The 121,896-nt window shown below is 44.9% G+C and overlaps 1 protein-coding gene across 2 annotated transcripts; it reads left to right on the top strand.

Annotated features, from left to right (window-relative positions):
- The first annotated feature begins 52,641 nt into the window (after window positions 1–52,641).
- On the top strand, window positions 52,642–121,464 carry DDHD1 (DDHD domain containing 1). 2 transcript variants are annotated; one of them, XM_050897418.1, is made up of 13 exons: window positions 52,642–53,371; window positions 68,264–68,437; window positions 78,463–78,483; window positions 83,604–83,732; window positions 85,556–85,703; window positions 95,945–96,051; window positions 96,203–96,309; window positions 106,897–107,159; window positions 109,968–110,043; window positions 115,106–115,255; window positions 116,621–116,873; window positions 118,166–118,348; window positions 120,481–121,464. In XM_050897418.1, the coding sequence occupies exons 1-13, from the start codon at window positions 52,642–52,644 to the stop codon at window positions 120,660–120,662; spliced, it is 2,523 nt and encodes an 840-aa protein (XP_050753375.1). In that variant the 3' UTR covers window positions 120,663–121,464. The 2 variants fall into 2 exon arrangements, with proteins under 2 accessions (XP_050753375.1, XP_050753374.1); XM_050897417.1 differs by lacking the exon at window positions 78,463–78,483.
- The last annotated feature ends 432 nt before the right edge of the window (window positions 121,465–121,896 follow it).

Raw genomic sequence — 121,896 nt, forward strand, 5'->3', positions numbered from 1 at the left:
ACTAGAAGGTATTTTTTTCAGGAACACTTAGATCAGTTACATGTATTCTCTAGTCGTTACCATTTATAATTTTGTGTATAAGGAATTTCAACTTTGAGTTGTGTTGCCCTGTGCAGAGAGGAACACTTGGCTGAATAAATCTGAGAAACTGTTACATCAGACTCGCAGCAGGCAATTACTAAATATTGAGGGAAATTGCTTCATACATCAGTTGATACATCATGTTATAATTATTTTAACATTAAAGGGAGAAAAATCAATTTGGATAGGTGTGCAGCCATATTAATAAATTATTTTGGGGTGCTTCCTACTCCATTTGCATTAGCTTTTTCTCAGGGGTTAAGATTTCTCTTTGAACTTTGCTGAAATATTGGCCAACAGACCTATGCTTGCAAAATATTTGACTGGTGAAAGAGAAGATAAAAGTCAAGTGATGGTTATGCTCTTTAGCTTGCATTTTTAAAAATGCACGAAGTTACTTACAGAATTTGAAGAAATAAAGAGTTTGCTAATGTCTCCATAAAATCGTGGTTTTCTTTGTATGGCTAATTTTGGTCACTGGAAGCTATGTTTTCTGTAATATATAATTTTTTCTGTAAACAAAATATTCCAATCTAATCTTGACAGTGTTGGGGAAAAAACAAAAAAGATAAAACAGCGTAATGTAGGTCTCTTTTAAGCCACAAAAAATGTTTTCTAACCCTTTTTTAAAATACATTTTCCTTTTTTAGGGCAACTCTACAACCCGCTTTTTCTTTTCTTTTTTGTTAGAAAGAGAGATCAGTCAGGAAAGCTCACATCGTGTTTTTGAGAAATTGGCTCAGCTTACTGGATAGGCACTCCTCAGAAAACAGTACTGACAAGAAAGTACGTCGATCACCTTTACATATCAATAACATTAATTAAATGCATTTATCCTTTCTTCTGTATGTAAGATGTTGTGACTTCGGGTCTCACACTTGGGTACAGTGTAACTACACCAAGACGAATATACCTGTTAATGAGGAAGACCTAATATTTCCACAACAGGCAAAGGAGATGCCTTGCCAGAGAGGTTCTTGCTTTCTAGTGTCCTGGTGCAGCACAGCTGGGGTCGAGCTGTGATAAGGGACCTCAGAATTTCCTCTGTTGGTGGCTTGGGGTGGGAGATATGTGCACGGCTCCTGAGCACTGGTTTCCATGTCTGCCCAAAGCCATGCGTGTAATTTTCCATCTCTTTCACCCTTGGGAATGGAGCCATTTATCCTTTTGCTGCAGAAGGCTCCACAGCCGTTCCCTCCTGATGAAGGAGCCCTACGCACACCCCCTGCCCGGACCTTGCAAACTTCCCCTGGCCCCTTAACCCAGACCACAATTTCCCCCATCATCTTTCTCGCCAATCCAGCACCCTCCCCACAGCTCCATTCCCTTTCATCTCCCGTTTCTCCTCCCTAACTCATGGGCTACCTTTGATTTTCAGATGCTCATATTCCAGTCCCTCCTTCTCTGGTGGAAACTTTAACAAATGCACCAACATCTGCTATAGTTAGTCATCACACTTAATGTACAGGATATTCCAGCTGGCTTCACTCTCCTTTTATTATGTATTGGAAAGAGGTTTCATCTGCGCTCCTCTGGCTTGGCCAGACATACGCCCAAACTCACCTCCACGTGGTGTGGACGCAGCTGGGGTACCATGGGGTACCCCTTGGCCACCTGCCCTTGGCATCCCCCAGTCCAGCACCCCGCTGCACCTCAGCTGCTCTCGTATTTGCCCATACAGTCAAGGTGGGACACGCTTGGGCTGTAGGGTCCTTCTTTGAGGAGATGCGATGTCCCATGAAGGCAGCCTGAGTTTGAACAGCTGATAGATAGAGAGATACCCACTGCTCAAGCATTTTCAGACGGCTGGAGAGATGATCCCTTGCCCTTGCTACCTACAGTGTAGCTGCAAATCACCAGCCTGCATGGCAAGACCTCCTAGCGTGTGGTTGGTTATGCAAGTATGTGATGCCTGCAGGGTTTCCGGACAAATCATTAAAAGCTTATGTTTGCAGGAAATCAGCCCTTTTCCAAATCTGAGGGCAGAGCAACCACCCTCCATCCTTGACCCTAGAGAAGGTGCTCAGCTCCTTGGCAGAAGAAGGGAGCTGAAACGATAGAAACCCCAACCCAAAGCCCTCATCTCATGGAAAGCATGAACCAGAATGACCTCAGACACCATCACATGGGCTTCCTCCACAGCAGATTGAAAATGCAAAGGCTGCACAACCGCATCGTTTGGAGCTGGGGTTGTCTGGAGCATCAGGCAGCTGGGAGGAGAGGACAAAGCACTGGGCACGGTCCTGGGGGGAAGGAGAGCCAGCCCTCGAAGAATAAATAAATACCTTTAATTTAAAAAAAGAGAAAAAGGAAAAGAATTTATGAAAAACCTGGTGTTTGGGTGCAAAAATATATGCTACCCTTTTTCTTCCAGCAAGCGTTCATCAGTTTTCTTACAGCACCATGGTCTTCAGCTGATGGGGTGCATGTTAAGCATTGGCAGTCACTGAATGACACCGGAGAGCATGAATTTTGTTCAGAAAGATAGACTACAAAATGAAGTTGTCACAAGATTATTGCACAAAGCAAAAGTTAAAACGTGAAAAGGGGCTGAGGGTTTAAAGACTTCAAGGTGCACATATTGACGTGGTGGCCTGGCTGGAGAGCAAGCAACTGCAGAGCATTTGAAGCACGTTAGTCACATCAGGTGTGCGGCGAAGAAAAACACAACAGAAACACACTGAGGCCATGAATATCCCAAAACAGGTCTTGCGGCTGACTTCACACATGATCTGTGTTCTCGGGAGTTTCCATTTAATTCCCTTTGCAAGACAAGTGGTTTATTTGCTTTCCTAGATAAATATGGACCCACGTCATGCACTTGTTCCCCCGACAACACTTTACAAAGGAGCATTTTTCTCAAGTGTTTGATCGTCTTAAGAAAAGAAATAGCAGATGGTTAACACAGTTGTCGGTTTTCTCTAATTGTAGGTGAAACTCCCGGGTCAGGAGGATTTCCAGCTGCTAATGTATTTTCCTCATTTTGGTGTGAAATCAGTAAACGTAGAAACTGTGCTTCTAAACTCTGAGACCTTCATATGCCTCAGTTTGGGGTCTTTTGGTAAATGTTATTCTGGGTAAATAAAAGCTGCCCTAGGACAGCTGTGTGTTTTTCAGTAGATTTGATGGCAAATATGTAAATCCCTGCTAAAAATCTTTTTCAGTTATATTCCCTTTCATTGCCCAAGAATTTCCCATCTCCTTCAGAGACCAGCAGGTTTCATATTAAAAACCAAAGACGAGGGTGATCTAAAAACAGGGTGTTTAGTTACCAGATGCCATGAAACCTGTTGCAAAACGAGCAGACAAGAGGTGTGTTGTGGGGTCCGTGTGAGGACTGGGCTCACGTTCTGGATCCGTGCTGGGCTTCGGGGTGCAATGGAGGGGTTTCTTGGCTGAGCTCAGGGTGAGCTGTGCAAAACGGACCTGGAGGAAAGCCGATTTCATTATTTCAGAAGACTGAGACTGTGGGATAACAAAATGATGGAGCTTATCTATGTGATCGATGAGAAAGAAATCCAAGTGGAATCCATTTAAGGTTAAGTTTGGTACTTTCAATTTGAAATATTGACAATAAGTGGAGGAGTCATTCCCTTTAAAGAGAGTGACATCATCACAAATGGAGCTATCGATGCGCTTCATAAATTTCCCTGAAGTTACTGCAGGTGACAGACAATGTCTTCTAGGAAATGGAGGATGTTCAAGGAAGCCATAAATAACTCCTGCACCGCTATAACCACAAAGTTTGACATGACAAAATATAAAAGAATCCAGAGAAATTTGTTGGGAAACGGCTGATTTACCCGTGAAGAACGCTAGATACTCTTTCAAAAGAGTAGATCTTGAAAGTATTTGAAACACATAGTGTCAGAGCAGATCTTCCAATATATTGCTGGAAATTCAAAAAGTGAGATTAATTTCCACGTGGCTAAAAAGATATGGGAAAATAAAGAGAAATCCACCAGAGAAAAGATTCATCCTTTCCTGCACTCGTCTGCTATTGTGAGCTTTATCTGACACTTTAAATTCGGTAAACGTTCCACAATCATCCAATCTATTTTGGAAAATTCAGGAAATCATTAATTCAGGTGCGCTAATAGTAGTGCCTCAGATGTCTGGACGTGCTTCACTTCAGACAGCTACTGCTTTATTTTAATGCTGGTATATGCAAGCAAATGCAAGGAGAGTTTTATTTTTACTTAATTGCATGCTGGAAAATAGGTTGCTGACTAAATGCCGTGTAGCCAAAGTGGATGTATTTTTAAAAAATAATCTCAATATGCTTAGTCTGAGTACAGTATCACTGCCTAAACTTCGGTATAAGGTAGAGCAAATCCCAAATATATGAAGATTTTCAATGGAGACTTCCTCAAAAAAATATGAAATTGATAAAATTCTTGGTAAGTGTTGATGTGAATCTGCCAAAACATACGTTGATTTTAGCCTTGCTCCTCTCTAAAAAGAAACATTAAATCTTATATACAAGGAAGCCATGCTTATTTAAAAATAAAAAAGGCTGCAATACTTAGCACTATATCATAAATTTCTTCTTTTAGTAAAAACAACTCAGCGAGGCCTGGAATAGTGACAAACCCACGCAAGTTCAGAGGGGCAGCAACTGAAACGGGCTCAGTCTTTTGCTGGTGTAAATCAGCGTAGCACTGCTGATCTGCACCAGCTTCTGCCTCCTTCCTGCACTGCCATTGTTCGAATGGACAGGCTGTAATTTAAGCCGGCATGTTACTGTAATTAAAAAAATACACAAATGACAGAATTTGACTCAAAACCCACCATCCTTCATGGTTTACATTTCCTACAGAGGGAGTTAACTGGTAAGATGTACATGTTTATTGGTTTCCTTCTTTGTGCTTTTACAAGTATTTTTCTCTTTGATGATCTAAACCATATGTTGAGGTACTTTGGAGGATTATTTTATCAGTTCCTCTGCAGTACGAGAGAAATACCAGGGCAGAGCCCGTAGGTTTGCACACATACACGCCACTAAATCATCCCTTGTTCCTGAGAAGCCAAACTGCCATATTGATAAATAGTCCGTGTCACATTAATTTAATTCTGAATCACTCTGAGACATCGTTTTGTTACAAATATAAATTTTGTGGTGTAATGGAATGTGTTAAGCCTTTAACAAATGAACATTTAATGGCCGCTCATGAAAAAACATAAATAATCAGAAATAAAATTAGCAGGATTGGTAATAAGCATATGAAGCAGCGTGGCGTGGCCCCACTTCCCCAGGGCAGGGGACAGGTGGGAGCAGCGTCCGCGTTTTCTCCTTCTCTTTGGTAGCTTCAACTGGAATATAAAAGCCTGAACTTGACATACAAAGTGTAAGGCCTTTTTTTAATAAACTAAAATTTAAAAAATAGTCTGTTAGACCGTTTTTGGTAATAACATTGAAAAGCACCTGTCCTTCCTCAATTCCTCTCCACCTTTTCTTTATTATTATTATTTCCATGTTGCCTTTCATTTATTCCCTTCCACTACTAGCTGAACCCCACTGATGTCCCACGCTCAGAAAAAAACCTCATTTCCTCATCACCGGCTCTTCACTAGGTCGTGCCTCTGCTGTGTGTCAACATTTGCACAGTGCCAGGAACAGCCAGCATATATATATATATAATTTTTCTCTTTTTTTCACTGAACCACCTATATCTATAGATTTTTTTTTTTTTTTTTCCCCTTATTGAACTTCTGCAGCCAGTACCTGTCAGAGGCAGCAGCTTTCCAGGCTGCTCCAGCCTCGCTGGACTTATCCACACACGGTTTTTTGGGGAAGCCGCAACCTCAGCACGCAGGAATGGGGATCTGTTAGTCCCTGGGTCAACTCAAGGGCAAGATGTTAAGCACAAAAGTGTTGCATGATTAGTGGCAGTCACTGGAAAGAAGTTTTAGTATCTGTGACTATAGGCAGTTTGTGGACTTCAGCCAAAATGCTCTCTTTAAATATCAGAAAGTATCCCTAAAATTGCAAGCCTTTGGAGACCATGGCACTCAGCAAACTGCCAAGAAAAACAACACGTAGCGCATAAATCTGAAACAATCACTTATTCCAGCTATGAAGGGACCAAACGACAAAACACTTACCTAAATATTTTTTATTTGCATTGACATTCATTCAGAAATTATCTGAAAGCCGCAGTCGCTTTGCCTTTACGCATATGTATGCTAAGGGTTCATGCACGGCTCCCGCGTGGGAATTCCCGTCTCTGGGGTGGTGGGGTTAATCAGACTCATGGCTTATGGGGACATGAAAAAGGGGGCATAAAAGGGGGCATAAAAAGGGACATAAAACCACCTTGTGTGCCCCTCAGTTTCTCTCTGCTACTTCTCTTTCCTTTGCACCGGGGCTGGCAATTTGCATGTGGCTAAAGCGTTTCCCCGGCCTTAGCCTGAACATCTGAATGCAGAGGGGACCCCTCCTGGTTTTTAATTTATAATGGTTAAAATTCACGTCTGTGTTTCAGCTGGAAATCACCTGGGTTCTGCTTCCAGCCTCCATGCGTATGATACCATCCTCCTCTGCATCGACCTGGCCAGAAAGGTGGTCCTGGTCCTGGTCAACACCCCCAGCTCCCGCTCTGTGTTTTCCTTACCTGAGGCATGGGATGGTGATATGTTCTCAAGACCCACTGTAAATCAGCAAATCTCTCTCCCTAGGATTTGCTCACGATTTGAAAATCTGACTTGAAACAATCGCCTTTCCCCTAGGGCACCATATGCAACTTCAATATATTAGTGGCGAAGGAAAATATGCTGTGCTTGGCGTTTACAATTCCCACTCTAATTTACCAGACAGGTGTTTTTGAGGAACAGCTCATCTGGCAAGAAGGAGGAGGGTCACTGGGTTGGGACTTTTTTTTCTCCCTCTTATTTTCATTAAGGGGGCAGACTTGCAAACAGCTGGTAGAAGGAATTGCTCGGGGGAACGTTGTCCCCCCATGTTAACGGCTGCAGGGGAGAGGGTCAGGAGAAGATAGCCATGCTTGCTCAGAAAGGGTCCAGCCAAAATTCCTGATTTTGTATGAAACAGCTCCCTGATTATCAAAGGTGTCTGGTGAGCCGGACTGCCAGGACCCTGGCTCCAGAGGGCACCAGGATCTTTGCCCTTCCCCTGAAAAATAGCCTTTTTCTGTGACTTTCTCCAGGAGGAGTACCAACTTTACTGGTCCTGAAACTTGTGACTTGTATTCCTGCCAGCCAGCCAGCCAGCAATTTCTTCCTTAGAGAGAGAAAAAAAAAAAAGAAGAAGAAAAATAATTAAGCTAAACTAAATTAATCCTGTTCTGAGAGCTAAATATGGTCAGGACATCTGTGACCTCCCCCGACTTCACCCTGGCTGAGCGGGGACAATAGCTGCCATGTGCCACCCTTTGTTGTTGAGCCTGGAAAAGATTTCTAATCCCAGAATAACACACGCGTGCACCCATGCACGTAGGCACGCACACACACACACGAGTGCTGCTAAACTTGCATTTCACGTCCAAAAGGGAAGAGCTGGCAGCAGGGCTGCCCTCACAGCGTTGGAGGGATGAAAGAGGCCCCCCCCTTGCTTCATAAAATCCGTGTGTACACAAGGGTTTTTCTTTCGTCTACAGATGTCCATTTCTAGTGTTACAAGGTGCAAATTCCGAGGTTCGGCAGACGCTGGAAGCTGTGTTCTCGTGTTGAAATGCCGGTATGTGGTCCGTGTGTCTCTGATCTCCAGAGTTTCCTAGCATGACATCTTTCATCATCATCATCAAGTCAGAGGACGTAGATACATGTGGCCACCAGATTCCCTTCCAGCGTGAAGACGGGCCACATCCTTTAACTCCCCTTTTTCCCCTGTTATGGGTGATGCTTTAAAGTTGCTTTTGCCTGGCTTCGCGGGATACCTGGCCTCGCAGTGCCGAGCCAAAAAAGTCCTGTAAATAGGGGCACACACCAAAAGGAGACGGTTGGGGCCCTCGCTCCAGCCAGCAATGCTCTAACCTCTCCCTGCCCCTCTTTGAAGGGGACGGGCGAGGGTCACCCTGCGAGACCCTGCGGCTCAGCTCATCTTGCCCAATGTCAGGCAACGGTGGCCTTTTTCTTTATTTTTTTGGGAGGAAGTGGTTAACTCTTCCTTCACCGCCCCACGATGGGATTCATTTGCAAACGCACTCTTCAATCAAGAGCAAGTGAGACCACAGAGATGGCTTGCGTGGGAGGGAAACGGGGCTCGGTGGGAAGCCTGTGGAGAACGGCCACGACCGCCCACAGCAGAGGAACCCCTACCCTGGGTACTCCCTGTTAAAGCCATCTCGGCCACCCCACCGCTCCTGGTCCCACAGGTGCAGGGTTCCCCGTGCAGGAGATGTCCCACAAGGGCTCTCTCTTGCGTTCAGTGGATGCTTCTGATTCGCAGCAAAGTGGAAGCTGCAGCAAGCGTGCGTCAAGTCAGCTTTGGCAAGTCTCGTGGCCCTCCCTTTTTTTTTTTTTTTTTAATTTTTTTCCCTTCCTTTTTCTTGTTGCTGCTCAGCCCTGCAGAATGTAATTAGAAAATGAGCCATTTATAAAACAAATGTTTCCGGGAGAAACTCCCCTGAACACCCGTGTCATAAAATTATTGAACGCAGCGTCTGAGAGCGTTCAGGATCCAAAATTTCCTCAGGGCTCACCCCTATCCATTATTCTGTCGCTGCTTCAACTGGGCGGTGACATTTTACTGGCGGCACCCTGTTCCTCTCCGAAAGAAGTTGGTCTTCTGGCTCTTCTGCTAACAAACCAACGCACCGCTCCCTTGGTGTCCTCCTCTGTCTGCTAAAACCATGGTGGGGCTGTAGTGATCCTGGGGCTGCCTGGCTTATCTCTCACTCTCCTTCCCAGCACATCTGAGGGGACAGAGGGGGATGACGGCCCCCCACCCCACGTACTGGTGGCATTTTCAGGGCTGAGCAAAGCAGCGTGGTTTCCAGAGCTGGGATGCCCCCTCCTTCTAGAAATGCTCATAGTTTTTGCTCAAGGTAAACACTTTGGGCTGGAACGTCCCGTATTTCACCCTCCACTGGGATCGGTTTTGCCCAACGACTCAGTTCCCACCGGAGCGCCATATAACTCGCCAGACTTTCCAACACACTCTACAAAGTGCTTTGAGATCCCTGCCAGCTCTCCCTCTGGTCTTCTGGCGCAGTTCAAGAAGCAGATATTAATCTTAACAGCTATATGCTGGCCGGGCCCTGGTTGCCTAAGAGATTCTCCCTGAATTTATTTATTTGGATTTATACAAAAGAGCATAAAAAGGAACACTCCTCCCAGACTCCAGGCTCACCAGCCATAAATTACAAAAACAACTACAATGAAACCACCCACAGTACCTCCCGCCCCTGACACGACTGTTTTCCTCCAACACCCGGCTCTGCAGCAGCAACGTCCAGCTTCTCTGCATGCCTCAGTGTTCCTGTGTGGAGACGTCGACTATAGGCAGCCCAAGGATCAGTGCTTTGGGAAGCCCTGTCCGTGCTCCTTCTTCGGAGCTGCTGGGGTAGCACTTACGTGAGAAGTGGAAGAAGCAGTGGATGTGATTTCCAGCAGATAGGATGATCCCCTAGTACTTTTAAAAGTCCACGTGAACAAAGCTAGAGCAGCTAAGCTTGTGAATTCACAAAGTGGCCGGAGAGACCTCAAGAGGTCTTCTAATCGCTGCAGGTCTTCTCATCCACCTAGTCTGTCCTGACACATAGCTAAGTAACTTGTTCTTGAAAGCCTCCAGTGATGGAGTTTCCACCACCTCCCACACAAGGAATCCCAGTTCTCGCCCTTGGAAAATGTTTCCTAAAGTGTGACCTCAGTCACCCTTGCCCTTAGCCTAATCACTTTATATGCTAGCCCCAGCAGACACAGAGGACTGCTTCCTATATCCTATCCAGTGGGGAAATTCAAAATACTTGAAGGCTGTTATCATGTTTTCCCTCAGTTTTCTCCTCTCTAGACTAAACAACCCCGATTTTTTCAGTGTCTCCTTGCAGGTCATGTTTTCTAGAGCTCTGTTCCTCTTTGTTCTTCTCCTCTGGACCCTCTCCAAGGAGTCCGCATCTTTTCTCAAGTGTAGTGCCAAAAGCTGGATTCAATATCCAGCCGAGGTCTTCCTGGGGCTGTGCAGAGCAGATGGATAACTTCGCATGTCTTCCGCGTAGCGCTGCAAGTCTGATGCCTGTTTTGCTCGCAAAAGGCAGAGCACTGCTGACTCCTCTTCAGCCTGTGATACACTATGCCCTCCTCAAATGCACCAGAGCCCCAGACAGGGTCTCTTCTTATCAGCAGGGTCCTCTCTGATTGGAGGTTATTTGGCTTTGCGTTACAGCTCTTTTTGCTGCTCATGCTGAGTTTTGGCAATTTTAGCAATGTAGAAGCAATCCCTTGAGGTTTGAGCGTCCCAGGGCCGTGTTCCTGCTGAGGGAACAGCCTATAGCTCTTTAAACATATTGTCATGAATTCACACTCACGCCCTCACTTTGCTTCGGAACCCAAAAGGTTTTGTCCCAAGAAGGTAGGATGTCTCCCAGGGCTTGTTTCCTTCCCTGGTGTAACTGTACCCTAATCCCGGAGAGATGCTACGGATGCTATGCTGACTTGATTTTTGAGGGCGTGCTCGTCCAGCCCAAGTTTTCCATACCACGCCAACACATCTTAAGAGCTACCTTCCGCCCTGGGATGTGAAGACCCCTTGGATCCTGCCTTGTTCTTCCTTGCAGGCCTGTCCTTGCCTTAGATGGCAGTGAACGGTAGAAGAACAGAGAAAGAGGAAGCAACGGGATGGCCACCGGCGGGTGGGCACCCTGATCTCCAGGCCCCAATGCCCAGGCAGGTTCCCAGCACATGGCTGAGCTGGGACCAGGAGACAAGATGAGGTTCACGTACTCGCTGTGCCAGACTGCACTACACCTAGGGACCGAGCTGAAGGTGTGACAGGGCACATTAGCTGTAGATGACCACGTGGTCTAGAAAATGATCCAATAAAAACAAGTGTTATGGGATCACAGGGAAACTCAGGCTGGAAGGAGCATCAGGAGGTCCCTAATCCAACCGCTGAGCTCAGCCCAGATTGCTCAGAGCTTTATCCAGTCAGCCTCGAAAAATTCCAAGGATGGAGACTGCACAGCCTCTTTGGGTCACCTGCTCCGATGGTTGACTGTCCTCATCACGAAAAAGGTTTTTCTATATATCCAGAAATTATACTCATGGATCACACTCGGTATCTTCTCTGTGTGCATTTGTCCCAATCCTAAAACCTAGACACAGACCTAAACCAACCTTCTGCTGCCCCTTTTATCCAGAGCATAGTCACGAAGTGGGATTTAGTGACAGATGGGGATGCACATGGTGCGGTAGGATCCAAGTCACCATGTTAGCAGGAGGACGAAGAAAAGAGAGCACGCTGAAGGCAGGAGGTGAATCCCAGCTAATGCATGGGGCTGCCCCTTCAAATGCAGCCGCATGCCTTTTGAGCTGAAGGCACCTCGGTGGTAGGTGTTGGTGCACGTCCTTGCGCAATGGGGTCTGGTCCTGGAGGGGGTCTTCAGATATTGCTGAAGTTTCAAAAAATATGCAGTCTCAAACAGACATCCAGGCTGAAGTGGAGGCTGCAGGTGGAGTAACACCATTACAGAGATGTTGGACTCATCCCAAGCCCCAGGAGCTAGGGTCAGAAAAATCAGAATTAAATTGAAACGGGAAAGAAATCCAAACCAGTCCAGGGTGTGTTCATTCAGGATATTCTTTCTTTAACTCTGCCCTACAGTCAAGAAATAATGACGCAGTTATAATTCAAGCACAGTTATGTTTGTAGCCCTTGATTAGATTCAACTAATTAGATTCAGCAAAGATTTTTCTTTCTCTCTTCTGTTTTCCTTTATGCTCTTTAAAGTTACTGTGTCATTTTGGGTGGGTGAAGGCTGCCAAACAGTTAACAAACTAGCCAGGAAATTCTCAGAAAGATCATCTTATTCTGCCTTGTGTTGTTCCCAGTGCACCGGGGAGGTGTAGCAGGGGCAGAAGCAGCCTTCAGCTTGCTGTCAGCATTGTCCAGTCCCCCAGGACTGTATCTGGGCTTAATGATGGACCTAGGAAAACCACGGCTATGACAGTGCAGGAGAGCTGGTGAATCACTTGAGGGTTTTTTTTCAGTAACACACTGCTGTGTGATGTTATGATCCATTTTTTGTACCAGAGTCCAAGGAATATAGGGCTGGAAATCCCAGTCCCACTGGATCCAAATGCAGAAATCACCTGACTCTGCCAGACCAAGGTTTCTACCCTGGTGGAAATTAACAGACAAAATGTCCATAAGATAGGAAGGAAAGTGGTACTGTCACAAGAAAGACTCAAGAGAAAAGCAAAGTTCAGAAGAAAATAAAGACACCTAAGTGTTTTGCCTTGGCTGATGAAAGACATCTGGGAGCGCAATGCACAGCTTTAGAAGAAAACCCAGCAAGTTGCTGCCGCACAAATAAAAAGCAACTGATGAAAAAAAGATTAATGCAGAGCAATTTTCTTGGAGATGGCCAGGAAACTACAGAAAACCAGAGAGCAGAGAAGGGATCCACCCTGAGGTGTCCATACCCATGACTGACTCCAACAAAGCCAGGAATCTGATTGCTAACTGCACCAGCGCAGAGCCTGAAGCCAAATGCTAACAAAAGCCAAGAGGCCGCGTGGGAACTGGTGGGAACTGGGAACTCATAGCAATAGCTATCCGTGCTAGATCCGTAATTCAGCATGGATGGTGATCATCAACGTAAGATTACAGGAGGCAGGAACAAGTTGAAGCTACATAAATCAAGCTTCTTGGTCTCACTGAAAGGTGCAACAACCACAAGGTTTCACCTGAGGATTCACAGGAAGAAATGCTAGATTTGCTGAAAGGCCAGTTGAGGTTTTGGAAAATGGAGTCCACCAAGACCTCCAGAGGTAGGAGAGGGGCTGAAAGGATGCAGCCGGCAGGGAGCAGAAAGGGGAGAGAAACCAGCCTTGCCAAGGAAATTCCAGGTGTGATGACAACAGCAGTGCTGGCTCCAGCTCCCTCAGCTACTGGGTTAAGATGGGAAAGGAGGAAAAGGGAGGGAAGATGTCCTCAAAAGTGAAGGGTTGGCACTGATGGGGCTGTGGACTCCCCAGGTTTTATGACAGCAGGTGTAGCAATGGGGGTCTAGAAACTTGGCCCAATAATGTCTGAGGATTCTTCTTGGATGGATATGGGGCTGAGGTCCATCCCACCTCTCAGACTTTCACCTCTTGCAGATATGAAATGACTTGCCTATCTTTTCATCTTCTGCTAGCCACAGTTGTGACATAGCTCTGCAGTCACCTGCCTTACAGGGTACCCTGACACCTGTAAGCTGTGTCCTGCCAGCCAGGGGGACCGTGCTGTCACCTCTGTCAGGCCAGGACAGCCACCTTTCCCACCCCTCTGACCCAGCACAGGTATCTCTGACCTGCATCTGTGGTGGTCCTCACAGGCTCCCTTTATAACTGTCGGAGAGAAACGGGCAAATCGAAGGTGCCCTTTTCCCCTTTTGCAGCAGAAGATGTTGGGTGAGTGGGGCCCTGGGAGCACCTATTTCTGCCCACCAACTCCGTAGGGAGCCTGAGAGGACTGGATCATTTGGACGCACCTAAAGTGTGATGAGATGCAGCCAGACCTTCATGGATGCTGGTCCACGTCCAGGAGCAGAGGTGAGGTGTGCCGCAGAGGGCACCCAGGCTTGGTGCAGTGCCACAGGTTTGGGGGTGGCCCGTATTGCCCTTTCCAGGGCTCTTCTTTTCCTACAGGTGAGAAGGACCCATGTCGAGTGGTAGGAGACAAGTTCAGGGCAGGAAAAACCCAGCAGGGCCTCTCTTCCTAGGGATGGCCTTTCATGCTCTTGCTCCACCATGCCCTGTGTTGCCCTCTCCCCACAGACGTTACCTTGCTACTAAAATTACACTTTCTCAGCATAACCTACCATATATAAAATCAAGTCCAGCTCCCTGAAACTGTGACACTCACTCAAACCCCAATATTTTTTAAAAGCCCATTTTCTGTTCTTTGCATTTTCTGAGTCTTGAAGGTGATCTCAAGTTTCACACCTTATTTGAGAAAGTTTTTTAAACAAACACTGAAATTCTCACTTAGTCACGTGACTCCAAGAACTGGGACTTAAGAATTACCACAGAGCTTGCAATAAAATCCCGTGAGTTGGCAGCTCTGCCCATCTTTAGGCTTTGCTCAGAATAATCAAGTTCAGATCTGCAGTTCCTAAAAATACCAGAAAAATCAAAGCACTCCTCAAGTGCCCTGAGCCAATGCAGGAAAATGCTTCGTCCCTCTGCAAAGTATGGACAAAACAGCCCGTGCTTCCTCCAGCCTGTGCTCCTCTGCTCCCCTGCAGGAAAACACTGTCTGCCAAGGCAGCAGTCGGCACATCAGCATCAGCAAAACCTCTGGCAAGGACCTTGTGCCAACCTGTGCATCTTGCACTGAGAAAATGGTCCTGAAGGGAATTTTGGCAGAGAGTGAGCCCATTGTCCTGGGCGATGTCTGCCATGGGTAGGCTTTGAGAACTCCTTGGTCCCCCTGGATGGTTATACATCTCATGATCAGATTAATTAAGCTGACATGGATTTAGGTGCTGGCTTGAGGCCAAAACGCATGAACATATCCACACCCAGACTTACTCCAAGCATGGCATGTTGGGACAGGGAGTTCACAGTCCCTAAACGACAGTGGGCAGGAAGAGATGAAGCTGGCGTTGATTAACTGAGTTGATTTTCCCAGAAAGAGCAGCGAGGGGGATCTCTCAGCCAGGACCAGCCTCAGGGGGGACCCATGGGTGCTGGCTGGATGAGAGGGTAAACACAAGCGAGAGGCGTCACGCATTCTTCTGTGCATCCCTCACCTACAGCTGGGCTTGAGGAGGAGGTGGCCAGCTTGCTGCTGAAGGGAAGGGTGTGTTAGTGCAGCATCCCAGCTCCCATGTGAGCCGCCCCAGAGCCAAACTACTGTTTGATTAATCAATCGTTCGATCCAGCTCCCTGCCTCCCTCTGCATGTAACGAGCATGAGCCGAACAGCACGCACTCACGGCCTTCAAGGGCTGGCTTAGGCAGCCCCTGATAGTGCTGTTTATACAGCTTCCCGATGGAAACAATGTGGATTTTATTAAACGATCCCATTAATGTTTCTCCATGTTGTCATTGCAGACTTCAAACGATGATTTATGTTGGCTCGTAGGTCTTTGTCCTCGCAGCCGCACCGCGAGCAGCATCCAAGGACAAAGTGTTCTGGGACGGGACGGTGGGAGTCCTGCTGCTCCGGCTGTGTGGCCGTGCCGAGGTCTGCTCCTCCGGTGCCACGCGCCGGGGAACAAAGGGGACCGCCGGCCGGCCAAGGACAGCGACACGAGCCACACGGCCACCTGGGACCATCCTTCATGCTCCAGCGTGGTGTTGGTCTCCCACGCCGATGGCTTAAAGGGAGAGCTGCACAGCGCTGCACTGCAAGGGAGCCCGCACAACCGTGGGCAATTTTTTTACCCTATTTGAAGTGGCGCAGCGCCTTTTATCCCAGAAAAATTGTACCTGTTTGTCACATGCTGGTTTGTAGCCCTAAGAATTACATTTATACTGCCAGGCTGCTTTTCCTCCTATTTTTCCCATTTTTCCACCCCATCATTTCCTGGCCGATTTTACCCCCAAACCAGTTTTGCCTCCTTGCTGCCCATTTTGCATATATGCCAGTTTTCACCTCAGGAGTGAATCAAATAATCCAGTCAGCGGAGAAAACCCAGCTATGGAGTCAAGGACTGTCCTCTTTGGGACCGAGAAGCCACAGATGGCTGTTCTTGGCCAAGGTAAGATGTGGCAAAGCCTGGTGTGACTGAGCAGTCAGTATGGATGGAGCCAGGAGCGATATATACCCTGGGCAGTTCTCTATATGTGCTTTGGAATGTGTAAAAAAAATCTGCAAAGTCCATTCTCTTCAAAGTATTCACTTGTACTGCTCTGGTGCGTGCTGGGTCTAAGCTGGGTGCAGCGCTCAGGTTGTGGGAACGAGGCATTCCTGAGACATATCTTCCCATCCAAAAAATCCCAAGGTTTTTGCTGGCAGGCACCAATTTTGTGTGCGTGCATGAGGGCTTCGCTCTCAAAGCTCACCCTGAACATCCTCCAGATTATTTTGGTCACTTGGTCTTCCTGCCAGTGAGCAAAGAGCTCACAGCCCTCGCGCAAACTGCCTCAAGAGCATCGTTCAAGATGAGTGCTCTGGGTGGAGTGGTCACAAAAACACATCCAGCAACTGCATAGCCACGTGCAGCTGCTGAAAAATCAGTCAAGGAGTTCCGTAGCGAAGCTGCTTTGCATGCACCCAGGACAGCTGAGTGAATCTGCTCCTTATCCTCCTGTTTAAATACAACCCCTGCTGTTGGCTGCAGCCTGGGAATGTTTCACCCTGTGGGAGTCTCTCAGGGAAGACGTTGTTCTTTGAGGAACCACGGTCACCTTAGAGCAGATATGTGAAGGAGTTCAAACCTCCTCTCTCTCACATGCGTAAAGTTGCTGTAACCACCGTAAAACAGAGCTTTCAAGTTTTTGGACTATCGGCTGTGGCTTTCCCATTGTTTTTGTCGGCACCTGCCCGCACCAAATATTTCCACGCTCAAAACCGTAATACCGAGAACTGCAGGGTGATGTTGTATAGAGGACTTTTGGGGGAGCCTGTGCAGAATAGCAAAAGTGCAGCTCAGTTTCTTGCATATTTTTGCTTTCAAAATCATCACAAGCTGAAAGCAAAAGGCAGAATTAGACCAAACAAAAATGCCTCTTGTTGTCATCCACAGGTAAGTTTAAGATCCTGCAGCATCAACAGGCTTTCCTTGCCCAGCTTTGGAAAGCTCAAGTCCCCGGGCTATGGCCCTCCTTGTGCTTCTTATTTCTTCTTTGTTGGCCTATTACTCTCCTCAGGCCTTCAGTTTACCAAACACATCCTCTGGCCAGCCAGGACTTGACATCGATAGCACTGCAACAAACCTTGGACCAAACCCCAGGAGCTTGTAGCAATGGCCAGACCAGCTCTCCAGGCACCTTCTTGCTGGAACTGGAACATGATCGTCACCGTGCGCGACAGGTCACCTTGCAGAGGACAGTCATAAGCACGCAGCTGCTCTCCTTGCCCTCCGTGCTGATCCCTCGACTGGGGGACGTGTGTCTTCTTCTGGCTGCAAAGAAGGAGGATGCAAACTTTTGCAGCAGTTAACAACAAAACCTGACAGTCTCAACTTTCCTTCCTCCTCGGGATGAAGACTGCTGTGTCTAGTTTGCAGCACCATTTAAAAGACCATCAAACCACCAGATTTCTTGCCCCACTCCAGTGGGAAATGGCAGTATGAAAGCCCAAGTCTCAGATGCCCGCCTGGACCTGCCCAAGCAGGGACAAACCAAGGGCTGTATCTGAACAGGCCGTGGAGGTGCCTGCAAGAGCTTTGCAGGTGAACCCCTCTCCTGGGCAAGGTGGCAGGAGGTGAGCTCTCCTCCGCGGGGTTTTGCAGGGAAATATTTCTCCCGAGCACAGCATAAAGGCTGCCTATATTACTACGGGCTAGTGAAAACCCTAAAAAAGTAAAATACAGCTGAAGGGAAGAATATATTGGGAAGGGAGTCATATGGCTGGCTGGGAAACGCAGGGCTTTGAAAGGGGATGGGGCGGGACAGGAAGAACATTCCTTTCTCACTACAAACGCCCGAGCCGCTTGGGAAACATCCGACGAGGCCGCCCGCTCGCACCCTGGGGCCGGCAGCGCGGGTCCTGCTCGCCAGCAGATGCTGCGCCACGGAGCCGCAGGCTCATCCGAGACCACCACCATAGACGGAGAGGGACGAGGTGCCCGGAAAGAGGCAGCCTGAGCCCCAGATGCTCTGGCTGGAAATCGCCACGTGCGCCAGGCGCAGGTGGCTGTACGCAGCAGGCTCATCTCGTCTGCGGCCGCCGATGCCGGCTCGGAGCTGCTGGGCTGCGCGCGTGGAAAAGGAGGGAGAAGGGAGCATGTTGCTGCGGGGATGTGTTTTGCAGCTCCATGTGGTGCTCACACCCGGATGCCTTCCCTCTTTCCTGGGAAGATGGGGAGAAGTGCGGTTGCTTTGTGCTTTCACCTCAAACAGGGCTTTACAGACCCTTCCCCACCTTGTTGTGGGGCACAGAGGATTGGGACCGACTTCAGGGCAGATCTCCTTTCCACCACCTTGTTCCTCATCCCCCTGCCCCTGCCTCTTCTCTGCCCCACTGTTTAATAGGGTTGTCTATTCTTCCCCAAATTTCTGAATTATTGTCAAAAGCAGGGTTTCTAGGTACATGGAAGAATTAAACCGCTCCTCTGCATCTCCATGCTGACAAAGACATCACTTGGGACATCAAGGCCACCCCAAAAGACCAGATGAGAATAACGACTGCTGAGCTAGCCCCAGGCTCCCTCGGTCCCTGCGTAAGCAGCACAACCCCTTACATCGACTTCTACAGACATCCAAGAGAGGGGACCCAGCCCCGCTCCCCCACTGCTGCATGCAATGCCACCAAAACTGGCGTCAGGATAGACCCCATCCTGCAGTGGGCTTTTTTTTTTTCTTATTTACAAAGGGCTGGCTTTGCCTTTTGATAATTATCAACCACGCTGATGTGCTTTTGTTCCCTTTGAAGTCATTTGTGTCTCCACACATGCTTGCTGCTGCTTTGAGACATGTTTTTGTCCCAAATTGCTGAGGACACCCATGAAGAGTCTCCTTCCTGGCACAAAACCGCATGGGGAAGGTCTCTGCTCCTTCCCAAATACGTACGAGTTCCCCAACAAGTGCCAGCAGTGCTTGCCTCCTGCAGGTATGAGATTGAGTGAGCTCTTCTTGTAGAGGAACCCGTAACGTCCGTCTTTCCCTCCTATCAGCTGGCTGATGGCATGGTGTTCGGCATTTTTAAATTTGATATCCCGGCTGTGTTTCGCTTTGCAAGACTGACTCAATGCAGAGGATGCAGCCGGCAAACTCACAGGCAGCTGCGCTCGTTCCCATCCAGGTCCCCACACCACCGCGGTGACAGGCGGCACACGGCACGGGGCTGGCAGAGCAGCAGGGCACGGGGGGAGCACAAGGAGACCCCGGGGGGAGCACAAGGAGACCCCGAGGGGAGCAAAGAGCCCGATTGCAGCAGGGATGGGAGCGGGGTTTCTCAGATCAACACAGCCCGGGGCCGGGCAGGGTCTAGCATCCCCAGGGCTCAGCCTTTCCCACGCCTGGAAAAAGCCACCGCAGAAGCTGCAATGGCAGCCGGCGGGGATGTGGGCAGAGCACATCTCACCCTTGGCAGGCAACAGGTGGGGAGCCCAATTTCCCCCTTTATTTTCTTATCCTGACCAGAAAGGAAGATTTTTGGAGCTGGTGGGAGAGGCGTGATAGTTTAAATCAACAGTTTGCCGTTAGCGCTGAAGAAGCCTGCTCCGCACGTTACCCGGTAAACAAACTGTGCTCTGAGAAAGAAAGGCCTGTTTATAAAAGCTCCTCTTGACATTCGCCTCCTCAAACATAGCAAACCATGTGCTAGAAATAGATGCATGAATGATCGAGTCTGTTTTGAGTCTCCTTTCTTCAACAACCAAGGAAATCCCTATGTACAAACATTTAAACTGTAACATCTGGAGCACAGTAATTTTATCTTGAAGATCCACATCAAACAAACCTGCAGCTCAGCCCAAGAAGATATACAAATAGTTCCCCAAGGAGACCCCAGTCTTATAACTTGGGTACCAGGAGACCTGTGATTTAAAAGAAAGATAATTCAGCATCTCTTTATCCACACGTGACAAGTATGCCTTCGGAGGGCATTAGCATGAAATTATCGCTCTTAATCAAACCCGAAGTAAAACAGATTTGTCCCAATTATTTGATGCAGGCCTTGAAATACCCAGTTTAAAATTTATAACCCAAGAAACCCTATGCATCATTTGCAGCTAGAACTTTGCCCAAGAAATTTCACTTTGGTTACACTTTTTCTGTACAGCTGAATTGCTAAAATAAGCACCCAGCCATATATAGCACAGTACGTTGGCACTCACAGCGGTGGGGAATGACTGGATTCAATTTTCCATGGAAGATGACAATTAAAATTGCTTTCTTTGGTATATCCCATCCTTTCTGTTGTTTTTCTGTGCTCTCTAAGCGCAGAGTAAATTTAGGACGCCAAGCTCCTTTTCCTTCAAAATCTCACTTCCAGTTTCCATCTTATTAAAGACATGACTTAACTTTAATGTGTGTAACATAAACGGTATCATAAAGAGGAAGAATTAAAACAGCATGGGAACATTTGTAGTTTCAAGAGGGGGAAATGGCACAGCATATTTCCTTTTTGGTTGTTGTTTATCCAGTGGATAAACCTTGGCGTTCCTTCTCCTACCGAATACTTCGCCTGCCTTGCAATAATTGGGAATTCCACGTTTTGCAGAGTTATTGTATTATATCCACAAATAATCCATCTTGTCAAGTCCATCTCGTACGTCGAAGATAAAGTTGGAGCTGAGTCACTGCAGACATCTGGAGAAGGTTCATTACTTGTAATTGCGAGCCCCTCTGTTAATGCACCCCATGAGAAAGGAGCTGACAGGCTGCATATTTCTGCAAACTGTTCCCAGAAAGAACCAATTTCCTGACTTCCATGTGGTGTCAATAATATAGGCATGAGATGGAGCAGTGCTTATGAAATATTAAATCTGCTTACAGGACCCAGCTATAAGCAAATTCCGACCACCTGGGAGATGGAGGTTTGCACCGGGTACGTAGAGTTCGGTACTCACCTGGTATATGAGACTGATGGGGTCTAATCTATGCGTTTTGGCTTATTTGCCACAAAACTTCCTGACAGTAGTAGAGGGGGGCGGAAAAAGGCAGAGAGTGGAGCGGGTAGAACACATTGCTTCACGTTTAGGATTCAAACCTTTCAAATCACTGACATTATTAAATTTACTATCACAAGCAGCCAGAGATCTTATTATTCATCGGCAAAAAAAAAAAAGGCTGATATTTCATGGCTTTTGAGTTAGATCATTTTGGTTCGTGCCAATGAAAACAAAGCACTAGTGTTTTGATGTTTTAATATAATGATTTAATTCTCTCATTGATATTAGAACCCAGAAACACAACAAACACGAAGACCCCTTCAAAATCCTTGAGTCGGAGCAAAGGCTCTTAAATCACTTCAGCACTCCGACCTCCCATTTCACAGCGTATATTTTGTGCCGGGGACTTTGCAAAGAGGGGGTCCTTGCCATTGCAAACGTGCAGTTTGATAGTGCTAACCTGCATTCGGCGAGCTTGCCTGTGTAAATTGAAAAACATCTGGGCTCTTTTTGCTGGCAAAAGCGGCAGTTCCTTGACCTTAGAGCAGATCCATCGACTTGAGCTCCAGCGCAGCCTTTTCACCAGTTCACCCCCAATTTTCCACTCTTTGTGCACTGCTCCCCAGGAGGCAACCCAGCACCCCCAGGCTGGGAGCGGACGGAGACGTGGAGCCACGGGCATGGCGAGAAAGCAATTTTAATGGCATTAGGCCACCACCTATGTTTTACTCCCCAGTGTTCAGGGCTGGTGATGAGGAGTGGTCTCTGTTTTCCCTAGCTGGAAATAAAAGACCGTTTTCTCCCAAGAAAGACAAAGGGAAGAAGCAGGGGAGAAATAGGCTTTCAGTAGAACAACAGCAAGATGCCAGCAAGCTTAACGGGGACATTTTGCTCTGTGCTGCATAGAAAATAGAGGTAAAACATTGCATGGGACTTATTAGCAACACCTTCCAGGAGGAGGAGCTGTCTGAGATGACATGGACAGGCCCCAGAGGTGGTGGAAGATGGGAGATGCACGTGGTACTGCAGACCAAGAGCTGGCCTGCACCAAGCTTGGACACATGGTATGGAGATGCAGGATCAGGCCAGGCTGGCACCTTTGCACCAGCCACGCCACGTCCACCCCACTCCTGGGGCGCAAGCGGGTGCACCCCCTTTTCCGATGCTGAGCTTCTCTGCCGGGGCACCGCACAGCACAGCACAGGACGTGGAGATTTGGGCGCACGTACGCCTTCCCATCTATTTATTTCATGTGTGCGGGAAGGGGCTATTTTTGGTTTATAGCCTCTTTGCTGCAGCCAGTATCTGTCAGCGGGACATGACATACGGCACTGTGTGACGGCTCTGCTCCCTGCGCTCCCCCTCACACGGCAGGAATGCCTCTTGTTTTCTCTCCTCCGGACCGCGTCGGAGCTGAGAGCATCCAGCTGGGCCGGCTTGAGGCACAGGCAAATCAGGCAGCTGCCCAAAGCAGCCCGGGCTTCCCTGCTTGTGCCAGAGTACTGCAAGACCAGTGGGCTCCTGCCACCGAGGGAGAGTCGGGGAGGTGCATGCATGGCTGCCTGCACCAGCAGCAACCAGAGCAGTACACTAAGATCTTCTCCCACTCCCCATCCTTGCCCTGACTCTCTTCCTGAGGACCAGTGGGTACAGGCTGAGAAGCTCTGAGCTGGATTTGTCCCTCACCACACTGCTTAGACCTACAGGTCTGATGCTGCAAGGTGCTTTTTGGGGGTTTCTCCTGTGTCCATGTCCTGCATCCTCCATCCATAGATCAATTCTGGATGCAAAGCCTACAGCCTCTCCAAGGACAGGTAACTGGCCATCGTGTGCTTGTGATGATCAAGGCTAAAATCTCTCCCACGTCACACAGGCTGAGCCTGGGATTTGACCATATTTTTGGCCTGGTACAGCTGGTGGAGAGAGAGGAGGGCTGAGTTGGTGCAGGACTTTGTCCAGCCCCTGCCTCTGGCTGTGCCGAATACTGTGCAGAGGGGCAGGCACCAGTGAGGGGCAGGCTTCGGTGGGGCAGTCTGGTCCCCTGGGCTCAAGGCAATACTGGAGCGAGCACCTGCAACTTTGTAGTCACTGGGAGGCTCTTCTTGCTTGCCTCAACCCTGGGTTTCCATGGAGACACTGCTGACATCATCCTAGACCTGCAGAGAATGGTACTTGCTGGGGTTTATCCATTGAAGTCTCCACTTTTTCACATTCGCCACATTGACCACTTCAATCTGGATGGCTGAAGAGTCGCCAAAAACTGGATTTGTTTCCTTACTTGCCTTCACCCTCTTGCCACCACATTTTCCCAGCAGGACACAAGCGATGCTCCCAGCCCTGCCTACATGCCCTTGGCTGCCTGCCTGCCCAGCCCCTCTGCAGGCAGCTCAAAACCATACACTTATGCACAGGCAGCACCGAATTGCACCCGAGGTGGCAAGGCCTCCTGCGAGGCAGAGTTGTATCTGCTCAGGACCAGCATCGGTGCCTGAAGCCTGGAATGGGTGCATCAAACTCATGGAAGAAGTCTTTCCCAGCCTGCATCAAGCTGAAGATGGAAACACAGGAGCACGTTTTTGTCTACTTTTGTGTTTTTAAAATCAAAACGACACGTACAAGCAAAGTTGCTTTTACCTGATGGGGAAGATCTGGCCATGGTGTATGCCACCTTCTGTGGCTGTGTGGTGCCGGTCTCCCATCTGCTGCCGGTCACTGAAGGACCTGAGCCTCTGACTTTCACATCTCCAAGTATCCAAAGGGAGATTCAACAACATTTACATCTAATTGCAGATGCCACACTCTGGCAATATCTAATGTTTCCTACTTCTCATGCAATGGGTGTCCTGCACTACCCAAACAAGACAAATGAAACATGTTAATAAAATAAACAAGAAAGGTCCTTTGTGTTCCTCAAAATAATAAAAAATATAGGCTCTAGTTTAATGAAGGATGGAGTCTGTTGCTCCTGACAGCAAAGATTCATAGTTGGGGCCTGTTTTAAAGAAAGTTCAGCCCAGCTGTTTCTACTATGAGGCCACATTTCATGCCCATCAATGGTCGTTCACATGTCCACATTTCTGCAGACAACTGTCCATGCACAGCCCAATAAGTTGTCATGAGCTCAGCCAGCCAAGCAAGCACTGTGGTTAGGTGGGGTCTGGCCAGCTTCCAGGGCACCTACCAGTCTCAGGAGCTTCATTTTACTCCTTCTCTTCTCCCGGCAAAGACCCAATACCACAACATCCATGGGGTCAGCAGCCATGGAGCATTACCATGACCTACGATGGGATTAGCAGTCTTATGGAGGGATGAAGGACTGTGTGGCCCCATGTCTCTGGTATTCCTGTAGTAAAGGGGAAAGGGGTTAAGAAAGCAGCCCTGGCTCACAGAAGATGCAAAGGTTTGTGCCTGAGTATCCAAAGAAGCTCAACCCAGGGCAGGACCTCTCCTCTGAAGATACGCTGCCCTGAGCGCTGTGGCGTCCCATTCATATCCATACATTCATGGTGCGGCTCAGTATCCCCTTCTTGCATTAATGGAGGAGGGCTGTATTTTGGCAGAGGGTTTGTGACGCCTCCAGCGGCTGTGCCTGGCTGCCCATCTCAGCTCCAGCTCTGAGACCCCAAATCCCTCCATTCTGGCCCAATTCTTCCTGGCGCTGAGCGCAGAAGAAGTGCAGGCAAAACCAGGGACATGCAGTACCGAATCTCGCCAGCCATTTATCGCCTCAGCAAGAAGAGCTTGGTAACAGGCTGTTATCTTGAGCAGAAAGCAGCAGTAGAAACAAGACACCAGGACTAGTTCACCAACCCCAGGTCACCTCTCTGGCCGGTGTTCTTATCAGTCATCAGTGTCTGCAGCTCTCCAGGTGCTTGGGGAACAGAGATACTCCTCACCACCTGCGGATCATCTTACCCACCCACCGAAAACCAGAGTCAGCTGGGTGTTGCTGCCCGTCAGTACGTGTCAAGGCTTTTGCCAGCCAAGGTTTGAGCTGGGGTGTGAGCTGCCTCCCTGAACCATGCTGATTTACCCCAAAACCTTCCCTCTCTCCACCCTCCCAGTGCAGGGAACATGTTGCATCACCCCCAGCCTTCCCCTCTGTTTCTTTCTGATGGATCGTGGTGACTCTTTCAACATATTTCCTGGAGTACTATAAAGAGTTATCTGAATGGGCCTCTTGCAAAAAACAGCATAAACCAAAGCAATTTGGGTAATGATGGCCTTTTGGTCCGGTTTATCCTGCACCGAACTCCATAGATGGCAACTCTGAATGTTTCCCAGACCTTCACAGTAGACCTTGGAACTGTCTCTCTGATTCATCGGTTGTTTCACGACACATGCATTTCTCCTACATAATCCTTATGTTTGCTTATAAGCCATATTATAACTGAGAATTGGTCTTCTTTATTTGAACATTTAGGACAGATTCACACATCATTTTACCATTAATTAGAATAGACTCAGCCTCGCAGATCTTTTAGGTTTCAAGCCTGGCTGCGGTGTTTCGGTTCTTTGCTGCTGCTTGCGTTATGTGAAAAAATCACAGACTTCAGGGCTTTCTGTTGCGGCTTGAAGAAGAACACAGGTCGTTTCATCACTGATTGTGAGACATGTGTTACCCGGCTCATTAATTCACAACAGTTCTTGTTTTCTCTGCCTTTTTCATGCTGATCTGATACATTTGTGAAGTCCGGGGTTGTACTGCAAGTGATTAATGCTGCAGTAAAGTCTAATAAACCGAGATTCCAACAAAAAGTGTGAAAAATGTAATCTCTAATGTTCTGAAAGCTCACATATGACAAAACCCATAAATCACCCCAGAAGTAGTCATTATGGTGAGTTACTAACTAGATTATACAGCTGCATTTGTCATAATTTCCCATTACGTAGAGAATAAACCTATCAGTCTGATTTATGGCAGAGGGCTTCACAATATGGGAACGGGGACCTGTGCTGTTCTGTGGCAAACGAAGAGAAATGTTGTGTCTACTCAAGCGCGGGATGGAAAAGGCAGGAGGGGAGAGCTTCCCTTTTGCTCACTGTCACTCGAAGGCACTGATTCAGGGCCAACGGGCGCACAGAGAGGAGTCAGGCTTACGCCCATGGGATGGCAAGAGAGAGCATCCACCAACCTGTCCCAACCCCACCAGCAGCAGCAGAACGTGCTTTCCACGAGTAGGGGGAAGGGAGAAGCTGGGAGGTCTTCTGGGGGGACCAAAGTTGGTCATGGGGAAAGCGGGTGCTTTAGTCATGTCTGGGCACATGTTATCTCCAGAGCCCTTATATACACCAAACAGCCATGCTTTGAGCATGGACCGAGGCAGAGCCTTTCCACTTTTATGGAGGAGAGAACGGGAAGGGCTGGCTTGGGGTGAAAATGGTCAGGTTCACCTTGTGGAAGAGAATTTGGCCAACTCAAGGAAATGGCCTCATGAACAAGGGTAGGCCGCATTTCTCTGGAGGTCCAGTGTGTTTTTCAGACCGCTGCAGAGTAAGTTACGTCCTCCTACAGTGATCTCTGTATCACCATGCTGTTCTGGATTGCATGAGAACATCTGCAGCAATTTGAGATAATTCCCAGCCCCTCCACAGAGGCAAACAGTGAGCTGAAGCGGCTGATTTACTAGCAAGCACAGCTGATGAAGGCGACATCAATGAGGACACTTGGCAAGCCCGGCTCCATGCAACCAGAGCCTGCCTGTCTGTGGTGGTACAGCCTGTAATTAGCTAACACTCATCTGCTATATGCAGCAAGGATAAATATTGACAAACTTTGCAAGGATCTCCATTTATTCGGCAGCTGCTGAAAGCACCAGGTGGTTTGGTAGCCTGGTGCATCTGTCTGTCACCGCAAGCTGCCACCCACCCCTACGACAGCCAAGAGCAAGGAAGAGGTTGCCCTTGTCCTCCTCTTCTAATTAAATATCACAGGGGCCGGTAACACAGACCCAAGGCTCAGAGCAGCAGTGTGAACTCCTCCTTGCCTCGGTTTGCTGCTAGAGATTAGACACTGGAAGCTGCTAACACCTACCTGTAAGGAACTGGAGCACCGAATTTTGCTGCTGGGTTCTTGCAGGACTTTGGGCAGGTCTCCTTGGCCTTCTATGTCTCAGCTCCTCACCTGTAAAATGGGTGCAGGAAAGACTGCTATTTCTGACCCACCCAAATGAACATGCAGTCTCAACGTTCAGCTGCTGAGATCCTCTCTCTGGAGCACCTCAGAGCAACGGGGAATCTTTTTTTTTTCAGACGGAGCAGCTACAGTCATCCAACCCAAAAGCTCCCCATGATCCTTCTCCCAAAGGCCAGGGAGCCAGAGAGGGGAAGAAACCCTGAACAAGCACTTTTGCCTTTCTAGCTGTGGAGAATCAAAAGCAGTTTATGGGTTGTGGGAGGAAGGAGCTGACAGGCCAGAGTAAGCCAGGAGCTCGGCGGGCAGAGGCCAGACGCCCAGAGCTCCTACACTCCCCTGAGAGTCTCCCACCATGGTCTCAATAGGCTGTTTAAACATCCCAGAAAGGGCCCAAACATGCAAGAAAAGAGGCCGTGTTTGTCCCCCAGGGGATTTCTGCTCGTTACCATTGTGCAACAGGCAAATGCGATGAAAAAACCAGTGACCATAAAGGTGATGGAGATCCCCAGGTGCTGTAGCTCAACAGACTCCACAGTCTCAACTCCCCCATGGGCCAGGTTGCCAGATATTGGGTGAAGCAAAACAATGTGGCTTTTCGGTTAATTATGGAGAACTCCTGTATCACGTTCTGAGGGCAGAAGAAGCACAAAGGGGCTCAAAAAACGATTGGACAAAGGGAGATGGAGGTGAGACCATGCTGCCACCCCTCTGAAAACTAGGAAAAGGTCTTTCAAGAACAATCCCTGAAGCGAGCACACGTTGTTTGTGCTTGCTCTAGTGACAGCAAGCACTAGCAACAGGTAAGCGTAACGTGAGCAAAGCGCCTTATCTCTGTGACACCTGGAAGGCGACTTGCTAGACGTTATCGCTGAGCAATACTTTGATCTACCAGGTGGGAGCAAAATAAAGGGATCCCACATGTTTCTCAGGAGACTTCTCCACTCCGAGCTCTCCTGGCCCACCGGAGCCCACCTGCGACATCCAGCTCCGTCTCAGATTCCCACCCCAGCAAAGCACCTGTAGAGCTGAAATCTACCTTGAAAAACAACTGAAAAAAATCAAACAGACGAAGAAACTTTCTTTTCGTGGCAGCCAGGAGAGCTTGCTTTGGCCAGACAGCAGAGCCCTCTTCAGTCCAGCGGCGGGTAGTGAAGAGCTGGTTGAACCAATGTGACCTTGCAGGCACTGGCAATCTCCCAGTTGGGCCAAGCTGGGGTTTATCTGGTGCTTGGGTATAGCGGGCAGCGGTGCCTTCAGGACACAACCAAATGCACTCAGTCTTCGAAGCTCACGCTATAGATCGGAGACAAGGATCCGTCAAAACCAGAGGGTGGGAAATGCATCATATAATTACAGATTACAGTTCTAGAAGGAAGTATTTTTTCATGGAGAAATCTTGGGGTGGAGGAGGAAAAAAAGGGGAGAAAGGGAAGAAACCCACATTCTGAAGCTAATAAATAAAAAAAAGTGATTTAACAAAACATGTCATCATGTGACAAGGTAGTTTTTCTTGCAAGCAGGTGCACTGCAGTTTTAGAAATATTAAATCTTAAGAGGTTTGCATTGCACAATAGATGGCAGCCAGAAAGCATGTTGATGTTTTTTGGCAGTGTTTCAGATGTCACGGTATTTTTTTTTCTTTAAAGCTTCCATCAGCAGGAGGGAAAGCCGTGCCAAGGAAAAGGAATCAAATCTGGATGCAGCAAGACTCGCATTCAGACAGAGGCTCCCTGCCAGATGCTACAGGGCCAAATCGGAAACAACCACATTGAGTTCATTACGAAAACTGCATAATCAAAAGCCTGCATAAAGGAAAAAAAAAAAAAATTAATCTATTTAATACTTAGCTAAATTCTCAACTGTTGAAATAGATTTGAAGAAATATTCATCATAATCCCTTCTTCCTGTTGAGAAATTCCTCCTTGTTCTCCAAGACGTCCATGAGATGGCAGAAGTGCATTCTCCTCCGATGGCCGAAAGGACCATGACACGTGTACCTTTTCCACACGGGGAACCTCACTCCGGCTATGGGCACCGCTGAGAAAACACTGATTTATCTTTCTATTTATTGCTGCTGGAAAGAGATGAGGAAGCGGCACCAAAGGGCACATCTTCAGAGAAGAAATCAACAGATACCTGTTTCCCAGAGAGGCTGGGAATGGCTCCATTTGCTCCTCTTGCTTTCAGCAGCCTCTTGCTTTGGGTGACATGACCCTGCTCACTGCAGACCCTGGGTCTACACGCTTATCCCGTGCTGTGCACAGGAATTTGTGAACGGGCACTGAGAAACTGAAAGAGTGCAATGAGAAAAGGACCCGGACGTCTGCCAGAAAGAAATCTGGAGGCTGTGATTTAGAAATCACTGTTTATGATCCCGAGGCCTCCACACAACTGGGGCACAGCTGCGAGCCCGCTTCTGGTTAGGCAGCACCCATAGCAGCCCAACTTCTGTGCGCCAGGCCAAGGGATGGGCTGGCAGTTGTGCAAGCGCTTCCCTTAGCCAGGCTGCAGAAGCAACCTCCCAGCAAGAGACTGATGCTAGCGGCTGAAAAGCACTCGGCTGCCCCAACAGCTTCAACAGAGCACATTGCATGAAGGAGCTGCTCTTTGCATGCTCAAGGGTCTTAGAACCAGGAGGTCGTCCAAGTCTTTCACCCACTGGTTTGCCAAATCCATGCTCAACTCATGAAGTCATACGCAGTTGTTGCAGTTCTTCATGGGGGAAAAGGGTTCGCGTGCTGTCTCTGTGAAGGATACAACTAGTTCTGCACCAGGTTCATGCTTGCTCAGGGACCCTCAGCTCAAGTCCTACCAGGACAGGAAGGCAAAAAGAGCTCCAGCAGCCTCACACTGGGTCCTCTCCAGCAGTGGGTATAATTGGGACATGACAGCCAACGCCTCTTCCCACTGATCTACTCATGCATCTGTGGGAGCAGAGCTGGGCCAGTTTTGCCGTGCTCAGAGCTCCCTCTGAATCTGTGAGTTCACACCTACACGCACCGCTGTGATCGAATACATGCATGAGTCACCATGCGTGTCTGCCTTGTACTGAGCAGCAGGGGATGGGGGCTTAGGAGACGCTGAGGGGGACCCAAAAGCCTCAGAAGATCTGTATGTTTTAGCAGAGCGAAGGCCCACTCCTTCTCCAGTGTCCCATCTCACAGCAGGCACTGCCCAGCAAGCAGTGCATTCCCAGGGACATCACCACAGCCTGCAAACAGCTGTACTGCAGGGAGATACTCCCTCTACAATGACCAAGAGATGATGTTGGTTGACTTTTCTCAATGTCTCCTTTAATCTTCACATAACCCAAACCTCCATTATCTCCTGTCCATTGAATCCTTTGCTTCTGTATCTTCCTTAACTACCTCCTGGCTTTCAAGCTTTGCAGTTGACCATCCCTAATGTGATCTACAAGATCGCTTTCCTGTTCTCTTAATTCTCTCTTTCTTCTGCATGGTACTTCAGTTGGTATCCTAGCTCCTGGTTGCAGAACCAGTTTCATATCGAGACACACAGACCCAATGCATCAGATTGCACAGGTGAATATTCTCGAGAAGCTGATGTTTGCCTGCATCCGTGGACAGTTAGCTTGCTGGTTATAGATAATGCTCGGAAAGCAGTGGGACAGGAGCAGTGTGAATCCGTCAGCGTACGAGCTCTACTACCTGGCACCTGAGAGCCCACAGAGCCTCAGGGACAGCAAGGGGATGTCATTGGGATACAACAGCTTTGAAGATGAGGGGAGAGTGGGGCGGGAATTGTCCCTTTCTCATCAGGACCGTATCATTCACAAGGTTAGTGCCCCATTTACAAACATGCGAACCCACAAGACTTGGCACTCAAGAGAGCTCTAATCTTGAACCCTCAACCTGACTTGAATCACTGCTGCTCTCTCTAGTGTTTAAGTAAATTATTAGGAAACCTCTGCCAAATGCATAAATCCCATCCTAATGCCCCCTGATGTCAGAGGGAAGGTGCCTGGTAACGTTACTGGTCTTTGGATCAGGCCTCAGAAGAGCAGCTGCAAGATATTAACCAGCAGGCTCAGAAATTCATCTTTGCTTTAACTCGGTCTAAACCTTTGTAAATAACTCACGATAGGTCAGGGAAAAAAGAAGCTAACGGCTCATATCTGGCTGTGTTCCCCTGTCCTATAAAATAAGCTTACGCTCTTAAGAAAGAGGAAAGCTCACTAAACAAATTCACCCAGAGCGGTGGTAGTTCCCATTCCACAAACCAAACCATTCAAGAAGCACAGAAATCACTGCGATGATTCTTCACCTTTTTCCACGGCCGATAACAATTTTCTCCTTGTTCTGTTCAGCGTTCCCACTGCGACTGTTTCCTACCGCATCCCGATTGCCAAGAAATCCCTCCCGCTGCTGCGAGAAGCGTGACAGCTCCTAGGAACTATCTGCTCGTGGCATGTAAAAGCAAGGTGGTACGGGGAGGAGGAGCAGGTATGTTTTCTTCTGGCAGGAGGTATCATGGGTGGTGTGGCCGGCTGTGGGGGGTACCAGGCTTTAGGGGAGCAGGTCCGTCCTAGCCTGGGGTGTGGGTGAATCACTTCACCTTCCTCTAGCTCCAGTTGTGTCAACCAGCAGCTCAGAGTGCCACAATAACACAAATCATAAACTGAATACACGTTTCTTTTGGTTTTTAAGGTTGTTCTGAAGCGGCAGGTGCTGTCACCTGGCTCAGCTGAGAAATTGTTCAGCACTGCGGCAGTCTGTGGCATGATTATCACCACCCCAACCAGGAAAACAACGGCTCAACAGGGAAAGACAGAGCTGGAACGGAGTGAAGATGGGCAGTGATAGCTGCACATCGTGTGAAGATCTCCCACAGGCAGAAATATGGACATATTAACATATTTTCCGTTATGCAAAGGACAGGGTTCCCATGCAGCATTGGCATATGCTGAGCAGCTGCGAAAGGTGGGGATCGAGCGTACCATGCGGTCACTTCTGGGGAAAGCAGCCAAATGCATCGACACTTTTCATGTATGCTGGCTCTAGACCAAATGGCTTTACAGCAGGACTTCCAAATTACTACCTTGACCACCGCATGTGCTGCTTCTACGGTCTTAAAATCCATCTGTTTAAATCCTCATTCCTTTCTTCAACCAGGATAATTAATTTCTGCCCTAAACCTCCACTTTCCAGTTCACTTTTCTCTGGCCTCCATGAGGATCTTCACAAGGCTGAGAAATCTCAGGCCTCACGCTGTCTGCACTGAGGGGTGTTTAACTCTGCTTGTGAATCACCTCCCAACCCTTGGTGAGGGCAGCGCTCGTGAGAGCAGCTTCACATGACAGACCTTTGCAGAGCACGAGCCCAACTGAATTGCATTGCAGAGACAAAGGGCATCTTAGGGCTTGCTTAAACTGCTGCTGAAATGTGGTCTCTTCTGGAATGAAACACAATCGTCGATTAACAACACGCACAATCGGCCATTTAAAGAGGCGAGTGAAAGAGTACAGCTCCAGGAGAAATTGCAGACAGAAGTGGTCATGGCACGACGAGGGTAGAGTGTCTGGCTACAGATCTCTGTTGAATTAGGTGTTGGAGCAGACTAGATGATAATAGCAGTGTCAAACCAGATGCACTGCTGTTTCCCTATCAACAGGGATTACATTGGTTAAACCATTTATTTGATACTGACTAATCGAGGAAGGCTCAGAGGAGCTGGGAAATGAAAGGGGTAATCAGATATTCCGGAGCTCGCCTGCTCTGAGCGCACACGCAAAATGTTCAAAGCCAAAGCGGTGCAGGTGCATATTCCCAAATGCAGACTCTTGTCTTGTGCAATTTAAAACTGGGTTGGCAAATGACTCAGTTTTCCATGGAAGCTACCGTGTCTGCAAAAGACTTCCCAGACTCCAGCTGCCATCTCGTGGTCGTATGAGACATCTTCCTATTTTTTTCCCTCTGTTCTACCACCACTCATGGCTCCAGCAGTACTTTTCCAGGATTGGTAACATCAAAAATTTCTGGGAAATGTTTTCCCCAGGAAAGCCCTGGTTGGAAGCATCATGTTCCCAAATTGCGGTGGTTTTGACCTTTTCACCACGCATTAGAGAGGGTATTTTATTTTCCACCAAGTGACATTTGAAAAAGGTGGACTCTAAGGAAGAGGGGGTGTTTAACATTGCTTGTCATCCTTGAAAGCTCCCGGGAATTTCAAGCAGTGTTCAGCAATGCACTCAGGTTTGAACTTTGCTGCTGTCTTCCCCTGACTCCTGGTTAATACCCTCTGGCCCAGCCACCCCAGGCAGGGAGGCTTTAGAAGGCTGCAGGGTCTGCAAAGCCAGCAGGCCAAGCTACAGCACGCTGCAGCCCCTCCGAGTTGGAGACACTGTTTGTTGGCTCCTTCCTCTGAGCACTTGCTCCAGCCCCGCTCCAGATCTCAGAGCCATCTGCAGCCCCAGGAAAACCAGCGAAGCTTTGAACAAAATCAGAGGTCCATCTGCACAGAGAAGCTTGCGGTACAGAGAGTCCCAGGATAACGTCCTGGCTCTGGTGAAGCTAATGGGAGTTTGGCTGTTTTTTTCAGCGGGACTAAGATTTTGCCCCTGTTCTCTTTTCCAGACTCTTTCAATGTGATTCAGAGTGTCAGTGGGACTTACAGATGCTCGTGGGGTTACTCTGTGCATAAAGTAAGATACACTCCCAAAGTTGCTCTGGTCTAGCTATTAGCTGAAGTGTGTAACCACCATGTCATACCCTGCTCCCTTGTCCTGCTGCATGTCATCATGGCCAGCAACCATCTGACTACGAGGCCTGTTCAATTCAGTCCCCTCGTACTTAACGACATCTGTGTGGTCACCATCGTAAAGCCCTGGGTTCCTCAGACACTGTGCATTGATACACGTACACTGAATAATGTATGTACCTGTGCATTGACATGAGATGTGGTTGGTACCACCTGAGAGAGAGCCGTCAATGGCATCATGGTTAAAGTCAGCTAAGCAAAAATGTTGCAGGCTTCAAAGCCAGGCTTCTTTGCTGCTGAAGGCTTTAGGCCAAGGCTGGATGGTGCTTTGTAAGAGACACTTGCACTGCACCACAAGTTATGAGCCAGGCTGTGGCAGCTCCAGAATGAGATTTGCTGGCCCATGGTTTGCAAGACATTAGTTAATCAGAAATCTTCAATCTGAAAATAGCTGATGGCCCACCAAGACACTTCCTTTAGCCGATACTTTCTGGAGTCACCTGCAAAGGGAACACAAGTCCTGTGCATGCTCCATCACTCCTACAACAGTTCATGTATCCTGCTTCCCACCATCATCTCTTGGCTATCTGTGGTCTGCCAGGTATAGATCTGTACCAGTCTGGTGGCAAAGCTGGTGTCCAATGCCAGGTACCTGAGCAGTCCTAGTGGCATCAGGTTGCTCTAAATCATGTCTCCTCTGGGGCAGCATTGTGTAGTACAGAACATGCCGAGCTGATCCAGGGTTACCAGACGTGCTGGGTTTTCTACAGAGAAATTGAACTTGAGCAGTAGGTCCTTCCCCAGCACTGATAAAACCTGAAGTCCAGCAAGAAGCTTGGGTACCATCAGATTAAAATGTCAACATATTTATTTTTTAACTTAAAATCTACACATTAGCTCTATTAACTTTCTTCAGTGCAGAGGAAGGAAGCCTGCTTGCAATACTACTTTATGGATGTCTAGAGAAGGATTTGCCTTAGATGACTATGCTGATACAAATGCGGCACACTAGTAACTCGAGAAATAATCCAAGATGGGTGTTTGTGTCTCATCTTAGAGAGGTAAGGGCAATGAGGAAGAGCTTGTCCACCGGTACACTCTATACTTGATGTGGCTTACCGCGTCTCTAGCTGTCAGGCAATGTCCAGCAAGCATCTGTCATTTTCAACCATCGTTTCGTTATCTGCAACTAAATGGTGTTGCATGGCCAGTCGTGTAACACCTGACCAAGTGCCACTTAATTCCTGGGACAAGACTGATCTCTGATGCTAAGGCCTGGCACCAAATTTAAGTTCTAGACCTGCATTGCCTGTCAGTCAATCCAGGCCTACAAAAAATCCTCAAAAGAGCACTTTTGTTTCGAGTGTCTCAAAAGCAAAGCAAGGATCATGTCCCAGTAGGACCCTTGGCCCAGCCATTGCTACAAAATGTTCATGGCTGTGTTGTGTAAGGTCCTCATATCAGAGGAGGACACTTTCTTTTTATACACTTTTCTCATTTGGAATAGATTTTGGATCAAACCTTCACGTCATATGATAACAATAAAATCCAAAAGTTTTCGCCTGAAAAACTGGGATCTGCAAACAGCAAAATTAATGGGACCTACAGGCTGAAATAGGGCAGTAAATGTGTAAGGAGAGAAGATGTCCCTTAAACTGACTTCTAATGCCCCAGAGAGCTAGACTGTGTTACATGTCTTCAGAATTAGGTCAAATTTCATTGTCCAGCTCAGAGGGGCTGGACTAGGTGAGATGATGGAAAAATTCAAGTAACATAGGGCCCACTGTGTGGATCCACATTGAATCCATGAGGAACCACCCAAAAATATCTGCTTTCTGCTGCAGGAGCAGGGTCCCCCCAGCCGAACACCCAGAGCAGACAGTCCCAGGCTGAGTGTCGTATGAGCATGGCTGCACACACCAGGACCCGGGTGGGCGCTGGAGGAAGAATAGCCAGGGATCTGTGCCGAAGCTTATAAACACCTCTGTGCCAGAGGTTTAGTCACATCCCGAGCAAACCAGGTGCACCAAACATTTTGGGGTGAGCCCTGGTTATTGCTTCTCGCAGGCTCAATCAGCCAGCTTGCTGTTTGTGCAGGCCTGATGCAAGGTTCCTGTAATCTCCTTTGCATCTCACACTGGCCAGCCAGTGCCTTCTTAGATCAACCTGCTTCCAGATCAGATGAAAGCATATTTCACATACTTTGCTCAACTCGGAGATAAGAAACACCAGTAAGAAAGGATGTCAGCTGCCAGGTAAGCAAGGTTTGTAGCAGCATTGTGCTGCAGGAACGATTAAAAAAACCCTCATGACAACGCCGGTGAATTTGGCTTCAGGAAAACACCTAAAGGGGTGAGCTTCAAAACACAAAATACCAGCAAAAAGATTTGGCAAAGCAGTTCTGCCCTTTGGTTCTTTTGTTCTGCCATTGGTCTTGGCCATGAGATCTCATCCTCTCCTGGTGATTCTGAGCCACTAGCACAACTCCAGCAATATCTGAGCTACCCTTCTGCAGAGCTGAGGTGCTGGTAAGCTGTGAGGACCTTCTCCTAAGATGTGGGTGCACATCTCATCAGCACATGTTTGGCTTTGTGCATCTGGACTTTGGAGCTTAAAAAGTTGGCACTCACAGGTGGAAGAGGGAAAATCTGCCTTTTCCCATTCTCTGCCTGGATTTGGTGGGAAGGTTTAATCAAGTTCAGTCCTCTTGTGGTGCTTTCAAAGTCAATGCCAAGTCTAGGCACAGGCTGGCTAAGTGGTTGCTGAGTGCCTCTGCATGTTTCCCAGCAGAGTTGTGCAATGGATCTGATGTTTTTCAGCAACAGTGGTGGGGAACCTCTTCCTTTCTCAGGGCAAAATAGGCTTTACTAACACATTAGCCAAGATTTTATTGTAAAACCATGGAAGAACGAGCCATGTGATCAGGGCTGTATGAATGAAATTCCAATCTGTAAATACTCAGGCTGCAGACTCCCCACCCTGCTTTACAAGCTTTCCGACACCATGGTCCTGATGTCAGCTCATGCTGGCAGATGGCAAGACTGGGGCCACAGTCAGTTTACTACACCACGTTCTGGTATGCAAACCCTGTCCTTTCCAAAGGGTTTTTACAGCAAGCTTGGTCTTGCCAGGTGCCACACGCTCCCGGTTCCCATGAATTTCAGAGGAAGCACTTGGCAGCGTGCAGGACTTGGCTCATATCAGATGAAGGAATGTCTCAGCATCTGTGGCACTTGGATCAGCAGGCTTCGCGCTGCCAAGCAGAGCCGAAGCCAACTCCTCATATCTTTGATTAGATCAGCCTCAATCTGATCAACATTGCCTAATAAGAAAATTTCTATCTATGGTCACTGACCTTCAAGAAATTCCATATGATACAATTTTTGCACTGAAAGTAAGCTATATGCTCTTTGCAGAGCAAGGATTTGGGCGCAGTTCCAATTCCTCAAGACTACTGTGTATTTCTCATTATTATATGCTGCAGATGATGCCTTTAGGACATTGATTATCTTAGGAAGAAAACATCCCACAAAAGGAAGGGTTCTAATTGCTTATATATTTCTTTTCTTTCATTTAAACAGTCAGATTCCTGCAGAGACCAAAGGTACATCTGAAAAGCACAGATTTTGTGTGTGAGACTCAGATAAGTGCCGATTTGTTGTAATTCGACCAATTACTAAAATTTCTATATGGATTTCTAAAGGCACCCGCTGTATTATGTCCTGGTGGTGTTTCATAGAAGCTACATGACATGAAAAAATCAGCATTTTAGCAACAGGGCTATCTTTCCATGAGCGGTTCTCTCCGCCGGTGGGCAAACCTGGAAATGAAAATGTGGAGATGGGATGGGAAAAAAGCAGTGTCTCATCATCGCAGGGTAAGTTTGAAAAGACTGCTTTTAATGATGCTTGTAAGGAGCCACAGGGGACAGGAAGTTTAAATCCCTGATCCCTCCATCACGTCCTTTTGGACGACGTTGGATACACGGTGGCTGCAGATGGGTTCCAAATGCTTGGGACGGTCTTGTTGCAGAAAAACTAGCAAACTCCAGGAAAAAAAAAAAAAAGACTCCTAAGCCAGTTATTTAAACACTTGGCAGCTTTTTATCAATAAGTATTTATCTAACACAGAAATGCAGCCAGCTTAGCTGTACTTACACATGCCTGAACTTGCCTTTTGCAGAGCATGGAGACAGTTGTGCCTTCCCTGAGCCGGTTGAAAGGTCTGTGCATTAATCTCCTGTCTTCCCAGCATTAACGTTCTCCTTCTGCCAAGAGGGGAGAAGGATGGGCCAGAAGCAGGGCTGCGGGAGACATGAGCCCTTTCCCTCAGCCCTTTTCTTGTAGTGCTGTTTTCATCACGGAGGTTTTTCCCCACTCCTTCTTTCAGAGGGGCCCTAAAGACAGACGTGAGAGAGGGAACAGCTGTTATTTGTGCAAAGTTCGCACCGCCAGAAGGCTTGGAGAGCAGCTAGATACCTTCTGATCTGGATTCACCTCCAGACTCTGCAGGAGCCCTGTGTGCCCTCCCACAAACCATTCAATCATTCAGTGCCTCACTTTACTCTCTGCCAACATGTGAAAACACTTCCTTTTTCTTGATTTTTCAGTTTCTCCTTAGAGCTTGCACATTTGGGGGAGCAAACATGGTTGCACCTCTCTGTTTGGCACCACACCCAGCACAGTGATGCTCTGTCTTCGTTAAGGCCTTTAAATTGTTCATAATCATATTTATTAAGAGCTATTAAAGCCTCCTGGACATGCTAGGTATGTTCCAACTTGACCAGGCATTTCTGAATCGCCAGCTATGTTGTTGCTTAAAAGGGAGGAAAGAGTGATCCGAAATAAATGAGCATCATCATGCGCAAATCAAATTGTGATACAAAGCCATTTCAGATCTTAAAGAACAATTAACCAAGCAGCACTTCACCTCCCAGGCTGAAGTCAACCCAGAAGGAAGCCTGAATTTCCAAAATTTGCTGCCTAGAGTCATCTTTCTACATACACTAAGGTAGTCTCTGATGGGTTGCTATGGGGTTAAGGAAGGAGCAGGCTGTATGGAGATGCTTTTCATGATCTGTGCTGCTCCGTGGCATAAAGAGGTTTGTTTTCATGGTGGCTGTATTTGCTCTTTGCATTGCCCTGTCCTGCTGTTCCCTGGCTCTGAGGACCAGCTTGGTGCCTGCCAGCTCCCAGGGGAGCCCTCCCTCCTCCTCGGCTCCCTCGTCTCATCTCGCAGGAGCGGAGGCGGTGAGAGGGCTGGATGCTCGGTGTGGGGCAACTCTTCCTCCACCAGTTTCATGCCTCCAGGGTGCTGGATGGGGGATGGCTGCAAAGGGCCCGCTCTGACTTTTGCAGTGTGGCTGGAGGAAAACCCACAGCAAGGTCAGGTGAAGGAGGGAGAAAAGACCCCATGTCGTCTCCAGGGTGGAGAGGGCAGCTGCTAGAGGTTCCTCAGGTACCAACAGTTGAGTAAAATAAATAAACCAAGAGGGGCTGGTCCTGAAGCACATAGAAGCTCCTAGAAAGGCTCCTGCTGCCTTGACTGACTCAAACCCTAGAGAAGCTCACTAATGAATTTACATCAAGTCAAAGAATCCTTCCACTCAAGCACTATTGACTGATTTATAACAGGCACCAGCATCCGGAGGTGAAAACAAGGAGCTTCTCCCAGCTGCTCTGAGCAAAGCGTGTTCAAGCTGACCTGACGGAGTGAACCCACAAAGGGGGGAGCTTCTTGTCAGAGGAAGAGGGCACCGCGAAAAATGCGAGCAGCAGCCTACGCCAGTGGGAGCTGAGCTGTGTGTGGGGAGTGTTTTGTTCACGCTGAGCACAGACACAGAGATGGGTATTGTTCGCCGGCACGTCCATGAGCTGAAGCATCCACAAGCCACATAAAGAGAAAAAGCTGGATGCGAGAGAAAGGGAGGCAGCGCGGCCCTAAGAGAAAATCACAAGGCAGAGCGTTGTTTTTCCTAAGCATAGTGTTGCTGTTAATTTAGATGGAATAAATGAGCTTGAGCAGACCACAAAAATGAGGAAAAACTACCTGGCGAAGGCCTTTTGCACCAGTGATTGCCATGAAGTGACCGATAACAGAGGAGGGATAGCATGTTTGCGGTACCTATATTTGCTTCTGTAGCTGTACCCAAAACTGTGGCCATGAGCCCACTGCTGGGACAACATGGCTCAGAGGTCTTTGCAATCCTTGGCCTAAAAGCACATGGTGAAGGTGCTCAGACTCTTATCAAAGCATGGATGTTTGATGATCAAAGTCACAAGGGAAAAAAAGCAATTTAATATTTTGATCCAGGTGAAATGATCGTGTGAGACTTAACCAAATCCTACAAAAATCAGATTGCCAGAGTTAGCCCATATTGTAGGCGTTTAGTCTGCCATGTAATCTGTAGGGTAGGCTGGTGCCCTTGCTTCTGTTCTTGGTCCCACAAACAGACAGTCTCCGCAAAAAAAGCCCAGATCCCTGGCTTTCCCCAGGCAGTACAAGCGATAGGCTCTTGCTCTCTTTTTACAAAAAGATATGGTGAATGCAAGGTAAAGTAGAGAGAAAAGATGGATAAAAATAGAAATCACTGCTTGATTTCAACTGTCATTTGTGATTTGGCTGCTGGGGAAACAGACACTTTCCCCATCTTATCAGCAGCCCTGAAACCTGACACATTTTTGCTAGCTTTGGCCTCTTTCCTGGATATTGCTTTTGCAGCATCAGAAACAGTTACAACAGTTACAACAGTTGCAAAATGTGGATTCTTGGCTGGCTTTGCAAGGCCTTAGGAAAGGAAAGAAGGAAAGCAGAGGCAATTAATGGAGAAGAAAAAAAACCTCGTAAGAACAGTAGCAAGAGTGGAAGTTCTGCCTCTCATTTTGAGCAATGTTCAGGGCATAGTAAAAGGCAGCAGAAAGGACAGTCACTTTTGCTAGACTACTCTTACTGGGGTCTGTCTCAGATACAAGGCAATGAAAGGTCCAACACTGGCACCTTGATGCTTCCTAGGGGCCCAGGACTTCATGGATGTGGAAGCCATGATGATAAAGCCTACTCAATGCCCTCCAGATACCTCCCCCCAGAAACGCTCTTCTCTCCATTTTCCTAAGGACCTGAACAGAAAGTGATGGATAAATAGACCCTCTGCTCAGAGTTTTATCTGCCTGGAGAGGTCTAATTGCAGCATATCGACTTTGGCTGATTGTGCTTTACCTTCTCAAGTCATGATCTGCAATGCTGGCCACCGACTCAGGCCAGGAGTGGTGAGAATACAGAACATGGTTCTGATTTTACTGCCCCCCCATCAGGAACTGCTGACTTAAAATCACTGTAAAAAGAGAATGAGGCACGGGACATTACTGTCTGAATACAGATGTTCACGTCATTAAACCTGTCATTACTCGTGCTGCTCAGCAAGCCAATTGCAGTGCTGATGCCAGCTTTGGATATGTGACTCTATTACCAGAATCTCCCTTATGAAGTACAAATCCCATGTAATATCCAAGTGATAAAGTCCCGTAGGAAAAACAAACCCTCAGGGCGTGAAACCAGATGCAGTGAAAGTGATACAAAACATTTGATCATCCCTCACCCACCAAAAAATGTCGTACCTGTACTGAGCCGGTTTGAGAGGGCAGGCTTCTGTTTTCCAGTGCAAGTACCTGTTTGGAGAACTGGGCAAGGATCATTAAAGACACCACTGTTTTGCAGATCCACCCATTACCCCTTGCTTTACAAACATGGTGTACATGACTGTAAGCTTCTAACCACTCATGTAGTTCACCTGAGGTGAGAGGGCTACAGTGACCTGGGACTTAAGTAGCCAATAAGCCTTTTCCTAGGAAGGCTTTGGAAAGCCAGAATACTCTGGAAAGGGATATGATTCAACCTACAGAAGAAGGGAAAATATTCTGAAAGGTTTCAGTTACTGTATTTATGCCAGCCCAGGGTCAGATCCACAGGTCAGAAGCAGGAGGAATCCAGTCCCTCGAGCAGCCACGCAGTGTCCCCATCCACGCCACCCAGGCAGGAGGTGCTGGAAATACTCTTATATGCATTATGTATCTTATAATGCATAAAATAACTATGCATTATATAAATGGGAAATGTTGGGATGCTACGTTGATGTAAAAGAACGCAAATTGTTGGGAAGCAAAAGCTATATTTCACAGTTAGATGATGGTCTACCTCTGCAAAGAAACAGGGAGGAAATTTCTTCCCGTAGCCTTTTGGATAATCTGAGTCCTTGGAAGATTTCCAGCACAGTCAGATTTTCTACCAGAGTCAGATTTTCTACCACAGGAAGATTTTCCACATCAGATGCTTGTTCTTTCTTTTTTTGATCCCCCTGTACCATATGAGTACAGACTGTCTCATTTCAGCCTGTAAGACAGCAGCAATCTTGGATAACGTGAAGGCTAAATAAGTTTAACTGGAAAGATCTCACTCTCCGAGGCCCCTCTCCTGACTTTCCTTGCCAGGCCCTTTACTACTTGCTATAACAGTACTTCCACCATAAATAGAAAGGAGATCTCTGCCTGCACCACTGGCCTGGGCTGTAGGAACAGTTGGCCTTCAGCCCCCCTCAGGCTTGCAAAACTACAGTTCAATCTATCTGCCAGACATGACATAAAAGAGGAGACCTTTTAACAGTGCATTAGAGGAGAAGTGAATAAATCTGGCAACGGAGGCAGAACAAAGTAGCTGGAATAGTCAGCAAAGAGCAAAACCAGAGTGTCCTGAGGCCCGTAGGAATTGGAGGCTTTTGATGAAAGCGCTTCCGCGTAATGAATAAAATGTGGTGTATTTATAGCTGGAATCTGGTCCTAGCTGTCACCTGGCCGACAGAGAGCTCCAGCCAGATGACAGCGCAGCGTCTTTGACTGCATGCTACCATAGCAGCTTTCCACAACCCTCCTGCGCATTTTCACACATGCTACAGCCACAGGCAGCAAAGGTCCCGTTTTACCTCCTAAAACACAAGTCATAAGGACATTCCCTCGGGACAATATGACGGCGTCAGATGATCCAACGTCACTCAGCTACTATCAGGTGTCATCTTACCAAGACGTAGCGTTTGCATCTCTGCAGATATGTGCAGACTTAAAGGTCTTCTCAATCAGACCCTATTTCAGTAAGATATTTAAGACAGTACCTGACTTTACGTGAGTATTTCCATTACTGCTCTCATGCTTGAAGTTTAGTATGTCCCTTAGTACTTCCAAGGATGCAATGACAAGCATTGCTACTATGCTCTCCCAGAGCAGCATGTACTGCGAGGACTAGGTAATATATTTTGTATCTCTTATGATTCATTATGCCTAACAGTTATCTCAAGTTTGAGCCAGAAATACATCCAGTGGATTGTGATCAATTGACAATAATAAATGCTTGGGAGGGGAAAGGATGAACCACAGAGAGCGGGTGAATTTTTAACCCTGCTGAAATCAATGGCAATACTCACATCAGTCTCAGCAAAGCCAGGATTTCACACACGATCACACTGACAGTGACGTCAAAGTCACTTTTAGTGCCAAGTGTTCCCAAGGTCCTGCAACTCCAGCAATGCTTTTGGGTGTTATTATGAGATGAAATATTTGTGTGTAACCCTCCAGGCCTTGTGACTCTGGTACAGAGGCCTTTAAAATATCTTCAATCCCCATCTGACCCCGCTCCCAAGATCCTTGGCTGTGAACTCTAGCACAGCTCCACATCCCTACAAAACTCTCCTTACGCTGGCCCTGTGTACACCAACCCTCTCCAAAGTGAATGAGTGAGTATTTTTGGTTTGTTCCCTTATAATCCTTATGTGCAGGTGGTTTTGAGAACTTGTAACCACGTCTTGTCCTTGGCTTTTCAGCCACTCACCAGACAAGGGGGTTTTGTGCAGGATAAAGGGTTTTTTTCTTTTTCTTGTGGCGCTTCCAGCTTGTGCTGTGTGTATCGTATCCTTTCAGATGGCCATCCACAAGGTACGTGGGAGAGATAGTGGCCTCCTACTCTTTCCTTCAGTGTCTACAGAAAGGAGCGAGGTTTCCATTTTCTCAAAGGTCTGTGATGGTTTCCTCTGGAAGGTGTTTGTGCTTCGAGTCTTGGCTTAGTGGTTGGCACAGTAAGAATACAGAGCCCTTGTTTTCAACCTCGATCTGGTCAAGTCCACAGTCAACGCTTACCAGAATGTTATACAACACCCTTCTCCCTGCCCCTCTCCCCCAACAAAAAAATTATCTGTGTCAACTTTATTGTTCTTGGATCTACAAAACTCATTTGCCTCCCATGTGCCCACGCTCATAGGATCTCATCAGGAAGAAAAAAAAAAAAAACAACCATGGGAAGAAATATGTTTACTCTCAGATTATATTTTAATGGCTTTGGCTAAATGAAAAGCCTGGAGAAAGTGGAAGTTCAAGCACCTTCTGCATCCTGTTACAACTAGGGGGAAAAAACACCACAAGAACTGCCTTTTCTACATTATTTTCATCTGTGTGCTCACTATCTCTAGCAAGGAAAAAAAAAAATCAATGAGAGCGACCCCTCTAATACTGGGAACTGCCCCAATCCCAGAGCCAAGGCACATGTGACAAAACTCTCTTGGAAGAGTATTCTGGAACGAAGGGAAATATCCTAGAAATGAGATGGCATCATTTACGGGGCAGTGTGTACACGGAGCAGCTGTTGGCATCCTTGGCGATGGGCTATGTCAATGCTCTGTGAGGAGAAGTATCTGGGTTTGAAGGACTATCTCTGGTGCAAGACATGCATCTGGATTGCAATCACATTTATGGGAGAGGCCTTTTATCCACCTCTGTGAGCGCACGTGCGCACATGTGCATGCACACACACACAGAACGTTATTCTAGTAAGCGAGCCTGCCTTGCAACTAACTTTTTTTTACCACTCCTCAGAAGAACACTGGAGGGGTCTTGGCTAGAAGACTGAGTGTGGCCCCTCCATTTGATGCTTTTATATCTTTCACATCTTTGCCCCCTTCTTTACCAGCGCGACAATTGCAGGGCCAGGATTTTTTTTAGAGAAAGAGCCAGCAATAATTCACGTCCAACATCTCTACGGCAATATTAGTTTGCGTGATAACAGACAGACTCACCATCAGAAACTCTTCCCTTAGTCCCATCCACCCCACTTTGTCTTGTTGAACAAGTTACCCCGTTCTCATTCACTCCTGCAAGAAGGGCAAAATCTGTACCCCTGGAGATCCAGAAAGAGATAAGGAGGAGCCAGGAGGAGATGTGGTGGCTGAGCCCACACCAGCAGCAGGGCTCCAGTTCAGCCTTTTCTTTGCAAGCGCTGCCAGCAATCTGCCTGTGCATGGCTTTCTGCGAGTCTCACCGACACACAGGCGAACACTTAACACTAGGACTTCACCAGATCAAAGTCTGAAAGGGTAAATATTTCTGCCAGGGATCATTACTTTGCTTTCTTCCTTTGTTTGCCCTGGAACAATGAGGGGGGAAAAAAGCCTGTACAATGTAACAACGCTGCATTGAGAGAGATAGTATCTGATATCACAGAAATGACCCTCTCCTTGTCCCCTAATTCTTGTCTTTTAGAGCTGGAGGGATATTCTTCAGCAGCTTGCAGCAGGGGTAAAGAAATGTAGAGCTGTGGCTTTGGAAGAACATTTCAGATCTAGTGAAAGGCACTTTTGACCTTGGCATAAGAGCTGTACCAAAAGTGCTGGTGTTCAAGGAAAAGAAAAACATAAACAAACAGAGAAGCCTCCCATGTCTGACAGTAGGGTAAAACACTCTCAAGGGAGATTTTTAGCCCAGTTGACCGAAGTCCCTTCTAAAAGAGCCAGAGAGTTAATGTTCCCTGTGCAGAAAATATCATGTTGTAAGCAAAGGTTTTTTGGAACCCTGCTTAATTTAATGAAAAATATTTTAGCGGAGTCCAATTACTAATACTCTCAGCGTATCCAAAATATATTTGGATAGCTGTGAAACTGAAAAAGCAGAGGTGTTTGATAAATATTTCCTGCCTGTGTTTGGAACAAAGTTGAATGCCTTTTCTACATTATATAATGATGATGAAACGCTTCCCAATCATGCAACTTTAAAAAGAACATCAAACAGCACAACTAACATTTTAAAAGCAGCGGGTGTAGAGGACTTGCATGTCGGCATTTTAAGAGCTGGTTCTTCAGATGACTGTTCTCACAAAAGGTGGGAATGTGAGAGTTTAGAAATGGTCCAGGAGACCATTTCTAAGAAGAAAAACAATATTGTGCCAATATTTGAAAAGTGTGACTGAGGTAAGCCCATGTAATTTCAGGCTGGCTAGTCCAACATCGCTCCTGACCTAGGTATAATGAAGTGGTTTGTACCAATTAATAAGGAGCTGGAGAGTGGGGACGTAATGAAACAGCAATCAACAGTTTTCATGGGAAATGGTTCCTGTCAAAGAACAAATTTCATCTTGTTCTTTAATAAAATCACGGGTACACTCGATAGCAGTAACTGTGTTGACTCAGTGCTGCACAGTACCCAGATTTGAGAAAAAAAAAATATACAAAATCAATATGAGTGCATAACAAATGGTTTAAAAATAGTTAATTGAAAGATCTTAAAATGGCTTTGTTACAAAGGATTCATCAATGAGTAAAGACTGTTTCTAATGGACTCTTGCAAGCACTTGCACTTGTGCTATTCATTGTATTTTATTTAGGATGTGCAAGAAAATACAAGACGATTGCATCATTTGTGAACTGCGAGAGAGAGTTTCAAAACTGACCACACTATCTCACATTGCACTAGTGGGAGTAGCTTGTCTTGCAAACAAAGACTGCCGGGATGAGGATAATTAGGAGAACTTGGTAAAATGAGCTTAGTTAAAGGAAGTCTTAGAACAGGCAAGTGCAAAGTCCTACACTTAGGAGCAAATATCCAGCACAGTGCAGGGTCAACTAGACATAGTCTCTAAACGCAGAAGTGTTTCTTGGTTAGTCCATGCCCCAGAAAGCAGCGGAGTGTAAAGTGGAAACCTGTACTTCGGGGACACTCGTAGCGAGCTAACTCCAGCGCAATGCTCCGGCCACTGGAGCTAACAGCAACCTTGCGCAAATGAATAGGATAAATAGGAGGCATCATCACAGGGTTTTATTTTTGATGAAGTTGCTGCAGAAATTCAGAGTCCATTTCTTGTGTGCACATTTTTTTTTTAATGTCATGTTAAAAACTGAAGGATATTCAGAGGTGATTTGCAGTGCATTATACTTTCAATTACACACATACTCCCTACCTTCATGGTACCTCTTTTTCTCTTGGACAAAGGGAGGTCCTTGGGAGCTCCTCATGGTACCTCCCTACCTCTTTTCCAGGAAATTCCCAACTGTATTAACTCTGCAGAGAGGAAACATGTATACATATATGGCTATGGAAGTCTTCTGTGAAGGTCTCATGATAGAAGAATCACAGCATCCACTGCTCTTAGTCTGCATGGAAAATCACAGTGCTGTATAAATGACATTTCAAAATAAAGGTAACTTTGCTTTAAAACTTCCATATAGACACTTACATTCTTCCACATTTATTCCACCATAAGGAAACTTTCCTCCTCTGATGGTAAATGAAGTTTATACATTTGGTCTTATTTTTCATTTCGTGTAACTCTGTGGTGATGGAACTTGAGTTCTGCGCCATGCCAGAAACTTTCCAGCTACTCCACCACACCTGTGAGCTCAGAACTCCTAACAGTAAAAAGGGGAAAAATACTCCTTTTTTGAGCTCAAATGAGAGACATCTGGGCTCTCAACTTCATTCATACCAGCCCACCCCAGCCAAGACCTTCCTCACAAAATCAAAGTGAAAGCCATTGGGACTCTTTCGGGAGGGGCTCCAGGCTCTGGACTTCCCTTCACTTTGCCTTTAATAAAGCAGTTTTCAGGCCATGTGTCTCTGTAGGTCTCCAGGATGGCTGTAATGAAGAACAGTCACATTGCAACTCTCCGTGCTGTGGTTCAGCTTGATGATGACGAACCACTCAGTCTTTCTGCCTATTGTCTACAGAGAGACTGCGCGCAAGAATGTAGCGACGGCATATGGAGAGCAGGCATATACCCCCAGAAACGCCCATCAAGAAATAAATCAAATCATCTGAAAGAATATCTAAAAAAGGTAAAGAACACTTAAAGGGCCCCTTGTTCATTTGGACAATCTTTCCTTGATCTCAGACAAGGAGCAAAAGGAGGAAGAATTTGAGTAGGGTGACATGAAGAAGGGTGAAACACCTGTTGAAAGAGAAAAGATGGTGAAATCCCCCAGCTTTGATGGAAATGAGGATAAAAAGTGAGAATCCTACAATCTCTGTCTTCAAAGCAATCTACAAGGTAAGTAACATTCCCTTTTTCTCCCCCACTGTGGAGAAAAATCTGGGACAGGCTTCACGGAGAGATTACCTTGTGGAGTTCATTAGAAATGCAAAAGAGAAGTTAAACAAAAAAAATCATGTCCCTGTTGCTAGAGCAATGTGGTCAAACACCCTAGCATAGCCTCCTCCCCTGACTTCTTGCTTGTACCTTGTCTATCTTCTCTCTTTTTCCTCTCTTTCTCCATTCAAAAAGGTAGAACAAGCACGCACAAAGCTCCTGCAGTGGGGACTCGTGAATGCTACCAAAATTCTTGGAGCTTTTAGGATTGAAAAGTGTTGCCGATGCATTCAAGGATCCGCGTGCAGTCTTTCAGCATGATTTTAATGACTCAGGGAAACAACACACCAGCAGTGAACATTTTTAAAAGCTTCACCTACCCTTCCAGCCTGAACTTAATCTGGCCTCTCTCTGTGTTTTAACACACTCCATTAACAGGATTCCCCGGCTGAAAGCGGACGTAGGAGGTAGAGCACGAACCTATTTTTGGACATACAACGCTGCGCAATACACAAAAGTCCCCTTGTTGCTGGAGTCTGTAGGATGGAGACAAGCAGAATGTGTAGGAGACGGAGGAATCAGGGAACACATGCACTGTACCCTGGGGTTTTTTTTCCACAACTGACAGCGGGGCTGTGAGAGGGGTTTTGCTGTAAATCAAGAAGGAGAATGACACAGACAGACATTTAGGGGTGGGGGCACACAAATGTGTATGACACTCAAGCAACTACTTTCCTTCTTGCATTCTAACCGTACACACACAACCCCTAGCTGCTTCTTTTAGGTGGAGTAAAAGCCAGGCATCCACCGCAGGCCAGCACAGGCACTCTGGTGTTTTGAGTAATTCACATTCAGAGGTGATAACCAGTCGTCTCCCATTCCCCTGTTCTCCCCTTAGGAAAAAGTGTGTGTGTGTGTGTATGAAGGCTGAGTTGGGGGTACAATCTGCGCACAGCCACGTCCCCCCATCGGGCTGCGGGGTGTATATGGCCAGAGGTTGCAGACCCTGGCCTGTGTATATGAGTAAGGCAGCGGGGACGTTGTACACGTAGATGTGACAAACGCGGAGGTATCAGCTCCCTCACCCTTCGAGGTGTAACTGAGATAGGAGTATCACATACCCTCTCACCGCCTCCTTCCTCCCAGGCATATTGCGAAAAGGGGGGGGGGGTGTCTCATAAACAGGTGACCCCACCCCAGTAAGCTGGGGTGTGTTTCTCTCTTTCCCACACACACAACAACCCTCACCCCATGAGAAAGGATTGAGGTGGGGGGGAACTGGCACCGCAGACGTGATCCATCACTGCCCCTCACTCGGCTGTAGGGTGCGTGTTGGGATGGGGCATTGTCTGACACAGGTGTAAAACCCGGGCACCGTTCCTCATCCTTTTTCCTACTACAGGCTGCCAGGTGTTTTATCACACAGATATGCATTTCAACACCCCGTCCTGTTGATTATGAGGTGTATATTGGGGATGGAGGCGGCTGTGTTTCGCTCACACACACAAACAAGCACAGGTGAACCCCAACCCCTCCAATTTTGGGGGGCATAGCTAGCATTTGGAGGAGTGGGGTCTCCCTCGCGCAAGGGTGACTCCAGGTTGTTGACCCCCTGTTAGTTTGCAGAGTGTGTATTTGGGGTATGCCTGTCTCACACACACCCCTACACAACCGAGAAATGCCTGGCTGAAGGGAAAAGGGGTGTCACACCAACAAGCAGAGGTCAAACCTGACCACCTCTCCCTGCCAGGCTGTCGGGGTGTTGAGCTGGGGGAGGACATCTCACGTGCAGTGTCACCCGGTGCATGATTGTCAACTGTTACCCTGGGGGTAGGGTTGCAGGCACACGGGAGGGATCCCTGTTGCACTTTGGTAGTCGCAGGGTGTGACACCCTCACCACACATGGAGATGAACAGGTTACCCCCCCGTTAGGTGTCGGGGGGTGTGATGAAGGGTCCACTTTCCCCCCCGCACATGGACCCCAGTACTTCCTGGCACGCTGCAGGGTGTTGGCTGGGGTTGTCTCTCTTGCCTACATGTGTACCCCACTCACCCTGTTAAGTTACCGGGTGCGTGTCAGACCTGACACCCACACTTACAGGTCAAACCTCAGTTACCCCCCGGCAGGCTGTAGGGAGCGGCACACACGCACCCACAGACCAACACCAACACTCCCATCAGGCAGCAGGATGAGTGCCGGGGGTGTCAGGTACCCCCCACAAGGCAGCAGGATGAGTGCTGGCGGTGTCTCACACACAGACACCAATCCCCCGTGGGGCTGCAGGACGTGCATTCTCTCACACACGCATACACGAGGGTGCAAGATGTGCTTTAAGAGCGTCTGTCACCCACACGGGACCACGATTTGTGTCTTGGGGGTGTTGGCCACACTCAGAGAGGGTTGTCTTAGGAGCGCCTGCCATAAACACACCAAGCCGTGGTTTGTGTTTTGGGGGTGCCTATCACTCACACACTGGACTGCAGGGTGTGTTTCAGGGTGTCTCGTCCGCCTGTGAGGCTGCAGGTTGTGCTTTAGGGTGTCTCACACACGCTGGTCCTCAGGTTGTGCTTTAGCACGCCGGTCTGCGTGTCAGGGTCCCTCACCCACGCGGAGGGCTGCAGGCCGTGTTGGCGGGCATCACTCATGTTCACGAGGCAGCAGGCTGGGTTTTAGGGGTCTCACGCACACAGGTTGTAGTTCGAGGTGCCTGTCACACATGGAGCCGGGGGCTGTGTCTGAGGGTGTCTCACAAGACATGGCTGCAGGCCGTGTCTGAGGGTGTCTCACACACGGAGCGGGGGCTGCAGGCTGTGTTTGAGGGTCTCACACACGGAGCGGGGGCTGCAGGCCGTGTCTGAGGGTGTCTCACAAGACATGGCTGCAGGCTGTGTTTGAGGGTGTCTCACACACAGAGCAGGGGCTGCAGGCTGTGTCTGAAGGTGTCACACACGGAGGAAGGGCTGCAGGCTGTGTCTGAGGGTGTCTCACAAGACATGGCTGCAGGCTGTGTTTGAGGGTGTCTGCAGGCTGTGTCTGAGGGTGTCTCACACAGAGCAGGGGCTGCAGGCTGTGTTTGAGGGCGTCTCACAAGACATGGCTGCAGGCTGTGTTTGAGGGTGACTCACACACGGAGTGGGGGCTGCAGGCTGTGTTTGAGGGTGTCTCACACACGGAGTGGGGGCTGCAGGCCGTGTCTGAGGGTGTCTCACAAGACATGGCTGCAGGCTGTGTTTGAGGGTGTCTCACACACAGAGCAGGGGCTGCAGGCTGTGTCTGAAGGTGTCACACACGGAGGAAGGGTTGCAGGCCGTGTCTGAGGGTGTCTCACAAGACATGGCTGCAGGCTGTGTTTGAGGGTGTCTGCAGGCTGTGTCTGAGGGTGTCTCACAAGACATGGCTGCAGGCTGTGTCTGAGGATGTCTCACACAGAGCAGGGGCTGCAGGCTGTGTTTGAGGGCGTCTCACAAGACATGGCTGCAGGCTGTGTTTGAGGGTGTCTCACACACGGAGTGGGGGCTGCAGGCTGTGTTTGAGGGTGTCTCACACACGGAGTGGGGCTGCAGGCTGTGTTTGAGGGTGTCTCACAAGACATGGCTGCAGGCTGTGTCTGAGGGTGTCTCACACATGGAGCGGGGGCTGCAGGCCGTGTCTGAGGGTGTCTCACAAGACATGGCTGCAGGCTGTGTTTGAGGGTGTCTCACACATGGAGTGGGGGCTGCAGGCTGTGTTTGAGGGTGTCTCACAAGACATGGCTGCAGGCTGTGTCTGAGGGTGTCTCGCACACGGAGCGGGGGCTGCAGGCTGTGTCTGAGGGTGTCACACACGGAGGAAGGGCTGCAGGCTGTGTCTGAGGGTGTCTCACACACGGAGCAAGGGCTGCAGGCTGTGTCTGAGGGTGTCTCACACACGGAGCAAGGGCTGCAGGCTGTGTCGGAGGGTGTCTCACGGAACAGGGGCTGCAGGCTGTGTCTGAGGGTGTCTCACACACGGCGCTGGGACTGCAGGCTGTGTCTGAGGGTGTCTCTCACACGCACAAGGCGACAGGCTGTGTCTGAGGGTGTCTCACCCACGCACACGGGGCTGCAGGCTGTGTCTGAGGGCGCCTCACACACACACACACACACACACACACACACGCACGCACACAGCCTCCCCCCCCCCGCGGGGCCGCCGGCCGCGTGCGCCCCTCACACACCGCCTCCCCGCGGCGGGGCCGCAGGCCGCGTGCCGCCGCCCCGCCCCCGGCCTGCCCCGCCCCGCCCCCGGCCGCGTCGCGTCGCGCGTGACGATGCGGCACCGCCCACGCCCGGACGGAGCCGGCGGCGGCTGCGGCAGCCGCGGGCCGGGCGTGAGCGGGGCGGTGCGGGGGCGGGCGAGGTGAGGTGAGGCGGCACTGCACCGCACCGCACCGCCGGGCTGGGCGCGCTGCGGCATGGATTACCCCGAGCCTGGCTCGCCGCAGGGCGCCTGGGACCTGCCCGGCGAAGCCGGCGGCTACTACGAGCGGCCGACCCGCGGAGAGGAGGAAGCGGCGGCGGAGGAGGAGGAGGCGGCGGCGGCGGCGAGCCGCGGCGTGCAGCATCCTCTCACCCGCCCGCCCCGCCGCCCCCAGCAGCAGCAGCAGCGCTCCGCGCCGCTGCTCCGCGCCGCGCTCTCCACCTCCTCCTCCGAGGGGGAGCCGGAGGCGGCGGCCGCCCTGCCGCGGGAGCCCAGCCTGAGCGACGAGGCCGGCGGCGGCGGCGATTTCGACTCGGCCGAGTCCGGCGCCTCGCTGCGCTACTCCACGGGCACGGGCGGCGAGGGCAGCGAGGGCGAGGGAGCGGGGCTGGCGAGCAGCGAGAGCGGCGGCAGCGGCTTCTCCCTGGCGGCGGCCGCGCTGCCCGAGAGGAGGCGGCCGGGCGGCGGCCGGCCCCGCTATGAGGTGGTGCGGGAGCTGGGCGCCGAGGAGGTGCGCTGGTTCTACCGGGAGGACCGGAAAACCTGGAAGCCCTTCATCGGCTACGACTCGCTGCGGATCGAGCTGGCCTACCGCGCCCTCGGACCCGGCGGCCCGGCCGAGCCGCGGGAGGGCGAGGCGGCGGTGGTGGAGCCGGTGTGCGTGCGGAGCGGGCTCTACGAGGTGGACGTGGCCAGTGCGGAGAGCTACCCCGTCTACTGGAACCGTGAGTGCCGCCGTCCCTCCCGTGGGGACCGGGGACCGCCCCTTCCCCTCCCACGGGGACCGGGGGATCCCGGTGTCCTCGCACCGAGACTCGGGGGGGTCACCTGGGGGGTGGTTGGGCTGCCTCTCGCCTCCCGCTCTCCCCAGTAAGGGACGCTGGGCATCCCCTGTGCGCACAGAGACCCTGCGCTGGGTTTCCCCCTCCGTGGGGACACCGGGTAGCCCCTCCGGCGCACCCCGGTAGGTAAATGGGGGTCTGAGCACTCCCCATCACACCAGCCCGACAGAGGGGACAGGGCACCGCTTGCTGACCGTGTGCACTTGGGGATAAGGGATACAGGACAAAACATTCTCCAGGGAGAGGGGACCCTGGGTGCCCATCTGTAATGCACACCTGAGCGAGGAAGGACTGGGAATTTCCCTTCCAAGTTTTGGGGACACGGGGTGGGGGTGGGGAACAACACGGCACTGGGCATCCCACCCTCCCAGGCACGCTCATAAGGGAAGCGGCGTGGGCATCCCTCAGCATGCACTTGAGGGGGGGGGGCACTGAACCCACCCCCCTGCACTTTCAGAGGATGAGAGGCACTGGGTACCCCTCACCCCCCATGCAGGGTCATGGGGGAAGGGTGTACTGGGCACCTCTTCAGCCACTTCCAGCTGCAAAGGGAACTGGGCATCTTTCCCTCTCTCGCCCGCCTGTGCACAGGCACCTGAAGGAGACGAGGATCTGGGCATTCACACCTGGCATACAGAGGCATGGGAAAGGGAGGTCTGGGCATCTTCTCGTTTCTTGACATGCGCAGAAGAAAGTAGGAGGGAAGGTGACTGAGAACCCTTTTGCTTATGCTTCCCTTTTCCTAAACAAAGGGTGAGTGAGGGTGGATATTTGCCTTCAACACTCCCCCCCTTCCCTCAATATGCACGCCCTTCCTTCAGAAGGAGCAGGGTAGAAACAGCAATTGTTTGTCCACTGCCTCCCCACCACACGCACACTTCTGATCCCTCGTCTTTAGTGAGGAATGATGGAAGAGAGGGCTGATACCTGGCTTCCCCTCTGCTACACTTGTCCTCTCCGCTAGGAACATGATGATATTGTGCTTCATCTTCCCTTCCCCATCGCCTGTGCAGTGGGAGGGAGCATGAAATGGGACTTCTCCTCCTCTCTGTTGGAGGGGATGCAACAGGCATCTCAGATACATGCACGGTCCTTACTTCTTACCCTTCCAATAGAGAGGAATTTGCTTCACCCCCCTCAACTTCAAAATGAGGTGGTGATGCACCCCCTCTCCCACCCTTCGCCTTGCGTTCATGTGTCCTTTGCTGGAGGAGAGGGGACCTTGGGGAACAGAGATGAAAGGAGAGCAGACACCTCAGCTCTTCTGCCCCTTCCTTTGGAGGGAATGTCTCCCAGGGTCTTGCTGGACAAGTGAGCATCTGCTCTCCTGGAGCAGACAAGCCGTACCACTGCTCACCCTCTGTCCCTGAGGACTTGCTTTCCAGCTGCATTTCTTCAAGGACAAGGGAAATGTTATGGAGTAGAGTGAGGGATGCAGCGTAGCTGAGCAATAGACACTGTCCTGGCATGGCCTGGGGAGAGGGGCAGGCAGGTTTCTCTCATCTCCTCTGCGTATTTTTGGGGCTCAGGTGGGAGTCACAGAGGAACAGCAAAACCGTTTCAGATATGAAAACTAGGGCTTTTGGTTGTTTCCCCTCTTCTTTATCAGCGTCTTTACGGGAGGGAGATCCGTAAATGACAATACCACGTGGTACAATTCACTTGTGGTGTGACAATTTGTCTTTCAAATCGTTGCCCCAGCAGAGAGACGCTGAGCTTGAGGAGCGAGCAGAGGTCTCAGTCCACACGTGTTTTGAGTTAGGGGAGCCTGGCCACAGCTCCTTGAGCAGAAAGTGGAGGTGGTTCTCCCTGTCACCACCCTGAAGCCCCTGCTCTTGGTACTTGATGCATCTGCCACATGGTTACTGGAAAGAGATAACGGAGGTCATCCAAGGGATAAGGAAACTGCTGCCATCCCTCTTGTAACTGTGCCATAGGGAGAGAGGGGAATGAGTGAGCAGAGCTGTCGGGTGAGGCAGGATTGCTCCTGGTAATGGGAGCAAGAGGCTGTACTCATCAGCAGCTTAAAGGTTTAATTTCTTGACCCTGTGCCTTGTCCATTTTGGAAGCTGATTCAGTCTCGTTAAGCCTGAGGAGCAGATGTTTCAAATGACAACATAGGCTGTGCAGAGATGATTTCTGATGCTTGGAAGGAGAGATTCCCAGAGGTTAGCACCAGAAGTGGTGCTAGGCAGGGGAGAAATAAACTTCTGGTCCTGAGAAGTCTAACGATGGGGATGGTTTTTAGTCCTCAGAAAGCTGATTAAGGAGAGTGCTCAAGTCTTTTCTTATTAACAAGTCCACTCCTTTGCAAGACTAAGATAAACTTTTGGTGTTTCAAGGGTCTGTCAGTGTCTTCTGGTCTAACACCTCCTTCACTTGCACATTTCCTTGCCTCCATTCCCTGTGTATGTGAGCGCTCTTGCCTTTCTCCCATTCTTTCCTCCTGGCTGCTGCGTCCAGACCTGAGAAAACAGCAAGGTTAGATCCCAAGGATTCAGTCTCATCTGTGCTTTTGAAGGCCTTGGTGTAGCTGTTATTCCCAAATTATTCCCATTTGATAGTGTGCGTGTAATTTTGGATCCAAAGGGTAGCTACTATGTTGGTCCGCCGTAGTGTGGGAGGGAGCTGGTGGTGGCAGACCAGATCTCACATGAGCGAAGCCCATGAGTAAGGGAGGAGAATCTCGCTCTCTGATCCCACGAGCATGCAGTTTAATGAGCACAACTGACTTAAATATTCCGAGGTGCGCGTTAAAGAGAACAGAAACTGCTATCCAGTTTTGCTGATTCAGGTTTTCAGTTCAGAGCAAAGGTCAAAAGCTTTTGTCTTCGTTGTTCTTGCCCGTTTTGTTGTTCTTTTTAACGTATGTGCCATACTTCAGGGAAGGCTGCTATCTCACAGCTACAATACTGAACGCGCTGACAGTTCTTCAGCTATTGTGGCATCTTAATGACAGGGAAACGTTGATTATAGCTTGGCATGTGCTGAAATATTTTTTCACTCCACATCTTCAGACATCTTAAGCTCATCACAGGATTCATTTGTAACATCAGGAATATCCGACCGAGTTACAATTTGAGCAGATTAATTACTGAGAATTTTATCCTTACCTTGTGACCTCTGGGATTTATTTAATTAGTATTGCAGAACTAGCAAAGATGGCGCAAGAGGATGAAAATTATTAGTGTAGGCTTCCAGATAAGTGAGTAACTTGGAGTTGGGCTGCTTCTTGTCTTCTGTGGACATAACAATGAGTGATATTTTATACAAGGGTCTTCTGTTTGAATCTTCTTAGGTTATCCAGCTCTTTTCTACCCTCCCAGTTGAAGAGGGCTGCTTTACAACCATTTTTCTGTAGAGTTACTCAGTCTAGCTTTCGAAGTCCTGGGTGAGTGTGTTAAATCTGCAGCATGTAGACTTCTGGGCGACTCTCTCCTGTTCCTTGGCTTGTGAGTTTGTCCCGTGTGACTATTGCCCTATCTGGTATTTGCTTTTCCCTTGCTTTTTGATGGTTACATTGTCAAGTTGCCTGTATTTGGTTCTTGCAGGCAGTGTTTTCTTACAACGCTTTCGCTCTCCAAGTAGTCGTTTTCATCCCAGCGTGTTCTCCAGTTTCAATTCTGACTGTGTGTTGGGGACACTCATCACCTCGGCTGACGTCTGTCTTGTAACAGTAGTTTTTTAAAATTGAAGTAGGACTTTTGTAAAATCTGGCGGAGAGAAGCAACAACAAAAATGTGTGTTTCTGCAGCCATTTGGGGAGTCTGTGGAGCATTGTCTTTTAGGGAAGGATAACGTACTCCACTCCCACACACAGGTTTGGTAAGGGGTTTGGTTTTTTTTTTAACCTGTATGGTTTTGTAGCTAATAGTTGCAGAATTCTATTGAGTAAACTAGCTCTGCTTGTATTTTAAAAAAAATTGTTCACTAGGACCATCTCTGAGTGAAGATATAAGATCTGCTGTACTGATACAACAGATACTTTACTGACCTTAGCCTGGAAATGCCTGTGAATACAGAATGGACCACTGGGTCTTAATTTTAAAATTTGTATGCTCAGGCTGGAGTCGGGCAGCTTTTAAAAACTCTTTCAGCTGCCTTTAAGCTTGGACTGAAAGAAATATCCAAGACCCTGTATTTTCTGTTGTAAGCTCTCTGTGAGCTGCTTTGTAAACTGGAAGAAGAGGCAGTCATTAGCACCTTGTGAAAAGCCTCTGCAGGTTGAGCTTTTGCAAAAGGAGACATGAATGCCAGGGCAGCGTTATCTGCCCTCTGAACTTAGAGTCGGTCAAGATTACTGAGAAGTCTTGGAGTATAGTAGTTGATGCTTGGCACCAGATGATTACAAAAGGCTATTTTCTTAGCGGATTTTTTTTATCACATGCTTGTTTTGATGTAGGAGGTAGACTTAGCAGTAAAATATGAAGCCTTTTGTACCTCAGCCACTGGTGGTTCTTTGGGCTGCACTGTTAAGACTAAAAATCAACATGTCAGAGCTGTAAGGTGCTTCTCTGCTTTGTGCAGGAGCATTGGGAGCTGGCAGCATAAATTTGTATGTTGACACTTTAGACTGGCAACCCTAAACCCGTCTTGAGGCCCCACTAGACCTCTTGTCTGGCTGCTTTAATCAATGTCTGATATTTCTTCTGAGGCTGTGTGTTTAGTTTATGGGGTTTGTTTTGTATTGTGAAACAGAAACAGTATTAAAACGGATTCATGAGGCAAGATGAAAACTAAGGGTTTGGAATCAAGAGTTTTATCAGTATGTTTGTGGTTTTCATTTGGTTTTGTCTGTTCTTAGGAGCAGAACACATTTTTGGTTGCTTTACAGCATGCTTAGAGCATTGCTTTTGGCGTGTTGGACAGTCTTTGAACTTGGTTGATACAATTTCCTTTACGTAAAGGACCTTTTGATCAAAGGCTGAATTCCTGAATACTATTTTCTTGCTTTTCTCTCCAGGTATGTCATTCTTTTGCAAATAAAAGACTGACACTTTACAAGGTAAAGCGTTACTTTTGCTGCTCAAAATCTTTGTGGGTTTTACTTTTTTGCTTCTGTTCTTACCATACCATACCATCCTTCCAAAAGTATCTTGTTGCTTAGTTTTGGCCAGCTCCTTCCTGACCAGAAGGCCTAACACACATAGGTGAAACAATTTTTAGATTTGCAGTGCTCCATGTATTAAATCACAAATTACATTTGTTTGTATGTATGTTCTGTTTATGTTTATGGTCTCTGGTACCTTTCCTTCTTTCAGTAGAGAGAACTTGTGACATTTAGGATGCTTTTACGAGAACAGGTGGGAGATGTCAGCACTTTGCTTGGATATGTCTTTGAGGGCAAGTTTCTTCCGTGTCCTCAGCTTTTATTTTTGTGATTTACAAGCATTATTTAAGCAAAATGAATCTGTTGTCTTACTCCTGTAAATGATACCAGAATCACAGAGTTGCTCTCCAGCGGATGGTGTCAGCCACAGCAGAGTAGCTAAGGATGGGACTCAGCTTAGAAAGTGAGTTGTGCTTGCCCTTTGTGGTCCAGCACTTTTCCTGCTGGATGTGGTCCACAAGGAAGAAAGCAAAGGTGCAGGGAATACTTGGGCTACAAGTTGTGGGTGACAGGCGGAAGGTTGTTATCTACTGTAGCTGAGAAAGCAGAAAATGTTTGTGGGATGAGAAGGATCAGGAGTTCTGTTCTGACTTAATTCCGGCTCAAATACTGATTCGACTGTGGTGATATCAAAGAAATAGGATGGGATTTAATTTGGAGGTGACAGGGCTAGATTAAAGATATATGACAGGTGAATTTCTGCATGTATGTGCGTGAGAGGGAGATGCTGTCTAGGGAAAAAACGATACTGAAGGCAAAGAGAGACCTTGGGCAGAGCTCCTTTTTGCCCCGAGAGGAGCACGAGAAGAATCTGGAAGAGCTGACACTGTAAGTTAGTAAGCACAAGGACTAGATTCAAGAAAAATTTGCAAATGAGCAAGAAATTAAAATAAGAAGCATGAGCAGTTCTGTCACTAGTATCTGTAAGGTTGAAAAAAGTGAAGATGAAGTAGTGGTTTTGAGTGTTGGCCGGAGAAAAGGTCACCAGTGTGGTATGATCTGTTTGAGTGGGTTGCAAGTAGCTGAGGCCACACTAGAGTGTGCCTGGTGTGGAGCTGGAGAGGAGAAGCCCCAGAGATTGTAAGTGTTGTAAATAGCATGGTTAGCGAGTGCTGGGATGAAGGGAGTATGAGGTGCAAGTGGGGTCACAGGCAGTGGTATTTAAGATGAAAGAAACTAAAATCATGCTGGTTTTCAAGGGGGGGAAAAACCTATAGGGTAAGAAAGTTGAAGGAAAAAGTGAAATCTGGGGATGAAAGTGTCAGGAAATCTGGAGTTGGGGTGGAATAGACAGAAAAAAGAAGTGAGGTTAGGAGGAGAGTGCAGAAAAAAAATCCCTGCAGAGGAGGAAGAGGGAAAGAGTTGAGAGCAAAGGTTAGTGTGCCCTGGAATATCTTCACCTTGTTCATTAGCGGTAGGTCTGAGGTATGCACAGGAAAAATCTTGCAGCTCTTTTTTCAAAAGGTATTCCTGTGTAGGAACCTCCTTGCTCAAACTGTACATACACGATCATTGCTGCTCAGTGCTGGTGAGAGCTCGCTAACAAAGACGGATTGACGAGCGCCTGCCAGGAGAGCACACACACTTAGAGCTGAGGGTGTGATTGTGCAAAAGTCCTGTGACTTTCAATGGGATTTGGGCACGTGCTTACATTTTAGGAGGTACTCACATGTTTGTCATGTGCCATAGTCATTCTTTTGTGGGTCGGTTTGGGTTTCATCTAATGCAGTTTCAAAAAATGCAAGTTTCTCTGGGTGAGAAAAGAGCTGATAAGGGACTGGCTCCTACAGCTTTCTGACTCCAACAGCAAATGCTGGTGGTGGAAGTGCTTCACTTCAGAGTACTAGTATTGAAATTTGGTAAACTATTTTAATTGATAAGAATGCAATAAAAATAAAGCTTTAAACTTAAAACTGCAGCCCCATTTCATGTTTCAACAGTCCAAGGTTTTTCTGATGAGCGTTTCCTGCTCATCATTGACATGGCTAGTAAGGTGAGCTTTAGGATTTTGACTTGGACCATCGAGTTCAGGTCTGAGTAAAGAGCAATTGTAGAGATGTTAATTAAACTACTGTCTTAAACCAGAAAAATCCTTCTTGTAAAACATGATACGCACTGTATTTTGGGGTGATATACAGCAATTGAGATGAGAGATGACTCTGAGGGCATTCATCTCTTTTTGAGGGCTTCAGTCTGCGTTTGACATTTGAACCAGCCCCAAAGATCAGCCTTCCGTTATTGTTTTGGATTGCTCAGTTCATAGTGTAAATCGATTAAAAATGGTTCAGGGAGAAACAGTTACAAGCTGTTGCTTGAATACTTCGGGCGGTCTTGGTAGAACAGAGGCAATTTCACATTCGCAGTGGAGCAAAGCGCGTGTTGCTCCCTTGCTGCATCGAACATTGAAGCAAATGCGGAGGCTCGCATGTGTAGCTGCTCTGTAGATCAGAGTCTGGAAAGAAAATCCCATCTGTGCCAATCAGATTGTTCTTAATGTGCTTAGTGTCTGTGAAACTCAAAAGTAACTTCCACCTGTAATTTTGAAATTGCTTCAATAAAGCAATTTAGAATTATTTGATGGACCAGCAAAATAATATCCTTTACTGCTCAGTGAATGAAATCTCTTTTCATCTCAGACACTGAATAAAAGTCTGGCTCTGTAAATTCATGTAGCTCCGTTAAGTTTTCTGAGGCCAGGATTTCACCCTTGAACTCCTCTTCAGGTTACGTTGTTACTTTTGAAAGAGCAGAACAGATTGCATGTGTTCGGTTAAACAAAGGAAGGTCACCTGGGCTGTGATTAAATGAGTGACTCCATTTATTTAAATGTCAGTAAGCTGCTCTATTCTGAAATAATGTTAGAGAATAGCTAGAAAGCTGTAGAACATTAAGCTATTAAAAAAAAAAAAAGTCGAAAAGTCTGTTATGTTACCTAGCAAACATGAAATAATGAAATTTTAGTTTTGGGTTATTTTGTTATAACATCTGTCTGTTCACCCGGCATGCACGATCATGTCACTGACAGTAAAACGTAGGAATCTTCAATCTCACGATCAGTTTCTGTAACCATCTATTCTCATAATAAACCTTCCTGTCCTCATGAGTTTGTCTTTCTTTTTTTTCCTTCACGAGACTCTACAAACCCAGCCATGGGGGAAACTAAGAAAGGGGAACAGATCTTGTCCTGCAAACTGCACTCTGTGCATTTGCTTTGGCAAAAAATAGAATCTGCAAATCATTATTGCTGTAGAGGCGGTAGTGGCCGTGGCCGCTGGGTGGGTGGGAGGCACGCTGATGCAGAGGTCGAGTAATACCCGTCCTTATACTTCACTGTTTGCACTAGTGAAAAGTCTTACAGGTTGTGCAGTAGTTAATATACCCAAAATATAATTTGAGGCCTGATGCAATAGGAATGGATAGCTAATTTTAAAAGGTCTCCGACAGTAACCGTGATGTTATTCTGGAATACATTTGTTTCAATGGTTGATGTCAACATTCAGGTTCTTGCCTGTATTACAATTGCTGGGAGGGCTGTGCTCCAAGACATATGACGTGCAGCACTTTTAGCAGGCATTTGGGGGGAAAAAAGAAAGAAAAAGACCATTTTTGCCCAGGATTTTTTTCCCTTGGTAAATGTGTGGGCACTTCTCTTCATTATTTAAATAGCTTTCAGCTTGAGATGTTGCATATGGTAGCCTCACAGTTACCTTCAGCTTGTGCAGATGTTATCCTCACGCACTGCAAATTGTTTGCAACTGTAGTAATAAGGAGGTCAGATTTAAGGAACAGAAGTTAATACACTGAAAAGCAGGAATCTGAAATTACTACACTGAAAAGCATCTCGAGCTGACTGCATTTTATGAGCTTGTGTTTCTTATCCAGCCTCTTGGCTTTGGGCTTGGAAAGCTGGGAAATTGGGATTGTAGCAAAACACAAACTTTAATTTAAATTTCTGAGCCTTTGAATATTATATTAACCTTTTAGATCTCATTTGTGGGTAAATTGTTATAGCTGTCTTGAGACTGGTGAGTGACTAGTGCCAGAAGTGCCTTAACTTTGCCATCGAGCCATCTGAACAGGACCTCAGCTTTGAAGCAATGAAACAGAAGTTTACTGGATCTTCCTTTATAATTTTATTCTGTCTGTTTATCTTCCAGGTTGCATGCTAGCTGGTGTTGGTATTTCCGAAACAGACCTCCTTTTGGCAGCTTGTTTAAGCTCTCTTTGTTAACCTTTAGTTATTGTCTCTGTATCATCTTAGTTTTGCAACAGTTTCCTGGTTCTGAATCAAGTAAGGTGAAAGAGGGTTATGTGAGCCAGTTTGAGCTGTACAATATTTAAATGTAGGTATACACCGTTTCAAGCAGTGTGGTGGCAGGAAACAAATGATAGCACTGATGTAGTAGCACAAGAAGAAAAATGAAGGCAAATTCTGCGCAGTTGTTGCTTTGCATACTGTGTTCTGATGGATTACATAGCTTTTTCATGCAATTTATATTGGATGTGATCACACAGTTTAAAGGTCTTCACAAAAAAGGAGTAGCTGGGGCATACGTATATAAATTACTGCACATGTACTGTATGTTGCATACAGTTTTTTAACATAATTTTTGTTCTTTGGAAGATTTAGGTGATTATCATAATGCAAATCGCTCACGTTATTGTCCCATCACGTCATTAATTACAGCACTTGTATTCTTTTATTCTTTGGATTTTCAGGGGAAAAAAAGCCCTTTTTGTGTAAAAATAAATCCTTTGTTGCAGTCTAGATCGCTTAAACTGTTTTCCTCTAAAAGTGGTAAAATATGTATGACTAATTAAAATAAAGTGCCTTTCATCAGCTCATAATCCCTGCCATTCAAATTTATTTAGAAATTCTTGTATAAATAAACCATGCAAGTGTATAACTGGCCAAATATATTGGTATCTTTCAGTCTGAAGCACTGCCAACTGCAGATTATATGGCGTAAGACTGAAGGCAGTAAAGAAATCAAGGCAAATCCTTTCCTAGGGTCAAGATTGTAGGGACAAAGATAAATAACACTTCATATTATAGATTTGGAATTCTGTATTGGCAAAAAAAAAAAAGTTAAATTACAACATGATGTAAATATCTGTGTGTTTAATTCTCCCATAAAACAAAAATAACTGAAAGAATGTAGTTTAAGCTTTCTAAAATCATCTGAATATCCAAGACATGAATGAATTTATTGAAGGTGGATAGGAGTGAGTGAAATTGCATGCTAAAATGGCAATTTTGATTCATCACTTTTTCGTGGTGATTACTGTAATAGCTCGCATCAAGTTCTCTGGATGAATTGCAGAGAAATCTTTAACAGCACCTGTCCAAGAGGAATTGTTGTTTATGAAGGCATGCCTTTACTCTTTCCCACAGTCAACAGATTATACTGAAAAATCTCCTCTTGTGTTGCAGTCGCCTCGTTTCCCCACCCAATCCAGAGTATTCAGTGTAATTACCATTAATACACCTCTCTCTCTTCATAAGTGAAATGCCACTTGTTTTTGAGCTGGTGACTTTTGGCATCAGTAGGTTGTCATCATCATCGTGATGGGCGTTAGACTTTGACCTGGACTGAAATCCAGCATTACACACTGCTAATAGTATAGCCATCGTTGTTCAGTTTTGAAAACACAGATGTTAATGGGAAGTTGTTCTTTCCCACTTTACCAAGCCTCCTCTCTAATGAGAAGATGAAATGGTTCTTTGTGGGCAGTGATCACAAATTGGGTTGTTTTGGTTCTGAAAGCCAGTGTTCAGTTTTCTTAAAACCAAACTCTGCTTCTGATGGAAGGAAATGTCATTTACTTGCTTCCTCTACCAGGCAGTTTTCTCTTGAGGTTTCCCAGTAGCACGGTGATCAAACCTGCCATCCAGCTGGCGATGTGAAATAAGACAAGCTTGTAGTTCAGGGTGCTGTGGCTGCACGCTACGTGTGCAGCAGTTTAAAGGAGGGGATGAGGGAAAAAAAAAAGCAACTCCTGGATCACCCTAAAATCCCACTGAGCTTTGGAAAACAGAATTGCCTCACTCAGGTTTTAAAGCCCTAGTCTGAAAACAAAGCTCCATAATAAGCTGTCTTTGCAGCTGAAAGTGATTTATATTTCCATATAAATGCCCTTTCCAGACCCAGAGCCAGATACATTAGTTTATTACCAAACTAAACTGTCCTGTAAAGATTGCACAATAAATTTTTTCTTATTTCAAACATGCTGGTTTTTCCTGGCTGAGCCTTTCTGGAGAAGGCATTGCCCATCTTATGTTTGAGAGCTGCTGTTGAGTGCTACAGTCTACTCTTGTAAAGAATCACTATGGGAAAGTTTCTCTCAGGCAAAAAGAGCCTGAAAATGTTTATTTTAATGCTTTATGTTTAGAATTTTAGAAATCTGTAGGTGGAAATTCCCATGTGAAAAACTTAAAGACCTTCAAAACTGAAAAAGAGGTGTCTTGTATTCCTTTAGTTTGGAGTACAAAATAGTATTCATATGATTATTATTTTTTTTAAAAAAAGAAGTCTTTTTATGGATTCAATGAATGGAGCCTCGTCAGAATGCTTAGTCAAGAATTAAGGAATTGCTTACAGATTTTCCCAGTAAGGATTAACATCTGACGTAGTCCTGTCATTGCTTCAGCAACAATGGGATCCTTTAGTTACGCTCACATATTATGTGCGTTTCATTTCTTCCTGCAGACAGTGCTTTATTTGTCAGGGCAGCCTAACTGGGTCTGTGTGTATTAGCTCAACTGAAAAAATGCGGATATCTGACAGGTGTAAAATGTAGGGGAGTACAGCAAAGGTTAAGACAAGTGCGTGATGAGAGGCTACTGTATGTGGTGACAACTGACATTGCTGTGGTTAGCTCTCATTTCATGAAAACTAAAGACTTGTGTTTCACACTTCATTGATGGGATGTAGACTCCAAAGTTAGTTTAAATTTTCATAGACAATTGAATTTTCTGTGTCATTTGTAGTGACTGTTAACTTCTGCAGTTTAAAGCCACTCAGACCTTTTGTTCTTCTGATGTGTTGGGATTCATTTTCATTAAATACCCATGCTCTTTGAACACCCCGACCTCTTTGTCTGATGGATCATCCATGTCCAAAACGTTAGAAATTCAGCACACAGCAATTGGCTTCCATTTGGAATAGCTATTTTAGCAGTGCAAACAGAAGTTGAATGGTAGAACTGGGTCTTGCACGACTTCTGTCTGCATTTTGTTCAGGCCAACAAGACCGGAGTCATCTGTGGTATATATAGGCAGAGCTGAGGATGCAGGGGGATCGAAGAATTTGAATGGGGCTTTGGGGAACTTGGGTGGGATGAACCAGCACGCCCAATGCCTGCCGAAGAAAACTGGGATCTGTGGGAAGTTGGGATGAGAGAGGCTGGCGGCGCTCGGAGCCATTGTTTTGGGAAATTCACTCTCTGTGTTGTCCCATGTGTGCACAGAGGGGCTGTTTTATAGGGTTGCCTGCAGGATTCCCAGTCACGAGGACGCTTGGGTAACTGGGGGAGAGCATGTGTGCCAGCACCAAGTGAGGGAAGTTCAGTGGTAATGTGGGCTCCTTGCTCCAGATTGTCTGCCTCCAGCGTCCACTTCCCTCCCTGCCGCGAGCTTTCCTGCTGTTCACCTTTCCTTGCTGATTGCTGCAGGACCAACTTAAGGATGCCATCACCCGCAAGTGTGCCCTCCTTCTGTTACAAAGGTGGGGTGTTAAGAGCTTATCATCATTTCTAGTACTGTGGAAACAGTGTTTTCCTGTAAATCTGCTACGGGAAAGGTTTCAAAATTGGCTTTAGAACATTTTGAGTGTTCCTTGCCCTGTGGGGAGATTATTGTAAGGAGATTTTTCTTTTACTTTCGTAGCTTGTAGGTGCAATGGTCTGAGGGATGAAGAATTCAGAATAGTTTAGAGGTTCCAAGTAAATTATGGAGGTGCTTGCAATTCTCTATTACATTCTCGTCTGCAAGCAGTTAGTACAAAAAATACTTCAGGTGTACACTAGTGTCCATGGGCACAACGAGCACTAGTGGCATATCTGTAGCGGAGGGCAGTGCAGAGACTTCTGAACCGCCGTCAAGCTTAGTGGGACGTGCCCAGTCCCGGTGTGGTGCTCTCTGAAGGAGATGCTTTCATGACCTGAGCTAGTGGCTGTGCTAACAGAGCGGTGTGGCCGGGCTAAAAACCACTGCCCTTGGCTGGGTCACCTCGCCCAGCTGTGTTTGTACTGGTCTGGTGATAGATCAGATGGATCCCTTCCTTTTCTCAGTAACTCTGAAATCTCCATGCTCTCTATTGTTTCTTGTTTGTTTTTTTTACCTAATTTTCATTTACTGTTTCTTTGCATCTATTGTTTCTTTTCCAAGCTGTCCTTACCAGCTTTTTTCCCGCCTTCCAGGTAGGAACAGATCTTTGAGTAGTAAAGCCTATTTCCCCCCCCCCCCTGCTTTCTTGAGCCTCTTCTTGTGTGGTTGAGTTCTTAGGTGCTTTGGAGAGCTAAACTTGTGCGGTTAGTATGCACACATGCACACGAGACGTTTGCATTTGGCCGTATGCAGTATATGTACGCAGTATACAGCAGCACACATTAGCATGCACTGGAGGTCAGTGGTCCAGCTGCTCTGGGGTCTCAGCAGAGCTATATCTGTGCTGGTCCCATTGAGGCTGGAGGTTGGGGTCTTACGGGCTTGTGGAGCACAGGCACACACAGTATTTCTCCTTCTTGATTTTTCCAGATGTAGGAGGAGAAATTCTGAGCTGAGCTACAATGGATATTATTGTCTCAGCTTGCTTGCAGGGATGAGTATAAGAGGAGAATTCTTGCTCCCTCCAGCCCCTGTGGTTAGTGTGAGCGTTAACTACAAGCACAGTTTGATGAAGAGTAAGCACCAGGATACATTTTTCCTGGTGACTTCTCTTTTGTCACCTGGACAGCAAATGCTGGGCACCCAGCCTCCTCATTTGGAGTGCCGAAACTGAAACTAGAATGACAGTGACCAAAATCAGTCTTTCACCAAGGGCTGTTTTTAATAAAAAAACCCCTTTCATCTTTAAAGTCACCCTTTATGCTAATTGATGTGTAGTTTGGGTTATTGTAAGTGCAATTCCCAAAGGAAACGAGGCTCTGTGCAGTCAGGGTAAGCATGAGAGGTTTTGTATCTCCTCCTCATTCTGCAGCCTCTTGATAATTTTGAAACCAATGGTTGTTATCAGTCAAATTTTATAGAGGAGCACAAGTCTCACAAAGTTCCTAATTTTTTGAAAATGCAAGGCAACTGGGTAGAGAGAAGCTCCCGTTAAAGCTGGACTGTTGTTTGAACTTAACCCTTAATAAATTTTACAGAATCTGCATCTTTCTGTCCCCCTCTCACATCCTGACACACACTCTGAAAATTTGGCCTCATTAGCTTAGGTGTTTGCAGATTAACACTACTTTCACTACTCATTTTAGCCCCATGGGAAAAGGTGGTGGTGTTTCTCGATGCATTTGTGGTTACCTTGTTAGGGGTCCCAGCAGCGGGAATGTAACTTTGTCATCAAAACACCAAACCGAATTCCCTTTCCTTCTTATCTGCTGTCAGTTTGCGATTTGTTGCATTTAATAAATAAATAAATAAATAAAAATCTCTTGTTTGATTTTAGAAACGGAAAAGATCCCTGTAATGCGTGGACAGTGGTTTATTGATGGTACATGGCAACCTCTGGAAGAGGAGGAAAGTAACTTAATAGAACAGGAGCATCTCAACCGCTTCAAAGGCCAGCAGCTGCAAGAGAGCTTTGATATGGAAGTATCAAAACCTGTTGACGGGAAGGAGGGTAAGATTGTTTAGATCACTACTTTTATAGTATGTTCTCTGGACAGTTGGGGTCTGGTTTTCTTAAGTAAGAATGTGATCTGTAATGGTTTTCCATCCTACATAGTGGGGAACATTGTTGTAGGCATCAGTTTGCTCTCCCATTTTTCAGTGCATCTCAATGTTGTAGGATTTCCTGCTGCAGCACATTTAATGAACACTGTAAAAATTATATTCATGGACAAACTTCTTGTTCCCATTTTGCTTCATGTTTCATTTCTTTTAATTGTGTTTGAAATCTCACTTCAAACTGAAATCTCTTGATGGGACAAGAAGAATCAGTGTCTGAATGCAAACTGGCTATTAGCTCTCTGGCCAGCATTCCTAATTCTGCCCTAAAGGGAGTATCAGTTTTACAGATCACATTTCATTTTCCATTCTTGTTCAGTCTGTGAATTTATTAGAGTAGTTTTCAGCTGTAGTAAATCTTGGGCATTCATTCGGTTATGGAAGTCCTTATATTTTAATGACCAGGCTGAGGACATTCAGTTAGTGTTCCTGGGAATCTCAGGTGATTGATGAACTTGGTGAACAATCTACAAACCAAGAGCTGCAAGTACAGAGGCCTCACAATATATTTTAGTAGGGTTTTGGTTGTGTTATTCTTTATAAAGCAACTTTATTTTTAAACTCCTTAAACTACAGCTTTGTACAAAGCAGTTACAGAGTGCAGGAGTGGCCCTGAGCACTGCACAGTGGCCTGTGTTTTGGCCATGAGCATGGAGTTCTTCCATGTGAACTACCTGACCACACAAGTAAAAGCTTGTTAATAAATTGGAAGCAAGGCAGTATTCAGGGTACTTCTGTAGTTACTGTAAGGAAAACCAGAATATCATTTGTTGACTTAGGGAGATTTTTCAACAGTACGGAGAGTAGTTAAGTTAGCGAGGACTCTGTGAATATTTTTTTTCTATTTGTACCACTTTAAAAGATCTTTTCCTCTGGCCAAGCCTGCAGTACAGTCTTCTGCTTTAACAGCTCTGTCAGGTAGGTGCATAAAATGGTGTGACCCCTGAGCCACAGCACTGTGCCAGTACAACCACCCTTTTGAAAGGCACTTTTACCTGTATCTCTGTGTGCTTGTACTGGTTTATTGTTCCAGTGTACTGGTACAAAGCTCAGCTTTGTTAGTACAGCTGCACCCCCACTGTGAGCACGGTGCTGTTTGTGGTAGGGTAGTATGCTTTACATGGAAAGCACATCCTTATGGCTGCTGAGTGCTTCCAGCCTTTAGCTTAACTCCTGATGGAAGGAAGGATGGCTGGCTTCAGTTGTACTTGGATTCTCCTTACCGAGTAAGGAAGAGAGTTCAGTTTTTTTTAGAAAAAGCCTGGTCTGTGGAGCAGAAGTTTTCAGATTTGAGGTTGGAGAGATTGGGGAGAGCGATGAGAAAGATATAATCCCTGACATTTATGAAAACATAAAAGATCAGAAAAAGCAACTCCAAATTCAGACACTGGTGCCTTTTCTAAAACTGTCGTGGTTTAACCCCAGCCAGCAACTAAGCACCATGCAGCCGCTTGCTCACTCTCCCCTCCCAGTGGGATGGGGAGGAGACTTGGAGAAAAAAAAGGTAAAACTCATGGGTTGAGATAAGAACAGCTTAATAACTAAAGTAAAATATAATAATAATAACAAATATGACAACAATAGTAATAATTGTAATGAAAAGGAATATAACAGAGAGAAATTAGACCCAAGAAAAGAATAGTGATGCACAATGCAATTGCTCACCACCCGCTGACCGATGCCCGTGCAGCGATCCACCCCTCCCAGCCAGCTCCCCCCAGTTTATATACTGGGCATGACGTTCCATGGTATGGAATACCCCTTTGGCTAGTTTGGGTCAGCTGCCCTGGTCATGCTCCCTCCCAGCTTCTTGCACACCTGCTTGCTGGCAGAGCATGGGAAACTGAAAAATCCTTAACTTAGGATAAGCCCTACTTAGCAACAACTAAAACATCAGTGTGTTATCAACATTATTCTCACACTAAATCCAAAACACACTGTACTAGCTACTAAGAAGAAAATTAACTCTATCCCAGCTGAAACCAAGACAAAAACTAAAGTTTAAAAAAGAAAAAAAGCAAAACCAAAAAAAACCCCCAAGCTATGTACGCAGTCACTTTAGAATGGAATACATGTCAAGTCACCAATAACTTTCAACAGATTTTTTTTTTTTTTTTGTAGTAATAGGAGAGTTGCAGGAAAATTATAGCTAGCAGTAAGTGTGAAAAGAGGTTTTGTCATTATAATATGCCTCTCAATATAGCTCTGATCATCTGGCATCCATGATTGCCGTCTGCACGTGGCACTGGGAGAAGCTTTATAACTTGCATTATCACTGGTGAAGTAAACATAATTAGTTGGAGAAGTGCTGAATTCAGTTTATAAATTTCTTAAATGCTACAATTTGTTGTAATTGCATCCGGTATGAAAGATATTTTGGTCCCATCAAGGCTTACAGGTAGCTGTTATTTAAGATGAGTGGAAGTTAGAATAGATCTGTAAATATCATTGAGAGGCAAAGTGACTATTCAGAATGCCATGATAAAGCATTGTAAATGCTGAAAAACTAGCCATCTCATCTAATTCCTCAGCATTATTAAGACGACCTGCTGTAACAGTCTCTTAGTACTTAGACATAATTACTTTCTTATACGAACATGCCCGTTTGCATCATGAATAATGAAAAACTGGCTTGTCAACAAGCATCTTGTTGATATGTGGTAGACAAACCTGTCAGCTCTTGATTTGACCCCAGCCATGCTCTAAATGGTGGCAGTTGGCTGAAAAGTTAGGAGCCGGTTCCACTTTGCTGCTCCTGTTCTGGATAATTTTCTCTTAGTCAGCCTGCTAACTCAGGGCAACATATGATCTCCTGGAACTTAGTATCCAAGACTCAGTTGACAATTTATTTGCAATTTAATCATCTTGATTTCTTTATTTTATTGCCCTCCAAAATCTTTTTGTGAAGAAAACAGAATTGCGAGCAAGTTTACTGGGTGTTTAGCACCCTGTTTTGAGCAGCCTGCCCAGTGCATTGCTGGCAATGGAGTCACCCCATTTAAGCACAGGGCAAGCGGTGCTTCTTCCAGTCTGCGTGTGGAGTCATCCGTACAGATGAGTTTGTCTTTGCAAAAACTGACAGTGAGCGCTACGTACATTACCTGTGAAGGGTAGCTCCTCAGCATGCCATGCCCCTCGCCTTTCCTCCTATCTTTAGTTTTGGGATACACGTTAGGAGGGTACCCTTACGTCTAAAAAAACGATTTCCCGCTCCAATGATTTGATTTATTAATTCTGCTCCTGGGTTGCAGCATGTTAGCAAGGAAATAACTAAGCTTCATCGAGGGCTTTTGTTGGTGATAGGATGTTGATGAATAAATGCCCCATTATTAAACTCTTAATCCAAGCAAACCTTCCTCTGAAAGTGCAAAATGTTCCAGAATAGGGGTCTCCAACCTGTGGGCTATAAGTAACATAATGCCAGTGCTACCTTCCAGTGTTGTTGGGGAGCACATGAAGCTGTAAATGCTGAAGGTAACAGAAAGCATATGATGGTGTTTTGGTGAATGATTTCTCAAGTTCTGTTTTCCATGAGGCAGCCTGGAGACCACTGCTTCAACAGGAGATCCCTCTGCTGAGCAAACCGTAGTGGTATTTTGATTTTCATCCTTACAAAGTATTTAATTTCACGCCTTGCAAAATGAACTGCCTTTATGGTGCCTGATGTCGCTGACTCCTCTTGGTGTCTGATCCTCTTCAGTGGTCTGCTGAGCTATTGGTCTCAGCAGTGGCATGACTTTCTCAGGGAAATTATTTGTTAGGGCAGAACGTAGAAATGGGGCACTTCATTTCTTAGGACCGTCCAAGCAGATTAATGTGACCTTTAGATTTGCCATATCCAGTTGACCTGGATTCATCACCAAGAAGGTTATGTCCCCTAGGAGTTCACAGGCATGGTTCCCAGGTACCATAGCTCTATCTGCTGCTTGTAAAAATTAGTCAAATTTCTGAGATTTCTGGAAGGATACTTCGTTCTGAATGCGTTGGCATCTGTAACACTTGTAAAAGGCCAGCTACCCTGACCAGCGATGTCTGAAGTGCAGCATGCACAGGAGGTGTTGGCGTATGACAGCCGACTGCCCAGACCACTGCAGACCAGGCAGTACGTCTGCGTGTCGGGGAGGGATGCTGCGGGCATGAGCCTCTCTTCGTTGACTCTGCAGAGAGCTCTGGCTCCTGAGGTGCCTAAAACCAGGCCAGAGGAATGCTGCTGAAGTCCTGGTGCAAGCAAATGCTGCTAGGGCATCACCCGTCTCCTCCATTGCTTGACCACACTCTGTTTCCCATCTCATCACCCCGGAGTCTGCTTTGATCCTGGCCAAATTCCATATACATTTTTCAGTTTAAATAGTTCATTTTATTGTTGATAGATACAGGAAAAGACGTTGCTATTCTGTCTTTTAAGACAAGAGTAACCGATACAGCTACAGGAGGAAACCACACTTAGGATGAGGAATTAGGGGTTTGGCTGCGTTTCGGCTGCTTTGTTGTGAAACGGAACGTCTGCAGCCTGCGTTTGAGTTAATGCAAATCACAAATCTGCACCGATGCAAATCTGCGTATCGGCAGAATCAGGAAGGCATCTTCTGCCTTGTCATTACATAAAGTAATTTTACATCATTTTTCTGAGCAAAATGAGAGTCATCACATTGTCATTTTATAGTTGTATTGAGGAGTAGAGCTTGGCGTTTGCCACGCAAGTCTATGCTAAAAACAGTCAACTCTGATGACTCCTCAAACCCCTAAATGAGATGCTGCACTGCTGTAACAGTATATGTGGGCTTCCAGGTCTGATTTGTTGTTCTGCCACTCTGTTGATAGGTAGACAATACTGGGGGTTTTTTGGGCCCTCAAATTCATTTGTCCAATACTTGTTTTTTTTCATCCAGGTAACACTAGGCTTTTTTGTATATTGGCTTTGCTTGTCCTTCTTAAGAACAATTCATTCTTCAAACTTAACATACAGAAATTAATATCAACACAACATGTCAGGTGACATTTTGATCCAAATTCTTAGGTTCAAAATTCTAAATATTTGATACAAACTTCAGCCCTTAAAATGTGGAAATATCTGGGGTGTCTACTTGATCGCACTGAGAATGGGTAAATCTCTGTGCCTTTGTGCAGAAATGCTGACCTTTCTTGTACTGCGTATACCCAGTGATTACACTTAAATATATTACTACTGTAAAATAATTCTATAAATATTTCCGAGAAAAACCGAGGTTATAACACTTGTTCTGTGAAGCAATGTTTCAGCTGAAACCATTTTGAAGGGAATACAAAAAGGGTATCATAATACCTTTTTAGCAGTCAATAAGCTTAAAACTTACAGAATAACGTAATAGAAACTGCTTTTTATGCATACTTAGGCAGACAGTGAGTTCAGGACCTATCTAAAGTAGTCCATCAAAGGAGCAGCATTCTCAAGAAATTTCAGTAATATCGAGGCCACTGTAAGATAAAACATGAACTCAGATCATAGCAGATGCTTAAGGGTTCTCAGACTAGGTATTTTGCTAGCAGCGCTGAAGCACAATGAAGGTGGTGACGTTCAGACTAAGAGCTTCTTGATGGAGGGTCAAATTCGCTACTTCAGTGTTAATTTTTCTCTCTTGCTCTGTGGCCAGAGCTCACGTACCCCTTGCTGTGAGTTCCTCGAGCACAGAGGAGCTGTTAGCAGGCAGGTGCCCACCGCTTCAGTTGCAGGCAGGCGGTCAAGGATGGAGGAGCAGCTTTTGTCACACAGTCCGACTTTCAGCTGGAGGTTCAATCTGTGGGACCCACAGCTGCCTGGTAGACAGTAAAACTGCCATCTCTTGCCTTCTGTATAGCGGCAGTGGTGCCGAACAGCAGAGCAGGAACAGCAAGTGCTCAGCATGCTCCTGGGGAGGTAGCGGCAGGGGATGCTTCCCACTGCTCTAGGCTAACGTGAAGGCTAGTTCTGATTCTTCCATTCAAGACCACGGAGTAGTGGTTCAAAGGGTACATCATAAAGTGGTCCCCGGTATAAATAACATCCTCTAACAGCTTTAACATTTGCTATCTCTGCCTTAAGAATGCTTGGTTAGCTGTTACTATCATAAATAGAGTACCTATCATCTGTTGCTCCATCATCTTTTTCAGGTATGTTCATCCTAATTAAGGATGAAGTGAAGATGAAAGCTTAGTATACGTGATAGTAAGATGGGACTAGACATAGTTCATTGTATTTGCACAGAGAGATGCTCAAAATTGAGCTGGAAATCGCCTGAGCAACCTGATTCAAACTTGAAATTGGATCCAACTTAAAAGTTGATCCGGTGCTGTGTAGAGGATTGGAGCAGACGAACCGCAGCAGTCCCTTTGACAGAAATTATTCTGTGATCAAGTCTATGATTCTGTGATAGATGATAAGAAATGTAGAAAAAATCCTGTGAGTCTGAATCAGAATTAATTTTTTTAATGCATCGGTTTTGAAACTCCATAAGTTTATTGGTTTTTCTTATGGAATTTCAGCATGTGGTTAGATGCCACAAAAACTTATTATAAAAGTTGCATTTGGAATAGTTGATTTGTTTTGTCTTGGATTTCAAATAATATTTTCTCTTTTCATAAGAAGTTTATATAGATTTTTGTCACAGCTGGCTAAGTTCACCTTTATAAGGGGAAGTCATATCCATAGAATCAGAGAGTCATGCAGATCAGAAGGGATCCCTGGAGATGATCTAGTCCAACCCTCCTGCTCAAAGCTGCGGAGTCAATGAGAGCAGGTTGCTTAGGGTGTTTCCAGTGGGGTTTTGAATATCTCCAACAACGGAGACTCCACAACCTTTCTGGGCAATCTGTATCAGTGTTTTATCACCCTCACCATAAAAAAGATTTTTTGTTATACTTTACTTGAATTTCCTGTGTATATTCTTCTTGAGTGTTGTATTGCCACAGCCAGTAAAATATTCTGCAGACTAAAATATTTTATCAAGTCCCAAGTGCAGTAGCTATGAGCCTAATTTTCCTCTCCTGTAGAAGACTGATGTGCGACAGTCATATACTTCACTTGCATCTGTATTAAGGCATCTGCTGACAGAGCTGTTGGCTGAGGGTGTGAAGAGGTGTGATCCTGGACCAGTATAACTGTGGCAGTCGAAGCCCTTGACACAAGCGTGGAATATCACTCACTTGTACTGGCATGAGTTACTGGATCAGAGAGTATTAACTGCTCCTGGTGTTTGTAAGGGAAGATGTCTTTCAGTTGCATTTCTCCCCACTCTCCAGCAGGCTAAGTGATTTCAGGGAATTGCAGCTTAATGACTTTGTGGATTCTGAAGCCAGGCTGGAGCCTCTTGATTTCTTATTGGATTTAAACACATTCTCTTGACTACATCAGGTTTTTGAGGCTAAAACATTTTGAAATTAAGACTATTTGTATGAGTGAGGGCCCACAGAGCAGTAACGCAGAAGACGTAGATTTGTAGGACTTCACTTTCAGCCTTGCTCAGGAACCCCCCAAGAAGCGTAAAAGGTATCCATCATAACCAGGTTAACAGCGAATGTAAGTCTCCTGTTGTGTAAGTGCCAAGAGCAGCTTCTTCCTGCTCATAGAACTTTACCCTGCTACTTAGCAGCAGCTTTCACTTACCTTAAAGTATTTCTTCCGTAATCACACAGCACCGATGTGTAAGTCCCTGAAAAAGAATCTTTTGGATTGCTGTGCAATATTTCAATATTTTCATGAGGAGTGAAATAACACAATAGAAAGTCTGATAGAAGTTATGGACTTGCCTTAGCATCGAGAGGAAGCTCAGCGGCAAAGCATGCATGCTGTTGCATTTCACCGTGGAAGGCGGCTTCTTGAGGACTTACAGAACAGGGTTAACAGTCGGGTATTTTGTCTAATCTAACTTTTAATGATCCTCTTACACTCTTTGGGGAAAATAATAGAGCTGCGCTTAAAATTGAGTTGTTTTTTTCAAATGTTTAGTGTATACTTAAGAAGGGTTACTGTGTTCTATCCTATACCAAGTAGAGTGATGATGCTTTTGTACGTGTAAATGGAAAGGCACTCAGTGAATCTGATGGCACTGTGTCCCAGCTTTCTTTTACTCATGCCTTTAGCTTTGTTGTGATGTCATAACTGTTTATGAAGAGTGAAGAAATTGAATTTGGCTAATGTGACCTGACACTTTTGCTACAAGACCAGTTTTTTAAGTGTATATAGTTTTTCAGAAAATGTGCCAACTTTTTTTTTCTAAAAATGGTAATACTAATGACACCCCTTTTAAAAATTTTACTTTGAAGCTCAGTGTTTTTACTTTTAGTTCTCTACTACCTCCCTCCCTTCTCCCTCCCTTCTTTGTTCAAATGGAGAGGATATAAGGAGAATTCAGATGCTGCATGTCTTAAGCGAAAGCATTCCCAAGGTACAGTAATTGTAGATTTCTTTTTTGTAGTACTCCTGGCTTAGGAAGCTTTAAATTCTAGTTTGCTTATATCAGTTAAATGTGTTAGATTTACATGCTTCAATTTCTTGAGCTGTATTCATGCCATTTCCTTCAAAAGGGAAGGAAAAAGCATCATAAATCTTAGAAGAAAAGTAGAAGTGTTGTGAATCTTAGAGAAAAGTAGATGCTAACAGTATCATACAGTAATCCTTATTATAATTGTTTGCGACTGTGATGAAAACTGTAAACGTTTAGTTTCTTACACTCTTTATATGTGGTTTGGCTTTTTCAATAAACTAAAAGCAACTTTTTTAGAATCACAGCAGGCCTGGTATAAGATAAATTATGTCAGAGAAGGAATTGAGGGTTTATACTAGATAATGTTTTGTTTGCCACTTTTTTTTGGATAATGCATGCATCTTTAATTTTATGTTGTAAATTATTTTTACTGCAGCTTTTGTATGAGTACTGGAATGAAATGAGACTTTGGCCATGTGATATAAAAAGGGGAAGCTGTATAGAATACGTGATAAAGGCTGCTGTGTTGCAGAAAACAACTTTGGACTTTGCAGCAGCTGATGTTGTGCAAATTTGTTTCAGAAAGTGGGAGTAGATCTTACAGGAGCCATTAATGATTGCAGAAGGCTCAAAAGTACTTGTCACTGGTCTTTCTCTGCCACCGTTAAAGCCAGTAGTGATTAAACTTTTACTGACTCCAGTGACTGTGGAACTAGACTTCTGAAAACTGCACCCTCGATTTAAAATGTAAATGCACATGGTAGGTTTAGAGTTATTCTTGTCATACCATATATTCTTTTAGCTCCTGGGAATATTGTGAAGTATGAGAATTTATTTTGACATGCATAAATGTTTGCCTTTTGACTTCCTTTAATTATATTTTTCTATAATTGGGTCCAAATGAAAATGCCTGAAATCAAAATGTTTAATAGTAAACTTTTTCCTGCCTCTTCTCACACATGGAACTCAAGTCTATTAAAGGTGAATAAGTGTAAGTGCTGTCTTGAGCAGTAAAAAAGGAATTCTGCTTTTATTTTGTGACTGTAATTTTGAAATTATTTTGTATATTTTTTTCTCCAAATCATGTTCAATTGTGGTAATGAATGTGCTGGAATTAAAAGATTAAAAGTAGGTGCTTATATAACAAATAGTGACAATGATGAATTGAGAGGTGGTGAAGTGCAATATAAAAATGACAGCAATGTGAAACAGCCCTTTTTAATTAAGAGCAATAGCGTTTTTAATGGCTTTGCATTTGTTTTTTAAATAAATGAGAAGAGGTTTTAAAATCTACAGCTGTACCTCAGGTTTGCATACCAGAACTTCAGAGTTGTTTAAGAACGAACAATAGCAGCCAAATTATGCTCTCAGCTACCTGTATGATGTGGCAGGCTTTTGTGCAGAAACTACTGCTTACTGATTGCAAGACAGATTAATTTAAAAATCCCTGGGAAAAAAACAAGGCAGAAAAGGTTTTCAGGCAGTATGTATCCCTTCTCTGGTCTTTAGCCCTAACTGGAATGACAGTGCCTTTGTGGTGGAGATGGAGGTAATATCAGCTCTTAGCACTTCAAAGATGCTTTCCTCTAGATTGATTTTGACCTGAGCGTAGTTGAACTCTGGTAGAAGAGAATCACCCCATGCTTTGGTCTTGGCAGGTGGATGAAAGTATCAAGTTAAAAAACAGGTGCTTACCTTAAAGGGTATTTAATTTTAAACTGTTGGCCCCGTGAATTGCCATGTTCAAGTGCCTGCCGGTCTGCATTTGGTGCTGGGAGGTGTTCAGCTCCTCAAGCGTTTGAGCTGGGAGGATGTTTGCACTAGCAGTGCACGTGCAGTGTGCACATCCCCAGCTTCTCCACGGGTTTTGTGCTATGAGCATAAAAAATAGCACAGGCTTTCTGCTCCTCAGTTATTCCCCAGTTATTTTGACTCCAGACGAGTTTCTGCAGTCTAATTGAGATCAGGTGCTTCAAGGCTTTAGGAATATGTATTCTATATTTTATGTTTACCTCTTCATTTTTCATATTTAAACTTTTTAGAGGGATTTTTCCCTCTGTGTTCATATATCTTAGTGAAACTGAAGGTTTGTGTGATAGTAATCGTTGGTTTCTTCAGCTGGAAGAAGTCCTTTCTTGACCCCTCTCCCTTCCCCTATGCTTCTCTCCTTGTTTTTGCATGGCTTGCTCGCTCCTGTCTAGTGTCAGGCTATCTTCCATCTACAGTGGGGTTGTGCCTTCCACATACTCATACTCTAGGTGTCTGTCTCGGTTGGTATTCCTGAAAAATGTTTCATTTCTAGTTTCTGGCTACAAAGGAACCCAAAATTTGGTCTCATTTCCATGGGCTTGGCCTTCAATCCCAAACTAGAAAACTAAGCAGTGTGCAGAACACCTAGGGTTTTCTGCAGCTGGGGAAGATGCACCTCCAGAAACGCCTACTAAGAAAGCTGTGCATGTTGTCAGTGTCAGAGAAGTAGTCCATGTGAAAACAAAGCTGCGAGAAGTCTGGTCCAGAGGGAGATCCGTGTCCCATGGTTTTACGGGAGACCCTTCATCTTCTGTGCCTGACGTTCAGAGATACCACAGGCACAGTCAGATCTCAGCGAAGCTCAGCAACATCCTAGCCTGGTGCCCTAGACAGAATCCACAAACGTAGAAAGCGTGCTCCTGAAGGACCTAGAAGGCAGAGGAATGAACACAAAGGGCATTCCCCTGTGCCATACCCGCTGCCTAATCTGAATTCTGCGGCTTGGCTTCCCCAACCACTCTACGACATGCCTTGGTGACTTCCTGACGCTCTGTGACATCTCTCGGTATGAACAGCTGATGAGTTGTCAGTTTGACCACCTCTGCAGCATGCAAGAGGTTTATAGGACAGTCACTGTTCTGAAAAGAGAATGTAAATCATATTATCTCATCATCTTCAGGAAAACATAACTTTCTCTTCCTCGTGTTCAGTTTCAAAACAGTGATGACAGCCCTTGCTGTCCCATACCTGGAAAGCACAATTTGCATATCCTGATTTTTTTTTTTTTTTAGGATGCTTATTTTCAGACTGCTATCAAATCCTCTCCAAAGACACTTTTTTTGTTCCCTGCCTCACTGTTAACACACCCTGGGACTGTCAGCAGCGGAAGCTCCTTTTGGTTGGGCTCTTGAGAATCTCTTCACAGTCCTTGGTACAGTGTTGGCCCTCATGACGAGGTACCTTATTGCAGGGTTGGGGTTTTTTTTACCTAAAGAGTATCTCCTGTGCATAATGACAGAGAACCACTGTCTCTGCCTCGATACGCATGCACACGTGGCTTGGGGATCATTTATCCCTGTGACTGTTCTCAGGTAGGCAGCTCTTCTCTCAGTTGGGTTTCTGCCATGCAAATCTGCAAGGGTGTACCATTTTTCTCTCCCCAGACATTGTCATCACGGGGACAGATGCTTAGGTAGGGATAGAGAGCGCACAACCATAGTCATCAAGTGGGGTGTCACTCCTATTTTGAAGGGGTATTCGTGCACACCAAGAGGGCCTGGAGCTCAGGGTGATAGATTTTCCCTTATTAGGGGATTTTTGTTCCACTGGTGGACATCACATCCAGGGTCTGAGGATGAACAGGCATCCCAATGTTTATATAAATTTAAAAAAGGGGAGACAAAATCTCACCCCACCTCAGTAAGAGGGTGGATTGGTCTGTGGAACTGGTGCATTGATCCTCAGGCAGACTTTTTAAAGAGTGCATCTCATGGGATTTCAAAACAGAGTGCCAAGGTGGAGCACCCAGCTTAGTTTATTTTGACCCGGGTGACTCTTGTTAACTTTGGAAGGAATATGTCTGCTCCTGGTTGGTAAGAGAGACACCCTGGAAGTGTTACCCAAACTTCTGCAAACTACTGCACTGGAGTGCATGGTGCCTTTGAAATGTCCTGCAGCCACTGTGTTTCAGTGATTGAGTCTCTCTACTGCTGGTTTGGACTTTGCTCTGGAGTGTGCACATGGACGGGCACTCAAAAGCAAAGCAGTGAATGTGTTGGTAAACAAAATTTACTGAGAGATGCAAAATAAAATGTAAATATGTCAATTAAAATTGCAAAATTTATCATCTTACTGGCAAATTGGTAGATTCTCTGAAAAGCGTTGTCCACATGCATGTTCTGGATCCTGCCACTTCCCTAAAAACTCCTGATATTTTGTGGTTGAAGGAAAACTGAGAAGCAAGAACAAACACACACTTTTTTTTTTTTTTTTAAATTCTGTGTGCTGGGTAGCAAGGAAGGGTGTATAGTCCAGGTGCTGTAAAAAATATGTCTGAGCTTGAATGCAGTGTGTATGTTAACAACACATCTCAGAGAGGTAAGTTCCTCTGTTGTCAAGAGACAAGGAAGTACGGTCCTACTGAAGGTTACTGGTAGTTTCATGTGGTGCTTGTGTTAACAGTAGACCAAATTTTTCAGGTTCCCTTTTGAAGGCATTACTAAGTATGCAGAGAAATAGTGTTGGATATTTCATTGCAGTTCCTCAGTGCTGGCATGTCTTGTAGTTGATTTTGATGTGTCCCTCAACATATGTGTTTTTGAAGAACACCGTAAGAGTAAAAGTTAGGAATTTGTTCTTCCCAAGCGAGAATAATTCCTGCAGGGTAGGGAGAACCTACTTCTTTCTGTATATTCTTTCCAATAGAGAGGCTGGACTTGATTCCAGAAAGAGTTTGAGGATCGCTCTTCCCCAAACTGCTATTCTTCCAGTGGTAATAAGTGACTCAGCCACGGGCCTCTCCGTCTCTTCCTCTGCATGCTTTGGACATTGAGCACAACGCTCTCCAAAGGCATCAAGCTTCCAGCCCTCCTCTGTCAGCTTCCCCAGGAACATACTCTGAGGGAGATTTTACAGAATGCAGGTGGAACAGCTCTTAAAGACCTGCTAGAATATGCATTAAAAGTCTACATTGGTCATGGAATTGAGGACAGAGGAGATTGCAGAGACATCTGCAAGGAGGTCCCTTGCCTTTGCCACTAGACTACGTGCCTGTCTCAGGACATCACAGTCTCTGTTGCATTGTCTCCAAGTCTGAAAGAGGAAGTTTTGCTGGGAATTTCCTTTCCTTCTCCAGTTCTAAATTGGGATTTCTGGACATGGGCTCATCTCTGTGCCTGCAGGAATGTTTATGAAAATATGTTCATTGAGTTCTCACTAGATTGCTTCTTGCTCTGGCCAGTCGTTACCTTAAGCTGACATGTCTGCTCTTCCAAGTCAGGCTTACTTCCTTTCCTGTTCTCACTCTCAGTGTAAAACAACAATATAGTTCTAGTTATTTTTTGTGAATCAGTTGTTTACTGTAACAGAAGGGGTAATCCTTTTCTAATCCCCTTGTTTCTTTCGGACTTCATTTAGTTTTTCGTCAGACTATGCCAGGTCTATCTGCCTTGGCAAAGAAACAAAAAATACTACAGGAGAAAGGTCACAACGTCTGGCTTAACATGGCTGGTTTGTGCTGTAGCAGAATTAAAATATGAAATCATGATGGCTCAGGCTTTCTCAGAATGTTTTTAGAGGCATATAAAAAATTCATTTGGGTGGCTTAAAGTAGAGGACAGGTTAGAGCTCTGCTTGTTATGGAAAAACAAACCAAACCCAAAACAACCCCTCTGGGTGTTTTCCATTACTTTGGACTTTTTAGCAAGACCAATGACAGTAAAATAACACTTCTTTTGTCACAAGGCTATTGCTGTTGTCAGCTCGCCAAATGTTGCATACCCCACATTAGATGACACCTAAGCAGCGCATTTCCAAACTTAGGTGAAATCTGAATTACTAGTAATGCAGCTGTGGTACTGCTTTCCTCATGCAGGCTCCAAGCCTTAGATGAGAGATTCTGATTTGCATTATAACGTGCCTGCTGTGCTTAATCCCGACAATCAGGCAGTGTGTCATGAGGTTGGTCCCAGAGCTCAATCAGTTCCAAATCTGGAAAACACAATAACTGCACAAAAAACACTAGAGCTCTTAGTGGCTTTTGAAAAAGCTAGATTCTGTTCTGTGCCAGAAATTACTCATTCAGAGGCTTTCTCATTGAACTGCGCTTCCAGCTCCTAGATATTTCTGAAAGGAAAAAAATGCAATGGAGCCTTCTAGTAATGGAGCCTTGAAAGCCTCTGTGTTACTGCAGAGTACAGTCAAAACCAGGGATCTCACTGTACAGACACAAGAGAGAAAAGATAGGAGTGAAATCGCTCTTTTTCTAGTGATGAGAGTGCATGGGGCAGCCACCTGGTCATCAACACCAACCTGCAATATTTCAGGGTGCATTGCCCTGCCCCCACCCCACCCCCTGTTTTTTGTTTTCAGCTAAGGAATATTTTGGAAACCTACCCTCCCAAAATGAGGGTGGGAGGAGAATGATGTGAAATGTCCTCAGAGGTGGTCTCCAAACGGCTGCTTGTCCTGGTCAGATTAAGCCTAAATGTAAAAACTTTTCAAGGTAAGAAGTAATACGGATTTAGGTATAATGGAGCTCTAGATTTTAACTTGTATGTAAATTACCCTTCACTCTCTCTCTGTTTGAAGAGGCTTTTTTTTTTTTTTCCCCTCTTACCCATCTAAATGAAATGTTGTTCCTTTTTGCTGCAGCTATTCATAGTCTAAAGTTGAGTCGCAACCATGTGGACTGGCACAGTGTGGATGAAGTGTATCTTTACAGTGATGCAACAACATCTAAAATTGCAAGAACTGTTACACAAAAGTTGGGGTTTTCCAAAGGTAATATTTCTCAGAGTTTGTAAAGAATATTGTAAATACCAGTATTTTAAGTTTGTTACTTTAACACTAGAGGGAGATTTCAAGTTTGAAGTTTTAATATGCGACTAGCTCACTTTTGCCATTGCAGTTTTACAGAAGAGTACATTAGGGTCCTTAGGTTGTTGTACATAATTGTAACTAGATGTGAATAGGCTATGACTTATTTTTATTACATATGTTATTATCATTTTGGGTGCAGCAGTTAGCATTGCGTAATAAGTATATGAAAATATTACAGTGGCAGAGTCTAGCAGCTACAACATAAGAATTACAGTTCCCTTTGCAACCTTAACTTCACCGCTGTGTACTTGCATACTGTGATTCATTCCTTAAATACGGGATCATACCTTCCCCTCTCACCAGCTCTTGCTTTTTTTCAGTTCATTAAACAGATGTATGAACTGAGAGGAGGGGTGAAGCATTTAGACAGAAATTGTTTCCAGTAGGAATCCAGGCTCATTTAAGCTCGAAACTACCAGTTATAAAGCTAGCAAGGCTGAGATGGTTGGAAGAGAGGATGGTCTCTCTTAAGCAAAAGGCAGATTATTGTCAACCTTGAAAACTGGAACTTCTCCTCTCTGTTGTGGTGCTCCTATGCACTGCTGGACAACTACAAAAACAAGAACATACACATCTGTTTTGTTCCTTGGTCTCTGAAGAGACAAGATCAGGTAATAGGTTTGGCTTTAATCTCCATGCCTCTGTTCTGTAATTAATGCCCTCTTACCCCACAGGGCTCTTGGGTGGATACTTAATTAATGTTTGCCAAAAATTAATATAATTCAATGCTTCAGTTCCAGAAGAAATGAAGTATTCTGTATCCAGAACATGATTTGGATAGTGTGTAATAAAAAATAAGTAAGATCTGTCCTAAACAATTTGGGGGGAGAAATATCAAATAGAATTGGTAAACAAAACCTGTCCTGTGTAAAAACTGCCCTTAGTGTTTTTGTAGCGTTTTCCTCCTCTTTAAAAACAAAAAACGAGCTGTTTGTTTCAGGTTTTTGTGGCGGGGAGCGATGCTGCCTTCCTCTGCGTGGCCGTCTGAAGGGGTTGCTGGACTCGGGCGCAGCTAGCACTCATGCCAGGCTGTGGTCCTCTATATGGGTCTGTCACTAGAGGGGGATGGAGACACGCTGTGTGCCAGTGGGTTTCTCAAGCCAACTGCGGGGCACTGGGAGAATACCCATATTTGCCCTGGGTAACTGATATTTGGTTTGGCCACTGAACTGGAGAACGGGTGGGGCAATTTTGGGGTTGGATCAGCTTGAAATAAAACGTAGGTTTTCCCCGTCAAAATGAAAAATTGTAAAGCTTTTCAATCAGCTCTCTTAATGAGGTCAGAGAAAGAGTGACAGCGCTTATCAGTTTTGTGGCCAGATCGTTTCCATGATCCTTCCGTGCTGTGGAAGTGAGGTGGAGATATAAGGAAGTGTAGTGATTGAGACACACAGAAGAAGGGTATTGTGTTGTAAAAGTGGATGGACAATCATACAACTGTTTTCTAAAAAGCTGCTTTTCAAAACATTTCTGAAATTAGTTATCCTTACAGTGGAAATGGCCTAGTAATACATTGACAGATACAATTAATATCATCTAGTTGCTCAAATCTCTCAGGAGTTTAAAATTGCAGATATTTAAAAATACATGCTATTCCTTTATGTATAATCTTATTTTCAAAATACTTTAATGTATTGGTCTGAGAAAAGTCAAGCTTCTGTCAACATATAAGACGATTGCACTTCATAGAATGTAACTGATCTAGGATAATGTTTTTTCTACAGCTTCAAGTAGTGGGACAAGGCTACATAGAGGCTATGTAGAAGAAGCTACCTTAGAAGACAAGCCACCACAAACTAGTCACATTGTGTTTGTTGTGCATGGTATTGGGCAGAAAATGGACCAAGGAAGGATCATCAAAAATACAGCTATGTGAGTGCTTCGTAATATTTGCAGTACCAACTCTAGCCTGAATATAACGCTGACGTTATAAATGACAGCAGACCCTTTGGTTTAAGCTGTATCTTTTCCTGTTTCCTTCTCCTCCTCTTCCCCTGAGTCATTAGTCTTTGTAATGTGGGTACACTGCTTTCTCTGTTAATTTGGATGTGTGGACTTAGTGAGAGCAGCTGCAAGCCAGAAGAGCAAGAAGAGCACAGATATATTCTGTTTTCATGACCAACACTTGCGACTTTTAGGGGACTGGCCCGTGAATTTCTAGCACCTGTGGTCAGTGACTTTGCTGAGCAGGGTGAGATTTTTCATTTGGTCAAAATCAAGGGGAATCTCCGTTGTTCCTGCTGGTTGCCAGAATAGTGGGCAAGTGAAGTGCATACTGGTGAGACAGGGGAAATGGGGAGCTGGCGGGAATGCTGGCATTCCTAACAGGACAGAGTTACTTCATGCAGTTGGAAGCTATTGCTGTGAGACTGCTCATGGAGTTCTGTGTGTAGATGTCGGCTGAAAAGTAAAACGTGATTGAAAGCTTACCGGATCTTTTCATTGAATGTCTTTTGTGAAGACTGGTTTGCAAATGGCTTTTGATTTGACATCTGAGCTAACTCAGAAGGCCGATTAGGCTGGTGGTGAATGGGAAGAGAAACTCCTGAGCTATTGAGAATGCTGTATCTGAAAAGATTTTTGAATATTAGAAGAAATTGTAAAGTCGTGATGACAGCATTGTGGGGGACAAGGTGGCATTAAGGAATGCTTCATTAGCTGAAAGAAGAGGCTAAAAAAGTGTTAATTGCAGATCTGTATTGCGCAGATGGTTTAGGATGCGTGTCCCAAATAGTTCCACATTCCGTCAAAGTTGACAGAAATAGTGACATACCCAGGGACTCCTGTGAAAGCGTGTGTAGAGCTGGGATTGCTGATTTTGTGGGAAGAGCTTTGGGAGCCTCCCTTTAAATCCAGAATGGCAATGTAGGTCAGTGCTTATGTGCCGTCGCTGTGGTGCGTACCGTCACGTCAGCAGACCCTTGTGTTTGTTCAGCTCGTTGTTCCACTCTAATATCCTCTGGCGTGGTAGAGTAGACCTCTTGATTTCACTGCTGTGTCGTTTGTCATCTCAAAGCAACAACCTGCTACTCCCCGCTCCCCTTGCTCTGGCGCTTCACTGCTCTTTTATTTGTGTTGTTTAAGAGCAGGCAATCAAAACCAAAGAGAAAAGGATCCACAGCCCTTGATAAAAAAGCTGAAGTTACTCACCAAAATAAATGTAAAAACTTAAATTTTTGTAGGATGCAATTACACCGGAAATGCAAATACCCTAAATATAAGTTGCTGTTTTAACAGAGACGAGGAATAAAACTTCCACCTTGGAATCATTAAGGTTTTCTGCTTTTTCTTTCTCCCTACCCCATTTTCCATTGAACATACATACAGGGGTTGTATGGGTGGATTAACTTCAGTTCAGGACACAGTGCATAGGCGTTCATTCCATAAGAAGTCCTACTTTAACTGGCAGCCGATTATGTGAAATCTTTTATCTAAAAGGGAAACAAGACTTTTTGTGCTTCTGTAAATCTCGCTCATATCCTCAAGAAATATCGGACAGTATTACATAGCCTTTTAAAATGCTAATTATTGGCATAAATTGTGTATTCTGTGCAAAATCTGCAAATGAAAGCGTCATTTTAGATTGAAGTCTTTTTTTTTTTCTTTTTTTTAATTAATAGCTTAAAACTTACCAGTGGGGAACATCCCATATGTTCTAGGAAGAGATTTTACAAGAAATGTCTGCCAGGCCAGCACAATGGCAGCTCTCACAAGCCGTACTAGCACTTTCTGTTAGCACCTTCATCCGTGATATATGTGTGTATTTTTTTTTTTTTTAACATTCTTTTGCAGTAGGGACAGTGGGAGTCAAATGTTGCCGTTTGAAAAATGATCAGATGGATAAGGAGAAATATTTTTTGACCATTCACGCTGTAAAGTAGAAGCTAAGGAGAAAAGACTTCAGTGGTTTTTTTTCCCTTTTAAATGCACATTCTTTAGTAGGAAACCTGTAGTTCAGCCATGCTAAATCTGTGACTTAAGCCCAGCAGTGTCACCATTCCTTTCTTCCCTCATCAATACCTGGGTACCACCAGCAGATGTAGAAGGCACTGTCAGCCCTCAGAGCTCATCGCTTTCTTAGGCTGCGTGCAGCTTTGAAGGACTTGGATGTCACTTGTGATAGACATGTGCTTGGTGCGGGAACCTTGGGGTAGGTGGTGTGTGTGTCCCTTAGAAATAGAAAGTTGCTTTTGGTTTATGCCCCAGGACATCTGGTAGGACACATTCCTCTGCAGAGTGCCACCAGTCCTCTCTGTGGACTCTGGGACACGGCTGGGGAGAGAACAGAGACGAGGCAGGTCGGGCGAGGAAAACTCCGTGACACCTTGCATTTTTTTGGTATGGTGCTTGGAGGGACTCTGGGATCTGCAGAAAGGAATACTTGTTCAGGTGCCTTCCCTTTCTACCATCCACAAAAAAAAATCTCCTGTGGATTTTGTCTTTGCCACGTACATTTATTGTTGTTTCTTTTTGGGTTCATTCTACCCTGGGATAAAACTTTTGTATTTATTTCAACCTGTGTGAGAGCAACACTTCAGTTCATAGCACAAAAACGTAGCCTCACTTGAACAAGTGGTCCTAAAAGAAATAAAAGGAAAGCAAAGTGCAAAAATACAGCTTATAACCCAGACATGGAATACTCTGTCTGTAACCCAGGCTGGTGAGAGACCCTACCAGAGCTCATTTGATATGCTCTGTCCTCGGGTTACCACCTCGAGAAGAAATTGGTGCAGCTCACGTGATGCATCTGCATCATTAGGCAGATCCTGTTGGTTACAGAGATGAAAACAGAACTCTTCTTCCAGGGTAATTTAAAATTATATGCGCTAATTTCATTAAGGAATGGAGTTCAATCTAATCGTTAATGTGGTTAGACGCTATGGTCGCAGGGTGTCCCGTAAGTAGGTAAATGGAAAAGATGCATTTTATTGATGCTTGAATGAACAGGTCTTTGGTAGATGTGACATGATTTTGTTTCTTCACAGTGTAGTTAAACACATTTATTATCTAAATGTAGTACGGCAGCTGGTACAACAAGCTGCTCCTGTCAGTGCAGATATTAACTGCAGAACTCGTCTGGGAAGAGACTGTACCTCCTCCAGGCTGGAACAGTGATTCAGCTGACCTAACGTGAACAGAATAATGTGCTGTGAGCCACTTCGGTAGCATAGGGATGATTATTTAGGGAAGAAGACAGTATATTCTGTATTTCTGTGTAATATAAACTAAGACATTATGGCATAATGTACTTAATTGGAGGGGGTTTTATTTGCCATTAGGTGCAGTATTCTGGCATTACTAGGTTTCTGATAAGGTACAATATTAACTTTTAAAAAAATCATTTTGGGATATCCTTTTATTTTACTGTACATACTTTCATATTGTTACTTGGAATATTTTTTCACTGAAACCTAATCTCTGATTTTGTTGAACTTGTGCTTATAGATTGAAGGGGGAGGGGTGTCCTTACACATTAAATAGAATTTAGGAATGTTACGATCCATGTTTCCAACCTTCTTTAACAAAATCCTGTTGTTTTACCTGACTTAGGTAAAGGTCAGACCTTTAGGCTGACCCTCTAAATTTCATCAGCTCCTGTGCTTGAAAATTGAATGAAGTAACTGTTCTGTGTATTTCCATAATAGCTGTAATGTTGTGACGCTTCTTGGCTGCTCTTACCCTAAAGCTGATATCTCTCTGCCTCTGTCTGAATCTCCCATTTTGATTCAAAAATTATATTTGCCTGTGCTGCTACTCGTAGCACAAAAATTGCTGTCTGCACAAGCAACGTCATCCTGGCGTTCCATAATCACCAATTACATTTTTATTGTAAGTCCCATTAGAAAGCATTTTAATTGTGGATTATCATTATAATAATTACTTCAGAATAGCTATTTTGGTAAATTTCCAGTGGTATGCAAGCCCTTACAGAGTGCAGAACCTCTCAGAGGCCTTTCAGTGCATTAAATATGCGCTGCTGGAATCTTAAATCAAGATTTCCTGTAAAATTTTTCCTACAATTTTTAGCTTTTCAGATATTTGGTAGTTTTGCTTATTTTCCATTTAAATGCTTGCATTGCATTAAATACCTATGATGTGCTTGTTTTCCGTTCTTTGGTGCTGGTAATAATTGCATGTTCTTCTGAAATTAAGTATCCAAATGGTAAAAATTGTCTTACAGGTTTCAACTTGAGCTTGTCTTGCAAGCTAAATGAGAAGTTCAGCCCAAGAGGTAAAAGGTGATAGTTAGGGCATTAAATACTCTCGTAAGAGCTTGTTTTATGTGCATTTATTAATTATCTAACACATGACTGCATGTTGGACGGAAGCTGTAATAGCCTGTTTAGGACTTACAGGTACCTCCAGATCTGTTCTTGTTCCCGTCCTCCCCCCAGCCCTCATTCCTGCCCACTGCTGCCCTTTCCCTGCCCACACCAGCACAACTGTCTGTATGGTCCCGTTGTAAACTGGATGACTGCAGTTGGTCCAAAAAACTGGAACCCTGTCTGGAAGAGTGAGTGGCGAGAAGGCAGGGGATGACAAGGACAGGGAATGCCTAATTTGCTTTATGCCAGAGCCAGCATCTCCCTGAAGGGCAAGCTTGCCCGACGTTTGGAAAGCAGCGCTGGGGAGGGAGGCACTCGCACTTGGAGCACCTGGATCTCCACAGGCTTGTCTTGGGGATCCCATAGTCAACTAACCGAGCAGCTTGAGTTCTTTTGATCATGCAGAGTCCGGTTATTCTTGAAAAGGATGAAGTGTGAATCACGATCGTGCTTACTTTGTTTGCATGCTAGAATTTCCGTCTTTCTTCCAAAATAAAATGAGTCTGCATATATCCTAGAGGAGCAGTCTTAATGTGTCTGGTCTGAGAGCAGATGAATCCCTGAAGAACAGTGGCAGAAGATGACTTGTCTCTTGCAGTTGCTCTTTGAAATCCACCTTGAGTAAGACTTGAGTTGGCATTTCTGCGATGCAGCTAAGCCTTTGAAAACACCATCCCTTTCATTTCCTCTGGCTTGGGCAGATCTCAATTTTTATTACTCATGCCTTCTACTCTCACTTTGACTTACCAAATTTAGCTCAAGCCAGCCCTGAGTGTCCTCAATAACTCATGGTATCATTTCCTCAAAGAGGCAGTGAGTGCTGCCCTCTGTTTGAGGGAACTCCAGAGTGGTGAAAGCAGTTGGGGAATGCTTTAGAGCATAATTTGCCAGTTGTGTGACCAAAATCCAGGAATGGATCCACACGGTTTTGCAGGCAGTAGCGAGAGTTTAGGGTTTTTTGTAGGGACATCCCATTGCCCTATCTCTTAAATCAAGAGTTCAGAGTAAGAAGTTGGTGTAATGCTTTTTAAATTAAAAACCATTCCCTTTTTCTTGGCTGTGGATCATCTGATTGAAGAGAGTCTGCAAAGATGACTCGGGAATAAAATGAGTAACATCTTCAAGCCTGCAGGCATTTTGCTCTGTTACCAGCTATCAAGGTCATTTTATAAAATTGGTGAACTAGCTGAAGCTGACTTGTTTGTAGCTCTCCAGTTTTTAATGTAGTATTTGTGAATGCTCCCCGAGAGTAAAATCAGTAGCATAACACAGCAATGGTCGTAAATATGTTAATATATCTCTGGAATATACTTGCTTAAGCAAGGATGTATGCCTGTGAAAATACAGGTTTATTATTTATTATTTTAATCAGAGAAAGGCAGCCAAGCACGTTTTATTTATGGTGAGTCTCAAAGTGTCTATTTTCAGGCCATTATTTCTTGCATGGAAAACAGCAATATGTCAAAATGCTTTCTAAGGTATGTGTTGCATCTGCACCTGAGTGGTTTTTTTTTCTTAGAAAGATCATAAATTTTAGTTGTTACCGTGTGTTTCAATGTATAGATTTAAGTAATTGTTGCTCTGGGGTCAATATTTCAACATCCATTTGTATTGGAAAGGAGAAGAATTCTCTGCCTGTTCAGATGAGGATTTATTACTTCAGTTGGTGTTAATATAGCAAATGAGTAAAGGGACTTGCCATCTAATAAAAGAGCTCAAAATATTTATTTAAAAAAAAACAGAAGAAGAAGAAGGAAAACACACCTTTATAGCAGAACAGATAAGCACGTGTATAGCAGGTATACATGCTGGGGTTTTGCATGTGAGCATAGCCACATTGCTTGGCAATTACACCACAATTTTCTTTAGAATATCAAACTATTGATCAACATCAGTGGGAGAAGTTGTGTAGTGCCATTCGCTGTAAATGAGATGTGTTGCACTGGGAATTGTTCTGCTGGTGTGTTCTAATGCCTCCATGATTCTTGTGATCAGGAGATCGGTGTGACATTGCTGCTGTAAAATAACGAAAGAGAGAATAATTGTACCTCTGACAGTATTTGGCTAGTAACATTGAACTGGATTGCCTCAGAAAGTTTAGCGGGAGGCAAAAAAAGTAAATGTTTTCATAACTACGTGGTTTGTAATCTGCAAAACTCCAGTCAGTAGTTTGTAGTATTAACCAGCTTCACAAGGTTAGCATGCAATGCAGTGTATCGTAGCGAAGGAGCACACTTGAAACACTGAGAAATGCGATTGCTGCGTAATTGATTTGACATCAGTGAGGTGGCGGTTCACAAAAATTTGTTGAAACAGAGTTTTTGTGCACTTCTACCAGAATGTATTTTACCAGGCATAAGGAAGATGCACACAGAGTTGGGGTTTGGTTTTCTAATGTACCCGAGTGCGTTTGAATGTTGGTCCATAATCCGTTCTAGTAGAAGTTTGGGACTACTCTGCTGGAGGCTGGACCATGACTGGACAACCTCAGCTGACATGGGGGGAACCCTCCAGATCCGAGTAAAATTAGGTTTTGCATTTCACAAGATTTTGGATAAGGACACAAAGCTGGCACAGCTTTTAGGAGGGGAAACTTGAAGTTTTTCCCAAAAGCTTTGGCAGACTTGCTAGGCTGCACTGGTTTTTGCAAACTCAGGTATCTAGCTTTAGAAAGGAGACTTAGTTAAAAAGAACGCTCTGTGTCGGTTTGCCTGTGAGTAGCTTTAGTAAGACCTGGACCCTTTCGAACAGGAAGAAGCCCTGTAGCTGTCATATTTGAAGATGGGGATGTCAATAGCCTCTAATAGCTACTTCTTCATAATGTTTACAGCTGCTACTGATGTGTAAATAGTTTGGATGTGTTTTCCTGCACTATTAGGACCAAGTTATTTACCGGTTCCTTCACTTAAAGTAATTGCTGCTGTACAGAACTCTGTGCTTTATTCATACAATGTTTCTGTGCTTTTACTGCTTTTAAGCCTAGCAGCTTTAGATTGCTGCTTGGCTGGTTTCCTGCTAAACTTACTGTTTCTGAATTCAACTTAGCTGGCCACCATCCTCCTTCATGCAGAGAAAGTTAAGCTGACTCGGCAATACCAAAGAATTGTTAGCATTTCCAAAGAATATTCATTTAGATTTTAGGTCTCTACATTTCCTTGTGCTAGTAACATCTGATTTTGTTCAGACAGGTGGGTTTCTCTTTTGTTTTGGTTACTCAGGGACTCCAGGAATGTTAATGTATTTACTGAATTTTTATCTTCTTGATAATCTGGAAATTCCGTGCGGCTGAAGCTGGGCTCTCAAATAAGTGTCCTTAGAGGTGTGTTGTGTGGGGTGGTGGTGGGGAGGGTTGTTTTGTGCTTTGTAAGGCTGGGTCAGTTCGGGCCTTAAATCAACCCCGATTTAAGCAGATCCTCTTGCTGAATTTTGGGGTTTTTTTTTTCCTTATCATGGGAAGGACATTCTGCTCTATTTAAACCTTTGTCATCTCGTTGAACTAGAGGCTGGGGGATTAGGAGTGCAATCAAACCAGGCTTTAAAAATAGAGATGCTGATCAGTTGCATTTCTTGGCTGTTTGGTCAGGCCATCAGTAACTGCTTTGGAAGAAAGGGTGTAAAGGATGCTTCCCTTTCCCCCTCCCTTCTTTCCCCCTCCCTTCTTTCCCCTCCCTTCTTTCCCCCTCCCTTCTTTCCCCCTCCCTTCTTTCCCCTCCCTTCTTTCCCCCTCCCTTCTTTCCCCCTCCCTTCTTTCCCCCTCCCTTCTTTCCCCCTCCCTTCTTTCCCCCTCCCTTCTTTCCCCCTCCCTTCTTTCCCCCTCCCTTCTTTCTCCCCTTTCCTTCATCAGAAAGTAGGTGTCAGTCATGGAAAAGTGTTTTGACTGCCTGCTTCAAAAATTTGGTACATCATTGATCTGCTTTTTTAGTAGCATAATGGGCTTGGGCTTTTCCTTTTCCTGGGAAAAACATGATGAAGAAGAATTCATTTTCTTTGTAGAAAATGTTTTTGCAAGGCATTGGCTTTCATACTCCTCCCTCAGTGAAGTGTGGTTCTCTCGCTGTACGGCTGATAAGGCTGAAGTAAAAACATAGAAGGCATTTTGCCCAAAGCCACCGTGACATCTCTCTGCAGCCCTCAGGAGCTGCTGGTGATGGCTGAAATTCATCTCTGTGTTTGTTCCACCAGACACATCTGCCTTCAGCTCTAAATCCCGCTAGCGAGCTGCGTCCGAATGGGGCGACAGCTACGCTGGGAGATTAAGAACAAATTTTGTCAATGCTTCTTCCTTTTTATCTGTATTGTCACCTCCGGTGGCAACCTCGTGGAGGAGATTTGGGCAGCTCCTGACTTCATCTTGCAGCTACCTGCTGTGTACTGCTGACTTTGTTTTAAAGGGGGCCGAAACTCAAGACAGGAGCTTGGCAGAGTTGTCTGTATAGGATCTCTGTATAGTGCTGGTGCTGTGTTGGTGCAGAAAGTGCTCATCAGATGGAGCAGCTTAAGCGATTACTGTCTCAGGTGTTGGTAGTGATTTAGGCTAAACTGTCTCATTTCTATTGAAGGAGAACGGAGGAGCATTAATATATTCAAGGGAAGTGTCTCAGCGAAGGGGTTAAACTTACTAAACCGTATTTGGACTGGTAGAATTACAGATGGGAGATTTAATGTCATCATGCCTTTGGTTGTAGCAATCATTAAAACGGGTTTGCTTTGAAAATAGGAAAAAAAAAAAACGACCATGTTGAAACTCTGGGCTTTGCCTCAGAAATAAAAAACCCTCTGATGCTTGGAACTGGGAACCAGCTGCTGGAAACCCGGCACTGCTGCCCCTCGGTCAGGTTTAGTTTGTCATGCTCATCTTCAAAAATACTAATGCCGTTGGGAGCCAAGATTCATGTAAAGGAAAGAAAGGAAAATATAACACTTTCTCAGTTTGGTTGCTGAGTGTTTTTGATAGAATGTATGGATATTTTACTAACTTGTATAATTTCACGGTGGTTTTCACTTTTTGCTGATCGGTCTTTCACACAACTCTAGTAAAGTAGCATTTTTAAAAGAATATAACGTACCGTTATTCCCCTTCTGCCCCAAACAACAGAGGGTCAGGTATACTTTGTTTCTGAGGTACTTCAAAGTTTCTCACATCCCTTCAGAGAGGTGCATCAATGTTCATGTTCAGATATGCTTTAAAAAGGAAAAGTCTTTTAAAAGGACAGTTAGCCTGTCCATCTGCTACTGCAAGTTAAAATGCTAATAAATGATCCTATTTCTCACTCTGAGAGCTCTCAAGCCTTCCAATTTGATATGTGAAATTAAAATAAAGTTCTGACTTTTCAAGCAATATTTTTAATAGTTTTCTTTGTGTTTAAAAACACTGAATTATCTTCCTTATATACTGGTCTAAATCGTTGATTTAAGTGGATTCGAGATTTCAAGGCAGTGGTAAAATTCTTAATTTTGAGTCACATTCTACCCCAAACCCACTAGAGTTAACAGATATCTTTCAATTGAATTTAAGTGGTTGATGTTAAGCCCATAGTGTAATACATTTAAAGTTTTTTTTAAACTCTTTTGAGCATGTAATGCACAAAATTTTTCATTATATGAGAATTTAAGTACTTTATAACAAAAGCATGAGGTGAGGTAGTTACCTGTGTTAGTAAGCATGCATTGCATACTTGAAAAGTAGTAATGCAAGAAATGTGTTGTTGCTGGATGCATTGGTTTTATTTGATAAGAGCACCAACAGTAGTCTTTACAGGAACATGTTCTTGTTTTCTTTTTTTATAGGATGCGAGATACTGCAAGAAAAATAGAAGAAAAGTATTTTTCCAATCTTGCAACGCATGTTGAGTTTCTTCCGGTTGAATGGAGATCAAAACTTACCCTCGATGGAGGTACATTACTTGGTTCTTTTGCTGTTCCAGTAGCTGTGGTCTGCAAAATTGTCCCCAAAAGTTTCATGCCGTGTTCTCTGCACATGCCTTGTTTGGATTTTATCATTCTCCTGCATGTAACTCAAGTCGTCTTTTTTTTTTTTCCCCCCAGACACTGTGGACTCCATTACTCCAGATAAAGTGCGAGGTTTAAGGGATATGCTGAACAGCAGCGCGATGGATATCATGTATTATACAAGTCCTCTTTACAGAGATGAAGTAAGTGTGTTTTTATGTAAGTTTTACTAGAGCAGGGTGTAGAGGCTGAAACAAACTGGACTTAGGAATGTAAGCAAAGTTTCCTTCTGAGAGACCCTGCATAATGAATACTAACACTTTGCAAGTACGTAGTGGTCATCCGTAGTAATCAAAATACAGAGTTTTAAGAGTGAGAGGAGTAGAGAAACAGAAAAAAGTACAATCAATATGATTTATTTAGAGTGGAAATGGCTGTCTAAAAAGGGTCTGTATCAGCAGCTTAGAGATGGGAAGGTTTTTTACGACGTTTTCATGCATCTGCATATTCAGAGCAATGGGAGTCCATAGAGCTGAGATTCTTCTTACCTCTTGCAAAATCCGTGGACATTTGTCATTTCATTTTTGTCAGTTCTGAAGTCAGATGGGATGGCAGGATGTGCAAACATGCCCAAGCCAGTTTTAACGCATTTGTGCACACTTGCCTTGGAGAAAAGCAAGATGACCCTCAGTTACCTGTTTGTTAGGGGACTGTTCGTATATTGGACGCTCCCATCTTACCTTGCCACATCTGTGTAGGCACATGTGTGCTTTAGTCTCTGTAGCTGTAGAGTGACCCCATTAATCAGAGGGGAAAAGCCTTGAATAAATGATAAAGTAGCCTGTAAAACATGTATAGTGCATCGCCCCAATAGCATCCTTTGTGGGTCACACTTCCTGGAAACCCCTGCGGGGATGTTTTACGATTAGTTTCTATAGGAATTGTAGGTTTTTTCTGTATTGACTACATTATGTATGAAGTGATGGTTATTTTTTTGCAGCCTTGGTGCTCTGTGCATGGTTAGACTGGGGCGGGGAGAGACTTTCAAAGTTCACCTGTGGATTTGATGCTGCCTTTATTAAAATGAGATATGTATAAGTCCTTTAGACTGGCAATATAATTTTAAACCCTAAACGACCTCATAATACTTCTTTTCCTGATAGCAGCAATGGTGGTGAGATCGGTATGAGCCTTTTAAGCTTCAGCACTAGCAATAAGTGTACCGAAAGCTGTACCTGTCTTATTGCTCAGTGATGCAGAGTTCATTGTTCAGGGCTCCTGGGTTCTCCGCTGTGTATCAGGTTTCTCTGTCTGTTGTGGAACTGAGGCCAGCATGAACTTTTGTGGCAAGCGATGAAAACTTCTCTGGCAGCTTTAAAACAGATTTTTTTAAACTGCATTAGAGGCTTGGCATGTCTGTGGGCATCTTATGGGAAATGGATTAGTGAGTAAAGTTCAGGTATGCTGGCCAACAACGCATGAAAAATTTAATTCATTGCTCAGTGGAACTGTAGTTTTGCAGGTATATCACCATCCCTCAGGTATAAGAATTGACAAATAAAATGAGTGTGCTGTGGCTGTGCTTAGATCCGATTACAAAAGACTAAGTTGTTTTTGTCACTGAATCAAGTGAATTTTCTTGAAATGTTTGCAACAAGTTGATCATTACCTTACCATATTCAGACTGCATTGATAAATCTTATAACTTTCTCATAGCAAAGCTGTACAATTTCAATTGCAAGTATTTGTCCAAAAAAGAAAGTGCTATAACAAATGAAATGTTAAAACCTTGAAGAACAGGTTTCTGATATGCATCTTTGGTGTTGCAGTCAAAATGTTTGGGATGCAGGCTTTCTTGTTGTTCGTTCAGCCACAGAGTTCATGTTCTGACAGCGAGTTGTCAGGGATGTGACTTCTTGTTTGAGTCTGCTCATTTGGTTAGGAGTTGTGTAATCTCATAGTCATTAGATAGTTTTCGTATATTTTTTCACCTTTTATTTTGCCTTTACCTACAGAAAGGAAACTTGTTTTGGTTTGGGGTTGGTTTGGGTTTTTTTGGTTACTCTTTCTTATCCCGTTTTATTTTCTGTGACCTAACTTTGCAGAGTTTAAACACAATAGTATCAAGCCGAGCATTCTTCTGGAAAAACAGTTGGGTTTTCTCCCATGTTCAGTGTGGAGCTCTTTTGTGGCACTTTGCTCCAATTGCTCGTTCCAGCTCAGAAATGAGCCTTGTCTTCAAGTATTCACATGGTCACACGTTGCTCAGAATTAGTATTCCTGCTCGCCACTTCATCACGTCGACCCAACTGTGTGAATGCTGTGGGCACTCCTAACTCTTTCCATCCAGAAATCCTAAAAGTATCTCAAAAGGAGCTAATTAAACTTTGCTGTGCCCCTGTGAAATAAATTGAGCAGTGCAGTGCGTTCAGCCTAGAGAAGAGTAAAGCCGCTATTCACTTGACAGCACTCAACAGTACTTTGATAGGAATTTTCTTCCTTCTTCCAAGGATTTTCCCTACATCTAGACGTAACGTAACTGCTTCTTTAAAGCTTTTGACCACTCTTTAAAACAACTCGTTGAGGGATTTGCAAGTGGGTAGCCACTATCTTCTTTCAGGGGGAAGAAGCCTTGTCCTATCAGCTTTCCCATGAGATAGCAGAGAGCTGTTTCAGATGCAGCTGGATCGCTCTGCTAAGAGTTACGGGAGCGTGGTGGATAACCCCCTCTCTGGTTTCAAGTGTTGTTTCTTCTGCAGCGTGGTAGGAGAATATCCAAAAGGTGCCTCTGACTTTGACGTGTCATGTGATACCAGACAGGTATTAATAATTCAGTACAGCCCCATGAACACCTCAGGCTGGTCTCAGAGTTCAGTCTGGAGGATGTCTGCAGCCGACAGATTCAGCTGTGGCGTTTGTGTGTGGCTGCAAGTGAATCGTGCTGTGCAGGTCCTCATCTATGCAGTGGTCCACGATGAGTAAAACAGAATCCCCCTTTAAACATTACACAGATAATAAGGAAAAGCAATAAATTGATATTTTGATGCACACATGCCTATTTCTAAATGAACAGTCGTTTCACATTTTAGTTCTGACCTTGCTAGTGCCATCTGTGGTAACGTAACCTTGGGTTTTAGTGTCTTCAGTGGGTGACTTCGTTTCACATCTGTGTCACTGTAGCTTCATATTTCTTTAATAATAAATGGCTGTAACAGAGATTAAAAAGACTAACTGATGCATAGTAAATTTAGTGTTGTCAGCTTCATTATATTGTTAAGTGCTTATTTTACTGATCTTCAAAGTACTTACTTGCAGGCTAATTGTAATTCTGTAAATTATTGATATATGTCTTGGCAGAAAACGCCTTTAGTACAGGATAAATATTATTTACATCCATCATCCCAAGATCTCTAAACATTTAATGCAAATATTGCAGTAGCCTCAGAAGACTAGTAGGAGATGTTTATGGATTACTTCCACCACAGCTGAAGAGCAGGGAAACGCGGTGGGTATTGAACGTTTCTCACCAGCTGAGGAGAGGAAACGAAGAAGCCGGGGTCTGGGACGTGGTGGCTGTGGGCTTGGTGTTGGAGGTACATTACAGACTTTTTACTAGAGCTTTCATCCCTCTTTGATATGAGGTTCTGCAATGGAAATGTCCTTCTCTTATGCACTCCTTTCAGCAATAAAAGGCAATTGTTTTATGTGTGTTTGAAAACGAGAGGGATGTGAAGCAGGAAATTTTTAACTGAGACTATTTCAACACTGCTTTTGCTTATTCTGTTGAACCTGATAGTCAAGGAGCTGCTTGGCAGCACTTTCATGGCTTGCTTAATTCATTTGATTGTCCTTGAATGTATTCTCAACTTTATAAAGTGATAGGTTACTGGATCTGCCTGAACCTAAACTTCATCTTGAACACAGTGACTTGGTTAGAAATGGGTTAGACTCAGCTTTTCAACAGCAAGAGGGGTACTGAGAGAGAGACTCAGGTCTGGGCAGATCCGCAGATCCTTTTTCTGTAACATTGCTAAGACACGCAGCCATTCCTGTCTGTTCACACAGCTAAGTCTCATTCTGGCCTCTCATCTGTTGTTGTGACACTCTTCTGGCATCCATCAGTGATGCCGTCGGGGAGCGTGACAACTGTTGTATTCTGGAGGGTCAACAGTCTCACCATCTCTGCGTTGTGTGCTGGCACGTTCTCCTGGTTCACGTGAAGCAAACACTCCTTGTCTTTGCTTTCATGGTCCTTTACAATCCATCCTTGAGCTGCAGCTCTTTTGTTGGCTTTTAAGGACCTTCTTCTACCTCCAGTTGGCTCACACACCTTCTTATTGCCTGCTTGCTGAATTTCAAACACGTTTGCACTTTCTCTTGAAGTTCTCTTGACATTTGGAGGGAGCTGCTTGCAAAACTCGCTGTTCCTCAGATCTCCTTAAAATTCCTTTCCCACGAAGCCTACAAAAACAGTCGTGCTATTCAAGCTGGAGGGGTGCAGAGGTCAGGTTTCCTGCACTCCCTTTTCATATGTAGCTATTTTTTTATTTTTTTTTTCCTCTTGGGCTTCAAGCTGTTCATGTGAGAAGATTGTCCAGTGGGTGAGGGTCCTGTGGAGACGGCAGAGAGAAAGGACCTCTGAAAGTTACAGCAAGGGGGTGGTCAGGGCTGAGAGCAGTCTCAGAAGAGGACAACTAGCATAGCCCAAGAGGAGAGCAAGTGTTTTTGTTGGCTTTGACAGATCAAAGAGGTTGGGACTTGGAGTGCTATGTCCAAGTTTTGGCAGCAAACGGGTCATTGAGGATTTGAGCAAGAGCAGTGCGAGCTCTGCATTACTTCTGTGCTCAGGGTGCCAGCAGGGGTTTTGTATTCCTTGTTTTCTTGGAAAAAAACTCATTTCATGGATATTGAGGGGAAAATGTCATTTTTCTACCCTGGAACTTCCGACGTGCACTGAAAAGCCTCTTCGACCCCAGCGATCTGCCCGCTAGAACAGGCAGGGGGTGAAGTTCTTCCTCCTGCCTGGATCTCCTTGGTGTGGGTCCAGGAGGTGTTTGTCCACCAGGCACACAGCCGACCTCCTCCTGCTTTGCAAGAAACAGGCATGCTTATTGATGCTGGTGTCTCGCAAGGCTTCTTTTGCGTCAGAGGAGGAATGAACAGCTGTTTTGGATGCTGGTGTCGGGGATTTAGAGGTTGGGTTTTTTCCAGCTCAGCACAGGATGCTGTTAATGTTCTGTGCAAAAGGGCTTCAGCTGAGACAGACAGCAGCTCCGGGTGTTTCGCTGCTTACAAGGTTACTTGCTCCCCGTCATGATCCAGCAGTTCAGGCTTACTCAGTACCCAAGAGGTGATTAAAGACATGATCCTTCTGCCCTTATTATCAGCCTTGCCACAGCTCCTTCTTCTCCCTGAGATGACAGTGGCATGTCTCATCTGACTCAGACTCCCCGTCTTGTCTTTATAAAACACGTGCCCTTGCCACCAGGATTCCTGAATGGGTGGAATGGGCTGTTATTTTTTGACTTCTTGGAAGCCATATGCCAAGCGGGCATGTAACTGGAAAGCAGAGGGGATTTTTGGCCTGATCGAGTCCAGCAAACCGTTCCTTGGTCGACAGTCTGGTTTTTGGCTTCCCCTCAAATTGTACGGCTGTCATGCTGGCTCTCCATGAATGTGCAGAAAGACCATTCCTTGCTCTGCCTTTAATTTGGTTTGTGAAGGGCATAGAGCATTTAACCTCAGTTTGTCAGAATGTAAGCTGACGACTTCTGAGCAACTTGATCCTGAGGGCTTGGGTTTCCTGCATGGAAGATTTGTTGGCAAAACTTCAGCTGATAAAGGGAGCTTCAGGCAACTAGTAATCAATCTTCTTTTTACGAAGCAAAAATGAAACACATTCCCAGAAGAGCTTCACAGGGAAACAGCAGCATACCACATCTGCTGAGTTGTCCAGTGGCGTTTTTTTCTCCGTTCACCCTGTTTTGCTGAGATCTTTAACTGCTGGAAATCAAGTCTTTCCCTTGCCCTTTGGGACCACACTAGAACATGTAGGAAACTCATCCATTTCTTGGACGCTGCTCTGTCAAACTGTGTCAAAGACTGGGTCTTGAGTGTCTGTGCTTCTGCCGGTATTGAGCAGGTCTGAAAATTTAATAGTATATAAGGGCTCTCTCCCCAGCCTGAGAATTGTGGGGTGCTTCATGTGCCTGATTATGACTTGCCATAAAATCAGTCCCGGAAATTTGATTGCATTAAAGGCTTCAGGCATTGCAAAGTCTGTATTTCATTTTCTCTGGGTATTTATGAGTATTTGCAGTGGTACATCTACAAGGCTTGTAGCATTTTAATCCTGCCCTAAACTTTTGCACTGCAGTTGGTCTGCAAAAGGCGCTTAGGAAATTTTTCCCTAAAAATCAGACCAGGGAGAAAGGACTTTTCTGGGGAAGAAAATAGGAACACTGGAAGATTTTCTGTACCTTTCTTTCAAATATTGCAGTGTCCTCAGGCTGATGCTCAACTAATGCTGTGGTAGAAAGGTCAGCTGGGAGGAAGGGATTTGATAGGGCTATTTTTTGAAGAAATAGGAAGTGTTCCCTTTGTTGTGGTGGTTTGATCTGTTCAGTAACAGACACGTAAGCGTGCTGCATTTCACTGGTCCTTGTGGAAGAGCTGAGGGTAACGAAGCAGAGCGGAGCAGCCAGCAGATTAGCAGTCAGAGCAGCAAGCAGCGTTTGTGGGAGCAGCTGCACGGGGGGGGGAAATCGCCTCAATCGACTGCTGCCACATTTATTCTTTTGTGAGATATATGAGCTTGTTTAGTCTGTGGGAGAAGCCTTAGGAGATGGTAATATGGGTTGGGCAGAAACTCAAGGAAACTCCAGCCTTTTTGTGGGGAAAGCCTTACTGAAAGCCCTGCTGCGGGGGCTGGAGAAATGGTTCTTTGTGAATGTTCAGTCCCACTGGTCCCCCAAAAAAGGTGGGAGCTGGGAGGGAGGAGGCAAGAGGGGAGATGGAAAAAGAGAGGGGGATCTGGTCATGTTGCATTCTGCTATTCTGCCTTTTTTTTTTTTTCCCCCTGGATGATTCCTGCTTTCCTGTTTTCAGGCAGAAACAGCAGGTGCTTCCTAAGCGCATAACAGATCCCATGGACCGGCCGGCGGTGAGGCTTGGGGTTGGCAGAAGCACCAGGGAAACCAGTGGGGAAAGGGCTCCCTTAATCGGGAAGTCATCGGATGTAGGTGCAGTGAGAGCAGGAGAAGCTGTCAGCAAGGTCTGGGTGAGGCACCCTTTACTTCCCACCTGACACCGAGGTATAGACACGGAGCAGCCAGTCGGGTGTTGTGGTTTTGGGAGGCTGAGGAGCGAGTTGTTATTTCGTTGGGTTTTTTTTTTTTTTTTTTCTTTTTTAATTAAACAGACTCCCATAGACTCTTTAGAGGGAGCAGAAAGACAAGCTGTGGAGAAAAAAAAAAAAAATCAGCTCTTAAAAAGTTGGTTTTAATTACAGTGATGCCATTTAGGAGAGAAAATTTAATAGGTGGTTATATTTTTCATGTTTAATTTCAAAGAAAAAAGTCACTGATTTTAACAAATATAAAGCCAATTGGGTGTTTATAGAAGGTATTTTTACATGGAGTGTTAGGATATATATCAAGCTGTAACTACAAAAGAGATTTGAAAGCACTTCATGTTACACTTGTTGGACTAAAGGCCTTTTCAAACCAAGCTTTTCTTTTACAAGTTAGAATATTGTATGCTTTTTAAGACTAAGAAAGCAAATCAGGTTTAAATATTATCTTAACTTCATATACTGCTTAACCAAATAATTTTTTAGCTGGGACCTAAAATGAATATGCTTTTTCTTTTCCTTTCTTTTTTTTTTTTCCTTACTTATATACCAAAAGGTTCAGTTTCTAATCTTAGTACTGGTACAGAACTGTTGGCAAGATACAAACATCCATAAGCGCTCACTGCAGGTGGAGGGCTTCTATTTTTGTCATAGCAGCAAACCAGAGCATTCATAGTGCCTGAAAATCTGGAGGCTTTACTACAGCAGACCTTCTACTCTACAACTGAGTTAGGTAACCGGTGATTTGGACTTTAGAAACAATCTCAATCAGATGATTTAGTTGAATTAAATGCTTGCACTCTGGTCTGCAAACTTCCAAACACGCAGCTGTTTGGAAATCCAGTTTCTTAGTTGCTGTCCATGTTTTTGCCTAACTTCTCAGTAACAACACGTTTTTAAGGAGCAGGACAGTTAAAAACAGGGTTGGACTCGGTGTCCAACCAGGACCTTCCAAGAATATTCTGTCTTATGCCCCCAGATTGCAAGAGAACAAGATGTCTGTAATGAAATGCCATGATGCCGGAAGAGTACTTACCCGCTCTGTGCCTATGGGTTGTGGGGGAGAATGACATAATATCATTCTTCCTGGAAGGTACCTGCTTTTCCAGGGAAATAGGCTGTGTGGGAATAGGGTACAGGAGAGTAGGGTACAGGGCTGTTGAGCAAGTTGGGCAGGACATTGGGAGCGATAGCTTTTATGCAACAAGAAACCAAGGGAAGCAGTTGAGTTGCTGTGCATCTTACTTTTCCCACGAGAGGAAAAATTTGGGGACGCTGAGATATATTAACACAGCTTATTTACGATTTTTTAAAACAAGATGGCATTACTCATCTCCCTCCTGTAACTGACAGGGAAGCTGGAAGCTGTGATGAGTCCAGCACTAGTTTGCTTGGCATTTTTTTTTACACTGCTGACTCTGAAACCTGAAGCCGGCGCTCCATCCAGAGTGTCTGCTGTATGGCTGGGGGTCCCGGGCTCCCTGCTGAGGTCCCCGATGGCAGGACAATGTGTGTTGGCTCCCTTGGAGGGTACCACGGCAGCCAGCCATGCAAACTGCTGGATATCAGCCTTCCCTCATTTCACTGAGCTCCTGGCAGGAATCCCCAAACACTTTGATTTCAACAGATCTCTGCTATTTTGTTCTGGATTTTAATCAAAACCTTTTTAAATGGAGAAAATCCCAGCCAGCCGAAGCTAGTCCAGATTTCTGTTTTCAGCTCCAACTCTTGCTAAAAGCTCTGCCTGTTTGTTCATGTGTGAAAGTAGTGCCCGAAGTCTGTATAGAGCCAAACACAAGAATAGGCAGTGTCACAGTCAAAAATACTTGAGAATAGGTATTATGATATTTACTCCTCCAAGCTGTTGCAAAGCTTTGTTAATCATTTCACAGTGCTTTAGGCATAGGGTTTGATGTGTGGATTCTCGCTCAGTAAAATGTGTATCAAACACTGCCAGTCCTAGTGCCATTCATATTTATATTGAGTAATTATTCAGGCTCTTGAAAAATCATGTTCAAATTACATGTTCTAGAGCTTTAATTTCCTGTTGCTAACAAGGGAATGATTTGCAATTTCTTGTTTGTCCTCCTCTACGCCATAGCCTGGAAGCATTGCTCAGTTACCATGCTGAGTTTCACAAGCAAAGCTGCCTTTTTTGTATTGTCTAGTTCCTAAATCTCATGGCTTTCAACGTTTCTCTCTAAAAAATACTTTCTGTGAATCTACACATTTTTATGCATACGTACCCTAGTTTAGGATTTGAAGCAGGTAAGCCTCTCGGAGATTCAATTAACATAGAACCAATATATATTTATTGCAGTAGTACTATAGGATTAGCCTATGATGTCTGAGAACTGTGTTGCATTCCTTTTTTTCCCCCCAAAAAACCCTCCTAGAAACCTATAACCAGAAAACTGTTTTTCTTAGCATTGTTTATATCAAATGCTCAAATTCTGGCTCTGCCTGTCTCATTTGTGCTTTTTCTCATCCCATGTCTTCCTTTTGCCTGAGATGAGGCTTTTTGATTCTTTAGCAGCATCATTTCGTTCTGATTCCTTCGGAAGAAATTACAATAGGTGCGGTATGGTAGGAGGGGAAGTAGGACAGAAAGCTGCGTCTCCTTGTAGCCAAGCAGTGGGCAGAATAATGAAAGGCTTGATGAGTTCAAGTATGCTTTACAAAGATCCAAAAGCAATTTGAGGATATTTTCCAGAACCCGTTTAGGCTGTCACTGTAGTAGCTGAGCATATCCATTTTAGTGGATTTATCTTCCCAGTCCCCTGCAATGAGGTAGAAATGCTGTTCTTCACTTTGATAAATGGAGAAGAGAGAGTATGACTTGTCTAGGGTTATGTGCCAAGCTTGTGGCAGAGATGTGAGCTGATTCCAGATCGTGTGTGGCTCCGGCTCCTTCCAGCCTCCTTAGGTTAAAAAAGGAGCTGAACCTCCGACACGGGAGAAACATTCAGTGCTGTGAAAAGGTAGAGAAACTGGGGGAGAAACAAGCAAGAAGGGAACTACAGCTGTGTTAATAGTCGCTGTCATGCTAATTGAACGCTAGTGAACACAAGAGTACCTTGCTATTGCTCACCTCAGAGGATGCTGTTAAGTACTTTAAGCACAGCTGTCATTTGTTTAAGGGTTTATTTCAATTTAATGCCTTGGGCTGTGTAGTGTAGCAGTTCTAGCATCACCACGTGTCCTGTGTGGTGGTTGCTGGTGGGTCTGGAGGGGAGAGGTGAACCACTGCAGTCAGTGACAGTCAACCAAGCTGTTGCTGCTGACCATAAGATTTTGCTCGTGTTCCCAGCCTAAGTGAACAGACCGTCATGCTCATCCTAGATGCATGCTCGAGAAGCTGGTCAGTGTAGTACGTGAACATGAACAGGAGTAATCAGATGTTGATATTAAACTTTCTTTCCTTACCCTCTTGAAACAGCTGGTGAAAGGGCTGCAGCAGGAGCTGAACCGGCTATACACACTCTTCTGCGCCCGGAATCCAGAGTTTGAGGAGAAAGGAGGGAAAGTCTCAATTGTGTCCCACTCGCTGGGCTGCGTCATCACCTACGACATCATGACTGGCTGGAACCCGGTCAGGCTTTACGAACAGTTGCTGCAGAAGGAAGAGGAGGAGCTTGAAGACCGTTGGATGAGCTATGAGGAGCAACGTTTACTTGAAGAACTTTACATAACTAAACAACGGTAATGCATCCACTTCTGATTGTTAAAGGAGAAAACCACATCCCTAGATGATGCCCTTTGAGCGTTTCCAGAACCCACCATGGCTGTTATCTTTTTGTGGCTGATGTTCTTCTGCTGATGCTGAATGGCAGCGGTAAATGCTAAACGCAGGACTGAGCAGGCACAGTGTTGTGGTTTAACCCCAGCCAGCAACTAAGCACTGCGCAGCCGCTCGCTCACTCCCCCCGCTCCCAGGGGGATGGGGAGGAAAATCAAAAAAAAGTAAAACGCGTGGGTTGAGATAAGAACAGTTTAATAACTAAAGTAAAATAAAATATAATACTAACAATATTAATAATAAAATATAATAATAATAATTGTAATGAAAAGGAATATAACAAAAAAAGGAGAGGGGGAGGGAACCAAGAAAAAGAACCGTGATGCACAATGCAATTGCTCACCACCCGCTGACCGATGCCCGAGCAGCGATCCACCCCTCCCAGCCAGCTCCCCCCTGTTTATATACTGAGCATGACGTTCCATGGTATGGAATATCCCTTTGGCTAGTTGGGGTCAGCTGCTCCGGCTCTGCTCCCTCCCAGCTCCTTGCACACCTGCTTGCTGGCAGAGCATGGGAAACTGAAAAATCCTTAACTTAGGATAAGCCCTACTTAGCAACAACTAAAACATCAGTGTGTTATCAACATCATTCTCACACTAAATCCAAAACACACTGTACCAGCTACTAAGAAGAAAATTAACTCTAGCCCAGCCGAAACCAGGACACACAGGGAGCTGGCACTGCTAATAGGAGCTCTGAATCCACATCCTACGGGCTGTACCAGAACCAAGCAACTAGCTAGTGCTCACTGACCAGATGCACTGGGAGCAGCTCATAGCCAGGAAGAAAGGAGAAGGTCAGGCCATCAGCCCTCCAGATACTTGAGGAGAAACACAACAAAGTAGCTTGCAGGTGGGCAGTGAGCCGTAATACTGACCAGAACCTGAGCAGTGAAATTCCTAAGTTTCTAGAGGAAAATGAGAAGTTTTCTCCTAGGCTCAGCTTGGAAATTGAGCTGCACCAGCTGGGTACAGATGTTGTAATTGCTGTGATTGGGCTTACGGGGTTGCTACTCTGCTGCGGATCATTTCCTAGCTTCTTCCTGCTGCCATCTAGAAATGTTCGTGCTGTTTGGAGTGCGAAGCAGCACTGCCCACTGTGACAAACAGGATCTCGGTTTCAGCGCCTTGCAAGTGTTGGTAGGGATTCTCGGTGTTAGGGGACCTTGCAGATCATCGTGATGTCTCCACAGTGTTAAGGTGACTTCCCTGTCCTAACCTGGATATCGAGGTGCTATGAGACACCCATAGATAGAGAATCTAATAATAGTAGCTTGAGCTTCAGTCTTTCCAGTGGGAAGTGAGGATAAATCATGATCACGGTTCTTTTTGGTTCCTTCTTGAAACCTATGCTAGTATTGGCGGTACTTTGGAAGCATTAATATAGCATCAGATCTCCTGCAGCGCTTGAAATCAGTATATGTGTAGTAAGGGATTGGTACAGGACATCTCTATCAGCTGCAAGGCTGGATAAAGTGTAATCTTTCTGAGAGAAGGGAAGTAAGAAACCTAATGAAGTTGTCCGGTGGTAAGATGACCCTTCAGGCATATCACTAGCATATGATCAGGGAAAAATTACCATTTTCGTACTCACGGTCCAGCTCCTTAGGCATCCTCTGAAGTGCTTCAGGTTGCATCCGCAGTAATCCAAGTATCATTTGACACTGGCACTTCTGTACAGAAAGAGTGGCTCTCCATTTCGTGAGCCATCTTAGTGCAATTCAGTCTGAAATGATAGAAAATATACTGCTGACATCCTGTAACTTCTGGATTTCTGGTGTTTTAAGGATGGCAAACACATAGTGGATTTCTGGAAGTGCTTATGCCCGAGTAGGGTGTGTCATGGCATTTATAAATATTCTACATTGTAGAATAACATACATACAGCATGTGAGGTTGTGTATTGGAAACCTTCGACAACAGTTCACAGGAGTCAAGAATTCTGCATGCCTTCTTTTTTAAGACTGAATCACGTTCGTTAAAGCACACAAACTTTTTTGAAAGTACTGGGAAGTCTTTGGGAAGTTTCAGCTCCAGACTTGCTTCTTTCTAATCAGGATGGCAGAGGTTAAGCTTAACGTCTTTGTTTACATAATGCTTTTGTGGAACTTGAGGAGACGGTGTTTTGCTGCTCTGAAGAGGACATAATGTTCTAGTGCTGGGATTGGGGACAGTTTTACCAGTCTGTATGAGTGCTTTATATTGTAGCTGCTTTTTTAATTCAGGCTAACTAGAACAGGTGAACAACCTTTTTTAATGATAGTTGAAAGAGTGGGACACTGTCCTCCAGATATTCCACCACAATACAGAACTCCATAATGCTTGGGCCATGGAGTTTCCTGTAGCTTTGTTTTGTTGTTTTTTTGTTTGTTTTTTTTTTTAAAAACCCAAAACAGAACAGGTGATTTGGCTGCAAAAACACCAAGGAAACAGGAGGTGAATCACCTGCTCCTAAGGAAGGAGGGTGGGCAGATGCTTGGGGTGGTGAACAAGGAAACTCATGTCTTAATTGATTCCTTCTGCGGTCAGAGAAATAGGAATTCACATACATTGATTCTTAATCAGTTGGACTGCCTCCAAGAAATACTGACACCATCACTCTCTCTTCCCAGCAGACAAAACTGTTGGACCCCACAGGAATGCCTGTTTGGATCAGAGAGGTTAAGGCTACATTTTTTATTGGATCTCAGAAAGATCTCTATTTTCTAGGTTGAGAGAGATAGAAGAGAGGTTACATGGGTTAAAGGCATCCACCATATCAAAACCACCTGTCTTAAAATTTAAGGTATGTATGTTCGAGAGGTTTTTACTGAATGTTCTACTTGCTGTAAAAATATACCGGCGATATGAGTTGTTCTCCTTACTTTTTTTTTTTTCCCCATGTCCCTAGACATGATGTTGGTAGAATAATTTTAATGTATTGGTTGAAGTGTGTGTACGAGTGTGTAAACATGTTACTGTATTCATATATTACTCTCTATTACAGATATATATGTTTATATGTAAATATATAAACCTGTATATAGATTGTTAATATATTACACACACGCGTACAACTATGTGGAAAGGTAAAAGCTGTTTGGCAAATTACATTAATCACTTATCTTAAACAATTTCACTTCTACTTTGTTGACTAATCCATTTTCCTTGGGCACTACTTCTAACATGTCACATCTCTGAGCAAAGCTGGTTGAATTTCCTCCAGCAGTGGCTTTTCCTTCCAAATTATTCTGGTCTGACAGTTAGCACAAGTTACTTTTAGTCTCGTGGAATAGATTGCTTGCTAATCAGCTGTACAAATTGCTAGAATTTCTTATCATTGGGAAAAGGCATTTTCTAGCTTCTTGGTGGGATATGCAACACTTTCTAGTTGCTTGACTATATCCCGAAATATTGAACCGTAAAAATGTGACATGGTAGATGAGAACAAAATAGATTATTGTTTCTTAACTTGCCATTTTTCTTTCCTTCTGAGTTCAGAAGGACTCCGAGAAGCCAAGGTCAATCTTGAGCCATAAAAAAAAGGAAACTAACCATAATTCAATTTGTCATAGCCTTCTCCTTTTCATCACTGCTTAAAAGCATGTATCACGCTATTATCTCTATCATCAAGGAAGCTGGAGTCAGGCTGATACTCCTCCAGCTCTGTGAAAGATTATTCTTCACTCAGTTATGTTTAAACTGAAGATTTTTTGAACAGATGCTTTTTAGAGGGAGCAGGAAAGGAGGGGGAAAGAAAGGGGGAAGAAAAGAGGACTGTACCAATCCAAATTACTGCTAGGTAATCTTCCATTGCAGTACATCCTTTTTCTTACCCTTACTGAAAGGAAGATGTTTGGTTTCTGTGAAGCTTTACACTAGTGACTCCCATTGCTTGAATACCGCACCTGAGACAGAGCTCCAGAAAGAGAGATGCTTTCCATGAATGTGATGGCAAAGTGCTTCTGCCAAGGGAGGATTTCAACAGGATGATTGAAAGATGATGGCTCATCAGCAAGCCAGTCCAGCTTACCAAGGGTGACTAGCTTGTTGAAAGAGATCTAACTGCTTTGCAGGTACCAACTACCTGCACCTTGGCTCTTCATGGCAGACCAGAGCTCTGGTTTGATCATGAGTTGCTATTCACCACAAATGCTTGATCCACAAATTACTTTGGTCTGTGCGACGCAGGAGACTGGCATCTTTGGTCCCTGATCTCCTTAGGCCGTATTACACAACGAAACGGGCATGTACAGCTGTAATGAAAAAGGCTAGCCACTGTCGATGTGTCGCCTCTTTTATGGACTGAAACAAATTAAGCTTCCCAGGATGAGACAGAGTCACCAGTCCTACATTAAGCAGCGTTAAGCTTGCTTGATGTTGAGCAAGCACAAAGGTAGCTTTTGGCAAGACAAGTGCAAGAATAAATACAGCAGCTAACTTGGCTGGTATTTAGTATTAGAAGAAATGATCTGTGTGATTGACTGACCCTTTTGGGAGAAAAAAAAAACAAACCCAAACCTGAAGATATGGAATGTCTTGTACTCTAATAATATATTGGACAAGCCACCAGAATGGGAACTTGAGGGTGAGATATCTTTGTCTCTCTTCCTCTACTTCTCCTCAGATGGCATAATTGAATAAACTGCTAAATCAATAGGAGCTGCGTGGGTTAAAAGCAAAGCCAACACCCCATTGTAAATGTAAAGCTTAGAAGCACGGCCTTCTCCCCACCAGCTATGTCAGAGGAATCGGAGTTAAAGGCTAAAGGGGCTGAAGGACATGAAAACATGGGGAATGGTGCGATGCCTACCTCTTTATGACTCTGTGGTGCATGAAAATAACCGTGTTGTAGGATGATTTTCCATCACAGTAGGGCAGAGGAGGGCAGGACATACCGCAGTTGCTCCCTAGTACTGAAAAGGAAATTCATTTAAATTTGGACGTGACAATGTGCTGGCCCAAAGTGCTTCAGGATTCCTTAGCACATCTCATTCACCCAGGGTTACAGAAACTCCTCCAGAAGGAGCTCCAGCTTGTACTTGACCTTGTGGTTTTGATGTAGCATCATCTGACAGTGATGACAATGTTGATAACAACTACCACAAATTTTTTATAAGATACTAGTGATTTACCACATGTACAAGAACTAGGAGAGCTTAATGGGATGCTGACGTGCAGCCTTATCTGAGAGGAGGAAGCCTTTCAACTGAACGCAGAAATGTGCTGTAGTAGTTCAACACACAACTGCCCAGTTAAATTCCCCATGTAATACTGGTATAAGTCTCTGTTCCCTTTGTCTGCAAAGGCTGCAGAACGTTCCTGGGTGCAGGAACGGGTAGAGGCTGCTGCAGAGGTCTGTATTTCCTCGCTCTGGGAGGATGTTTGGGATCCTCCAGGCTGAAAGGCAGCGCAGAAACAAAAATTGTAATCACCTTCTGCATCTTCTGTTTTAACGTCACCACTAAACAACATTCATTTGTCCCCCACACTTACCTGTGCACAAAAGAGCTGCGCTGCCTCACTTGCGTTGGCTCGTTCAGCTTTTTTTTTTTTTTAATTCTGAAAATACTGCAGTCTTAAATTGAATGGATGACTGTTTGGCTCAGCTTCTGCTTAAAATACAAATAAATTCATTAAGTCTTCTGTTTATGAATCATACCCAGGAGAAAAGTGCTGTCCTGAAAGGTCATGTTATTAAACCTTTCTTCTCTGTTGTTAAATGTTTACAGGAGTATAGGTGAAGTCCCCCACTCCTGCGTCTAGGAGAAACACCAAAATTAATAAATGTTTTTCTAGAAAGATTTTAGTCCTCTATTCCCAGTAGGTTTCATCGCATTGCAACAGCACTGAGAGTCTAATGGCTACAATTTAAAGGACTTTATTTTTGGAAGACTTACTTTTGATTTTTAGCGTTCATTGCTTTGGTATTGGTCTGATGCCACCCGTTAAGGTACCCACCAATTGGTACTTTGTCTCTGTAAGCACTTCCAGAGCTGGAAGACCGTGTTGAAAGGCTTGCACATGTAAGGAAATACGTAGCAAAGAACAGTGCCCTCCAAGAAGAAAGCATCTGTCTGTGGACACTGTTAATCTTGTGTTTATCAATAGAAACAATGGAACAAAAGCCATGCACTGTGTAACCACTGAAACTGTTTACCTTTTGAGATTTTTTCCTAGTCTGTACTTGCCTAAGGTGAATTAAAACATCTTTTAAGCATCTGCTAGCAAGTGTAAGCTGGCAGTCACTTTCTGATTTCTTTCTGAAGCAGAAGGACCATAATTATGTACTCCAGGCACTTGATACAGGAATATCAGATGGACAGGGTTAAAGGTTGCTTCTTCATTTTAAAGGATTGCACTGTGAAGATCTGTTTCTATTGTATTTGAAGATGAGAAAGCTTTTTATCCAAACTGCAAAACTGTAAGGGTCTGTGTAAAGCTCGGTTATAAGAAAGGAGAGCAGCTTTGCACTAGACTAGAGTGACAGTATAGATGACAGAGCAGTGCTTTGCAGCATATGATATTGAATAGCTTTGCTGAAGGGCTAGATTTTTTTTTTTTTTTCCCATTGAATTGGGTCTTGTGCATTCTTTTGGAAGGAAGAGGTGGGGTACCAGTGCCAAGTCAGAGGATGAGGAATGTTTCGTGCAGTGCTGGAATCTGATAGATGAAACGTACCGTTATTTCTACACCTTTGCTCCATGCACTGACATATAGGGAAGGCACATGGGAATCCAAGCATCCTCCATGTGCACTTAGCAAGAATGCAGCAATTTCTCTTGCCGGTTAAGTAGCAGCGCACTAGGAGTTGCTCAGTTGTGCCCTGCAAACTGGGCGCTACTATTGGGGAAAGTTGCAGTGAAGGTCTGATAATGGTAAAATTAACTTTTCATATAAGAAAATACTCTAAAGGTTAAAAAGTAATTTTGATTTACGAAAATATTTTTGACTACAGAGTTTTACATTTGATGTTTCTAGGAGACGATGTCTGAGGATTGGTAATGGGATACGAAGCCATTCACCTCTAGGTCACTGTTGAATCCCGGCCCAGGTTGGTAGTGACCAAAAGTCGTTACCACTGATGCATGTTCAGTGACCCTTGTCCGATGGGTCAGCAGTTGCAGTTCAGGTTTACTCAATTGCCTCTCAGTGTTAGAGGCAGTCCTTTTAAAGCAAAGTCACCGTAGCTTTGGATGACGTGAGAGTAGCCCGCAGAGTCGCTCTGTGTGCTGTACCTGTCCTGGGTAGCGGTTCCTAACGTGTGACGTGGTGGCACTTTTGACGAGCACCATTCTGTTCACTTAACACTAGATGTTTTTAAAAGGTTGTACATAACACCAGCCTGTATGTGTGTGTGACTACTATAAGTATTCTCTAGGTTGTCTTTAATACTCAGTGTAGCTTGCATTTCTACTTCCTCGATGGGTGTGTGCAGCAAAACAAATCATGGAGTACTTGGTTAGGGTAAGATTAAGGAGCCGTGGTAAGCTTTGGGAAGTTTCATGAGAAATCAGACTTCAGTCTTGTGAAACTCATCGCATTTCCATAGTGTCTTCCAAATTCTTCTTGCTCCAGCCTTTCCAGTGTTGGTAGACCTCTTTCAGTTCAAATATCTGACTTGTTTTTCAGTTTTCCAACTATGTGGCACCACAACACGTAACTCTTCTCACAGCAAAGGGAAATGGGAAACTTAACCTTCATGTTACAGTATGTATGTTATAGTGGTCTTCCCCGTTTTGACTTACTAATACTATACGAGTCCCCCAGTTGAAACTGAGAAATCAGTTGAAAGAGAGAAATCAAATCCAGCCATGTTAGAAAGCATTATTTCTATCCTTATTAACGTGGATGAAATCTCTCCTTAGGTTGAGAATTTCTTCTGTATGGGATCTCCATTAGCAGTGTTTTTGGCATTGCGTGGCATCCGTCCAGGAAACAGCGGTAGTCAAGACCATATTCTGCCCAGAACAATTTGTAACCGCTTACTAAATATTTTTCATCCAACAGATCCAGTGGTGAGTTTTAATTGCAGTTGCAAGCTTTTACCTTGAGTATTTTTAAGCATCAGCTGTGTGATAATGTGTGATCTTCAAAGCGTGTGAATCAACGCAAGTATGTTCCAGTACAGGACTATTTGTTAATGAATATCATACGATGTCTTTTTTTTTGTAACTGTAGAATAACAGTTCATACAAATGATTGCCTTAAATACCATATACTTTGCTTCTCTTTTCTTATTAATAAGCGTAAGATTTGAGATTACTCTGCCTTTTTTTTTTTTTTGCAAAGACATAAGAAATAATCCTTCTCAGCCAAGTTCCAACTTGTGTTTAACTTACTTTATTATACATCATCTGTCCAAAGATACTACTGCTGTTAAAAAAGGCTTCACGAGCAGTTTACAAGATACTGTAGAAAACCAAAGACACTTTTTTTTTTTTCCCCCTGAAGGACCCTGAGTAACAAGTTGTTAGAGGCTGGGATAGTACTTGGGAGGGCAGTATTGGTATAGCTTTGCCCTGTCCTTACGCTTTTCCATAGGCAGCCAGCATTCGCCGTTATCAAAGGCAGGATGCTGGAACTTTGAGCTGCATCACCTTGGCAACTTCTTTGATGGAAGCTTCATTTGGGATTTCATGCTTAGTGTAGAATAGTAATTTGGGAATACTTTTGTGTTTAAACTCTACCTGAATCCGAGTATATTCAGACTTCAATCCAAACATGCTGGTTCTGCTCATCTCAAGATCTTGGTCAGCTCCAGCTACTCCAAAACCAGAATTTTCCTGGGACGTCTAGGACAGTTGGTCAGGCTGCAATCTGTGGTCCCACTCTGCAAATAGTAACTTTACTTAGTTTTAAGATAAAGAAGTGCAGAATGCTTTTCTACATCTAAGTAAACCAAGAAAAATAAAGATTCAATAGAAAATGGTTTTTTTTAATAAGCACACCAATTCATGGTTTGCACAGGGATCAATGAAGAGTCATTAAACAAAATGTTTCCATAGCCAGTTCCTCCCTCTCTGTTGTGTTGTGCAGAATCAGCTTAACTGTATATAAAGTTTGCTCTGTCAATGCATAATAACAAACATCTGTTAACAGTAACTTGTGTGTTCGCAACAACGTGTAGCAGAAGTGTTGCAGAGAAATGCGCAGAAGTGAATGCACAAGCAACTGGGCAGCTAATACGTCTTCCAGGCTGTGAAAATAAAAGTGAACCAGAACATAACACTGCCATTCTGTCACTTTCTAGGCTGCACTCAGTACAGATATTTTGGATTTGAGGTTGGAGAGGACTCTGTATGGGAAGGGAAGGTGATTTTTTTTTTTTTTTTTTTTCAGTCTTGACATGCAGGATTTTCTTTTCTGAATTACTCTTGCAGGCCTATAGATTAGAACCTTTAATTCTGAAACACTACAGCAACATTTCGCCTGTCCAGATCCACTGGTACAACACTGCAAACCCTCTACCTTATGAGCATATGAAGCCAAGTTTTCTCAACCCAACAAAAGAACCTACCTCAGTTACTGATAGCGAAAGTGTTTCAACTGTACCAAGCCCAACTACTTCACCAGTCATGGTTCGACGCCACTATGGGGAGTCAATAACAAACATAGGCAAAGCGAGTATATTAGGTAATTGTTCTTTACGTCCTTTGTTTTATGTATAGGACCTTCTTGGAGAGCTTCACTGCTCCGTGGCGTGGTGTTTGAGGTGCAACCGTGAGCAAACTATTCCTGGCTGTTTCAGTTTGTTCTGGATAGGTGTATGGCTTGTTTTAATCCCAACGGACATTTCCTTTGAAGAAAAGACAGTTTACGTACACTGGAGTCAAGGCTTGCGGGGAGAGGATGTGGGTCAGGGAGTTTATGCTGTTGCTGCCTTATTGTTGTCTGCCTTATTGAAGTAACATCCTGGTGATTTAATAGTTTCCACTCTACTTCATGGAAAAAAAAAAAAAAATGAATGAAAGCTTGTTTTGTGACTACATTTTCTGGTATTGACAAATAGGAGAAAAATCACTCCATGTAAGCTATTACACTTACATTTAAATCATGATTTTACAATAGGAAATTCAGGCTGTTTTAATATGAAGTCTCTCCCCTTCTGGCTTTCTGATTCAAAATAAGCCCTGGTTTAAGTGAGCTTAAATTCACTTTCACTGGAGCTTATATTTGAGCATGCACTTGCAGTTTTTGTTGACTCAAGGCTTTTCTTTAGCTCTCTATGTGGGATTTGGAAGAAGGCTAGTGCCAGGAATCTTCCCAATCAAATAAGTAAAGGCAGTTTAGTCCTTAAGTAGCAAGACGTGGTATTTCAAAGCAGGGTTGCTTTTTGCTGTGTTACTATAGTAACTTTAATGTCTTGTCCGTAAGGTGGCAGCAAAGTCGGGAGAAAACATCACATATCTGTTCTTAACTTCTACACCCCTCTGCCTCAGCAACCTAAATAGTCCTTTTAAAGGATGATATAGCATTTCTAAATGTCTGTAAGGGTGATGCCAACATAAGGACCCTTAATGAGAGGGATGTCTTAAATGTCCTGATGGGATTCTTAGGTACAGAAGGTGCTAATACTTGTTTTAAAGCATTTTTGTCTTAGTCTTAGGCTTTTTATGAAAGAGGAATTACAACGTATCTGTAAAAGTACCACATTTCTTGCTGCAGAAGTGTTCTCATGTATTTCTGTTCCCCTAACTACAGTTTCCAAATTATAGCCTTTGCTTGTACGCTAGATTAGTCTCACGATAAACAGTGTACGCTTAAGTCAGATAAGCTGTTCCCACCCTAGAAAAGCATGAATAGTGTTTGCCTTCATCTGTCACTCAACTCTAATTGATGGGTGCTACAGTGACTTTAATTTGCGGTTTGATTTAGCTGCCATTGTGCTTGCTTTCCCCCCCCCCCCCCCTCCGTGCTGAATGCAGGAGCTGCGAGTATTGGGAAGGGCCTCGGCGGGATGCTTTTTTCGAGGTTTGGTCGATCTAGTACAACAACCCCACAGACACTCGAGACGGGAAAAGATGGAGCCGAGGGGGACGACAAGAAGGCCACGACCGTTGGGACGCCGCCTTTCCCGCACAGCAGCTCGGGCTTTCTCGAACCCGCAGGTTAGTGACAAGGTCCACCTTACAAACCCTGTGGAACCAAGACCTTTAGTGGGCTGCATCTGTATGTTGTGGGAGGCTGGAAATACCATAACAACATATGCCGCTATTTAATTTCGTTGGTTTGCTCTAAAGTGACAAATATTGAATCCGTTCTTGCTTTTTGAATCTCTTAAGACTGTGCAAGGACTGACTTTTTGTTCTCCCTTTAATCTTTTTCTCCTCTTAAAGGAGGTTTATCTGTATATGTGTTTGTACATACATGTACACCATATATATATATATATGCATGTATGAGTTTTGGCTAATGAGATCTGCATATCAGTAGTTCCTAGACTCCCACTAGGAGAAGCGATATAATTGCTGCAGAGAATCCCACTCACCATTTATCATAAAATGGATTTGAGTTTATTTAAATTTCCCCATACATTGGCAATTCTGAAGCAATCTGGATTTAAAGGCATATATGATGGGAAACAGAAGGTGCCCTTGTCCTGATCTGAACCACCCAGAACAGAAAGTGCAATTTCAGCAGCTGGTTTTTTGGAAAAGTGCAGGTACTTCCTTTACAGAAATTCATACTTGATTTTATTTCTAAACTTCTCATTGGCACTGTTGCAAGGCGGGGGTTTTTGCAATCTAAGGAGTCACAAGTATGTTGTATCTTGTGACAACATTCACATGATACATTGCCGTCCGTTCGTCACCGCTAACTTCAACAGATAACCTGTCTAAGTCAGTATTTGAGGACAGAGACTTTGTTTTAAACTGGAGGAAAACAGAGTGGCATGACAGCGAATATTGTGGAGCTGCTGATGAGGTCCTTTTGGGGGGGGGGTTGGCACGTCAGGGGCCTTCTGCGCAGTTCCCGCATCCCTCTCTGCTGAAAGCCCGTCCCTGCTCCATAGAAGGAGAACGTGGAGCGGAGGCCAGCGAGGCTGCGAGCTGAATGATGCAATCCGCAGCCAAAGGATTTGCTTCTGAGAGGGCGGCCGCTCGGCTTGTGGTGGGGTTTGGCTGCCTCCCAAGCTCCTGTAACGGCCTCTCGTCAGAGGGAGACGGAGTCGTTCGGGGCGTCCTTCCTGCAGAGCGACTGGGTGTTTTTTTTTTTTTTAATATACGCATCTTAGTGGAAACGACTGCGGTTGTCTCCCGGTATTCGAAGGCTCTGACTCCCTTTCCTTGCTGCGTTCGCAAAGCGGTGCGATGCTCCTGCGAAAACACGAAGGCATGTCGTTCCCCGAGTGCTGCTGTGCCATGGCGGCGGAGGCAGCCCTTCTGCGATGCTCCCTTTATGCGCTCTTTGAGCCAAGAATTAAAATTCCTTGAAACGGGCTTTGATAAATGGCTGCGTTTTTTACTCAATATGGGGTTTTGGCTTTTGTAGCGAAGCAGGCTTTTTAGTTTTGTCCTTTTTATTCTGTTGCTCCTTGTAGAGATTTTCTAACCGCTAAAGTGCCTTAACAATAGGTTAGCCGTTGGCCCAGTTAAACATGCAGTGAAAATTGCTTTGAATGTGGTATTAATCAAAGCAGCCATTGAAATGAAAGGATAACTGCTGAAATATATTTGGAATAATCTGGAAATGAAAAGGGCTAGTGCTGTGTAGGGACGGCTGGTTTTCAGAGAGGGCTTGTAATATTGGGTGTAGTCCCCTTGTATAGCCACTAAAGATGCGAGAAGCCCATTTATTTCAGAAAGTTCTGAGCATCCACCTTCTGAAAGTCAATGTTTCCTAATGGGGCCTCAACATTTGCTGGATAATTCTGTGTAGTTATCATAAGGAGTATAAATAAATGTATGTATATAGTTACTATAAGGAAAACAGCTGCTTAAAAAAATGCCAGCTTTTTCCAAGCTTTAAGTTTGGTTTAGTTTTTTTCCTCTGAGCTAAGCACCACTCTTAGGTCACGTTTGTGCTAAATGCACGTGTGTCAAAATGTATGTACGTATTATCAAAAGTCACAGTTGCTTTAGACGAGTGTACTGTTAAATGTACACACAGAGATACTATGTGCATTTTATATACAACAAGTAGAATCAGAACCCAAAGCCTGATGGAAAAACGTGCCGGTGTTTTTTCTTCTGCTGACATCCAATTCTAACGTCGTTTTTGTTTCTCGTTCAATTTCTAGTGGAACTGGAGCACAGGATTGATTTCGAGCTCAGGGAAGGTCTCGTGGAGAGCAGATACTGGTCCGCAGTCACCTCACACACTGCCTATTGGTCGTCTCTGGATATTGCTCTTTTCCTTCTAACCTTCATGTACAAACACGACCAAGAAGACACTGACAAATCCCATTTAGACACTATTTGAATTTTTGACTGGGAATGGGGCGGGATGGGAAAGGAAATTTTAAAACAAATGGCACAAAACTGATGTTTTACTGTTGAACTGCAGTATGTATGGCATGGAGGTTTCAGGTTTAAGTGCATGTTTGGATTTTTTTCCTATTTCTAAAGAGCAAAAATGATTTGTATTTAAAAGCACTTTATAGTTTTAAACATTTTGCAGTGCTTAATTAGACCTGAAATGATTCCAAATTCTTGTTAACTTTGACTGTATAAAAAGCCAATACAACGTGTAGCATCCCGTAAGCACGGTTGTGCAGTGTGCTTGGGTGACATACTTGTTAATGACCATAATTGCTGTTTAGTTCATTAAAGTATAAAAGATTAGTTGATCAAAAAAAACTAAATTAATTTCCATTAACAAAAATGTATGTTAGATACAAACCTAAAACTGCCATGTTCTGATGTTTTCTGTATCAGTAAATAACAAACAGTGGTGTCATTTTTCTAGGACTTTATTCAGCTCCACATCCGATTATCCACAGTACCATTGAACGACCATTCTGACTGCTGGCTTCTGAGGGCGTCTTATACGTGACACATTTAGCAACTAATGCTGAAAAAAGCATGAAGCAAATATTTGAAATACTGTAATTATAATTTATTATTATCTCTAATTGTTTCATTTTATTCCAGTGTATAAAACATTACTTTTTTACTGGTTTCTTTTGACATAATTTAAGAACCACATTTATTTTCTACAGTGTTAAGACTTTTTCTCAGAAATACATATCTTTGTACTACTATTCAAATGAATATATGGACACTGTGGCACACTTTAAGTATTTTTTCATTAAAAATAAATATTTGTGGTTTCACACAAACGACATCAGTCACATTCTTCTCAAAGGTAAGTAACTGCCTTCGCTTTTTAGGTCCCAAGAGTTTCTCAGGCACATGAAGGTTTTGACCTCACATTAGACTTGGTTTGCAGAGGATCCAGCTGTCTTTTGCTTACCGTTATTAAATGTATATATGTGCGTGTGCGTTTGTATAAAAATGTATGTGTATGTATATTTATGCGCAAGGATCCTATCAAGAGGAAAGAGAGCAGCGTAAAATAAACTTGGTGAGGCCTGAGAATACCAGAGCTTACATTAGGTTTGTATCTGAAACTAATTCAGGAGAAGTCAAGAGAGAAGTGTTGTGATGAAAGGAAATAATCTCCAAATGAAACACTAAAAGGTCAGTGCTGAGAT

Source organism: Gymnogyps californianus, chromosome 5 (genome assembly GCF_018139145.2).
Source record: "Gymnogyps californianus isolate 813 chromosome 5, ASM1813914v2, whole genome shotgun sequence".
In the NCBI taxonomy this organism is placed as follows: Eukaryota; Metazoa; Chordata; class Aves; order Accipitriformes; family Cathartidae; genus Gymnogyps; species Gymnogyps californianus.

Coding starts and splice junctions, on each gene's coding strand:
- DDHD1 (XM_050897418.1), top strand. CDS start 52,642: ATGGATTACCCCGAGCCTGGCTCGCCGCAGGGCGCCTGGGACCTGCCC. Junction 110,044..115,105: donor CACCTGTCTTAAAATTTAAG/GTATGTATGTTC, acceptor ATCTCTCCTTAG/GTTGAGAATTTCTTCTGTAT. Junction 118,349..120,480: donor GGGCTTTCTCGAACCCGCAG/GTTAGTGACAAG, acceptor TTCAATTTCTAG/TGGAACTGGAGCACAGGATT.